The following is a 112,420-nucleotide window of genomic DNA, read 5'->3' as shown; positions in this document are numbered from 1 at the left end:
TACCAGTGGATCATGGAACACTTCCCTTACTTCAAGAGCAAGGTACCTTCCCATTACCCCCCATCCATTTTCTACCACATATCCTGTTTAGGTCCGTGGGGAGCTTGACCCTATCCCACCTTGGACTGGTTGTCAGTCATAGGGCTCTTTAGTATTTAGTATTTTCTTATGAAAACATTCATTGCTGGCCATTTTCACAAACAAAGCGTCCTACTTGGCACAGGTAATCTGTCTGAGTGGTTAGAGACAATTACGGAGTCCGCATGATCCCGTTGTTGGCAAATTCACAAATGAACTAATCCTGTTGCTAGGTTGCAAACCACCTCCGCCTTTAGCAGGTGCAGTGGCAGATTGAACGTAGCCTATTGGATTACGCTTGATCGCTGGTTTGACGTGCTAAAAAAGTAACGCGGGGTGTCAAGATTGCACTCATGCCTTGACACGCCATCCCGCCAAGAACGGGGCCAAGGTGACATATCCCGAAAGGAGGCTCAAGCTAACACCTGCTTATGTCAGTTTACTCTTTGTTTTAACTCCTACTGTTTCTTCTTCCTTTGTCATTCCAGGATAAAAACTGGAGGAACAGCGTCCGACACAACTTGTCCCTGAACGACTGCTTCATCAAAGCAGGCCGCAGCGACAACGGGAAAGGCCACTTCTGGGCCATCCACCCGTCAAACTACCAGGACTTTTCCAACGGGGACTATCACTGCCGGAGGACCAGGCGAAGGGTCCGCAGGGTGGCCGGACAGCTCCAGCTCTCTCCTCTCAGCTCACCCTATCACCTCTCCCTTCAACACAAAACAGCTTGCTGGTGCTGTCCACAGGTCCACACGCTCCCCGTGTCCTGCTTGGCCCCCAGACTCTACTGGCCTTGGTCACGCGCGCAAGGGCTTGTTGGCTTTCATCCCAGCCTGCACATCGCCGCACCTTAACGGCCAACAACTTTGGCAGTGATTCACCATCCAGTCATTTTAGATTATTTATTTAACTCTTCTAACTCTGCTAATCCTGAACCATAGCAGACAAAAGGGCAAACATTTTGTCAACTCTATCTCACACAGTTCAATGCATTCTACAAAACAACCCACTGTAACTTTAGGGCGTTTAGTCGAATCTCCACAAAATTTGGTTCACACCTTTAGGGGACTGACAAGCACTACTGCACAACATTTGCGCAAGTGTGGTTGAAAAACATGGCTTCCATCAAGCAAACCACTAATCACTCATAGGTCATTGATCATTTGTCTAATGATTTGTCTGATGATTATAAAACTCAGATGATGTTGGTATTACATGTATGCTAGCATGTCTTCCATGGCATCCAATAGGGATCACCACAAATGTCATTAACAGTTTTTTTCCCCTCTTGAGGGCCACTTTGATATTCGCCACCTTTTGTTTAGATATGCGAAAACCAATTCAATATACAGCTGTTCAAGCGATACTGTAGCTGTAGTTATAAATTAAAAAAAACATTTTTAGAATATGTTGTTGGCCAAAAAAAGAACATTAGGCCCCGGGGCTGCAAGTAACCCCTTGGCCAGACTTTGCCCATCCCTGGTTTGGGTGGACCATGCACCTAAAGGGTGTAAAATGCATTTCACAGTACTGTGCAAAAGTCTTCGGACACTACTAGCTTTTCACAGCAGTCATTATACAGGAGTGTTTCACCATTATACATGGAACAGTCCACCCCCCCAGAATCATCAGTAATGGTGCTACACATCTGTCCATCATCCTCCATAAACCAGGAAGAAGCCTAACTAACACAAGACTAGATAAACAAACTAATCATAGACTTTTGCACGGCACTATTAACGTCAAAGACCAAAGTTAAAATGTTGTTCTATGAAGCTAATTGCACTTGTCTCATTTGTACTAATCATTTTTTGGTAGAACAAAGAAACTGTTTTGTCATGATCTCATTAAATTGTCACATTGCTGTCATTATGTGTGTGTGTGTGTGTGTGTGCATGATCGTACTAAAAGTGAGCCCACTGCTAAAATACCACGCAGCGTTACATGCTAATTAGTCAAAGCTGTCGGGATGCAAAATCTGCAGGCCCTAAGACTAAAATCGGGCTTTTCAAAGACGACTCCTGAGTGTACGAGGCCGGATAATCTCGGCCAATCCCAAGCAGTTTCAAGAAATAGGAAGCTTATCACACGATGTAATCCGTAACCACTGCTACAGAAAGAGGAGGGGTTTAGGGGGCAAGGTAGAGAAAAGCGAAGAATGGAGGAAGGAGAGAGGATAGAAGGGCTTTTTTTCAAAGACGGAACATAATGAAGAGAAACACAAAGCAAAGCCACTGACACAACAACATGGTGGCTGTATACTTTTAAATAGCAGCGTATCGATATATGGAACTATCGTGGTGTATTATCGATATTATTCAGCTGTGGCATAGTTTATTTTTTAAATGATTATTATTATTATTAAAATATAGCTGAGGTCACAGAAGAAGAAACCTCAAACAACAGCGGCATGATGGACTCTAGCGGTGAAATTAAACATAAAGATGTTTTATGTTTCCATTTGAATATTATTAACAATAGTAACATCTATGATGTTACCGATCAATTTCGACCCATATATATTTACTTTAAGAGAAGGGCAAAAAAATTATTTTTTTCAGCAACACAGCTATTTTAAAACACACAATGCAACATAAAATATTGATTTACCAGGTCAAAGAAACAACAACCAACCAACCAACCATCCATCCATTTTCCATGCCGCTTCTCCTCATTAGGGTCGCGGGGGCATGCTGGAGCCTATCCCAGGTGACTTCGGGCGACAGGCGGGGTACACCCTGGACTGGTCGCCAGCCAATCACAGGGCACATATAGACAAACAACCATTCACACTCACATTCATACCTATGGACAATTTAGAGTCTCCAATTAACCTAACATGCATGTTTTTGGAATGTGGGGGGAAACCGGAGTACCCGGAGAAAACCCACGCACGCGGGGAGAACATGCAAACTCAAGTCTTCCCGATCTCCAGACTGTGACTGTCTGGCCAACATGCTAACCACTAGACCACCGTGTGGCCCGAAAACAAACCAATATAAATAAATTACTATTCACAAAACTAGTAAAAAAGTCTCTGTCGTGTGTGTGTTTAGATGCGTGTGTGTGTCAGAAAGTGACACTTTTAGTGTGTTCCTCGCAGATATATATTTTGCAGGTGTGGCACAATGCGTTTGTCTTTCCGTCCTTACTGCTTGGGAAGACTTGACACCTCTTTCTTTTAGAATCAGGTGGCCTTATGGGGCTTTGGCAGGGCTGGCATGGATGCGCTTTGTGTTGCTGATAATGGAGAACTGCTGCTGTCTGACCAAGGCTGCAGCATTTGGGTCTTGGGGCACCTGTTGCTTGACAAGGGAATTGCCTCGCTCTTCAAGAAACATTCTCCACTTGGTTGAGGTCCACCCTTGGTCAATGTGGGTCCACAACACAAATGCATTATATGCAGACACACTGAGGATGGAGTGGCCGAGTGGTTAGCATGTTGCACACAGTCAAAAGATCAGGAAGATCTGGGTTCGAATCTCCGTTGGGAATCTCTGTGTGCATGTTCTCCCGTGCGCGGGATGGGCTACAGCATACCTGTGAGGATAAGCGGCTTAGAAAAAGAATGGCTGGACACTGAGGAAGTTGTAAAACCCAACCATTGGCCATCTCCTGGTGGTTCGCTGCCACGTGTCACCATAGACTTTTTTCCTTCAATGTTTGCCATAGCAGGCCGCACGGTGGCTGTGTGGTTAGCATGTTGGCCACACAGCCAGGAGAGCTGAAAGATCTGGGTTCGAATCTCCATTTGGGCATCTCTGTGTGGAGTTTGCTTGTTCTCCCCGTGCGTGTGTGGGTTCGGTTTCCCCCCACATTCCAAAAACATGCATGGTAGGTTAATTGGCAACTCAAAATTGTCCATCGGTATGAATGTGAGTGTGAATGGTTGGTTCCCTGTGATTGGCTGGCGACCAGTCCAGGGCCCGTCTCTGACCCAAAGTCAGCTGGACGTCTGTACAGCTTCTCTTTCTCCAGCATAAGCGGCATAGAAAATGGATGGATGGAGAAAAAGATGAGTTAGGATAATCCATAATGCCGGTTACAGAAAACATACAAACCCAAATCACAATTATTCAAATTTATTGATCTGGTAAACTTTCAAACAGCTAAAAACTTTATTCTTGTAAAATTACTGCTGATTACTGCTGATTTTTCCCTTTATGCTGTTTTTTTTTTTTGGGGGGGGGGGGGGGGGGGGGGGGTTAGATTTTTTGTATAATTACAGTATATTTTTAGAATGTGCCACAGGCCAACTAAAAAACAGGCCTCCGGGACGCACTTTGGGTGAACAAAAGTAAGTTTGTGTCCCCTCTTCAGTTGAAAACGTTTTGGAAACCATGCCATAGTCTTAAAGGATGAAATCCTTTCAGTTTAGCAAGAAATACCATTAAATAACAATTAAAAGCAGCTTTAACAATACTGCTGTATTAGACCATTCAATAAACTTCTGTTTTTACCTTGCCCGCAAGTCCACATCGCATCAATAGTGAAATTCCTCTCTGACTTGCTGTGGCTGGCATTTACATCCATCCTGTAAGAGGATTAGGTCATACACTTTTGACTTTTGTCAACTTTGTTTAATTGTCTCTGCTCATGTGGACTTGTTATTTAACTACATGATCCAATATTCCAATATAGCATGATCTGACACCAAATTACATCGGACAAACAATATGTCCGAGGGATTTGGGAGGGAAAGAGCAGGGTAGGGGATTCACAATAGTTTATTCTCATTTGGCCATGTTCATTAGCATCAATAGTTAACAATGACAAATCCATCTAATTATAAATATTTTTTGCTGCACCAAATCTCCCTATTCAATGTGAAGCGCTAATTGGCGGCCTAATTTGCTTAATTCCCATGAATTACTCTGCGCATCAAATCCTCTTCAATTCACCAGCTTTAAGGCTTTAATTTGGTTGCATATGTTTGCTGTACACACCCACGCACACACAAGCAACACACAATCTTGCTGACTGAATAAGCTTATCGGGCTATTTTTTGGAAAATACACTTTAAATATATTTACATGTTATACTGTACATTCACCACAAGAAACTCAGTGATGCTAAGAAGTCACTGAATCTACTGTACATATCCTTCATGCCTTGAAGTTTACACGCCATCCAAACAATTTGAAGCTACCTTTCAAGACAAATGAGGTCACAAGGTCTGCATGTGCATGCCTTTTTGTTAATCTAATGAGATGGGCGGAAAGGGTGCAGGGGGTGCATAGATTAAGGCCCAAAGATGTTCCTGATTAGCAGAGAGTGAGCTAAGAAGATCAGTCCCGCTGAGATGGAGATGAAACATTATGGCCGGTGTTTTAATGCAACGCGTCGACTGCAGCATTCCAAAGCTGATTCCCTGTAGCTTACGTGGATCTCCTTGATTTGACCACACACACTGAACACACGAAAAGTTCACAAATTGGATGAAGCCTGTGAGTACGTAAGTCAACGGGGTGCACAAGGGGGAACATTTTTGGTTTTAACCATCAATCTGGCCACGTTCTCTGGGTTTTTGAGCTTGTAGTTTTCATGTGATGATGCAAATATGAAGCCATGACTGAATGGTGAAAGTGCCAAACTGGCATAATTGATTTTATGGGCACCTTTTACCGTTGACATAGTTGGAAACTCAAAATTCTTGAGTTTTTCCTTCTGTCTTTCTCATCATATTTTTAATAATGATATGGCACTTTAATATACATTTTGTTCACTGAATTAAATTATACCAAACCCTGACAGATTGGCTGGGAGAAATGACATGGTTCTACTGCCTTATTGTGTTTTTTACATGTGAAAAATGCCTTAAGAACACTTTTATTGTGAACTGGCACTATATGAATATAACTGACTTCAAATAATGATTAATGCCATGCATATTTTGATTATTACAATATTGGAAAGCATGGATATTTGGATTATTTTCACATCGAAAAGATACACTAAATATAAAGATATACACAGAAAAAAGTTGTAATTTAATCTTATAAAAGATAAATATATAATATTTTATTTTATTTTTTCAAAAGCTTGCAAAAAAGTCCTGCACTGTAGAGATGATATAGATGAAAACGATAATAAATAAAATATACTGTATAAATATAATCATATAATATTAAACAATACTAAATATATTATACATATTATGATTGTGAAATATTATTATTATAATTTAAACTATTAAATACATATTAATAAAATATGTTCAGAATTATGTGTATGTATTAGGGGTGTCAAGAGACACCCAACTCACGAGACAAGACGATACACGAGAGTGGGTCGACAAGAACTAAAAAGAGTCGAGATTTTAACATTAATTTTAAGAAAAGTACAATTAAAAAATGACTGCGTAAACAATGTTTTGAAATGTTTATTTTCCCACACATTGAAGCTATTTGTGGGACGCCAAAGCCAAGCTCAAGCTTGAAGCTAAACTATATTATTGTCAATATTTTTGAGGCCAAATAAACCACATATAACAATATATCATAATAATGCAATATTTATTTTAATATGTCATCTTTCACTGCGGAATTGGCGTTTGTGACATATATATTCTTACAGGCAATGTGTCTGTCTGTTAAACATTCTTGAAATGCTGATTTGTCAATACGGGTGTCAGTCATCGTTCCAGCTTGTAGTTGAACAATGCCGGCTCACTGCTTTTGTCTTATCCGCTTGTCTTTGTCTATTTACATCGGGGCTGTCCAGCTGTCCTTTGATAGTTCTAATAAAAAAAAATTATAATAAAAAAAAAAGTTATACATATTGTGTTTTTATTAGTTGTAGCATGAACCTTTTAGCCTCGTCTAGTTAAATTATGCCTTTTTGCTTTATTTTTCCACTTTTTTGGACAACTAAGGTGTGTCTCACCAGGGAGGCAAGGTGCTGCCAAGCAACAGAGGATGTGTTCAAGCTTTGCCTTCTGGGTTCTGTTGCTGGTCAGGGGTTGGGTTGTCCTTGTCACTGTCAGACCCGCATTGCACGGTGGTACTGAAGCAGTGTTCCACTTCCGCTCACCTGCTTTCACTTCACCTTTGTTGACCGCTTGTATTTAATTACCAAATAATTGCAAGAAACACAAGAAACGCTTCCTGTCGGTCATTTATAATGCACATGCATTCCTACTCGCTAAATATAGCAACCATGTATGGTCAACACCGATCTCCTCTATGTATGAGCTGATTGGCTTCTGGGTGCCCTGTTCTCGTGAGACAGCTTTTCTCGTCGCCTTTTAATCTCGTGAGATCTCAGGACATGAGATCTCATGACACCCCTAGTATATACAGTATGTATGTTCCATGATTTATTTTGTAACATTTTCATCTTCAATAATGTACAATAAACTCCTTGTCTTTTATTTTTTTTTAAAGTAAGCAAAAGTACTGTATTTAATATTATATTATATCTAATAAATAATAAAATATGTTAAATTGCATAAAAATATATTTGTATTAAGGAATCTTTAAAAATAACTATACATAGTAATTACTCATAATTATACATTTAGCAACTAGAAAGAATTGTACTGTAATGTAAATATTTGAATGATAATTAAAAAAAAGAAGATGCTTGACGGATGACATTGTAAAGCAAATGTAAATAGGACATAATGCATAAATTGTCTCGCCTGTCTCTTGGCGATTTGTCAGAGAGTATAAAGACAGCATGGAGTCCAAATTGCTTGCCTATTAGAACACATGATTGCATAGAGAAGTCAGAAGTATTTAAGGCTTATATAGGTAGACACAGTTGAAGCAGAAGCATTCAGCTGTTATTTTCATGGTCCCACCAGCATGAACAATAGCCTGGTGTTACCTCGTCTTCCTTCAAAGGACCCTTAATAGTCAATCGATCCCCAACGCGAGGCGCTATTCTGCAGATTACTGTTAACAATAATTTGCCTCCCAGTGTACCGTTACCATCTTTGAAGCAACGTTTTATTGCCTTTTTTCGTCCTCCCCTTCCTCCATCTGCATCTGTCATCCCTGAGGTCCGCTGTTTGATCTCCTGCTGCATCCCCCGAGCCGCGTTGACCTGTTGATTGACAGCTGCGATCAGACATATGGTGGGACGAGGCATCGACCCACGGAGCTCCCCAGAGACAAAAGCAAGTCTAGTGAGTTTTTTTTTAGCCCAGTCCACCGCCCCTTTCACCCTAAAATTGTTTTCAATAAAACAGCAGCGACATGCAAGCATAATCTGGCCACTAGATGTCGCCAGATGCAAGCAAATGCTGTATCCACTCTGTATAGTACAACTGTACTTTTATGTACAACGCAACATCATATTAGGTACACTGTCACTGTCAGTTATGTCTCTCATAATGTATGTATAAGAATAGTCATTTTATATGTTTATTATCGTGGTTGTAGTTTTTGCAGTTGGTATTTTTTTGTACAACATCCAGAGGTGTTTCTGATATTTTGTCCATATACTAATCAAAATCACACTACAGTACAAGGGGTTTCCTAAAATTCTGCTTCATACTGTAATGAAATAAGGCAACAAAACTATTTTATGTTACTTCCCAATACGCTTTGTTTGCAATATGTGTGTTCTTATAGTGTTTTACTTATTTACTGGCTAAATATAGCCCGTAAAGCTCACAGCACAATAATAAACATTATTAAATTGTACAGTGTAAATGTAACGGTTTTTTAAAAAAATATAACAGTGTCTTTCAACACACCACGGCGGAAGAAGTGAGTTTCATTTTCTGGTATGGTGGAATACCTCTACACATAAGCGGTGTTCCTCCTCTGTTATGACTCTAATAGTAGCACCTTTTATATTGCCTGTAAAAAAATGGCATTTTTACAGCACGTGTTGCTGTTCTGTATAAAAAGGAGAATGGGGGGAACAAAGTTGACCTGGTAATAGTCTACAGTTTAGTGGAGCTGCATATAGTTACAGAAAGAGATGGCATGAAGTTTATTAAATTAACTGTCACCTGTGTGCAAGGGTATTCTGTAATGCCAGACAAAAACACTCGAGGACTCATTTCTTTGCCCTGTTGTAATATCTGATTGCAGAGGTCTGTGTTGCTGTGAGAAAGCCATCAGTTACAGATTATAGGGACTGATATAGACACGACCTGGCAATTGACCACAGCCTGTGTGCAAGGGTATTCCGCAATGCCAGGACTGGGGAGTTAACTTTAACACCTGAGACTCACTTCTTCTGCCTCGTTGTAACATCTGATTGCAAGATTTTGTGTTGCTGTGTGAATACATAAACAGCTACAGCACTAACTGGTTCTGTATGAAAGCCACAAGGGAATAAATGCAAGATATACAATTGCAGGAACCTTGTGTAAAAGAGGCTAGCATTTTGAAAGGTCAAATATTTCTGGGACGACGTTGTCCCCTGGTGTGTGTCTGTGCTGTTTGTACAGAACAGTGGAAAAAGCCGACATACATTGTTTTCCCCATAGGAACACTTTTATATTGTCTATTTGAACCCATTGACAAAATGCATATACTAAGTCCAATCACTGACTATTTTTTTTGATTGTTAAAAGGGTCTGACATATTTTTAGGTTTTTTTCCCCTTATAATTGTGTACTTTGACCCCACTCAAACAGCATTGTGCAGCATTCTGACCTGCTCCAATCAGAAAGTGTGTATTTCCATGCCAACCTCCTTTGGATTCCACCCAGCTTTCACTCCCAGTGGTGGTGCAACAAGGTCCAACTATCATATGAGGCAAAAAAAATTATATATATATCCCTTTCTGAGTGTTGCCATGGTGATGCATCTACGGCCAGTGCTCCCCGCTGACCCTAGTGGGTGACCTCTGACATTTAGGCCATGGCCAGGGGGGGGGCTGCAAAAGGTCAGCGATGGCCAGAGGGCGACACGAGCACTTCCATGATTGGCACTCTGACATGTTTGCTGCCTCCTTTCTGCTCTGCGGATAAACGCCCCCCCCAACACACCCCTACTCCTACATTTGCATTTGACCATCAGCTGCAGGAAATTCCTATGACTGTGTCGCACATTTCGCAGGTAGTGTGTGTGAGTGTGTGTGTGTGTGTGTGTGTGTGTGTGCGCCTCGCTCACGGCAAAGCAAAGCTCAATATTGTATAAATTTGCATTCACTGCTGCAAGTTCTTCTGGGTAAACTGCAGTGATCTCCAGCAGGCTAACGTTTGCTATGATGATGATTATGATAGCAGCCATAATGATCATCCCTATTCCCATGGCCTTGGCTAGCTCCTATGCAGGGATATTTATAGTTCTATACCATTCTCTGCTTACTCTATGTACTCCTCACAGGGAATAATTACAGAATGGTGTGTGCTAAAAAGTCATGTGACCCCAGCCTTCTGCCTATCCAAATAATTTATTCCCCCTCGACTGATAGCTCGTCAATATCAATTTATTAATTTAACAGTTGTGGACTGATAAAAGGGTAGTGTGCAGGTAGTTAGCTTGCCGAAGGATGAATTTTACAGTGTGTTGTGTTGGGGGGTGATGAAGGAGAAAGCAGAGGACAAAGCATAAGAGAGAGAGAGCGAGTGAAGAAGAGGCAGTGATCAATGGCAACATGGAGGAGCGACGGTATTCTTTCTGCAAAAATGGGCCACCATCACTCACATTGTGAGCCTATCGAATGCAGAGTTATTAAAATTAATAGACTTATTATCACCGCATTAAAAATAAAGATTGAAGACGAAGCCTTTTGCGGTATTGATATTCAAATGCATCCAATTTGTCGATGAGATTTTTCCTGTCTTTTGGCTTAATCTACAGTAGCTGCGGGCCTAAAAAAAACACTTTGAATGCTTGGGTGTTGCTCTTATGAGCTGAAAACAAAAGGACATAAATGTGACCCTCTTACGTTCAGCCCCCCTTGACCTCCTTTGCATGGTGATTACTAAAAAGTGGAGGGGGGGGTAATGAATATACCTCTGCCACACAAAGAGCACGTATATCATGCAGTGCCAGCGAACAACCAACCTGGAGTCAAACCTATTCCCACAGCCATTACATAATATCCCTGAAGGAGGCTAAAAGGTATTTTAACAAGACTCGCTGCTCTGTGACCCTTGACCCCCTTCTCATTTGACCCCGGTGCCACTTACACTATAGCGCGCAGTGACAGTGGTGGCTCTTGTTCACCTCTGATGGTGATAGACAAAAAAAGACATCAACTAATAAAGAATAAAAAAAAAAATCTTGGCCGCTGATCCAAGTCCTATTTGTTCAGGTTTTCCCCTTTGGACGCAATAGAATGCATGAATAAGCTGTTCTAGAGTCAAACTGTCACCATAAAAAAACTCTAAAAGTTACATTTGGAGTTACTGACTGTCATACAAGGGTGAAAAGAAGTTAACCCCCCCCAAATGACTCACATTTGAAGCAGAACAGAGCATAACTTCTAAGGAAGAGCAATATAGATGTAAACAATTTGTTACTCCTGTACAATAAACAAAGCTACTCACCCTTTGAGAATCCGTAACAGAGGCATATCTTTGGAGGAAATAGAAAAGAAGGCTATAGTTGACCGCATGATTCCTGATTAGTCGAAACACTGTCTAGTAAACCACGGAAAAACACTCATTCTCTGATGATGCGTAATAGAAGCATAGATTTTAAGGAAGTGGAAAGGAAGATTCGGCGACTCGATAAGTTGTGCTTTTTTTTTTTAGACATTCTTAACTGTTACACAAGTATAAAAACACGTTAACTCACTGTATAATTAAAACAAAAAAACGTTACTCACCCTTTGATGACGCGTAACCTTTGAAGAAAGTAAAAAGGAAGGCTAGTTGACTTCAAGCATGACTTTTTTTTTTAACACGTTCTCTGAACCTGCAGAGATCTTTACAAGGATCTTCTATTTTATGTATATTTTGAAAGCTGAAATGGAAATTCCATGGTTGTATTTTTTACTTTATACTTGAGGTATAAAATGAATCATGGATAACCCTTGGTCTTTTCTTGACTGCTGATTTAATCCTGAATATTGGGGAAAAAAAAGAACAGAAAAACCTAAAACAGGACCTAAACAGGAATATCATGGATTTATTGGGTGGGCTCTGATATTAACGGTAATCACATCCTGTAAAATGATTTACAGTGGAAGTCATTATTGATGTGCTGTTTGAAAAGTACGCACACAATTTCTGCTGCACAGATAATATTGACGAAACCCAGGAATTTTGGAAATCCAATAACAATTGATACCTTTCGTGTCCTCTGCCACCGCAGTCGCAGGCGTTAAGTAGCGTGGGAAGTCCCTTGACCATCTTCTTCACACACTAGCTGCAAAGGAAGGAGCAAAGCTATAATTACGGGGCCAAATTACGCTATTAATTTATGTATTAAGCATTGATATCTAAAAATCACATGGTGTCCAATCATCACAATTGTTATCACTGACATGAATGCAATTTTACACTTTTTCCATGTTTCCATGAGCACTGCATAAAATAAGCATGTCTTCTAAGTGCACCTCACCTTAAAATGTGCAGATTCAGAGAACATTTCATATTCTTAACTGTGCTCCAAGTGTACTGTATTGTAATAGAAAATGTGACAGAAATTACACATAAACAAGATTGTAGAAAATGTAGCACGTTTAGAAGCCATTGTGGACTTGACATAAAAGTTCTCAGAAATCCCTCACTGACAAGAGCAAAGATACTTTCTGCTGTGTAACAACAATGGAGGAAGCACATGTGAGAGACACAACTTGTGGGTGGATGCTGCATGAGGATGAGCCAATCAGATACTAAACAATAACTTACTGTACCATACAGCACAGGCCTTGCACTTTCCTTCATTTAACAACTTTTATACTTCAAAATACTTTATTTAGGCCACGAATACATCAAATTTGCTTAAATATGCAGATTTTTGACTAGTAATAGGCTGTATTCAGCAAGCAGCAACCATTAATTAATTAATTAATTGCTGGAAAAACGTGATATAGTGAGGGAGTGATAATCGAACCGCGATATTGCGAGGGATTTCTGTACTTCGGACTTATTCGCCTCCTTGTTCAGCACTTTAAACATCACGGGAACTGCTTTTAGCATAAACATAAAAATAATCTACTGCACTGCCATCCGCAGCCTGTTTTACACGTGTCTTTACATAGCTACACGTCAGTATAAATGATTATTAGTCGTAGCTATAACTGCCGTCATTATTTGAACGTATAATTTCTACTTTATGTTTCGATTTGTGGAACAATGTTGAACATTTAAACGCATCATGCTTAGGTCATGCATGCAAAATGATAAAACATTTTCAAATGTACCTGCATTGTTTTGTGACTCAGTCAAATAAAAAAAAGGCACTTTGTCCACGCCTATAGTTTGTCCATGTAGATTTCTTAAAATTAATATCGTGCAAATATGTCCACGTCTCGTGAGTTGAGTGTATCGTGACACCCTTAGTATATAGCCTACTCAGATGACACATGACAAGCGTGCAGATGACTACAGCGAGTTCCTGGGAGGCCAGTCTCTACATTATGTTTACAACTGACTTTGCGGCATACATTATAATTAATACCAACTTTTTGTCACCTCAGATTGCTACACCGCAATAAATCACATTTTTCCCTTTGGTTTCACATTTTTCAGGAGGTGGCCTAACACCCCACCCCCCAAATAAAAATAAATAACAGAGAATACTTTCGGAAAATATTGGAATTATTAATACTTTTATTAAAAATACTCTTATTTAATGTAGTTATTATAATGTCATTATAATAATATATCAGATCAATATTCTTTGTAATTTTGAATTAAAGATACCAAGAGTTAGTTACCACATTATAACAATGCAATAAACACACTAAATTACCGTGGGTGGTTGGGGGGGGGGGGTCTCTTCACATGGCCATTGAGTGTGTAGTAGAGGATGCTCCTGGGGGTCCACGTTGGAGAGCTGCAGGGCATAGCAAGTGTCAATAGGAGTGGAGTGTGTGAGTGTGAGAGATGATAGACTGAGGTTAAGAGGTGTCAACATGACATGAAGAGTGAGGGGCTCGAGGACTCTTCAGCCGAGCCCGCCTGACACCCTGACACTCTCCTCAACCTCCCCTCTGATTAACCACACTAAAGACGCCAGTGAGACGCCGACACTTCACACAGGAAAACCTATGAGCACCTTCACACACACATATGCAGCGCTCTGAGGAGGTGGTCTCTGAAAGTGTCTGGCAGCCAGGAATGGATTTGTTACACCTCCGATGTGGCGTATATCTTCAGCCAAGTGGAAGACACAACAGTGCCATCCCACAGGGATTTGCACCTGTCATCTGGTGTAACGCAACATGCTAACAGCACAACACACACAACATACAGTACAGTACAGTGTCAGGCCAGTGTAGTAAGCCCGTGTTGCACTAGGAGGCCGAGCAATCCTTATAAGGATAGATGGTGTCATATTATTAGTGTGCTTCCCCCTCCATGTATTAATGATAACCTCCACCTTGCATAACAGAAAGACTAAAACAAAATGTAAAAAGTCAGGCAGTAATGCAACTTTGCACAATCAATGCTGTAGAGCAGTGTGTGTGTCTCCAGGTCACTTCACATCATAGTGTTTTATCATCTTCACATTTTACAGTGGCTACGTTATGATTACACTTGTGTGCCAATTGTTTTTCTTTATTGTCTTTTTTTCTTATTTTTCATTTTACATGGCCTGTACAATTAATAAAGGTTTTATGATGACCACAGTTTGACTTTGGAACAGATTACTTCTAGTTCCATTATTTTCTATGGGGAAAAAAACGGTTGTAACAAATTGGAAGTTGACCCCTGTCGTGTGCAATAGATTGTGTGCAACCTGAAGGGCACTGTAATAACGGCCATTTTGTCATTTGTCTGATCCAGTGTGGTACTTAAGAGAGGACAGTGAGCACACAATATGTAATCCTCATTGTGTCCATTGAATGTGTACTCAACACCAGCTCTTTGTGTCATTTCCTAGATTCACTTAATTCCTGGTAACACACTTTACACTCTATAATCTGGTGAGTGCATTTACTGTAGCAGTGCTGGGTTGACAGTGCTTTGAGTTAAAGGTTTTTATTTGAGTTGGGACACATTTTGGAGAAAAAAAGTCTGCCTTTCTAAAGATAAAAATAAAGCTCTGACTCTCTCTGAGCGGAATGACCATAACAATAGGTTTGTGGTTAGGATAGAATGGAATAGACTTCTCAAAACAACGCGTTGCATTTCATTGTGATGATGTGGTTATACAGTATCATGTCATAATTAGTAAAAAAGCGGTCACTCATGGTCATCTTGCATATTTGATATTGGAGGTACTATAAAAGTTAATTGATCACGGTATGTCTAAAAAAAGGGCAACAAGAATGCTTTCCCCTCAATCACAGTCATGTTATTATTTACCCTAAATTCCAGTGCATAAGCCGCATGGGTCCGTGAGGACCAGGCAGCTCTTTATGTGACAGGACCCTATCATGAGCTTTGAAAAAACTCACAACGAGCTTGTCAACCCATTGCAGAATGGAAATTGCAGAAGGTAATTACTCAACATAACTCTGACTCATGGTATCATTTTATAAAGAACGCTAAACTCATCACACAGCAACTTAACACTCAAAAGGTAGACCTAAGAAATGTATAAACAAGTGCCAATAGGAGTTCGTTTGAGCAAAGCATTTCATTGGAGGAAAAGCAGTATAGAAAATGGTCAATGGATTGATGGCGCTGCAATGCTGCCTCTGTCCACCAGGGGGAGCCACAGGAGCCCACTCCAGCACGCCTGCAGTCACCAATGAATGCTTGGATACAATGCATTATGGGAACATGTTAAAATATTTTTTTTCATTTTGAACTCGTATTGGTACTTGTTTCTTAGGTATACCTCTTGAGTGTTAAGTTGCTGTGTGGTGAGTTTATCGTTCTTTGTAAGACTGTTATATTGAGTAATGACGTCCTGCAATTTCCAGTGGTTTGACAAGCTCATCGTGAGTGCTTTGATAGCTCGTGATTGGCTCCTGCCAAAGAAAGAGCTACCATTTCCTCACTGACTTGCGAGCGGCACAGTATTTAAACGCTGCTTTTAACGTATAACTCTTTTAAACTTAAATATTTAGTGTTACATCACAATACAGTCTTTTAATGTTGCCTTTTGTATGCACTTTTTAACTGCGTTGGTTCTGAATTCCATGTTTTTCGGTTCTTATTTTTGTAGCGTTATTTTTGCTAATTTTGTACATGCTTGCATTTGCTTGTGTTTGCCTTACCTTTACGCTTGAAAAGTGCTCTATAAATAAAATATATTATTATTGTTATGATGATTATTATTATTAAAAGAAATGTTTTTTACAAGAAGGCGTCAAAACACTAAGAAATTGTGTTGTGATATTAATTTTAAATATTTGCCATTAAAAAAAGGTATATATTTGGGCTGTCAAAAATAACGTGTTAATGGCGATAACTAATTTATTTAATTAATTATGTTAAAATGGTTATCTTAACTGATGCATGTGCATCATCATCACCAAGCCCCACCTCTCTGCTATGATGGCGGACGGAGGCAAGTGTCACGTCTCCATAGATGTACATAGTCTGACAGTCTTTTCTAACTTTATTCCTATCTTAACACATCAACAGCATCGCTCAGTTGCAACACCATATACACGAGGTCCCCAACTTACGAACATCCGACTAGCGAACACTCGCGGATACGAACACAAGCCGACTGGTCTATATTTTATTTGATTTTGCCTTGTAGTCAGTCGCGCAATCAGTATTTATACTGCTAATGTACATGCTTGACCAGTAGAAGGCACTGTGACACTGCTAATGAGACCAACAGAGGCCGTTAGAGCTAATGGGACCAACAGAGGAAGAGTTAGACGCTGGGGAGATACAGTGTAAAGCTAACTGAAAAGCTAAATTATACAACCCGGACAGAGCGTGTGATTAAAGTTTATGAAGAGTTAATAGGCCTGCTTAATTCTACACCACCCACAGAACACTACCTCTTTTAGAAGAGTCTAACGACCATGATGATTTGTCCTTTTTTTCAATATCTCCTCCTCCTTCTCCACTACAACGACGTATGCTCGACCACTCCTCTTCTAAGGTAAATAACATTTATCATTACGTATTATTATATCATTTTTATTATTGTTTTTTTCATTAATTATCCTCGTTTAATATTACTACTGCATCCAAACTCATTTTTACATACATACACATATACTGTATATATGTATACACGTACATGTAGTACCTATATCATTGGTAATATTACCTTTTCCCCTACTTAAGAACAATTCAACATAAGAACGGTCGTCTGGAACCAATTGTGTTCGTTAGTTGGGGACTTAGTGTATATACTGTATTTCCAACCAGCAAAAATGTGGAAGATAAAACTGTGATATCACTTAGATTTATGAGTGTTTACTATTACCGTATAAAATTTACAGTATAAACTGTGATAATCAGATTAAAATTTGTAAGAATTTTACAACCCTAAACAAAATGCAAAAAGAAGAAATGGGAGTGAGACAATTTTTTTCCACCTATTTCCCATTAAAAAAAAAAATACTCTTCTCAAATCTGAGCATTCAAAATTCATCCACCTCACATGTGTGGCATATCAAAATGCTGACAGCATGATGATTGCACAGGCGTGCCTTAGGTTGGTCACCAGAAAAGACCACTTCAAAATGTTAGCAGAATCCTTTAGCATGGTGCAAAAGATTGTTTAACAAATCAACATCTCTGACTCAACTTCTTACTGTTTTTTGCCACAGTCATTTCCAGCTAAAAGACACATGTTCAATATATACAAATTTACTTTCATTCCAAATTTGGCCATGATATGCATCATTTTAGGCTTAAGGAATAAAGGTTTTACAGTAATTGTTCTAATGTGATTAGTCTTTTCTCATTGATATTTTCTGGCCTTTTCTTCCAACACAATAATGATAGTTTAATTACATGAACTACTGGTGAACTCTTCCTATCTCATTCAGATTTAATATGAATTTAAATCACTTGCTTGCACTCTTTAGCAATCGTTTCATTTTAAGGTCATCGCATTGTTTGTTGATGCCATCTGCCATCTTTGTGATGTGTCCTCCCTTCTCCATCATGCTTCAGCATCCCCTCTCTAACCGCTTTAAAAAAACAGGAGCAGAAATGGAGATATAATACATGCGCCGCGTGGGTCTGCGTATGGATCGGGCTGAACGTGAGAACACAGCAGCAGGAGTCAATAGCCAAATTAAGAAAGATGCTGATGTGAAGGCAGATGTATGACGCATAGCTGGAAGAGTTGACGTGCGAGCAAGCCGCCGCATGAATCTTAATAATCAAGAGATGAGAAGTGAGTAGCAGGTTGAGACGTGTCCGCGTAATGACATTTCAGCGCTTAAAACAAATACTGTATGTAGGAAAGGGGTGGCCAAAGCGGAGCCTCCAGCTTGTTTTTCTAATGGCTCTGTGCATATTCTAAAAATAAAATGAAACACTACAAAAGAGGATTAGGGCCACACTGAAAGGCAATAAAAGGTTACGAACTAAGTTAGAAGAAATACGTTTAAATGCTGGGGGGAAGCATTTTGATAGTCTTCACATTTAATTAATACAGTCCTGAGCAAGATTTTCAGGCCAATTAAAAGGCAGGCATTGTAAACTGCAGCGTTGTCCTGCTGAAAAGCCAATCACTACCACACAGACGAGGGCCTTCGGTCATTAGGGATGCCGCCCTGCAACATCTCCACATAGCCAGCTGCTGTTAGATGCCCCTGCACAACCTGAAGCTCCATTGTTCCACTGAAGGAAAAAGGAAGAAGCACCCCAGGTCAAGCCCCTTCCACTGTGCCGTGTGGAAAACATCTCAGGTGGGATCTCCTTGTCATGCCAGTAACGTTGGAAGCCACGAGGACCGTCAAGGTTACATTTTTTTCTCACCAAAGATTAAAACTTTCTTCCACCTTTCAATGTCCCATGTTTGGTGATCTTGTGCAAATTCCAAACAGGCACTTTTATTCTGCTTTTTGTTCTTTAAACCCCTCTCTCGCAGATGCCTCTGATGGTTATTGGACTGCACTCTGCATCATTTGGGCCGACGATCGTCCCGTGTCTTGCCCAGCACCCCCACTCTGCTTTGCTCTGTTCACAGTGTTAGCACGTCGAGCAATGCCTCCCAGGAAATGTTCGTTCAGGTGTGTCTAAATAGGCAAGCATCAAGCAGAGGTGGGTGGAGTTGCTGATTCCCGGTCAGCAAGAGAAAAATATGCTCTTCTGTCAACGACATTTCACACGGGACTGTTTTGTGAACATGGGCCAATACAAAGCTGGACTATCCGCCAAACTGTTGCTGAAGTCCGACGCCTTTCCAACGTTACGTGGTCGTGTTGAAGAGTCAGAAGAGCAAGCTGTAAGTAACAATGTATCAGTGTTCTAACTGTGTTTATTTCGTGTAAGTAATCAGGCAAAAGGGGTTCAGCAGCTGTCCGGAAGTCCTCGGGAGCGCTTGGGAGTGTGACCAATCACAGCAGAGGCGTATCTGGAGGAAGTGGTTGGAGTAAATTACACAGACCGTTTGGGCGGGAGGCAGGAAAAGGTACAGAGTCTGGAAGGTCTACAAAGCTTTCTGTGCCGATTATCATGTGTAGCTGCTCCATAGGAGTCCAGAACTCAATACAACGGCCCAAAAAATGAGCATAATAGGTCCCCTTTAAAAAAATCCAATGTAGGTAAAGATATACTGTACTTAGGAATTAAAAAAAGAGAAAACCCTACATGTCAAATCTTGCAGGCGTGAGTATCTTAGCAAAAATATATGTATTTTAGGGATCCAAGACGTGAGCAATCATAACCTGCTCAGTGGCGCCCCCGGAGTGTGAGAATATTATTACTTGACACCAAATCTAGTACACATGTTCATCATGAAAGGATGTGTGAAAATCATTCAAATAACCTTCTCTGTAAGTCTGCGTGGCGCAAATACTCCTTCATAATGTTTTAATGTGGGCAGTGCTTAATTTTATTCCTTGAATCTGATGCAGGGCAACAAAAAACAAGCTATGAGACACAAATCACTCCCGGGCCGTACTTTGGACACTGCTGAATTGTTTTTTTAGCGGGTTTAATAAACAAAAGTGCCCCCTCTCTAACTTTATTATTATATAGTATGGCCCTCGGCGGAAAAAGTTTGAACACCCCTGATGCAGGCGAAAGTGGTAGCAAACCTTTCCTTCCTTAGCAAAGCCTGTGAGGTAGAAAATATGGTGATACGGGGATGAAGAGAGATAAGCCCAGATCACAGCACATGCTCCTCTCGGCCTTCTCCTGACAGTGTTGTTTTATTAGCCCCCGTCACATTGTAATTTGCCCAACGGTAAACATACAGAACGGGCTTAATTAAGAATTTTTGAGCAGGGATACGCTCAAGTCCGGAAACATTAGAGAGATGCAACCGGGCGTCGTAAAGATTGATTGAGACCGATGGATGAATGGAAGGCTGAAAACAGGAGGTGGAGGGAAGGGGGAGGAGGGGGTGTGTGTTGAAGCAATGGGGGTATTCTTGTGTTGCTCTGGACGGTTAGGGACCCAACGATTTTTAATGCATTAACAACCCGCTTGCACTAAGGCCAAATCGGCGTTAAAATGTTTGACATCCTGCTCAGGGATCAATGGCGAGGCTGCATACTCACCTCAACTACCGGCCTATAGATAACAACACACACAGACACACACACACACACACACACACACACACACACACACACACACACACACAGTAAGCTTAACAAGGCACAAAGTATGTGTGTGGTGGAGCTTGCAAACCTCAGGGCCCTGTGTAGAAAATAAAAAAAACAATGCCTATATCCATAACAATATCCGCAGGTAAAAGCGTCTTTAAATCAAAACAGAACGAGAGCGCATCGCAGTCGATTGGTGAGAGCACGCAGACTGCGTAAAAAGGCCCGGCGAACTAAAAGAGTAATGAGCCTATCCATATCTCCCTGCGGACCTTAAGTTTGCATTCAATACATTATTTAGAGCTGAATTTTTACTGAGGGATAGGTTCCTCTCAGGGGGTGTTTACAGAGTGCTGTTCTAACCTGTCTGCAATGCTTGCAGTTGCAGTAACGTCACTGTTTACAACCACCATGATGTACATACACTTGCTTTTCTACGGTGGCCTCATAAAAAACTTGTCCTGCACTTCGTTGTCTTTGAATAAAAGATGAGCCCCAATTGGTGGTATTGACTCATTTTAATAGTTTTTACTTATAAGCCACTTTCACAGTGCCCCTTAAAAGGCAGCTTTTTCCTCAGTGCTATTTGCACAAAACAGCGACGTCATAAAGTTGAGGTATGAAGTTCAACGCCAGAGACTGTCGTTGTCTGACTACAGGATTTTACACCTCTGATGTGCCAATTTAACAGGATTTCTCTTTGAAATAGGCTACTAATATGCTTCTTTCACAATGCCCTTAAAAGCCTTTTTCCTTCTGTGTGAAGAGCACCGACTGTAATCGAGAGGGCGGGGGAGCGGGGGTCGAAATCTACTTATGAATTTTCTGGGTTTGGAGGTAGTATGTGCACGGGATACTGTGTTTTGAATCTACTGTTACAGCTCTATTGTGCCAATCCTGTGGGATCTCTGTGTGAAAGGGGTTACTAAAAAGCCCTTGAAAGCCACTGTACTCCCAGGCTGTTCTGTGTGAACAGCAACAACATGGAAAGGGATGCTTTAGAGGGAGTGTCAGAGAGACTCACTATTTGCAATTTACTATTTGCTATTTACAATTTATGATGTTGAGGCTTTTGCTGCGTATTTTTTTCTCAGCTTACCATTATTGGTGTTGTTGGGCTGACCAGAACCTAACATAGAGCAAGTGGATGGTCCCTGCTTCAAACTCTGTGCGAGACTCAACACTGTGTTCTTCAAAGCATTATTAGTAAGCACAAGAGTAACACATTTCACCTTCTGAAAATTGTATCATAACACGTATCATGTACCATATTTCTGATTTTGAATGAGTGTAACTTTCGTTATTGTCTGAATTTTGACCAAAAAACCCTCAAAATAACCCGGACATACTCTGAACTTCACACTGGGTGTCGGTGCAGACGTCAGCTCATTTGCATTAGACTTCCTCGATTCAATTTGAGTTAAATTGCTGTGCGGACGACACTGTTTATGTTAAAGAGGCGTAATGTTTTGTCAGAGTTTGTGGTCCAAGTACATGCTTTGGATGCAGCAAAATGCGTTGGTGCACAATGAGGTGTTATATTTCGGTAATCAAAAGCTGAAACGTACGATTTCTTTCATCGTATTCGTGACATACTTTTGCATGTCACAAAATGGCAACGTGCTGAAATTGTCATCAGATTGTGTTTTATACACCACAGACCAGAAGAACGTGTTCAACACGTTCCCCTGTTTATTCAATGTGTGCTCAGTATATTTTAATATAGTCACATATTCAAATCACTGTAGTCTGTGTGTCATGCCCCTCCAAGTGACGGCACCCTCACTGTACCTCTTTCAGGAGAATCACCCTTGTACATTTCATGGCAGTGGGTATGTGTTCGATTGCTGGCCAGGAAGAAGAGCATCTGGTCTAAAAACTAAGCCAAAACCATTCATGCGATTAACTCACTGTGAGAACAGAGAAAAGCTAAAAGTGAACAAAAAACAAATAGGATCAGAGGCATAAGAGAAGCAGGGTGTGAAAGGGAAAGCCCTGTTGTGTTGAAGCAATTGTCACTGTCTCACAAGTATTGTATACGTCACCAGAAGCTGGCGCAAATGTCTGTGTGAAATACACAGACAAATAAACGAAGGATCTACTGTTACGGCTCTAATGCAGAGATCTTTGTGTGAAATGGGCTACAATGTCCCTTTCACACCACCCTTAAAAGATGGGTTGTTTCATACCTCACACAAGTAATTACTGTATGTGAGAGCGGGTTGTTGTGTGTGAAGGCCATAACATTGACATCAATATCCTCCTAATATTGTTCTGGCTCTAATGTGGCAAGTTTGCGGGAACTCTGTGAAAGAGGCTATTAATAAGCCCCTTCCACACTGGCCTAAAGCACTGCCTTTTTCTGGCGTTTTGTTGGAATGGGATGTCAAAGTTGTCCAATTTTTGGCTTCAGAGGTCGTACCAGAGGCAGAGACAGCGTGGTCCCTGTGTGAAAGCGTATCCCGCAATGCCGGGACCGCAGCATAAAGTTTAACACCTGAGACTCACTGCTCCCACCCTATTGTGTTGAAAGCAATTGTCGCTGTCCGACAAGTGTTTTATATCTCACACCAAATGCTGGAGGATCTAGGTCTCTGATGGGCAATTTTGCCTGGTTTCTGTGTGAAAGAGGTTGGAAATATCAAGTGGAAACACAAATAGTACAATTCAGAATTCTACCAAAAATGATGCCTCTAAAGTGGTACAAAATCTTTTGAACAGCCGAACACAAATAACATAAGACGTCATGACTTTAATCAACAAATACCTGTCTTTGGTATACAGGGGTGTGAAATAGTGTTTGCCCCTCCCTGATTTCTTATTGTTTTGCATGTTTGTTGCACTTAAATGTTTCAGATCATCAAACAAATTTAAATATTAGTAAATGACAACACAGCTGAACACAAAATGCAGTTTTTAAATTAAACTTTTTATAAAGAGAAAAAAAAATCCAAACCAACATGGCCCTGTGTGAAAAAGTGATTGGCACCCACCCCTGTTAAAACATAATTTAACTGAATCAATTGAGTCTGTTAAAGGTTGCAAAGCCATTTCTAAAGTTTTGGGACTCCAGCGAACCACAGTGAGAGCCATTATCCACAAATGGCGAAAACATGGAACAGTGGTGAACCTTTCCAGGAGTGGCTGGTAAACCAAAATTACCCCAAGGGTACAGCGACGACTCATCCAAGAGGTCACAAAAGACCCCACAACAACATCCAAAGAACTGCAGCCTCAGTTAAGATCAGTGTTCATGACTCCACCATAAGAAAGACACTGGGCAAAAACGGCCTGTATGGCAGAGTTCTAATACAACAACCACTGCTGAACAAAAAGAACATTAAGGCTTGTCTCAATTTTGCCAGAAAACATCTTGATGATCCCCAAGACCTTTAAAATACTGTGTGGTCTGACGAGACTAAAGTTGAACTTTTTGGAAGGTGTGTGTCCCATTACATATGGCATAAAAGTAACACTTCATTTAATAAAAAGAACATCATACCAGCAGTAAAATATGGTGGTGGTAGTGTGATGGGCTGGGCCTGTTTTGCTGCTTCAGGACCTGGAAGACTTGCTGTGATAATTGGAACCATGAATTCTGCTGTCTACCAAAAAATCCTGAAGGAGAATGTCTGGCCATCTGTTGGTGACCTCAGGCTGAAACCAACTTGGGTTCTGCAGCAGGACAATGATTCAAAACACACGAGCAAGTTCACCTCTTAATGGGTGAAGAAAAACAAAATGAAAGCTTTGAAGTGGACTCGTCAAAATCCTGCAAATTATTGCAAACGCTTCATTACAGTTGTTGCTGCTAAGGGTGGCCCAACCAGTTATGAGGTTTTGGGGGAAATCACTTTTCCACACAGGGCCATGTGGGTTTGGATTTTTTTCTCCCTTAATAATAAAAAGTTTCATTTAAAAACTGCATTTTGTGTTCAGTTGTGTTGTCATTGACTAATATTTAAATTTGTTTGATGATCTGAAACATTTAAGTGCGAAAAACATGCAAAAAAATTTGAACTCAGGAAGGTGGCAAACACTTTTTCACACCACTGTATGTCACGTTTCTGCCTAGTTTCCAAAAGTGTTACCTCCAAACTAACAGTGAGGTATAAAGTGCTGGTAGTGCCCCACTGAGGACTATAGGACTCCCTTACTGCCCCCAGCTTGAGCATTATTTATGTTTCAACTTTATTATACCTCATTTATGCGCAGCGCGGATGTTGATTTGGCTGCACTTGTAGCTGAGGTTTATGTCTGAGGTTTATGTGGGTGACTTTGAAGACAAACATTACAGGGATGGCCTGGAGATGTGAAAAATCCATAAATCAGATATTGGCAAAAATTAAGAGCTGGAGTTATTAAATGCAGAATACATATTTTTGTAAATGAGAATTGATCTTAGATTTGATGAGGGCAAATGTAATATCATTTGAAGGATTGCAGCGTCTAATATTTGCCAAAACAACGTCTCTTTGCAAGCATGATTCATCGATGAGTAAATAAACCCAAGCTATCTGGAAATCATTCAACACCAGGTGCAGAAGCCAGCTACGTGAATTACTTAACTCGCTTTGGTCCTAACTGGAGCAACTTTGAATTTGTGGTTAAAAAAAACACATCATGCAGATGGTGCTGTGGTAAAACAAATCTTCCAAGAAACTGATAAAGTGCACAATTAATCAGGAGACAACTTTTCAAAAATGTTTCTGCCCATTTTCTACTTTTTTTGTGGCAGCCAAGATGTCTGACCCAGGGCGCTAAAGTTTATGGTGTATGTCATTTTTGGGGGTAGAGGGGATTTTGGGGCACAAAAGACATTGCCCTACAAATTTTTCTTTTGCTGATGCACAAGCCTATGGCCTGACCAAAATTGGAAAAATTTCTGTTCCTGACAGCCATCTAAATTTTGTGCATGTGTTAAAATAGACTGGCAGGATGTGTAACGAGGGAATTGTGGGCGCTGTTCAGTTCTGACACCGAAGAAGATGACTTTAGTGGTTTTAGTGTGAAAGGAGGAGGATGAAGACAGAGATGACAGCGACTTTTTGGGTGGACTACTGTTTAACTAGTCGTATTACATGTACATAAAAAAACCCTTTTGTTTATTAAAAAATTTTAAAAAGCTTTCTGTTTAACATCTTTCTGTGTATTAAAAATCCTGTAAAAGGTCTGTATATGTACAAGTCTTCTTCTTCTCTTTAAATTCAGTGGCTTATATCCAGCTACGCTCAATAGCCTGGAAATGATGATATTATAATAATTCATGTAAACCACAAAAGAACTTCAAAAGTGGAACACTGTGGATCTATTGTGTGAAACCGGTTGACTTAATTCCAAAACAATTTTCCGAGCTCATTGGATCACTTCAGAGCTCAGACTGTGGGCATATTATCATAAAATATTATCTGGTTTTAAGTAACATTATTCTTGACTGTCATACAAGTGTAAAAAAATGTTAAAGCACTGTATGATAAAACTCATAGAAAGGAAAAGCACTCACTATTTGAAGACGCCTGACAGACATCATCACAGTACATTCCATTTCTTATTCTATGGTTATTACTTTTCTGTGGTACCATCACAAAAAAAACCCTAACAAATCCAAAGAAAAAGCAAAATGCAGTTGTGCAATTAATCCTTTAGATGCTCACTGCGCTGAATTTTCAAGATTTGCATGATAGGTTTGAAGTCCTTGTTTAGTTTGAATTTTGAGCAGTATTTTCGAGGAAGTTCTGGTCAAACTACAAATTGTACCACTTTTGCAGTGTTTGACTTTGTAGGTTCCGCCATATTACGGTCTATGCTGAAAGGCAGAGAGAGTACTTTTGCTGGTGGTGATTAAAATAAATAAATAAATACATAAAACCACCATGAGCGTCAGCCAGCGTGTTCGTATGTCTCTCCATTTTCAAAGCCACTATTTGTCATCATGTGGAATGGCGCATTAAAAAAAAAAAAAAAACCTGGAGCCATGCACCCCCACCCACCCTTTGGACTTCCCACCCCTCCTATTCTCACTCTCAATTCCCCAGACTCGGGACCAGCAGCGATCAATAAGCCTATTGATCAGCTCTCTCCATTCCCATTACACACCAGTGCCAAAAGAGCCCACCATTTTCCCCGAAAAGCTGATGTGGAGCATATTTGCACTGGTAAGGTTTCTCTCATTTCACTGGCTTATTATTGAGTCAAACAGCAGAGTCAGAATGTTGTGGTGCAGTGTGATGGCCAATTTGGGAAGAGACACACTGCTTCATTCAATGCATTGAAAGGGGTTGGACATACAAATGGGTACAAATTAACCCAGCATGATCGTTTGGACCATGGATGTTTATTTTGCAACCAGATAGATGTGCCATTTTGTTAAAAATGAAACGTCCTCAAAGGTTCCATGCATATGATTTTCATATGCGATCCAATTATAATACCTTGTAACACTGTCTTCTCTCATTTCTCCATCTTTTCCTTTGTCACCCATCTGCATGTAGAAAGTAATTTGTTTTCCAGTTCATTTGTCTCTCCATCTCTCTCTCTATAGACAATGCTTTGGGCAAAATCAATACTCCAAAGGAAGAAAAAAAAAAAAACAGAAGGCATATTTTTAGCCTGTTATCATACAGGCTTGTGTGAGGAAAACAGTGCTTGTGTGGGAAAGACAGAAATGCCAAGGTGCTGTGTATACAAGAACGATTGGCTGGGTGGGAAAGGAGTCAGAATGATGGCGGCGGCGCTGGGCGGGAGAGTCTAATGGAGATGGATCCAGCGAGTGTGCAGATAAGATGTGGCGGTGTAGCGAAGAGAAAATGGCTGGCCATATACAGTACACCACATCAGGTACGCTTGCACTATTTTATGAGAGCCAACACTATATCAATAAGTATTCAAAAATTCTGTCTTTATGAAGATGATAATGCACAGGTGTGACCCGGAATTCCACTCAACATTGTAAAATGACTTTTTTAGTGGCATTAGGTACATCTAATGGGATCCAAAACAAAAACCGTATCAAAAATTGTGTCTTTATAAAGATAATGACATGAATTAGAAATGAATACATTCAACTGAGTGTAACATCAGAGAACATTTTCTTATTTTTCGATAAATAAGATGTATGCTCAAACACTCCCAGGCTGTTCTGGGAGCTCAAACACGAATGCAACAGGACCAGTTTCAGACAATTAGCGATGGAGCGATTGATACCAAACTACCGATACTCTTGATACCAAGGTTCCCAAAATTGCCATGAATTCTCATACTACGTTGTTCATATTTTCACACATTTAAGAGAGAAGTACAGTATGTTTGAGCTCCAGTTACAGTATGTGACCATCCAATCAATCATTTTTTGAATTCAGCAAAGCAGTTTTGCTAAGAAATACAATTCTAAAACAGCTGATGATATCGTGTTGGCAGGAACAGCTTTCTTTCCACCTGTCACCACATTGAGTGCATACTAAATTGGCCAACTTTTCAGCTTACAGTAATGTAGCAACCTGTATACTGTATATGGCTTGTCAACACGCTGTAGGTGTAAACATAGCTAAAAAGTATAGTTAAAAAGTCGTATAAAAGTTATATAAAAAGTGTGTCATATAAAATAAATTAAAATAAAATAATTAAAATTGATTTTAGTAAAAAATTTAATTGAAATGTGAAAAACTCTCGGAGAGCGCAGCCCTTCGCCAAGCACCCATAGTTCCCCCCATATTGTGATTCACACCAAAATAATAATCCAACATTTTTGGGATCATTCTTCGATTTTTGTAGAACCTCTTGGAAACTTGTCCTGTATTTTTTTGCCAAGTGCTCTGACCATTTTTTTGTGGATGAATGGCAAAAATGGGTCCTATCGCGCAATGTTAAAGAATCCTTTAAAAAATTCCTGGATCCAGACGGTGGTCACCCCCAAAATGTAATCAGTTCTTCCATATCCCATTTCTGACAATTCCTGAAAATGTCATCCAAATCCATTTAGAACTTTTCAAGTTATTTTGAACACAAGCAAACTAACAGACAAGCATTTGCGGCGGTAATTAGTGTAATATAGTATTACAGACCTGCCAACCTTGAAGAAACCAAACTATGCAAATTTATTATTATTTTGGAAATAATATTTCAAAATATAAATACAATAATCCCTCTTTTATGGCAGTAAGTGGAATTCCTTGTTTATAAATGAGATATTTTCATAGTTAGAGCATAGAAAACCTGCTTACAACCTTCTAAATATGTTTTTTAACATTATTAGAGCCGTCTAGACATGAAATAACGCCCATATAGTCACCTTTATACTCGTATTGCCCAATATAGTCGATATATTCAGAGAAAATAATCAATTTAAGACATAAATACAACTTGTGCACCTGTGTGTTACAATAACTGTGTTCCGGATGTGTGGTGGACAGGAAGTGACGTCAGCTCGTGTTATTGTTATGATTATTATGATTATGTTGTTATTATCGTGCCTGTTGTGAGATACTAAAATCCTGCAATAAAAGCCTGTTGTTCTGCCAATCAAGTCTGGCGCTTGTATGCATTATTAAAGATACTAACAACATTGCCGACACCTAGTGACCAGTGTAGAATACTACAGCTACAATTTGAATGTGCCTTCTTAACGCCTTATATTTGTACTTCTCTGATTCAGACATTTTTATGCTTGAAAATTCGTATTTTGGGCAAGAAATATAATTTTTTGCTTAAATATGCATTATTTTTACTAATAGGCCCTATTCAACCACAAAATAGCATGATTTATTAATTATTTTTAAATTAAAAAAACAAACATGATAGAGTGAAGCCGCAAAATTCAAACCACAATGTGGCGAGGGACGACTGTATTCATTTTAAAAAAACAAATACAAATTATCAGTATTGGTATCAATGATATGATACCGAGGTCTGTTCTATTTAGTATGCTATTGGTAAGAAAATTTGGGGTGTACTGGGAACTGGAGCACCCCCATTAGTAATCATGCTTATTACATGTTACAGAGTCAATTTAATATTATTAAGAGTCATATATCCATCTTATAATCTCTGTCAGAATTTAAAAAAATGTATATTTTCATACTCACCTGGCTCGACCTGGTCCTACAGATGTAATATCCCTCAACTGCATCACCATCCTTGCACAGTTCTATATTGTAAACAACAACCACAATAATAAACATATTGTTCAATGAACAGTTCTATGACAAAACTGAGCATTATTACCTTTGTAAAGGCATCATTTGTGACACAGCTCTTGTATCGTAACACAGATGTACTTAATAAAGTGGCATGCAAGGGTAAACTTGGTGTAAACCACTATAGGGCCATACAACCATCATTTTGTACTGTGTTGATGAGAATTCTGGAGCATTTGAGGAGACTATGGGTGTCACATATGATAAAGGCTATCCTCTCCTTGTGTTTGCATGCTAAAAAATAAAGACTATATTAAGAGTGCATGCACAGCAGCAAAGCACTGCTATTAATACCAAGTCTGTACATGAAGGCCACGGCCTTCACTCCTATGCTGCCAATGGCTCCCCGCTCCCGAACCCTCCTCTCAGGTTCACTTCTGTGCCACTGTCGGTCAATCTGCAGCCCGCCTCCCATTGGCCAAGGAGGCTGTGTCAATCACACTTCGATTGCATGTGATTGGCTGCAGAGTTCAGTGCGAAAGGAAGGCTAGGTAGGAAGGCATTGATTTATCAGTGGTATTAGGGGATCAATTAATCCCCATTGTGTGTGCCAGCACAGATAGTCTGATGTGTCTTATTTGCTATGGCTTGTTCCTGCTCAGCCAAGATAAGAGGCTCTCTCTCACACTTTCTCCCATCACTTCCCCTCCATGAACAACAAATCAAGTGGCAATCGAAAAGAAGATGATGGCACGCAGAGGGGTCCTCCCCAGGTGGGTGTTTGGGGTGGTGAGGAGGGCGGTTGTCTGCTCTCAACAGGCACGGGGCGTCAATATGAAAAGTTGTCAGGGCAGAATAAATGTCTCTCGTTTCGGGGGGAGGAGATGTTACCGTGACGATAAAAAGGTGATAGTGTGATCAAGACGAGTAATACTGTATGTGTTGAAATGAAATCAGCGCACATTTATGAATGACAGTCATGTGCTCAATATCTTAGAGATACACCACAAATTGAGGTACACCTGCCCAATCACAAACAGATGACCACAATGTATCCTATCCAGTGGCGGGTGGCACTTTTGGTACCTGGGCCTTCAGTGGGGACTTAACCGGACAGAATTTCTTTTCCGCAGCCCCTGTGAAAGCAGATAAGGGTAAAGGATACAGTACATGTTTAATGGAACGGCTCGGTGATTAAGGGTTCAGACAACATCTTTGACTGCACACCACTGATTCTTTCAGGCATCCCACAATTGTTTGATGCTATAAAAATGTCTCAACCAAACAATTAGCTTTCAGTAATAAGAAGGACTGTCAAATGATGACTGTCAAATTTTAAGATTAATCACAGTTTACAAATTAATTTTGCAACCATGTGTGAAATATGCCCATTTTCACTGCATTTTATTAACAAAAGGACAAATGACAGCATGCGATTATATATTTAACATAATGTATGTTTATTAACAGTTGCAAATGAACTGAAAATGTAAATGAAGCCGACACATACTGCACACCATAATATAATTTGTCAGTCTCTCTGCAATTCCTCTGAACTAAGCTGTAGGCTGGCGTTACAGGTATTTTGTACAGTATTGCATTAACGCAGTACAGTAAGAATAGTAAAACTAACAGATGCCACACTTTCAGCCAGTACAATTACATTTGGCCATCTTAACCACTGCTTTTTTTGTGTGGAAAATAATACTTGGATAAACTACTTTTCTGAGACCCTTTGTTCATTATGTGGCAAAATGAGGATGTTTATTTTCGGGCTGTCTTTTTTTTTGTTGTTGTTGTCCTGTCCCGCCATTAGGGCAGATAGTATTGTTGATGTAAACGCCCTTACATGCTCACTCAACAGATTTGCTCTGCCAGGAAAAAAAAAAAGTAAGTACAATTTTAGGGCTGTCATAGTTAACGCAAAAGGAAGTTTCTTTTAATGGCACTATTTTTTTGATGCGTGAATAACGTGTACACGTCCTGTTTGAGCCTTTTTTTTTAACGTGTTTTTTTTTTTTTATATCAGTGTGCCTGAACGTTTCCGTGGACAAGTGGTTGGGGACCCCTGCCTTACAGCATGCTTGGGGATATTTGCTGGGGATATGATGTGCTCTTTTACACATTAGAAAATGCTGTAAGAATGCCACTTTTATGGAATTGGCTTCTTTATTTTATAATGTAAGATTAATGTCTACATCAACAAATGTAAGAATCATATCGAATCGCATCTCTTGTACACTGTATCGAATCGTGTCAAATCGTTCTGTTTTTAACATATATTGTTTGTGAATCGTTTTTTAATCTTAACCCGTGTATCTAGATGCGTATTGAATCATTTACCACGGTGAATTATGAGTTACTATGGACAAAATGCAGCTACTCACGATTACATATTTTAATCAACTGACAGCCCTCGTTTCTTTTTATTCGGAATAGGCATGCAGTCAGACAGGATGCGATGTGCAGTGCTTTTCATGTGAAGGCCGGAAGTGTGTTGTGGCAAGACAAAGCTAGGTGTCAATAAAGTGTCTTTCGAGTTCATGGCTGTCCCCCAATCGTCATGTTAAGCTTTCACAACGTCAGCGGTCATCTTTATTATACCCTCAACTACACTTGAATGAATTTAAGTAGTTGCTGGCACTCACTAACATCCAGTGGTCTTGTAATGAGCTGATGAAGATGTTCGGAGTTCTGATGTCCATGAATGCACCTTATGTGAGCGTGCTTCATCGAGAATGAGGAAGTTATGTTGCCAGTGTTGAGGACGGAGACATATTTGTGAGGTGGAGAGACACACTATGTATTGTGTTGGAACTGGGCACTGCTGTTAATGTTTTAAGATCGGAATAAAGAAAGCGTGTCAGACTCTGTGTGCCCCTGCGGAGACACTTCACTTTCCTCCGTCCACCATCATAACTGTGGTGTGGCTTGCCATGATGTGCAAGTCTTAATGGTAACGTAATTCATTAAATACACTAAAGGCGTTCATTTTGACAGCCCTAGTATTAAGTTAGTTAGTTCAAATTAAACTTCATCCAAAGTGCAGTTTGTTTTTTACTGGCCCACGGCACATGGAAAAAACATTTGATATAAAAATTTTAAACCTATGATTTCGGTCCTGCTTATTTCGAGATATAGAAATCTTAATTTAGGATTTCTTACCAAGTAAAATTTACTTGCTGCACAGATAATTTCACTAGTTTTGAGTAGTTTTTTCTAAAGGTCTAGGATTTTCATCTTATATTTGGCCAGCCCCCTTTCCCAGGGCCCGGGAAGTCAGGACTTCACTACTGAGACTGCTTCCCCAGCGACCCAGATAAGCGGAAGAAAATGGAAAGGCCCTCACAGTGTCTGCCGAAAAAAATCTGTCCTGTTAAGTCCCCACTGAAGCCCCAGGTACCAAGTGTGCTACCTTTACAATAAGGTACACAAAAATACGGTAGTTAGTGAGAAAGTAATGTAGAACTAATGAGGAACTAATGAGGAACTAATGACTAAGGCACATACATTTAGCGAGGTTACTGGAAAACTAGTGAGAAACTAATGAGTAACTACTGAGTAGTGGTTAGGGTTAGGTAGGTGCATTCCTCATTAACTACTGTAATTTGATGTACCTTATTGTAAAGTGTTACCAAAAAAATGTAGGATGCGGGGGCCACTTTGAAACAATTTTGTACACAATACTAAAACCAATCCAGTCCAGGTGAAATATGCAAAGCTATCTGAACAAAACATCGACATCTTAGCTTTTTTTCTTTAGCTTACATTAACATCATATCTAATAATACATCATTAACAGTGAACTAATTTCATTTTTAGAATATGCCGAGGGCCAATAAAAAATGAGCTACGGGTAAAAAAAATGCCCCCACGGCCACACTTTGGACACCCCCGATATAAATTACAATGGCTTGTATTGGATTGTGCAAGTACTGTATACTTAATATTGTGTCCACACACATGCGTGTTATCTATACATAATGTTATTCACAGGAGAGGAAGTGAGCTGTGCTTGCAGATATTTTACTCAAGGCTGGGGGGGGGAAGCAAAAATGCTAAAAAAAAAAAAGAGACATGGACAGAAGTGGGTGCTAATTCCTACTTTTCAGTTTAAATAAAGATTGGAGCTGGATAAAAGCCATTAAGGGAGAAATCAGACAGGGCAAGCTATGTAGGACAAGAGCTGACTGCAGGGAGGTGAGTGGTGGGATCAATACTCAGTCGATGTGCTCAACACCCGCCGCTGCACACACACATACATGCACGCAAACGCACACACACACACACACACACGCACACACACACACACACGGAGTGAGGAAGGGGGGCATGTGGTATATTGCAGAGCATCTGCATGTTGTGTTGTGTGCGTGGGCCATGCAGTGACTAATGGCGAGCTGAACAAGAGAGAGTGCAGAATGAAACACAGTAGCCACTGTCATTTGCACTGATACAAGTATTAAAAGAGGAAGATGGAAGGGTGGACAGCTGCGCAGATGGATTTATTTTCAGACGTGCTCCACTGCTAACAAAGACGGATGCTTGCGAGATGCTTCAGCCTCCTCCAGCTCTTTCCCTTCCTTCGTTTCCTTTCTCTCCCTCCTCCTTCTTTCTCTCTCACTGCAGAATTGATTGACTGTGTCTCCTCAATCCATCTCTCCTTCTGTCGCCTAGCAACGGGTGCTCTATCGGGTGTGGAGGGTGGGAGTTCCTCTGTGGGAGCTGGGTGGGTGGTTAGAGGATGGTCGGGCGGGTAGGTGTTTTGGCGGTTGAGGGGGTTATTAAGCAAAAGCCAATTGGACTCGATTGTGTATTTACTCTGACTAATACCTGTCGCCCCCCCCCCATCCGCCATTGTGAGAGGGACCTTACAGGAAAAGCATTTTTGTGCCTGAAAGAAAACTGCATAAAATGTTTGATATCAGTGCCAGAAAAAGAAGAAGGATAAAAGATGGTGTTTTTTTCTGTGCAAAGCTGACACTTTCCCTGCAGCCATGTCACTCTTTCATGTAAAAGAAGAAAAAACAACTTTTCACCTCCTCCTTTTTGTCTACACATAAAAAAACAACTTCCACAGTGAAAAGTGGAGGATCCTGCATGTTTTCTCACTGTTTCTGACACAATATGACCAGCCACAATGAGCTCCGTGGTGCAAGAAAGGAAAAAAATGATGAACTGCAATAAAGTACCGATGGAAAAAATGATTACAACACCATTGTTTCTTCCGTTTGTTGTTCATTTTATGCCTGATACAACTAAAGGTATATTTGTTTGGACAATTACAGTATAACAATTACAAAAAAATTGCTCATAAGAGTTAAATTTTTTGGCAGTACAATGCTATAGCTATCATGTAAGAACTCAAGTGATTTGTTATTATCAAGAAAACCATGAACGTAGATCTCAGCTCTTAAATTCAACTCTTATGAGCTATAATTGTTATCATCATTATATTTATCCAAACAAATGTACCTTTAGTTGTACCAGGCATTCAAATGGATCAATAAATTGAAGAAACAAGGGTGGTCTAATAATTTTTTTCCATGCCTGTACGTCAAATACTGATATCATTTTGGCTGTCCAGTACTTTAATATGATTAAAATTTCCGCATTTTTTTTTTAAATGTGCAAAAAAAAAAAAAAAAGCACTGGTACTAAATCTGCTTCATTCATGCTATCAAAAAATGGTAATTAACTCTTGTACTCCTGAACCACTGCACACAAAGAGATAAAAATGTGTCAAAACATGCACTCCATTGTTTTGCCTGTGCTATTATTTTACACCACATGGCGCCACAGTTCTCACACAGCTCAATAATGCTCTACAAAACACTTGTTCTAACTTTCGGGTAAATCAATACATTTTATACACATCTTTTGGCGACTGACAAGCAGTCTGTAAAATGTGAAAAAAAAGACTGGTTGACAAACATGGCTGCCATCAAGCAAAACAACTTTGCAGGAGCTAGGGCAAGATTTAGCAACTAGTTGGCCATAAGCAACGTTCCCTCTAAGCTCCACGCGTGCACAATCATACACTGATCTTGGGTGCTCAGCGCACAGCAAATCTTTACAACCAATAAAATAAAATCCAACCTGAAACAATTTATTCTGTACCATTTTGCAACGCAGCTCTGTGAGTGACAGGCGCCAACAAGCGGTAACAACACAATGACAAACACTGTCCAGCCAATGATAAGATCCTGTTTACTTATGCAGGCAATCAATTCATTTACAGCATGTTACATAGTACATACCGCTGTTTTGCAGGTTAGCGCATATCTACTCGTGCAGGGGAGTTAAGGGAACTAAATGCTGCTTGCTAACCCCGTATTCTGGCGAAATGAACAGGCAGTGCCACATCCACTCACCAGGCTAACGTAAAAAAAAAAAAAAGGTCTTTTAAGGTGGGCTTGCTGTTGGAGTATGTGGGAACAGAAGAACAAGAGTTGAATATGGGTGAGATTTTGTATTTTTTGAAGGAAAAAGGGCTGCTCTGAACCAGTTTTCGCTCAGAGAACTGTCTGGCTGAGTGACTGGCTTAACTGTGCATGTGGTACTGGGGCATGCTTTTATTTTGGTGGCCGGACTTACCGAATACAGGAAGTGTGACGCAGATTTGCGCGAGTGATGCTGAAGGGACCGGAAAGTGGTTGTTTTTTTTTTTTGGTTGAGATTTATTTTTTTTATTTTTTATTTAGACAAAAGTTAACATATACAGTGTTCCCTCGTTTAACGCGGGGGATAGAGTCACAATTATTATATATGTTTTAAGTCTGTAAAACCCCTCACCATATACTTTTACACTTTTCTCAGACAGGCAATAGCATTTTCTCACACACAATGATCAACCTACAGGTCGGACCCAAGTCACTCACGTGTGTTTCACTCATGTGAAGGTGCCTTTTCGTCCTGGCGCCGTTCCGCTGTACTGTAGCGTTTTTGTATCCTTGTTAAAACATATTGCTGCAGTATTCCTCTTATTGCAGTCCTACTCTTTCAAATCAAACATTCATTTACAAGCTAGCAAGCAAGCAAGCTAGCAATGACACCGGAGACACAGGACAGCACGAAAGACAATGGTCTACAGCCAATCAGGATGCAGAAAACAATGGGTGGTGCAGAGAAAGACACTCAACTTCCGAAAAATTTTTAAATTAAAGGCACAGGCTTGGTCTATAACAGTGTTTATATGCTGTTGTTAAAAAAAACAAAACAAAACAAAAAATTCCGCGAAACAGCGAATCTGCAAAAGGTGAACCGCGATAGAGCAAGGGAACACTGTAAAGCAAATGTGGCATCACTTTCAAGTACATTTCCAAAATGAAATAGTAACAGAACATGCTGCTGCAAAACAGAAAGGGAATAAAAGAACACATCCATCCATTTTCATCCTCATTGGTGTCACGGGGGCATGCTTCGGGCGACAGGCGGGGTACACCCTGGACTGGTCGCCAGCCAATCGCAGGGCACATATAGACAAACAACCATTCACACTCACATTCATACCTATGGGCAATTTAGAGTCGCCAATTAACCTCACCTATTCCTGTAGAGGCTATTCCTGTATTGGCCAACGCGCTAACCACTAGAGCACCGTGCGGCCCATAACCACCATCATGCATAATCAAAATAAATAGACACATTCAAATTGATCAAAAGTCAAAGCTGAAGTACGCTTCAAACTCACGGGCACATGTGCACAAGCCATGTACAATAAAATGTACAATTGGACAATTGGACAATTGGACTACATCAAGTTCATCATCAAGGGGAGTGTTCTGGAGCTGAATCTAATCTAATAATTACAACAGTCACTTTTTTGTCATGCTCCGTGTTTGTCGCTCTGCTTCCGCCTGTCTGCTCTATGTTGTAGTGCATGCTACCCTGCAGCAGCTGATTGAACGCACCTGCAAGCAATCACCGGCACCTTCATTAGCTGCTGCTAGGCAGCAGTTCAGCGCCAGTTTGTTCCTTGCTCTCACCTGCTCATCGTCAGCCGTTCCTGCTTTGGTGGCGTCACTCACTCAGTATTTTGGACTGTCTGTTTTTTCTCCTGTTGGAGCAGTTTTTGTATTAAAGCATTTTTGTATCGCAGTCTGTTCATTCGCCGCATCTTGGGATCCAAACCCCGGCCGAGGCCGTACGTGACAGAACAAACTGGTGCAGAAACTGCACCAGTGCTCACTTATTTTTGACCACAACCGGTCACTTACGCCTCAAACTCATCCAAGGTAGGGTTTATTATGAGCCTACTTACAGACAGAGCTGCATCCTGGGCGGTGGCAATAAGCAAAGCTAAACCCTCCACATGGACTTCATTGCCTACATTCCTTTCTGAAAAGAGAAAAGTTTTTGACGACCCCATTAGGCAGCATGAGGCTGATAACTGCCTATTAGACCTAAAGCAGGGGATGAGATCGGTGGCCTCCTTTTCCATTGACTTCCGGTTGTTGGCGGTGGAGAGCCGCTATGATGAGGTCGTTTTAAGAGGTATTTTTTGCAAGGCTCTGCATAGACGTATAAAGGTCTGGATAACTGGTTACGGGAGCGCAATCGAGAACATGCCAAAGAGGAGCGACCTACACTCACCGCACCAAGCACCCGACCCAGAACAGTCACCCCTGCGCGTCGGCGACGACTGCAGCATGGAGATAACCCCCCAAGAGATCGCTTCCGGTTCCGCAGAGGTTCCCATGCAGCTGGGAGGAAGACGCCTCACATCCGTGGAAAGGTCACGCTGCCGTCGTCTTCGTCTCTGCCTGTATTGTGGGGAACCAGATCACCACATGGTAAAGTGGATGGCGCGGCTGCCTCGTCACTCTGGTATCCCTCCAGGGGATTTCAGAAAGGGTAAGCCAGTATCATCACAGGATCGACCTGCTGGGGTTAACATGGCTCAGGATTCATAACATAAATTGGAGTAACTTTTGTCACACTAATTGCCTTGCTCCGCGGTACCGGAGGTTCCCGCCAGCGTTAAACCTAGCGAGAAGATTGACTTGTCCAACGTTCCCTCTGAGTATCATGACTTAAGGTTAGTGTTCAATAAGGACCAAGCTCAGACCCTGCCACCTCATCGTCCTTCCGACTGTGCTATTAATTTGCTACCCAATGCTCCACTACCCAACACTAGGTTATATAACGTTTCCGGCCCTGAACTCCTAGCACTTAAGGAGTATATCTCCATGTCCCTTGCACGGGTCTCATTCGTCCTTGTTCTTCTCCTTTAGTGACTTGATTCTTCTTTGTGGTGAAGAACGACCAGTCTTTACGTCCTTGTATAGATTACCGGGGATTCAATTAAATCACTGTTCGCAAAAGTTATCCGTGACCGTTGATGGATTTTGCCTTCTCCTCTTTACACACCACCAAATTCTTTACTAAGCTCGACCTGTGGAATGCTTACCATTTGGTGTGCGTTAGGGATGGAGATGAGTGGAAAACGGCATTTAACACAGCACTCAGCCACTATGAGTATCTTGTAATGCCATTCGGCTTGACCAATGCCCCTGCCGTGTTTCAGAGTTTAATTAATGATGTCCTTCGTGACATGTTGAATAAGTTCTGCTTTGTCCATCTGGATGATATGTTAATTTTTTTCTCATAACCTATACAGCAGGGGTCACCAACACAGTGCCCGCGGGCACCAGGTAGCTCCCCACGACCACATAAGGCGCCCGCAGGCCTGCTTTTTATTCAGGTTTTAAGTTAATAATGTGAGAACACTAGAAAGAAATATATTCTGAAACATAAAATGGGAGTTGTGGATGCCAGCATTTTGTGAATGTTTTCGTAAAACAAGCATATTTGATTTGTTTGGGTTGAAATAAGGTATGAAAATCATTTCTACAAAAATGAGTAGCTCGTGGCCATTTTCATTTTCTAAAAGTAGCTCTCGTTGGTGAAAAAACATTGGTGACCCCTGACCTTCAGGAACATTTCCACCATGTACGTCTGGTACTACAACGCCTGCTGGAGAACCGACTCTACATAAAAGCAGAGAAAGGGGAATTTCACTCAGCTGCCGTTTCCTTCCTGGGGTATATTGTGGAGAAGGGCAAGCTAAGAGCCGATCCCACCAAGATCCAGACGGTGGTCGATTGGCCCACTTCAACAGCAAGGAAGCCTTTGCAGTGGTTCCTGGGGGTGGACAATTTTTACAGAAGGCTTATCCGGAACTTCAGTTGTATCGCGAAACATCTGATGAGGCTGACACTGGGTAAGAGACCATTTGTGTGAGGAGCTGTCCTGTCCGAGAGGTCCCCGGTCAAACAGAGGCTCCACCCGTGTGCATTCTTCTCGTGTCGCCTCACTACTACCGAAGGGAATTACGACGTGGGAAATCGGGAGCTGGCCATCGTTCTGGCGCTGGGGGACTGGAGGAATTGGCTGGAGGACACAGCCTTGCCGTTTGTGGTGGTTACGGACCATAAAAATCTTGCCAACATCAGGACTGGTCATAGACTCAATTCCTGCCATGTCCGTTGGTCACTGTTCTTGACTCGTTTAAAATTTTCTATAACTTACAGACCCGGCTCCCGGAACGCCAAACCGGACGCCTTATCCAGGATTTACGGCCTGGTGGAGGCGGACAAGATACCTGAAACCATTGTGCCTGTAGCCAGAGCGTTGGGGGCGCTCCAGTGGGAGGTGGAGAGGAAGGTCACCGAGGTGGCGGCTGGGGTGGCTCCACCCACTGGGTGTCCGGAGAATAAGCTGTTTGTGCCTGATACTCTTAGAGTGGAGATGTTGCAATGGGGGCACTTGTCCAAGCTAGTGTGCCACCCAGGAGTCAGATGCACTAAGTTTGTACAGGAGCAAAGATTTTGTTGGGCCTCGATGACAACAGACATTAAGAAGTTTGTTGCCGCCTGCCCTGTCTGTGCCAGAAACAAGACTCATATCCAACCACCCGCAGGCCTGTTTCAGCCTTCACGGGGCCACACCGTAATCCTGAGCATTGTTGACAGGTCATTGGGAACTATTTTTCTGCAAGGCATTACTGTAAGCCTGGATATCACCCCCACCCAATGGCCAGACAGAGCGGGCGAACCAGGACTTGGAAGCCACCCTCTTCTGCGTCTGCCATCAGCACCGTGCCTCCTGGTCCACCCACCTCCCCTAGGTGGAGTACGCCCACAATTCGCTCATCAGCTCGGCTACAGGTATGTCTCCTTTCAAAGCAGCATTTGGCTACCAACCCCTGTTGTTCCCTCCACAGGAGATGGAAGTATCTGTGCCGTCCGTTCACCTGTACCTCCGCCGGGCCCAACAGGCATCGTTGTCACGTACGGCGGCCTGCAATCGTCGCCTGGCTGATCGCCACAGGACACCCGCACCTGACTACCAGCCTGGCCAGGAAGTGTGGTTATGGTCCAAGACTTACCATTAGCGGGGACGAAGGAGAAACTGGCACCAAGATTTGTGGGTCCGTATACCAGACTCGGTCATCAGCACCGCCGCTGTGAGACTCAAGCTACCGCCATCATTCAAGATCCACCCAGTGTTCCATGTTTCCCGGCTCAAGCCAGTCTCCTCCAGCCCACTGTGTCTTTCGGCTGCGCCTCCGCCACACTTGATCGGTAGTCTACCAGCATATACAGTAAATGCCATCTTGGATTCAAGGAGAAGGGGTAGGGGGGTGCAGTATCTGGTTGACTGGCAGGGATACGGACTAGAGGAGCGTTCCTGGGTCTCCTGCTCCTGTATGCTGGACCCAACACTCATCCGCAGCTTCCACTCTCTCCATCCCAACAAACCAGGTATGCCGCCAGGGGGCGCCTTGTAAAGGGGGGGATAATGTCATGCTCTGTGTTTCTTGCTCTTCTACCGCCTGTCTGCTCTATGTGGTAGTGCATGCTACCCTGCAGAGGCGGAGCTGATTGAACGCACCTGCAAGCAATCACCGGCTCCTTCATGAGCTGCTGCTAGGCAGCCAGTTTGTTCCTTGCTGTCACCTGCTCATGCCGTTCCTGCTTTTGTGGTGTTACTCACTGGTCTATTGTTGTACTTTGTATTGTTCCCTGCGTGCTATCCCGCAGTGTATCCTGCCATTCTTGCTAAGGTTAGTCCTGATTCATTTTCTGCAGTCCCTTGAGTTTTTGTACAGTGTTTCTTCTCCTGCCCTCGTTCCTCTTTGGCAGCGTTTTTTGTTCCTTACCTTTTTGGCCATTGGCCTGTGTATTTTTGTTAGATTTTTTTGGATTGTCCGGTTTTTCTCCTGTGGGAGCAGTTTTCTTGGGATCCAAACCCCGGCCGAGGCCGAACGTGACACTTTTATTGCAAATGTTGATCCAAAATCAGAGGAGAATGTCAGGGGTTGGTGTCAAAAAAAGACATTTATTGGCCTATCAATTACTTGTTTTTTGCCATTCACTGGAGGTCTGGAACATAATCTCCATGAAAAGCGTGGATCTACTGTACTCCCAGCTTAGTGTAATGTATGGAACAAAAAGGCTGATTCAAATACTCCACGTAGAATGAAGCTTTACTTAAGGGAATAAGTAAGCGTTATAGTGTGTTTTTAAGAGCGTATCTTTTGATCTACACTTAATGTCTGATCCCCCCTGCGAGGAAGAAGTGTGAGCTATTCTTTAAGCCTAATAAATCCAGCGTTAGCAGTACTTAAGAGAGGATAGGGGAGGATGGTGGGGGTTACATGCTTTAAAATCAGGAGAAGAAGAAGCGTGAATAATGCTCTTCAGTAAATAGCTTGTGCAGAGGGGATCATACACACACATTATAATATGTAGTTATTCTAAGCTCCAGCCTATGAGGAATGTTAAATGTATAGATAATAGAGGATGTGCTTAATCCAACACATCCACAGAACAATAGGATAATTTAAAAGGCCTGTTCAGGATGTCATTAAGAAAAGAGGCTATTTTAGAGATTAAATTCTATCTATTTGTGATAGCCACACTATACCATATGTAGCAGTACACTGTATGTATACTACATTTGTGCCAGATATCTGTCTCTATATTAAATCTATACAATATCTACTCCACTCCCTGGGCACTTGATTATGAGCACCGTACATGATTTTAGAGCTTGTGCATTGGATGTTTAAGTGTGCCTAATGAGGGAGTGTTTGTTTATTTTATATATACAGTATGCCTATACAATACATTATATACTTCATTTCTCTCACACAATTCATAAAGTCTATCTATACTAAAGTATGTCTCCACTCACTGGACACTTCATTAGGAACACCTGCGCGATACACATACAGGACAGTATACTTCATTTCTCTGACATAATCAATAAAGCATATACATACTATATATAGCTATATATACACAATGTATGTTAACACTCATTGGACACTTCATTAAAAACACTTACAGAAGCTAACGGATATTGCATTGACTGTGCAAGTGTACCTAATATCTATCTATTCTCTAATTTTTCAGACATAATTAGTAAAGTCTATCTTGAATTCAAATAACTATCTAACATAAATATATCTATAGACCAGGGGTGGGAAAACCTTTTGACTCGTGTTAATTATTTAATTAAAATAATTGTCCAGTGGGCCGGACTATATAAATAGGTATTCGATACACACACGAACACACACACACACACACACACACACACCCTATTTTATGCCCATAATTATATAAATTAAATAAAAATAAAAGTCCACCTAGAATTACGTCTTATTTTATCTGTAAACGTTTCATACAATCTACTATATGTGCTTGTTTCCCTTTTTTCAGGAGCACTTTAAACATCAGGCCACATAAAAAAAACAAATTGAATTTTTTTGAAGTTGTTTTTACTCAATAAAACACCCGGAATGTACATGAATAAAAGATGTGTGATATACAATATGAACTATGAATGATAAAACATTGACTATTAAAGAGTACGTAAACACCCCTCCTTTGTTATTTTCCAGACAATGCAGTGGGTAGGTTAAGTTGTATGTCATATATGTGTTTGTGTTTGTCACCGTGGGTGAGGTAGTTGTCTGGATCGCTACACGTGGAAAGCTACTTAAACCATCAAAAGGTTGTCACAGATTGACTCTGACTACTTGCAAGTCATGTTGCCAGCATGTATGTTAAAAGTTTGTATTAAATACTTTGGAAGCATCTGGCGGGCCGGATTCAAACGCTTGGTGGGAAGGATGTGGCCCTCGGGTCATAGTTTGCCCACCCCTGCTATAGATTAAATGTATTCTAATGCTAAATCTATACTTGCATAGCCTACTGTTTGTGATAAATACACTTTAATAAAACTTATCCTAAATAGTGTATACAAACAGTATACATTGTAAATCAAAACTATTTTGATAGAAACACTCTTACTACTGGTCTACTTCTCTTCGTGCCATAAGTGTGAATTCTATACTCACCAATATGTACAGACTGTTTCTCCTTTATCCTTTATATTAAATATATGAAATATTCCATAGATAGCCTACTAGTCTGTTTTAACTGGACAAATCATTAGGAACATTTCCAGGAGCTTATATCTTTGTCATCCCTGTCGAGTGTATCCATTCATCTATACGGTCTAATCCTGGGGGTCTCAAATCGCACATTTTCCAGTGGTCATTACCAATTCCAGTGGTCATGAATTCATTAAGGCGTTTTGTCAAGGAAATGAGGAAGAACATGATAATTGAAAGCATACAAATGATGCATTCATTAAAATTAAATATCAAAAAGACCACAAAATCAGGAGCTTATATCTTTGTCATCCCTGTCGAGTGTATCCATTCATCTATACGGTCTAATCCTGGGGGTCTCAAATCGCACATTTTCCAGTGGTCATTACCAATTCCAGTGGTCATGAATTCATTAAGGCGTTTTGTCAAGGAAATGAGGAAGAACATGATAATTGAAAGCATACAAATGATGCATTCATTAAAATTAAATATCAAAAAGACCACAAAATCAGCTATTTCGCTTATAATTGTAATGAACACATTTCAAGGAGGAAGATGCTGAAAATATTGCTCAATTTTACTTCAAAATAAGTCAGACATAAGTTGTATATTACACGTTTTAGTGTAATTTTTGACTTGCTGTCTGCGACCCACCCACAATGGATCCGCGACCCACTTTTGGGTCCCGACCCACGGATTGAGTACCACTGGTCTAATCGACACTAACCCATTTTAGCTAATACTCTATACTTAATTTTCTGCAGATACTGCTAGTCTATTTTCTCGTATTTGCTTTGTTTATCTTCCATACTAAATATATTAGGGATGCTCCGATCAATCGGCCACTGATCAATATCGGATGATTTCTGTAAAAAAGCATGTGATTGGTTTATGGCGATGAGCGCCTTTCAAAGCCAATCACAAATACCAATCGGCATGCGGCAGCAAATCCTACATGTCTACTGTGTCACGTAGGGTTGCCAACAAAATGACGTGTCTCGTATTGAGCTTGACACAGGCAACGCCAATCAATGCAAGCGTGTTTGATCAATCCCTTACCAAACCTATCTTCGGTCGACTACTCTTGCATCTTTGTTTACACGATTTGCCTGGCTGTCACTGGCTGTACATGCATTGGCGGCAGCTAGGCTAGCTATCTCGCATTATCTGCCTAGCTTCTGGTCTTCGGACTACGAATGTGACTTTACACCACAGTGGCATTTTGTTTTTAAAACAAACAAGCAATGCGATTAGTTCAGAGCTTGTTTTTGTCCCACGGTGAAGCCACAAGTGGATATCACGTTCATAGGGTATGTACTAACTTTTTCAAGTGTCATTGAACAACTTTACTATCTTTTTGTCATTATACTAATTATGCCTTGTCCTCCAAACACTAGTTGTGTGTGGTTGTTTAATGAACACAGACACATAGGGTGTCCAGACTTATGATGATGATATCATTACAGGGGTCTCCTATCTCACAGGCAGATTTTGAGAAGCTCACAAACGGTCAAAGAATATTTGCTTCAACTCTTAGTAGTTCTTTATTATAACTGTTGAATTCAGACTTTATGCCTTTATATGATGACAAATTAGCTCACAATAGCATAAAGACGATGGCCACACTGTTTGAGTGGAGATGTGCTTGGTAAATAAAGTAGTGTACAATTGAAATGTTGCCAGTCATAAATAAAACACAAATAGCTGACAGCTCTCATAGTGATGAAAGTTGGAGACCCCTGCAACCTGGACACTGAGTTTATTCTGTTTTAAGTTGAGCAGGACAAGTTTCTATTTAATAAAGATATTTATTTGTATTACTTTATTCTGTTAATTTTGTTATCTTGAGCTAACAATAATTATTGAACCATTTATTTCCCATGTGTTTGTGTTACTCCGAAACATGCATCAAATTAAATTCATGTTTGTGTCAAATACCACAAAGATCATTTCACACAAATAAAGGCAAAAAAAAAAAAAAACACAATCAGCCCAAATGTTTATTTCTTAATAATTACCTATTTGCCAGGGTCCCTTGGAATTGTCTAAAGGTGCCCCTGACCAAGAGCACTCATCATAAATAAACTGAAAAATGTACAGTTAATCCACGTGATCGGTATCGGCCGGGCTCACTCATGGATCATCGGTATCGGAATCGGCAGCATAAAACCCTGATCGGAGCATTATATACAACAGTAGTTAGTAAATAGATTTCTATTTGATCATCTGCAATAATACTATCTATATTACACACAAATACTCACTGAATCTACACAGACTAAAATGTATAGGCCAACTATTCTTATACACTAACATTTACAGATTTGCTATAAATGCTGCTGTATTACACACACACACACACACACACACACACGCACACGCACACACACACACACTTTTTTAAACCAATGCCACTGAAATCGCAACACGTTGATACATTTTTTTCAGATGGCTTTTTTTTATTCAAAAGATGGGAACATGCACACAAAATACGATATATTACCATAATAAAGAGAGATGTTTTTTTTTTAGTTGTTTAAAGAATAGAATAATTCTCCTGCCATAAACTGGAAACCTAAATTTTATCTGCATGCACAGTCAAATGTGTGGTAAAGAAAAGCTTTATAGAAAAATAAAATAATCCGTGCAACATTCAGTAATCCACCCCAATGGATCAATAATTCATTGAATGTGTTTGTGATTAGTGTCCTCCCACTGTTTGAAGTGACATCACGAGAACACACCTGACTGATGCATATTTCTTTCACTAACAGCCTGCATGCCAACATTTAAATAAATAGACACGACTTTGGTGACCTTTGGGTTGATTTAAACGTTGATGTGTTTTATTTTAAATGTGAATTATATTTGATCAATGAAAACCTGATGAATAGTTTGAGCTTTTGTCTGGTTGCTTTTGTTGCTTTTGTAACCTGACAAAAAAAAGACTAAACATTGATGCTCATAAATGCGAAAATGCATAAAAATATTATTGGAAAAACAATTTCTTCTAGATTAAATATTTGCATTTGCATCGTAAATAATTGCTTGTTATTATTACATTTATGGCATATTTAAAACTTATTATAAATTGTATATAAATAAAATTTGTGATATTGATTGCAGCCTTTCTGTGCAAACAGGCCTTTTTAGGCACTACAAAACATTTCCAAAAACTCACACGTAAGTAGGCCATGCTGTACTGTACATGCTGTACATATGTATTTATCCTTTACATATATAACATAGCATTTCCCATGCAGGCATGCAATGAAAGCGAGAGCAGAGAAAAGACGTGAGGCCGATTCTCTTTGCCAATCGATCAGTCTGCAGATGGATCGATATGCCACCAGGGCTATTGATCAAAGCTCGCTCCCTCTATTGCCGGGCCGCTTTCAAATGCAAATGTACCTAAATAATAATCTATCGCAACACACTAATTCCTTAACAAACTGCAGGCAAACGCTCTACAAACAGTATAACATTCAATGCCAAAGTGATTCGTGCGTGGCTCCCTTTTTGTTTCTTTCTTAAAAAAAAAAAAAAAAACTACATAAATTGTCCTGCAGACCCGAAGCGACCTGCTTTAACGGTTGACTGCCTTTTAAAGATTTAACAGGACAAACATGTAACGTGTCCAAAGATGCAGGCGGACATTGATTCAAATCCCGAAGACTGTTGAAAGTTTGCAACAAGATGATAAGTCGCAGGGAAGAGGGGAAAAACAGCAGAAAAAACAGCATCGGCTCAGACAAATGCGTAAGATGTTTACTATTATAACTAACAATGTGATAGGACATCATTTAACTTACAAGCATAAAAACTCAGTGTGTGTGTGTGTGTGTGTGTGTGTGTGTGTGTGTGTGTGTGTCGTGCGTGTGCTCGGAGGCCTGATCAATGGCACATTACTAAACACTGCCTACTTAACTTTTGCCAATAGTCAAATTCAAGTAAATATACTTTAGAATACATTAGGCATGATGCATCAGCCACAGAGTCTTTCAAGAAGTCATGAAAAGATTAGTGTGTCCACAAGGAGTGATTTCTTCAAGGGGAAGTATAGACAGAGGCTTGGGAGAGTGCGTCTCGACAATAAGTGTGGAAATAAAAGCTGGGAAAATTAATTAAGAATGCAATATTGACAACAATAATAATACAAAAAATATAGATAATGCAAATAATAATAGTGCACTGAAATGTTTAGAGACCACGGGTGCATCATTTGAAATAGGTCAAAGACAAAATTATTCTTATTATTATCACGGTTGTATTTTTTTTTAAACAATGCATTTTATTTTGCAGCTATAGGACTATCGATCCTTCAGAAGCTGCTGGGTTCATCATTGATTATGTGATCAGCAAACGACAGCAGCGCTTTAAGATAACAAAATGCTCTGCAAGCCAAAAAAAGAGCCTGGAATGTGAGCTACAAACCAGTCAAGCTCAATGCACGTATTAAAATAACATACATTCTATCTTGTGTAAGTGCAACGCTCATACTGACTCACTGTGTAGTAATTTCATATATTTACTGTGGTAGAACTGCTCTGCATCTCATATGTAGTTGTATTTTTTGGAGGGGGTATTATAAAAAGTTTTGTCACCTGCAAACCACCTCAACAAATAAATATATTAAAAAAACACCTCTGTCATTCCAAACTAGGCATTATTGTGAAATTGTTTTGCTATATACCGTTAGATTGGGCATGTGTACCTAATAAAGTGACCCGTTAAATATGTATATTAGTCCATTTGTGTAAGCAAGCTGAAAATACAACATAATATGAGACAACACAACAGGACTACCATCCCTGCATTGTGTTTGACCTCTTGTATCTAATATAATAAAACAAGAAGGACTTTTTTCCTTATTCTTACGAGTTCTGAACTTTCCATTGTCTAATTTTCCGTGCACTAAAATTCCTGGTAAATTAGAGAAGCCGGGAATGAGAGACTTTCCAACATCCATCAAGCCAGCACCGCCGCCAATAAGCTGCATTGGCCGGCTGGCTGAGCACAGATGACGGATTCGCTGCAATGCGAAGCTTCGGTAATTCATTTTCGATAGCGGTGCTTGCTGGGATCAATAGAGAGACATTAACCCAAGCGGACACTGTTGTTGTCTTCATGATAACAGAAGCCAAAAGTCGCCATCATCATCACCACCTCCCTCGTTTTTGGAGTCTTGGTGCCAACTCATGCGGTCCACTTCAGATCATCTTACAGATGTCTTTGACCTATACTGCAGGTAATCCTTTTATGCGATTTGCTCATGATTCGTGATGCCAACTGCTTTGGGTTTTTTTTTTTTGCAGTCGAAATCTTAATGGTCTCATTATTTTTGCATAACATCGGCATGTACAGTACACCACCTATACTCATTTATAAGAGCCTACTAATAAACAAACAACCCAGCAAGCATATACAGTATATGTAGGCTAAGTATATCGGATATTTCAAATGCATTTAGATTTTTAAGGTTCCTGCACTACATTTTAAACCTTATTATATTGACAAATTGTTTCCCATCTGGGCGCACTAGTGCAGCGTGATAGTGGATTCATTTACCTTACTATTTTTATGGTGAGAATGGGAAAACGTCAAGTAAATTCAATACCATTCTCCATCCTGCGCATGCGCAATCCATTTCCTGACGCCAAACGTGTTGCTGCGTCTGTATAAACATACACACATACATATTTGCAGTAGTCACCTGGATATATCGACGCATCTCCTCATGATCCATACACACTTTGACAGTGATGGATCACTGACCGGAATGACGTCACTGAGTAAATAAGCTTCAGGGAAGTTCTATAGGTGTGTAAAACTGTGGATTTTAAGTATTAGGATATTCATGTCTTCTGCATTATTGTTATTTTATGTAAAATCTATAATAATAATAACGGATTGGATTTACATTGTGCTGTTCTTGACACCCAAATGTCAAACTTATTGTAATATAATAATATATTTTATAACATCGGCTAATGGATAAGGTACCAAATTTCAAAATTTGGGTCGTGAGTTAATAAAGATTCTGAAACAACCTGATGAACAAGTGTGATTTGCTTTTTCTTTGCATTTTTTTGCCATTTAAAAAAAAATTATTCTACCACGGAAAAGTATACTGTTGATGGCAAATAATACAATAATGCACTTAAATGGTAGTAAAATAACATTAAAGAAAATACAGTAAAAAAAAAAAGCAAGCAAGCCCAAAAGTTGCTCCAGTGAGCACAAGTGTGATGATAACCATAGAACAGGAAACGGACCTTAGGCCTATATGCAATACAGGAAAGGGTCTGGCAGGTCAGCACAACTAATCAAACAAATATATTGCAAATATGGCAAAGTGAAAAAGTGGTTCGAGTGATATGAGGTCTCATGCACCCTCCATGCAGGCCCTAAAGCTTCTCTGGATTTCGCTTGCACAAATGAAGTTAAAGGTTATATTTTTGGTCCATTTTGCACACACCATGTAAACGATACACCATCATGCGACTCTCAAATCCAATATTTGCTTTTTAGGATGAAGTAATTAAGTACCTCTTGGCAAAGAGGAAAAGTGTGATGATTACCATAGAACAGGAAATTGAACTTATACGACTCTGGCCACATAGTACAATATAAATAACACATTTATTCAAAAATATGCCTCATAAAAAGCACTAATTGAAAAACTGTCAGCGTTGCATAAGATATGGGCACTTGTGCACCCTCCATGCAGGCTCTAAAGCTGATCGCAAGTTCTAAAAGAAGGTTTATGTGATTACACAATTGCATACATACAATTTTTGGCACATTTTGCCCACACTATGTGAACAATATATTATCATGCCACTCTCAAATCCAATATTTGCTTTTTAGCATGGAGTAATTATGCACCTCTTCGCAAAGAAAAAAAGTGCAACCATAGGAAATGGAACTTACATGACTCCGGCCACAGCAATGACACAATTTTTAAAAGATATGTCGCACAAAAATCGCAAATTGAAAAACTGTCAGTGGTGCATAAGTTATGGGCACTCGCACACCCTCTGCAGACTCTAAAGCTGTTCAGGAGTTCTAATGAGTGTTTGCTGTGCTTACACAATTGTGGTTAAATGCTTGTTTTTTTTACACATTTTACACACACCATGCTTGCATAACATATCATGCAAGTCTCAAATTCATTATTTACTTTATAACATGAATAAATGATGCTTGGTAAAGAGTAAAAGTGTGACGATAACCACAGAAATAGAGCATAAATGAACTTACATTTAAATTTACAGGAAAGGGTTTGACTGCTCAGTAAAGAGCAATTCAATTGAAACATTACAAAATTTAAAACTGTTAGTGGTTCGAATGAATGGGCACTTGTGCACGTTCAATGATCAAGGCTCTAAAGCTGTAAGGTTAAAGGTGCGTGCATTTTGCACACACCATGCTTGAATGATATACTGTATGGCATGCAACTCTCTCAAATTCAATATTTACTTTTTAGCATGAATAAATGATGCACCTCTTGGTGATTAAAGCCACCCTGCAATAACAATAAATATCACATGTTTAAAGCTCTACAGGGTATTAATATTTAACCCTTCACCCCAATGCCTGCATCACATGTGCTCCTGCACCTTAATGTTATCAAAAAGTCCACCCCTTGTTATCCTCCTCAAAGTAAACGTTGCACACTCAAAGCTGAGGATTACTCAAGAATGTTCTTTTTTATCTTAACTAGTGCCGCCTAATGCAATCTTCAGGCAGGATTTTGAGGTTCAGTTTGTGACCCATGACACTATGAAGTGACGTCACGTTGACTCCCTCCCTTACCCAGAGTGGACAAGAGCGCGCGAGTTCGAGGATACGCCACGGGGGTGCGCACATGCGCACAGGCTGGCTGTAATCTCAGCATCCAGACACACACACGCACGCACGCACACACACGCACACGCGCGCGCACACACACACTTGCATACAGACAGGGTGAGGAGAGAAAGGCGAGAGCAGTGGAAGGTGCATGGAGGAGAGAGAGAAAGGAAGACATCGCAGAGAGCGGCACCACTAGGAGAGGACCATGCTGGATTGACTGCACAGAAGCAACCACAATCAATGGCTCGCCTTTGAAATCGTTCAAAATTTATCGGAAAGGAGAGGAGCGGGAAAAAAACAAGCGACGACGAGACAGCGCGAGAGAGTGGGGTGGAATTAAAGAGTCCCCCCTTTTTTCCTCCCCAAACATGGAGCTTACAATGGAGAACATTGGCAACCTGCACGGCGTGTCTCACTCCCACCAAAGCGGCGACCTCATGAACTCCCCCCATGCACGACAGTCGTCGGCGTCCCACCGGAACTTGGTGTCCTCTCACGGCCGCTCGGCCATGGTGTCCAGCATGGCCTCCATCCTGGAGGGGGCCGGCGACTACCGTACGGACCACGCACTCTCCGGGCCCTTGCACCCGGCCATGACCATGTCGTGCGACTCGGGCATGAGCCTGAGCAGCACCTACACTACGTTGACGCCGCTGCAGCACCTGCCACCCATCTCCACCGTGTCGGAGAAGTTTCACCACCCGCACCCGCACGCTCACCACCACCACCCGGCGCACCAGCGGCTGGCGGCGGGCAACGTGAGCGGCAGTTTCACCCTGATGAGGGACGACCGCAGCCTCGCCTCCATGAGCAATCTCTACGGTCACTACCCTAAGGACATGTCCGGCATGGGCCAACCTCTGTCACCGCTCTCTAACGGTCTCGGGCCTTTGCACAGCTCCCAGCAGTCCCTCGGCGCCTACGGCCCGGGAGCTCACCTCTCCAATGACAAGATGCTCTCCGCTGGGGGGTTCGACTCCCACGCAGCCATGCTCTCCAGAGGCGAGGAGCACTTGGCGCGGGGCCTCGGGGGCCACGGAGCCGGGCTCATGTCATCCCTGAACGGCATACACCACCACAGCCACCCGCACTCTCAGGCAAACGGCGCCATGCTGTCAGACCGCGACCGGCAGACGGTGGTGGGGGGCGCTCAGGGGGGAGGCTCCGGCCAGGTGGAGGAGATCAACACCAAGGAGGTGGCGCAGCGAATAACGGCCGAGCTCAAGCGTTACAGCATCCCGCAGGCCATCTTCGCCCAGAGGATCTTGTGCCGCTCCCAGGGAACTCTGTCCGACCTGCTGCGGAACCCTAAACCGTGGAGTAAACTCAAGTCCGGCCGGGAGACCTTCAGGCGGATGTGGAAGTGGCTCCAGGAGCCGGAGTTCCAGCGGATGTCGGCGCTGAGGCTTGCAGGTGAGTGACGAGGCAGCGCACCGCTCAACTTCACAGCCCGAACCCGATCAATTAGTAGTCAATGTGGCGAGACTGTCAATGACGGCTCAAACAGACATTACTGCAAGTTATTAGTCGATTGTATCGAGTAAAACTTGGTTTGGGAGTTCAGTGTTGGCCTGTGGGAAGGGTGAGGGGCTTGATTCTGTTTGATTGATGTTATTAGCGTAAACGCATGTGGGGGTTTTGGACATAGAAAAACAAAATTATGCTTTTTTGCGCACAGACGCATATGAAATCATCTGACTATCCCTTTCAGCCTGATGCAATGCAATCGGCTTACAAACAATACCGTACTTTGCACCTAAAACACTCAAATCTATGCATTTTTGCAAACAAGGCCTGGTCTATATTAGAGATGAGTTTGGAGGAGGAGGGGGGTATGACCTCCTATGGATCAATACTTCAGGTCCAGGCGTCCCCTTTCAGAGTGGCGCTCAGATAAATGATCGATTTTGATCCACGGAGACAAAAACAGATGCGCCTCTCTCCAAAGACAGGGGGCATTTTGCACAAAAAGAACCGAAAAGTCGTATATTTCTGCAGGAAAACGACGCTTTCTTTAGTGGTCTAATTTCACACTCTGCCTAAGAGGACTTAAATGAAAACACTTGAGGTTGCAGGTTAAAGCACACATCCCCTCTCATCGACGCCTGTTGTTGTTAAACGGCCGTTAGACGTCAATCAGCCCCCCCTTTTTTGTGCATCGTATTTTAAAGCCAACACTTCAATTAAGGCAGATAGTGTGGCATATTTTAGTTCCAGTCGATGCCTTATTGAAAACCACTTAATTGGCATGTAAATTGCTCCTCTGCCCGTTTTAGCTTGGGTTCTGGTAAATAAAGATTTAAACACCTGCACCCCCCTTACAATTGTCTCTTTAAGTGCCACCCTGTTAAAGCTAATTGGGCTGTGGGGTTTTATATCTTCCACACACTGTGCATCGGGATAAAACACGCCGATATCCGTGGAGAGTAAAAGACAAGTTCCTGCTAATGTGTGCTTAAATCTATTAACGCTGTAGAAAGCCTATAAAGCATAATATGGTTTTATTTCAATTATTTCTCCAACATGGAGCCAAAATGGCGTGCATAGAAGGACACAATGACAAATGACTTGTATGTAAATGTGCAGGAGAATTATTTTACTGATTGCATCTAAAATCATCATTACCCCGGTTGCATGCGTGGGCTGTGTGTGTGTGCGTGTGTGTTTGTGTGTGCGTGTGTGTGTGTGTGTGTGTGAGGGGTGGGGGTGTACTATATCCTGAAAGTGAGGCTGGCTGGGCCACATCAATCAATAACTTCAAATTACTATTCCAAATTCATCACAGTCACACAAATCAATGCAGCCGCCCTGCTTAGCTAATGTGAAAATGCCACTGTCTGTACATGCACACACACTCACACACACACACACACACACACACACAGAGATGGGCCACGTCCCGTTTTTAGGGGGACTGTGCATGCCCTTCACGCCTAATGGGGCAAACAACCAGAGGCTCCAATGTGGTCCTCATGCGTGTACACCCCCACCAATTTTTTTCCAAACAAATCGACCCTGCTTTTATTTTAAATACAATCCTTTTTTAATATAAACGTTGACAACTAGTGTGAGCAAGACACAGCAAGATTGGTAAGATGACGTTAACGCTGTAAACAATTCGTCTTTTGCATCTGTGTTGAATTCCACACTCCATCTCAATGTATTTGGTGGGATCAATACAGGCCTGATCGATAAGGATAGCCAGTGCATCTATCAATTATCCCACCTCAGCACTCTCTCCCATTGGTCTCTCCCCTGCAGGAGAATGAGAGGGGGGTGTATAGTATCCATTTATATAAAAGGAAAAGGCGGGGGATGTAGGGAAAGACAGTTATTTTAGAAAAAATGCAATAACAAACCTTTTTCTGTCTTTGCTGCCGTTAGGTTTTCTTCTTTATTTTATTTATGGCTTTGTTCCAAATGTGTCTTTTTATAGTCTGGATTGCCTTTAACTTATACTTCCAGACAAATGCATAGAAAATATAATCAAAAGTGCCATATATATTACAGCATTGATTCTCAAACTGTGGTAAGCACCATGGGTGGTACACACGGTCCTTGTGGTATGAAAGAACATATTTTGCAATAATTAAATGTTGTTTTGCATATAGATACATGAAATATATATGGAATAATTGAACAAATACACATTTATTAACCAAAGATGACCTGAATTTAATTCAAATGAAACAACCATGAACTCACACAAGCTAAATAGCTGCATGTACAAGCAACATGTTCGAACCTAACCCGTGATGGGCAAGCAAAGTTGTCACAAACAGTGGTACTCTATTAGAAAATATGTTACAGAATGAAGGGTCCTGTCTCTAGTTCATTGCATTTTAAATCCTATAATCCTTTGTCCAATAAGGCTGATTCCTTGTTTGCGCTGCACACATTCTTGGCAATTAAGGTTATTTTAATTTGTCCAAAAAGTGCAGTTGGTTCATTATCATATGAATGGCTGGGTCACGTGCCGGGGTTCTTAGGTCAGGACACACCGGACAAAAAGAAAAGGGGGGGCGGGAGGGGGTATTGTTTAGATATTTAGGAGTAGTGGGAGGCCTCCATTTCAATGGACTATACTGCCTTTTTGGACTATACCATTTAATCCTAAAGCCATCCTGAAGATGTTTTGTGCCATTCAGTTTTGTTTTTTTATTTTCAAGCCATATTAACTGTGATGAATGAATATATGTGAATATTTGCATCCATTTTAAAATTGTCATCTTTGTTCTTTGAATTGGCCTAAAATGGCAAAGTGACACAAAAACTGAAATTTCTCGCAACCAAAATTGTCCCATGTAACCCATAGAAATATTTGATACGAGATTTATCTTAAACTAATGCAATCCTGACATTAAGATTTCAATTGTCTTTCAATATTTATTTATATTTGTCCACTAGACGGTGCTACTTTTTCCCATTGAAAGCATGCAACAAAAATTGTTCACTTTGTGCCTTTCTAGTGTGTCTCTAATGTTTGGAAAGGTTTTTACTTTGTTTTTGTTTTGTCTTTTAATGTAAAAAAAAAACAGTGGCGTTATGTAAACATACTGGCCTTTAAAGGGTTAAAATCACCAACATATACTTCAGGCATATTTAGTTCTAAAAAAATCACTAGTTTAAAGTGGAAAATCCGTCTGTTTTGGGGGAAGCTGACATTTGGTGTCATAAGGGCTCTTCTTCAGGATTTAAACCACAATAGAAGTGTTTTCAAACAGTAAGTAATCTATTAAAAGGTTACAGTCTAGTAACTTGATTTTACGCCCTATTAGAAAGCATTTAAAGAGTTACAGTCAGTGGTGTTGTCCATGGTGCTGACCTAGTCTTCCCCCCCCCCCAATCATTTGAGGACAGTTCAAGGTGGTGAACCCCCCGCACCCTCAACACATGGTTAATTGCATTCTTGTGTATTGGTCCTAAACACAATTATTTCATCCAACAAGCTTCCAGCCACATGGATCAATAGAACAATACACAATGGCGTCGATCACATGAATCTACACCCCAAACTGGATGGCAAAATAAACAAATCAGCGCTTCTTTTGGGCTGTTTAAGGTTCTAATTGGATATAAGGCATTAATGTATGATTGATGCCAGATAATGTTGAAGGAAAAAAAAAAATCTCTGTAAGCTCGCGAGATGATCAATAGCTCGCCTTAATAATTGATGTGGTGGTACGATGGAGGGGTGAGGCATGGGAGTAAACAGTGCAGCTGTGGTTTGGGATCCTGGTTGTTCGTTAAGCACACAGCAGTTGAGACGTGTGATGTAAGTATAGCGAGACACGCATGTACAACCTTTAAAACCCCTCTAGTGGGAGAGTGGCGCTGCTTGTTTTTACCGCAGGTCATTTCACCACCAACACCCACCCACCCTCCTGTGCCCCCAGGCTATTCAGTTGAAGCTGGGGATTTTTGGAGGTGCTGTGATGGTGACACATGACGACCTCACGAATGGCGTGCATGCTTTAATGTCAACGGCCACTTGAAATTGGGAAGGAATCTTTATTTATATGGTATAAGTTTATAAATACGTTAGAAAAAAGCACACCATTGTACCTTTAAGATTACATAGGCTGTAGTCAAAGGACAATTTTTAAGCTAAGAAGCTAAATTGGATTCCTCTCTAGGACCCCGACATGCTAAACCAGGGGTGTCCAAATTGTGGCTCTTGAGTCATTTACAGCACACAGCTTGTTTTTCAATGGCCTGTGGAATATTTTCAAATTAAAATAAAGATTAGTAAATACAGTGGAACTTAGGTTTACTTTACAGGTCATGCAGAAAACAATGCAAAATCATTATAAATGAAGAATGAAATAAGTAATTGTTTAAAAAATGCAAAAAGGGGGTCCCAAAGTGATTTTTTTGTTCAGGGGTCCCAACCAGACTTCCTGGCAGCACCCCGCTTTAGCCCCACCCACAACAACATTGTGATATGCAAGAACACACGGACAACAACTGTACATCAACAGAATCATATACATTTACGGCAAATCACATGCATTTATGGCAAAGAAAACATTGCTTTACGGCACAACATCACACTGTTGTGATGCTGCCATATGCTACAAACCTCTTCAATCATTTCTGATCTGTTTTATTAAGACCTTTACCCCTTTCGCAATTGTTGTGTCCTAGATTTTCTTTTTCTTTGCCAGTATGACCCGCAGTAGCTAAAGACCTTCACCAATGGTTGTACCATTCTGGGTTATGAGTGTGTGAATGCAGACTGAGCATTGTTGTGTTGTTTCCTCGTTAAGTGGAGAATAAACTGTTAATTCAATGCATCCCCTTAAAGTCATAGCAACATATCCTTAAACCATCCATCCATCCATTTTCTATGTCACTTATCCTCATTGGGGTCGTGGGGGTATGCCGGAGCCTATCCCAGCTGACTTCGGGCGAGAGGCGAGGCACACCCCGGACTGGTTGCCAGCCAATCGCAGGGCATTCTTAAACCAAAAGAAAAAAAAAAGAAGATTCAAGGCATCTCCACACGAGGATGGAAATTATTGTTGATGCCGACTACCCATGCATCCTGGCGAGATTGACCATGTGTATGCCATCTTTGTACTTTGCGGGGGGTTCTCTCTTGAATTCAATAGTGTTTCTCACTGTCTGTATCAAACTACTAGTACTCGAAACTTTCTTTTGCCCAAGTGGAAGGATATTTAGCAGCCTCACTCAATTAAAACATAACACGGACAGTGAATGACCAAAGCAGAGGGTGGTGCTGTGTTTGGGGATGATAAAGTACCGGGCAAACAGATTAGTTTGTTACATGCAATGTTGAACGATGAAACCAAGACAGTTTACGAAAACCGGGGCAAAATTTTGGCAAAAATTTTCATCAAAAATGTAATCATACGAAAACTCGGGCATTCAAAAAGCAAGGTTCCACTGTAAAAGCCTTCAGGGTAAAAAGTTGCAATATTACAAGATATCAACTACAGTAAATACTAATAACTATTTGCTCTGTTTTCAACACAAAACTGAAATGTAAGCGCTTTTTATTTGAAACATATTTAACTGCTTAGCATATTTTGACCTACATTAGCAATAAAATGTTATGAACATTTCATATAATGATTATTTTGACCTAAATTTAAAATTTTATGTTGTCAATATTATCATAATACAGGGATACCTGTGTACTTTGATACTGGCCAAATTTGATGAAAATATGCACACACTTCAACAGATGTCCAGTTTGTAGACATGACAATTCATACAAATAAAATTAGGGTTATTCAATTGCCCATAAATTGTAGGTTTCACTCCTAAACTATATTTATTGGTTTAAGCGTGCTTAATAAACAGAAAACAGTGAAGAAATGGTCTTCACATCTCTCCATTTTTTGTATGTGGCCACCCAAGAAAAAATTTGGACACCCCATGCTAAATTGTGTCACACGTATTGCCGTAACATGCATAATTTTGTGTCCTGAGCCTAAAATTTGGCAATGTATAAACACTAAACACTTACCCTGAAGCTCCAAATAATTTTATTGGGTTACTGACTGTCAGAAAATACTCTAAATTGCAACAAAAGATTGTACGGCATAAGACTAAAGTGATACTACACACCTCGAGACTCAACGCTATCTCTCAGTGAAACCACTTGTCAATTGCAGCGCAACATGGCGGCAACAGACAAGACGCTTGTTGGAACTACTTTCTTCCTTTAAAATGTTTGTAGGACCGAAATTCGGGGCTTGATGTGAAAAAGCACAGAAAACCCACAAGGCTAATCTCCAACATAACCACTTAAACAATTCCCTTAAAAGGTATGTTCCCAAGCTCTAAAGATCAAGAATCAAGCAGTACTTTTCAAGGGTACACCACAAACATTGTGCTTTATCCATCCATCCATTCTCCATTTTTAGGGTCGCTGGGGCATGCTGGAGCCTATCCCAGCTGACTTCGGGCGACAGGCGGGGTACACCCTGGACTGGTCCCCGGCCAATTGCAGGGCACATATAGACAAACAACCATTCACACTCACATTCGTACCTATGGACAATGTAGAGCCACCCTTTAACCTAACATGCATGTTTTTGGATGTGGGAGAAAACCGGAGAACCCGGAGAAAACCCACACACACGGAGAGAACATGCAAACTCCACTCAGAAATGCCCAGGGGAGAATCGACCCAGGTCTTCCCGATCTTCAGGCTGTTACTGTGTTGGCCAGCATGCTAACCACTAGACCACCGTGCGGCCACATTGTGCTTTAGCCAGCTTTAATCATACCCGTATTCTGTTTTTGATGATTTAAGTCAGGGATCGGGGACCTATGGCTCGCGAGCCACATGTGGCTCTTTTGATTTCTGCATCTGGCTCTCACAAATTTCTAAACACTATACATTTTTTTTATTTTAATTTTTTTCCGCTAACATTTTGAAGTAAAACATTACATAAATCACAGTGTTAAAAATAACGTTCAAAATATAAAATATTATAATGTATTTTAATCCATTTATCTATTTTCTACTGCAATTTGGATGGCTAGAGCCAATGCCAACTGTCGCCTTCCGATATTTTCTGGGTCAGACGCCAAAACACGATTGCAATTTGATAATGCTGTAGCCTACCAGGTCATTGAGAGGTCAAGAAGTAAACTTCCCGCCTTTAGTCAGTCAGCCAGCTTCTGTAAATACTTTTGACAAAGAAGATGGCAAAAAGACAGAAAGATGAGGAGTACCATTTCACCATGAATGGACAGAGAAATTTGCCTTTGTGGAAAGAGCAGGTTTGGTGTGTCTAATATGCAGTGATCAAATTTAATCGATGAAACGGTCAAATATAAAGCAGCACCTGGACACATGCTACATTTGCATCTAAATATCCAGTGGGGGACAGCCGGAAGAAGGCATGCCAAGAACTACTGTCCAGAGTGCAAGCTAGTCAGCAGCGACTCTGTGCATGGAGCCGACAAGCTGACTGTTCTTTGGCCAGCTTTGCTGATTCTTTAGCAATAGTGAAGAACGGAAAGCCGTTGACAGATGGCGAATACGCCAAAACATTCATGCTTTATGTGGCGAATTAACTTTTTGACAATTTTTCGGATAAAGACAAGATGATCAAATTAATATAAGACATGCCTCTGTCAGCAAGAACTGTTCACGATCGTACCATCATGATTGTAAATCAAGTGGAGGAAACACAGGTGAAGGACATAAAGCTGAACCTCACCACGTATCAACCACACTACAAAGCCATCAGCAAAACCATGCAGCACCAGAAGTCACGTTAATGGTAAGAAGTATTTTAATTTATTATTGATTAGCTTCGGTATAACAACATTATTAAAAAGATTTAATGCAGAGACTTATTATATTGTACAATTGTGGGTCTTGTCTAAAAACTTATGCACTTAATTGTATTCAGTGTTAAAAAATATTATATGGCTCTCATGGAAATACATTTTAAAGCAAGCAACCATATATGCTAACTAAAACTTGAGTCAAAATGGATGCAACACACTGTCTGCATCCAACAGCACTGCAGCTCTGCTGAGCTTTTGGCTTTAACAGGACCGTGGTTCCATGTCGCTTGCAAGAAAAGACAATGGTGGAGCTTCCAAGTCATGGGCGTAAATTAGATGTCGATCATGTAAACGTCACTTTGTAGATGTCATATGACATCAGTCAGCTGACATTAAGCTCCCCTCCTGATTCGCGCTTGCTCCCTCGCTACACACGGAGATGCAACTTTCATCTTATTATTCTGGTTATGGACCAACTAACTCAGCAGTAGGATGCTTATATTTATTACAAAAGTTATCGGTTCACTTGTAGCAGCTAGTTATGCAGAAAAAAAGTGTATTGTTTGATGGCTTTGTTTCACTTCATGAACTCCACTACAGAAATCAGTGTTTTCTACACATCCGCTTCTTAAACTGTTATTTCATAATGAAATGGAAAATGTACCCATTGCTGAAACCTTTTTAATAGGTTGCCTTGACTTTGGCTGCATTGTCTTTTGCATAATCATTTTCAATTCTTGTATATCGGTAATGTTTGATTGCAAATGCTAACTGGATGTAATACATGAACTGTCTCCTAATGAACGTTACATAGCTATTTTGACTGACATATTAACATTACTCAGGTTATGTACACAACAATTGAAGAATGATGTGTAATTACCTTTATTGCCATATTGAATAATTATGATATCAACGACTTTGATTACCTGTAAACTTTGAAAATGTGAATGTGAAATACTAATCTTTAATATTTACAAAAGTATTTCAAAGTTTACCGGTTAGATTTTATGTTATATGTTTATAGAAAGAGATAGATCACTTTGACTGGCAACTTGCATGCTGAAAAAGTGTGTGCACCCCGGATATACATATATAACGTACATAAATACGTACTAATATTTTTTAAAGAAATATAGTAAATATATACATTTTCTATAGCTATAGTAGGAGGTGGATCTTTGGGACTTGGTCATTTTAAAAGTAGCTCACAGGCTGAAAAAGTGTGAGCACCCCTGCTCTAAGAGTAGGGGGTCATGAGAGACTGCGGTTACGGCAAGGGCACAGCTAGGCAGCTGGAAAGTGCTAAAATACGGACTATACTCCTGCTATTATATTTTGTCTTTCAAAGTTTGCTCCTGCCCAAATTTTGCTCCAGTCACACTCTATGTCACTGTAATTATAGATTTAATGAAAAGGAAGTTTATACTATAAATGGGCATAATGTTCCATTATTGATTAAGAAATTGATTGTTGATTAATCCTGTCTTGAAGTAACTGGGGCAAATTTGAGTGCAGTATTTGGCTTTAGCCACAAGAGGCACTGTTGATTCAGTAAATTACAGTTTACTTTGTAAAAGAAAATATGCAATGTAAGTGTAAACAAAAGGAAAAAGAGAGGCATGCAGTCATGTAGAAAAAAAGTGTAAATTTTCCCAATTGTCAATAAATGAAATGTGGTCAATTGTCTATCCCTGTAAACTGGATATTATCGTGACCATAAATAAAATAATGGTATTTTTAAGAGACAGAGTGTTTTTTTTTAAAAATTCTATTGCCTAATATTTCCTGGGGTTATGGTGCTGAATGTCATGATTCCAATGTGCCTGAAAAAGGCTAAGGGACAAAAAGTGCTGGTTTGGGACATTGAATTGATCTCAATGCTGTTTGCTAGAAAATGCACTCTAAGACCTTTCATGCATATGCCAAACTATATAGACTACATCCGTGTTTGTGTGGGGTTCCTCCTCGTCTCGCAGCGTGGATGTGACCAGGCTTCTGAGTGGGTCTGCAGCCACATTGTTAGTTATAAGGGCCGATGTGGCCAGCCCTGAATATGTATCGATTTCCATTCCCCGACCTCTGCTTTCCATCCCTGGAGCCAAGCCACGCAACCCCCTCTCTTACACCCACATCCACCACCATTTCTCTCATCAACTACACCGCCATTCATGCACCCCCCCCCCCACCCAAAAAAATGACGCCAAAAAATTGGAGCTTCTTTTGTACTGAAAAGCACAAATAAGTTCCCAAGCATTTAACTCCTTCTTCGTTATGCATCCCACGCCGCTCTTTTGGGTCGAAGGTATAATGTAATTCTAATAGAAGTCAAATTGGTGTGCAGAGTCGCTCTCCTTCATATACACACACTCACACGGTGGAATTCACACAGGGGTGGTGGGCGTGCATGTTGTACAATTATAAATGCAACTGAGGAGGTCTGGACTCTGTACAGTCTCCCATACCGTCTCTTTTATTTCACATGATCAATTCCTACGCCATGCCGTCGCCCCCCTCGCCGAAGCGGATCGATAGGAGAGAATGACCTTTAAATCAAATTGCTGCCAGAGTCGACTGAATGTTCGCGGATAGCATCAAAGGGTTAATGCCTTCCTCCATGCGCGCACACACCTCCCCATTTCGAGGCAAATATACACAAAGGAGACGAGATAACCATAATTCAATCTGGTTATTCGTCCTTGTGTGACGTGTAAGAAAAAAAAACAAATCATGGCTTTTGACCCGAAATAATCTGCGGCAGCCCAAAGTGCATTTAGGAATTTGGCATTTAAATTGAGGAGGATTGTAATTAGGGAGGGAGTTATATTATTTACGATGCACCACGCCGAATTGTTCACCTGTGTCTAAGATTATTAGTATCATGTAAAAAAAATATGTGCTCTTTTCAATGCGAGCGACTTTACTATTGCTAGAGAAAAACAGAAAGTTAACCAGATTTGGCGAAAAAGCGGAATACCATGGCCTTTGACAGGATATAATCTGCGGCAGTCTGAAGCACATGCAGGATCTTAGAAAATAAATGGTGGGAAATTGTGACGGAGGGTTCTGCTTTTTTTTTAGCTGAGAAACGCGCCGAATTGTTCACACTTGTCAAAAACTTTCAAGACCATGTGGAAGTTTGTACTATTTTCTTTCAAAGCAAGTCGTTTTTACGGATGCAAGCGAACAAAAGCACATAAAGTCAACAAAATATGTAAAAAAAAACAAACAAAACAAAGCTCCGCATATCATTACATGGCTAGTTTAAAAAGCATACACTACACTGAACATGTTTATTATTCTGTTTGCATGTGGAATCGGTGTACACCTGCTCTAAATCTCTTTAAATCTCTCAGCCTTATTCAGAACACCACTGTTATATTGAACAATGTTATTGAACAATATTATGGGAATGCAGATTTTAGTGGGTGTGTTGTACTTTTTTCAGCTGTATTAAAACTCGAATGTGTGTGTGCGTTGTGTGTTGGCTGCTTATCTGGCACACTGACAGGCCATCGGTTATTAAAGAGCCGATAATGGCTTGCTTAATAGAAGACGAGGATCCAATCCAATTGAACAGTGCCAGGTTTCTAAAAGGCAATTTAATCTGGTATTAAGTGTGGAAATCTTTGGACAAAGATTTACACTTGGAGAGGTTTTCTTTAGAAAGAAACACTTGTTATCAACTGGCTTTAGAATTTAAAAACTATTTTTTGGGGGATAGATCTGTAAAAATAAATATTAAAAACAGAAAGAATTGATAACGAAAATAAAAAAATATATACATAATCGTTGATTAATTTTCACTTATTAAGCAATTAAGGAAAACTTTATTAAAATCTACACATCTGTATCATATAAAAGGTTACAAACATTTAGACCCACCCCCGCCCCCTCCACACACACACACACACACACACGCACACACTCAAACACACACGCACAAGCTAACCGAAACAAGCAACGATCAACAAAAGGAGCAAAACGACTGTGAAATCAATTGATGGCTAGATCGATAACGTTGGTGCAACATGCTCTGAATTACATGTTATTAAAATATAATAATAAGCAAGCTGTGATTTGTCCCCCCTCGCCCCCCAAATGATGAATGCATTATTTTTTTAGGGTCTATTTACCGTGTGTGTGTGTGTGCGCGCGCGTTTGTTCGGGAGACACGGCGTTCAATTATTGAATCAGAATATATCAATTGCATGTATTATCATTGCTGTTAATATTGGCATTGCTACGATGACATTGCTATAGACTTTGGGCTTCTGTGAAATAAAAAAAAGTGGTTTGCAAGAAATCACTATGACATACAAAATCACATAATGTAAAAATAAATAAATATATAAAACACAGAAAATTAAGTCAACAGGTTGTGTTTTCTTTTCATTCCAGGTTTATGCAGGTGACGTTTGGATTGAATAATTTCAACACAGCATTGTTGCAGGCCTGCACAGAAAGCAATTGACGAATTTTCTATAAAGAAAATATAAGGGGACGTTTGTGCTTATATATGGTATAAGTCTAGTGTATAAGCAGTACTTATTCACAGATCTAATGCATTTATATAGAGGCACATTTATCTGTGTGGCAGTTTAATTCAAAATTAAATGCCCACGAGGTGCTTCGAATTAGAATAGAAAGTTTGTGTACGGTATTTTAAAAGAGAAAATGTATCGAAACATTTATAGACATTAAACGGCAACAGAAAAATACGCATGTGTAAACAATATGTAACACAACTACTGTTTATTACGCACAAACGATTAAAAAAATTAGGGGATGAAATCAATGTTTAATCTTACATAAAATGGAAAGAAACGCCTCGCAGAGTGCAATTAAACCAGCAATAATGATAATAATAATAAACATCATCACCACCACCACGCCTCTTAAAACTCTCCCAACGGTCGAGTGCATTTAATTACTATAGACCTGCACTGATTGTATAGCTACCGCTCATTAGTGCATGCAGCATTCTTTTGCTTGTCTTGGCTAATAAAGAAGAAAGAAACGTTAAAACAGACACTTCATTAGGTACACCTCCAATACATTTGAGCGCTATTAATGTAACAATATTTTCATTATGAAAGTTTGTGTAGAAGAGCACTGCACAATGTTTCTGATTGTTCAAGAGAAAAATATTAGAAACACTTCTCAGTTTGATGCAGTGCTCGGCAAACTGCACCCACAATCAGCATTATAATCTCTGCCAAGGCAGTTTTTTAATTGTGCAAGTGTACCTAATGCTGTATCCACGTTGAATGCAAATGATTTACATAGGGGAAAAGTCCACACATATAGTATATATTGAGGAAGTAGGAAAGGCTTATAGGAGGCTGCAGGTGGATGTTATTGGAGATACAAGTTGGAGAAATGCCTTGCAGGAAGCAAAGCAACAAATTGTGTCCCTTTATCAGTGCATCAACGCCAATTCGCACTCATTACACGAAGGCGCTATTGAGCTGGCCCGGCTTTGGCCTGAAGCCCGCAAGACACACACGCACACGCACACACACGCGCAAGGCAATGTACGGAAGAAGGCATTAAAAATAACATGTTTATTTAAAAAAAACGTGTTAATTATAATGCCGATTATAGTTTCTTAAAGGCAAGCTATTACATATTTGACAGAAAAAGGTGGGAACAGGTGTCCCCCCCACCCCCCAGTCCGAGTGAGAGCTCTTCCCTCCATCATGAATCTCCACCCTCCTCTTCCCCCCTCCTCCGGGCCATAATTAATTGGACGAAGGGAATTTCACACACGAATTATTCACGAATCCATCGATCGATTATTGAACAGTCATGATGTTTTTCTCTTAACCTCGCTTGGTTTGTCGTGGAGAGGGGACAGAGGAAAAAATAATAAGCATCAAAAGCACATCATTAATAAGGGATCATTTGATGAGAATCACGCTTCTTATAAATACATGTATTCTGCAAACATAGCGCCTGAGGGATAAGCCACTGTCTCTGACAAGTCCCTCCAGGCCGTGGAGCAGCGGGGGTGCATTGCAAGAAGCACCAAAATGTGCGCTCGAGTCCGGCTGCTTTCTTTGTGCACGTCCGCCTCTCCGCGCCGAGCCTACTGGAGCTCTAAAAGCTGCAATGATCGATTTTTTTTCTTTTCTACGCCGAGCTTGGTTCAGTAATCAGGGCCCCCTTCCTCACAGATCGATCGATATTGATTAGTAAATCCAGCGCCTGTAGCAAAGGCAGCGCACCGTGGCGCCCCATGTTGCAAGGGAAGGCTTGGCGAGAGCGACACATGGCGGCAGAAACGGGGTATAGCAAGCGGTCCAAGATGAGGCAGGATAACTATAACTGATCCTATTTATATATTTACCATTTATAGGACATTCAAAAATATTGCAACTCAACATTTAAACACGATACATTTTCTGTAATTATTATCATTCAAAATGATAATTTAGTTTTTTACTTTAAAAAAGTATATTTTTTGCAGGGTTCATTTTGAACACAAAGGAGCCAAATATGGTTCCATGCGCTCTACAATATTTTAGGGCAAAAACGTGCCAAAACGCAATTATTAGGAGGTCATCGGGAATACTATAAATGTGCAATGTGGATCCACAGTGCTTTTACATACAAGTACACAAAAATACTATACACTGACTTTATCCACTGCTATATTTTTGCATATTGTGCGTTTGTAGTTGCATTCATAACGCAAATTGGGTCAAACCACTGCGGTCTGGGAGGAGATGAGGTCTTCCAGTGGTCAACTTGAGGATGTTTTACAAAAACAGTGAAATAAGATGTGAGAAAAAACATAGACAAGGGTATATTGGTAATATTGACAGTGAATTAATGTGACACCAGTCCAGGGATACACTGCCTCTTGGCCAAAGTCAGCTGAGATAGGCTCCAGCTTCCCCATGACTCTAATGAGGAAAAGTTGTATAGAGAATGGATGAAATGTGGTTAAAAGTAGTCAAATCAATTGTTATAATACACATTCTTTCAATCAGTTAATACAGTGGTTATAACATTTATTTAAAACACTACAACTGTTTACTCAGCATTGTTTTTGCCTTTTTTTCCCCTCAGTGGTAACATAGACGTTCAATACCATAGAGCACTGGACACTGTGGTGGGAAAGAAATACAAAAACAGGCCTAAAACATCTACTACATACAATCCTACTGGTTGAAGAAGCTTTTTCACAAGTAAATTAAAAGGAAGAGGGGGATAGCGTGCAGCTTGCTTGAGTAGACATCATTCAGGATCTGAGAGGATACAACTTTTACAACACTACACTTTCAACCAGGTGCGATATTGCGCAGTTTTTTTTTGAGACCTTAGTTGCATAAAAATGAAAATAACCTTTACAATTTTGCATATTTTTTGCTCAGTAATATACTGTTACATCTTTAACATACCACGTTACATCTGTAATTATGAAGTTCTGCTACCAGTAGTAAGATGGCTACATGCGTTTACAATATTTGAGTAATGCACAGGCAAGGAACTTGTGGCCAATAGGCCATATACAGCCCGCAAGAGCATTTAATCCCGTCCACTTGCATGCAAATAAAAGAAGGTTATAAAAGAATCAAAACATTTAATTCTCGTAACTGTAGACATTTGTTTGATTGTTGCATTTTTCAGGTGTCGTTATCACACACCAGCAGCAAATATACATTTAGCTGCTGTCTGATAAAATTCTACACGTTTTACCTAATGTTTATCACAAAGAATGTATTTGACATTATTTAATCAGTATTAAATTCAAGCCCCCCCTCAAAAAAAACATGTTTACTTACATGTTGTTGTTTTAGGAATAAAGAAGCCTGCTTCACATGTTACAGTTACACTACATAGTACAGCAGATGCAGTGATGTACAGTGGTGTGAAAAAGCGTTTGCCACCTTCCCGATTTCTTATTTTTTTGCATGTTTGTCACACTTAAATGTTTCAGATCATCAAACAAATTGAAATATTAGTCAACACTACTGAACACAACATGCAGTTTTTAAATGAAACTTATATGTATGTAAACTTAAATGTAAAAGTATATGGCCCTGTGTGAAGAAGTGATTGCCCCCTCTGTTGCGCCCCCCTCCCAAAGAACATTTGTCTCAATTTTGCCAGAAAACATCTTGATAATCCCCAAGGCCTTTGGGAAAATACTTTGTGGTCTGACAAGACAAAAGTTGAACTTTTTGGAAGGTGTGTGTCCCATAACATCTTGCGTATTTTAGAAAAATAACATCATACCAACAATAAAATATGGTGGTGGTAGTGTGATGGTCTGGGGCTGTTTTGCTGCTTCAGGACCCGGAAGACTTGCTGTGATAAATGGACCATGAATGCTGCTGTGTTAAAAAAAATCCTGAAGGAGAATGTCCGGCCATCTCTTCGTGACCGCAAGCTGAAACAAAATTGGTTTTTTTTGCAAGTTATCGCAAACGCTTGATTGCAGTTGTTGCTGCTCAGGGTGGCCCAACCAGTTATTAGGTTCAGGGGGCAATCACTTTTTCACAAAGGGCCATGTAGGTTTGGGTTTTGTTTTCTCTATTGATAATAAAAAGTTTAACTTTAAAACTCCATTTTGTGTTAAGTTGTGTTGTCATTGACTAATATTTAAATTTGTTTGATGATCAGAAATATTTAGATGTGACAAACATGCAAAGAAATAAGAAATCAGGAAGGGGGCAAATACTTTTTCACACCACTGTATACCCAGTGATTCCCACACCTGGTACAAGTATTGACATGCGGCTAGAAAACTAACTTCCTAGTAAATCTATTGTTAATGAGCGCTCTCTGATTCATATGGTCATAGTAATGTTCTCATTTCTTTCTGACAAGCTTAACAAGTTACATTAAGGACCATCACATGTTTAAACTTACACAATTCAACATGGCAAAGAAGGAGTAGGAAGAAACAGAGCTCATTTAATCCTACCCCACATGACTGATAGTTGGTTCACTTCCTGTGTCTAAATGTGACCATTTTGTAAATGTCTGAAAAGAAGTAGGAAGAAGCAGAGCTTATTTAATCCTTCACCAGTCAATTCCTGTGTTCAACGTGTACCAGTTGACCAATCTTTTAATAACAACAGAAAAGGATAATGATATGTAATAGTGAAGATTTTAGGTAGAAAGATTTTACAGTAAAATAAATAAATTAATGAGTCAAAGTTAAAAAACATTATTTGGTATATATATATATATATATATATATATATATATATATATATATATATATATATATATATATATATATGTATATACACACACACACATACATATATATATATATATATATATATATATATATATATATATATATACATACATACAGTATATATATATAACATAAGCAAACACGCGTGCGCACACGTGCTTCGCCGCAGTGCTGATGTGAAATGTGAATATGATGGATGGGTCCATGTACAGGTTAGACATCTGTAGTAAACAGATTGGACTGCAATGCCTGATCAATGGGCTCTGTTCCACTGTAATTAGACACACAGCGCACTGCTTGACTCCAGCCACTTCAGCACAATCACAACCCTTCAACCCAAACACACACACACTTCAACCTGCATACACGTTGAACAAATTCTGTCTCTAAACACACCAGGATGCTGCATGCAGCACATGAGCGAGACATGATCGAAGGCAGCTTTCAGACAATGCCGGCAGCAGCAGGTGGAAGACCACACGTCAACGCCATCTTTCTTTCTCCACCCTCTCTGCAATTTCCCTTTCGTTCCCACCCGGACAGTGGGGGAGCTGAGTGGGACACGCAGTCCGTTTTCGATCGTCAGCCGGCAGGGGAGGACGGCGGCTGCAGAGGTGGCAGGAGCCTTAACCTTCCATTCACTGCACTCGTACACCTGTCTGCCTCTTACCAGAAACATACCCACAATGCACCCCTCTATTAACTATTAATCCTTCGGCCTTCTGCCCCCGCTCCCTAGCGTAAAAGTGTTTTGAAATAGGCTCCATGTATGGGAAGAGGAGCCAGTCTCAAGTGTTTGTGTTTAGGGGGTGGGGTGGAAGGTTGGCTTGGGTTATAAATACCCTCTCAGAGCCCAATAGAGTGGGCTCCAGTGGGCTCTGTTTGAAGTAGCAGACTGTAGACCTGCTCGGGGTGGGTAGCGGGGGATAGTCTGACCTCAGTCCCAACAGAGAGGCCCCCCCCTGCCCAGTTCCTACAGCTAAGTCGGTCAATATCTTTCTTTTCTCCTCCATTCGCCACCCCCCCTTCCTTTTCTTCTTTCCCTTCTTGGCTCTAAAATACAGAAAATCTCTTCCTTGCACTTTCTCCACAATCTTTTCTTACCTCTCATTTTTGACACACAAAACGCTTACTTTTCTGCAAGAGCCACTCAGCCCCCCCGTCGTGACTCAAACTACATTAATATTGAATCAAACATCCCCTTCAACTTACCCCATCATCCCCCCTCCTCACCACAGGCTGGCTCCCTGTCTGCACTCTGCAGGATGGAAGGAATATTCCCACTGGCCAGGGCGCATGGATTAGCTTTAAATCAACTTTTATAAGGCGATAAGAGTAGGAGCTGTATGGGCTCTTTTTCTGGTGTATGTGGACTTGTTTACTAGCGTTGCTTCCTAACAAAGCAGTAGAAGTTTGGTGTGCATTTTAGTTTGTTTTCATTGCCAAAGTTGTGAAATGTACCAAAATAAGTGTTTTGTACAGTGCTATTGGTCACGGCTCGGTTCAGTATGCATTTTGTGGTAATTTTAATATAAAATACCTAACTCGTATTGTCCCACTTTTCGGCACTCTTTTGTTGGGATACTGGTGGCAGTAGTATGGTACAGTTTACTTGGGTTTGGTGGTGCTAAACATATTGCTGAAAGAATTTTCACTTCCGGGTTACAATGAAATGAGAGTGGAACAAGAGGAAAAAGCATACATTTAAAAACAAACACAGCAGTACTACAATGCAGGGAGCGAATCAGAGCTTTTCTTCCCGTCACTCACACATACCGGTGACTTGATGACAGAAACTTAAGGTCGGGTATCGTTTACATCTGAGACCTGTGCCAAATCGGTACATTTGAAAAGTGCCGGTGCTTGAACGATGCTAGTATTTTAAAAAAGGAAAACAAATTTTGTCCAACAACAATGCCCTTTTCTTTTAATGTAATTTTGTGACATGCACGTTTGCATTGACACCGGTGCCATTATGGAGGTTCAACACCCATCCCTATACTACAAGTACGACTACCCAAAATAGTGTCTCTACGGTTGTTAGCAAAGTTAGCAAACAACATTAGAGGAGTTATTATTTAATATATTTTATACTGCACTTGTGTTTACAGAGTTCCCTCGCTCTATCGCTGTTCACCTTTCGCAGATTTGCCAATTTTTTTTAGTGCTTCTTTTTTTTATTACAGCTAAGAGCTGTTACATGCCGAGCCTGGCCCTTTAAGAAGAATTTTATTGTGGGAAGTTGAGTGTGGGAAGTTAAGTTGTATTGTCAATCAATCTCCTTCGTGCCTAGCTTGCTTGCTTGTTAGCTTGTAAATGAATCTTCATTTTGAAGGAGGAGGACTGCAGCAATATGTTTTAACAAGGATACAAAAACGCTACAGTACAGTGGAACGGCGGCAGGATGAAAAGGCACAGTCACAGAAGTGAAATATGCATGAATGACTTAAGTCATTTTTTGTGTTGATTATTAATGTTGATCATTAAAATTCAAACGAAGGTTTGAACTTTTTGGAGTGTTTAAACAAGAGAGAAATGTGAGAAAATATTATTGCCTGAGAAAAGCATATGATGAGGGGTTTTACAGGTTTAAAAAAATGTAAAAAATTTCACATATTGCAGGCTATTGGGAACTTATCCCCTGTGATAAATGAGGGAACACTGTAATTGGATCACCAAAGTAGAGTGCACCTCTGCAACCAGCAGAGGCGCTGTTCATTACGTCTTAACCTGGTCCAAAGAATATGTTATCCATTGTTATCCTTTGTTCCATTGTGTATAGTTTTTAATTTCTTTTCTTTGTTGCTATGATGACCATTAAGGGCTTACCATGGCGGACTTTGCCACTTTTGTATACTTACCTTGTTTTGTGTTCTTTCCCCTCTCTGCCTCCCACTTTCATCCCGATCCCTCCCACTGCTGCCATCCACGCCAAGCCTGCAAGCGCAAAGAACAGGAGCAACACAAGGACCGCAACACGGCGCCCAAGAAGCAGCGCCTGGTCTTCACCGACCTGCAGCGACGCACACTCATTGCCATCTTCAAGGAGAACAAGCGACCATCCAAAGAAATGCAGATCACCATCTCCCAGCAGCTGGGCCTGGAGCTCAGTACCGTCAGCAACTTCTTCATGAACGCCAGGCGCCGCTGTGTGGACCGCTGGCACGACGACCATGGCACCAGCCCAGGGCAGCCGGGCACCTCCGCCACCACCTTCTCTAAGGCTTGAAAGGAGGAGGAGTAGGAGGAGAGGGCCTTCAGATGGCCGGGCATCTAGGTTGGAAGAGCAGGTGTAGCAAACTGGCATTGAGACCCTGCCTATGATAACCATTCCTGGCCTGGACCGATCTGACAGCGCCATCTGCCCGAGAAATCCTTTGTGCCATGCAATCATCTTTTTTTGTCGGTCAAAAATTCAAGCTCTAAAAGGTGAAGTCAGGTCCAGTCTGTATTACTCACATAAGGACAATCATTGATTCTGTCTTTTTTGAAAGAAAATCATCCTTACGGCATCTTTGTTTCAGACAAAGTAAAGAGACACCAAAGATTTTTTGTTGTTGTTGTTGGACAGTACTGGGCACAAGCTAGCCTCCTTCACCACCGACGTAGCCACTGATCCTGCTTTTCCCCCCCCTCCCGATTCACCTCTTTGTGTCCACTCTTATATCCCTCTATGGAAGCAAAAAAAAACGGCAATAAATCTGACAGAGCAGCACATAGCCTTATTATCCAAGCCCTATACTGCACACACAAGGCTCTCAAAACCCAAGAACGACGTAGTCTGTAAGAAAAAAACAAAGCTTTCCAGTTCCCTCCGCCCCCTCATCCTATAATCTTCCTCATTCCTCGGCCTATGGTATTCCCTGATGGCCGCCCATTGCAGAAAGCAGCTCAAGCCCGATCATACGGCGAGCTAATGAATTGAAAAATGAATCGATGCAGACAGAGCGAGCAAGGCCTTGACCTCTCCCTCAAGGTGAAAAACCAAGACGCTCAGCAGCAGCAGCAGGTCTTCCAGGCACAGGTCTACATATATATTTTTGCACAGATGTTGGAGGCCTGTAGAGGGAAGACGTGTCATTGTAAGCCTGAACCGAGAGGTTCTTTGACTGGGAGAGGCGGGCAATATGTCTGGAAACGCTCTTTTGTTCAGTTAGGAGCTTTTCCTCTGATCGATAGCCCAGAAAGCGACAGTTAAAGCGACAAAAACACGCTCAGGCATCCGTCCAGTCGCTATAGGGAAAGCACTCAATGGAGATGGGGACACAAAGGGGCCTCAGAGCACCTCCCTTCAAAGATCATTTACTGGTAGAGCCACAGTGCACCCTGCTGGCCAAAGTGTAGACACATTCAGGCACTGGCTGATCAATAACTTGGCCATTGTCCTAGCAAAAGCAGAGGGGGATGGACAAAGGCATCCTAAAACTGCAGGGTTTGAGCAACCCAACAAATGTCAAAAACAGGAGAAGGGCAAAGGTACAATATAAACAAGATGCATTATATTTATTTTGGGAGGCTTCCTTGTCCGTCATCTCACATTTCAAAAAACACAAAAGGCTAGCTATAGCCAACCCAAGCTGTCCAAAATGCTACAATAAATTTGTGCCAATGCTTTACTGCCTTAATTCCAATCAGACAATATGGTTCACACACACAAGTGACATTTGTTGTTTGTCACCACAGCAACCAACAATCAACTTATTTTTTTTCTAATTAAGGCAAACCTCAAAAGACAAGCCGTACATGTTGCAAACAAACACAGAAAGTCAGGCGTTTTTTTTTCTTTCTTTTCTACCTCCTCAAACCCCCCTGCCCTTTGACCCTTTCCTCTCTCTATGATGATGCGGGTATTCAATTAGTACCATAGACACAAAGTTTCTATTTCTTGTTACAATTGTGCTCTGTTGTGTGCATAAAGGTAAGGCACCTTGTTGATGAATCAAAAACAAAAAAAAGGTAGGACTTTCTTAAAAGCAAAAACAAAAGGGGGTGCTGGGGTGCAAGGATGGTGGCTGATGAAGGACATTTTTTGCTTTTTTTTTGGCATTCAATGGGACTCTGAGGAGACACTTACCACGAGAAACAGGGAGAAGAAGTAGTGACTCTTTTTTGGCATTTTTATGTCAGCAACTGTGGTATTTTTTGGAGCGCTTAAAACACATGGGAGTCCAAAAAAATTACGTTCAAAATGTGCTTCAAGGGGGATTATCTGTATGGTCTTAAGATGCAATTGTAGCATTTCCAACAATGTAGTCATACGAGAAGTGCAGGGGGCGTCCAGACTTCACTTCACTTTGCTGTAAGCAGTGAGTTAAAGCCGCCAAAGGACGACAAACTAAAAGTGTGGTACAAAAGTGTTTTGGGTTTTTTTTTTTGGGAGGGGGGTGAATAAGGGAAGAATCAGCTCGAGATATTCGGGCTGACAAAAATGTTTGTAGTGAGAAAACCAATGTTGGCTACCTCACTAAGCTGAGTGGTTTGTGAAACCGCCACTGATACCAAAGATACTGCAGCCTACCGCTCCCAAAAACATCTATGCCTGTGGGGGGCCGCCACCACCCAACAACACACACATACTATACTGTAAACATACACATGCATACCGTAAATGCTCTAATTAGAGCAGAGGTGTTTATTTACCTACACCACATAGACAAACGGGACCATTAAATTAGAAACAGGCAATAACTAGAGAGAGTTACTTCCAAAAGTTGGAAACTCATTCAACTTCTGAATGATTTTGGAATGCATGGGAAAGTGGAAAAGGAACTGTATCTCTCTTTGACCACAAGGTCATTAAGCAACACATACATTGCAAAACACAGCAGCAACAAACCAATGTCGTAATAGTGTTTAGGAGCAAACTGCTTAGCCAGCATTGATAACAAGGAGATGATTAAGTGTCACACGCATGAGTTTCACACCAATGACAGCTGACTATCGCAACTAATATTTTGAAGCGCATGCAGAGGTAGATAAAGCTGGTGGATGCTGGCCACTCATAATACTTTAAATGCAATTACTGCCATCTTGTGGTGTTGATATAAAAAAATACATCAAGATTGTTTGTGTTAATGCCAACGTTCATTTGCATATTTAGGCCACACATCTGGCGGCTATAAGAGACTAATTGAATAGAGGTGTTAAATGGAGCATTTACGGTATAATGGTAGTAAGTAACAGCGCAGTCAGACTGCTGTTGGCCACACAGGAGAGTGGCCAGCTAGCAAGACAGAGTTGAGTGCCTTTTCCCTTCAACCACGGGTGGGACTGCACTGGACACACACACACACACACGCACACACACACAAACAGACGTACACACACATGCAGGAGCATGCATGTACAGAGCAGCGCGCCCTTTTCCCCAAACAATGCGCCCATAATTGGATGGACAGTAAAGGGGGAGGTGGGAGAGGGACACAGGCTGTGTCAGCGTTTTCTCCTCATATTGACTTTCCATCTTGATACACTAGAATACAAGCACTTTATCATGTAGAAAGTCTATAAAACAATCGCTATTTGCTATTTATTTCACTCTAAATGATGTGTTATAGCGCTTTCATCTTTCACAGCCTTTGTTATTATACCTTTTTTTTAAGATCCCCCCCTCTCCCTGCCCTGCACGCTCAGCCGCTTTTGCCTCTCTCGCATCAGAGATATTTTTGTGTAACAGTGAAAGAGGGAGGCAAAAAGGCAAAGGGTTCTGGGCGCCCAGAGGGGTTGTATTGTAGTTGTTATTTTAGCATCTCTCTCCACTTGTGCAAGCACAGAGGCTGCGCTATGAAAAGTGTGGAAGACTGGTTATAAACACAAAAACCTCTCCTCCCCCCCTTTTTGACCTTGTCTGTCCATTTATCAGACCCCCCCCACTCCTGGCTAGTGCTCAGAGCCGGTAGGCGTGTGTTTGACAATTAATTCTGAAATACCTCAAAAACCTTTCATGTAAACTTTATGTAATTTAAAAGTGAAAATAATAACTGCTAATGATAACGATGATGATTATGAAACTATGATACTATGATAGTTAGTTTTGGAATTTGTGACTTGAAGCTTTATACTGTTAAAAATAATCCTCTCTTTACTTTCTTTTGCCCATTTTTTAAATTTTTCCTCTTGTACGTTTTTTTTGTTTTGCTACGGCATGTACTTAACTGTTTTTCATAAAGGAAAAGACATTGTGAATGTTTCTGTGGAGGGCGACACGAGACAAAAGACAGAAGACAAAGCTGTGAGACAAACACGGACGTTTAGGTCAAAGCCCTCTTACAAGGCAGAATATCCTATTGGACAAAGAAAAAAATAGCATTGATTGATTCTTTTCATGATATCAGACCACTACCTTAGTATATTCACTTTTGCTCCCCATATTTCCTAGTGAATTAAGATTGTGATTTTCGTCATTTTTTTATTTACACCCTGGTGACAAGCAAAGTAAAAGTGTCAAAGTGTGTGTCAAAATATGGGAAAGTGTTGGTAGTGCACCGGCTAGCTAACCACACTACAAGTGCATTGTTACCCATAGTTTCAATAGACATGTACTGGTCAGTTTTATGTGATAAAGGTTACCTATAACTGTGAAGAAAAGCTCTGGGTGCTTGTTCTTAAGCACATAGATGGCTATTTAACAGCAAGGGTAAATGTTTCCAACAGAAACGTCCACAGAGAGAGACGTTGATTTTTTTTAGACATTAGCCTGTTAGCATCTTAATGAGTCTACCCCTGTTAGGGTCTAAACTTTCTGCTGATGTCAGCATCTTAGCTGGTGTGTTTTCGTGCTCTGGTCCACTTTCTCGTTTTCTTTCATAATAACTGTAAAAAAAACAACAACTGTTAAAACAATTTAAAAAAAACCCAACAGAATCTTACTTTACCTTCTGTTATTTGTTTGTCTTATTCCATTAGCAAATACAAAGAGCAGCTCACTAGGAAGTGGTCTGATGATGCAGTGAAAAGGGCTTTCAGCAAATCAAAAATATGACAAACCAAAAGACAACCTTTTTCTCACAGTTAGCTTTCTTTTGTCCCTTAAGTTGTCTTTTCTCTTGGGGAGGTGGGGGGGGACAAAATTACTTTTGAAGGTTCCCGGGTGTGTTCAAGTGCTCCTGATGTTCTTAGAATAATGAAGACCTAATGTGCACCTTTTGTTGAAAAGAAGGTACACTGTTTTTTGTTCTTTTCTTTTGTGCATGGATATTGTATAACTGTATAGAAACCAACAGGAATGACCTGTGATTTTTGTGGGGAAGGAGGAAAAAGGGAAGGAATCGCCCTGGGCGTGGGTGGGAATATTTTGCTTAATTTAAAAAAAAAAATTGAGGATTATTAGGGTTTTCTGTATTGGGGAGGGGTCCTCATTTTTAGACTTTCCGTCACTGGTTGTGTGCATGTGCTGTTGCAACCCCCCCAACCAACCAACCCCTTCCCCGTGTTCCTTTGATGTATATAACTCCAGACAGTAGGGGGCAGTGTGCACTGGGGGAGGTCAAACTCCTCTCTTCCCAATCAATAGTATTCATTCCTCAACTTGCCAGCTGGCTCGGGTCCTGGAAATGTACGTCTTGCTTTTCCAAAGACAGGGCTGTTTACTTGGAGTTAATCAGAGGGACGCGCACAGGCCCGGGCCGGCCTAGAACTCACCTCAACATCTGTCCACATCCTTCTCTTCGATCTGTATGTGAGTGTGTGTTTGCTTTGTAACTTTGTGAAAGACCAAGTGTTTCTTTCTCACGTTCTTTCAACTATGAGTTGCAATATTTGACCATTACGACTGACTAAAAACAACCCATCGTAGTCCCCTCCTCCCAACTGCAAGGCAACCAATCACTCCATCGCGGAACAACCTCGGCATTTTACTGTCAAACAGCCTTATGTGTGTGTTGTTCAGCCCTTGTGGGATGTACGGTTGGCCAATAGAGGGGCGGAGGAGGGGTGCCCCCCCTGATGTAGACACCCCCAGTCACACTGTGCTCTCCCTCTTCTGTTACCTGTTAATCAATCAGAGCCAAGTGTCTTTGTGATGGTAGAAGACAATCAGTTTCAAAACAAGGAAAAAAGGTAGAGAGAGGGAACAGGCCAGTGGGGAGGACGAAAAGGGGAGGAAGAATAAAATCATAGGGGGGGAGAAAAAAAGAGGCTGTCTGAGTCGTGATGCATTGCTGTCCCCCTTACTGCCAAAAAACGACCACCTGGTGATGCATCCCTCTACATACCATCAATAGTACCTCACAAAAGAGAGTACACTTCACATTTCAGCAACCATTTTTATTATATCTTATATCTACAAACGTATCTTGGATATACTTTAGATGAGTCAGTGTACAGCTATAGATTTACTGAAAATGACTCAACACACAGTGAATATGTCCAAAGTGTGAATATTTAGTGTGAACACCATTGTTATCTAGTACTGCCTTAATCCTTTGAGGCACAAAATTCACCAAAGCTGCACAGGTTGTTATTGGAATCCTCTTCCACTCCTCCATGATGACATCACAGGTGGAGCTGGTGAATGTTCGACACTTGGCACGCCACCTTCCTTATGCTTGAGGATCCGCCGCACAGGTGCTCAATTGGGGTTTGGAGGAGACATACTTGGCCACTCCATCACCTTCACCTTCCTCAGCAAATAAACCGCAGCTCCCTAGCTCTCATACAGCACCAGTTCACCAGACTGTAGGCAAGCCACTTACCTTACTACTCATTTGTTTTGTCAGCTATTTTGACAATATTGGCTGTGTGCCGAGTCATTTTTAGTGAATAGTAAATCAATACTGCTCTACAAGCGGTGCACTGACTAATCTAAAATATATCAAATTTTCAGTTCTATAGTATTGTCCCTCAAGAAGATATACTGTAATAATATGGTTGGTGAAATTTTAGGGCTGTATTCTTGTCTAAAAACATAAAATAAAAACCATCACTTCTTTCTACACTCACAGCGTAATGCACTGCAGTAGTGCTGTGGTACAACGATGCATCCTATCACCCACCACCATTTTCTGCTGGAAAAAAAACACAAAAAAAAAAACAAAAAAGGCTGCAGTTGGTGGCTTTTGCACACAAAACTATGCAAACACCTGACCCTTCCCAAACTTAATCGTTGCTGCTGGGTCAGAGTGTATAGCACCCTCCCCATCTCCCTCATTTTGACCTCCATGAACAGCCTACATTTGTTCAGCATGGGCAGTAGAGCGCCCCCTAGCCACTCAGGGTTAAAGTAGCGAGTGGCCGGGGAGTGTACGATGCACCAGGCGAGGCTGCTGACACTGAAACCCACACACACAAATGCCACTGCCACCAAAAATGGAGTTACCATTGTTTGGCAATGTTTGATTGTCTTTGCAAAACCTCCCCCCTTAGTGCCAAGAAAGGGCCACAATCAACGCAAAGACACTTACATCGCACTCTTACGTTTACAAAGTCGTCTGGAGATGGTGGCTTGTATTGCACTGACAGACACACACACAAACACGTGCACGCACACACACACACACACACAGACACACATAGAAAGAAGGTGACGTCTGCCTTTTGAAACCAAAGATGAAATCAGAGGTATGACAATCTGGCTCGCAAAGCAACCAAGACAATGTTCAGCTCTCCAGGGCTGCTCTACAGGTCATGTGATATATTATATATAGCAGCCACCTTGTGCACTTACACAAACAGACAAACATCAACCATAGATGAGGGATATGCCCACGCGCAGCATCTGCTCAGAAAGCCTCTTTTCCCCCTCCCTCCCTCCTCTACCTCCTCCCACTGCAGAAGCCGGAGAGCCTGTGGAGGACTTTTTTAGTTCCACTCTAGCTGAGACTTTTTAGAAAGGAAGGGAAAAAAATCTGAGTAATAACTGTTACAGAAAATCAAATCTGACAAAGGATAACATGGGTAAAAATTGCGTGTTTTGAAATAAATTAACAAAATAAAACAATTGTAAAAACACAGAAAACCTTTTTTTGTGGTTTGTTTTGCTTGGATTGATGTTGGAGAAATGCCCTTTGACCTCAGCAGACAGTCTGAAAGAGTTGGTTTTACAAGGGCAGTGCACTTTGAGAAAAGCCAGAATTACAAGAATAAAAATGTACTGCTTTGACTCGAATATAAGATGCTTTTTTCCTAAACAGGTCTCAAAAATTTGTCTTATATTCGGGGTTCTGGATATGTATACATTCACACTAGAAGGTGGTGCCAAACCACTTCTCCTGAAGCAATGTCAGAGCTTTTTTTCTATCATTCACACACTGGTGACCTGCAGACACAGAGAGCCACTCAAAAAAAAGTGTCTCAAAGGTTGTGAGCTCGTTAGCAAACAACAGAGGACGAGTTATAAAGCTAATTTTAAGATAATGGTGATCAACGAACAAAAGTTATCAAAGGGGGCCAACTATCAGTTATTCACTATTATAGAAAAACAGACAACAGGATGAGGCAACTTCACAAGTCTGTGTTGTTCACACAGAACAGCGATGTAGGAAAAAGCTCGAATATTAGGGACAGTGTGGAGGGGGATAATATTGCATTTATTTGACTATAGCTTTTTTAACAGCTTGTTTAAATTAGTTGTATTTACTTTAGTTACACTAGTTATCTTATTTGTGTGGCTTGGGTTGTTGTGGTAATAATGACTCAAAAGCATGTGTTTTGCTGGACTGAATATGACTGAGTCAAGTCGGAACCAAACTAAACATTACACTTGTGCAGGATTCGAGTGTGGCCTCAATGCTCAATATGAATAAAAATGAGTAGAGGAAACCCTCGTTTATCGTGGTTAATTGGTTCTAGACCTGATTGCAAAAAGTGAATTTCCTCAAAGTAGGATTCCTTCCTCAAAAATACAATATTTTTGTAGTAATAGTAATCTACTGTAAATAAGTTTTTTTTAAAACATTATTAGAGCCATGTAGACATGAATTAACACCCATATAGTCACCTTTACATTTGTACTACCAAACATAGTAGCTATAATCAGAGAAAATAATCCATTTAAGACAGTTTACCTTGTAGGCGAGCGGAATCACTGGAGATTGAGAGTTGCGTTTTAGCTTGTTGTGGACTATGGCCACAACAGTAACCTGTGTTATTATTATGATTATTATTATTATGTTATTATAATTCAGCCTGTTGTAAGATCATTTAAACCCTGCAATAAAAGACAGTTGTTCAAGTCTGGTGCTTTGGTGGTGGTCTCATCAAACAATTACTGACACCAAGTGACTATTATAGACCACTACATTGAGTTGGTGGTTTTAATGGCTTACAGTGTATTGCTATTTTAATTTATTTAGCCATTTTATGCTTAGAAATGCTTTATTTGGCCACAAAAATGCATATACATTTCTTAACTATGCATATTTCCTGACTAATACTAGGCTGTAGTCAACCACAATCATTTATTAATTAATGAATGTTTGAAAAACTGTGATAAAAGTGAGGGACGACTGTACAATGCTGACAAAAGACAATTCTACAGTATTTTAAAACAGCTGACTATGAGTGCAGGTTTTACAGGCAAACTGTTGCTCAAAATGGTTGCAAGATTTGTCTTCATTTGTCTTCATTTCTCCATCACCGTGTTGGCCCTTTTAGACATGAAGTCTATGACTACGGAACCGTGTCTGTGTTTCGGATGCCTGAGGAGATCAGGTGTTTAGGTGCGGTTCCTTGAGACACAGCAAATGAGGAACGGCGGAGAGATGATCCCCGTTTCAACTTTGACTTCAGTTCTACCGGCTGAGGAGTAATGCTGTGGACCTGCATCACACATCGAGGTAAGACATCAGTGGCTGCAAGCCATTTATGTAAATAAGTCCAATTTCGTCACCTTATGTTTGTCGTGGCTAGGGCGTATGACACTGAGTGCCTGGAAGGTCACTGAAGGCAACACGGCCGTCCAGGCTGTGAGCAGAGCTGTGAGCCATACGACTGGATCACTGAAGGCCTTGTCGGACGCACCTGATTAAAAGCCAACAGTCAAACCACACAGTCATTCAGGGGTAGTTGTTTACTTATTACTTCATGTGCCATTTGTCATCGATAAATGAGCCTTTAGTGCAACTGATCCGTACCTCGGTTTTAAGATCACAGTTCTGTTCATTTTGGGTACAGTAAGGGAACAAAATCCAAACATCAAACTGCTTAGCTTTTGTGAAAAGAGATTAAATAGATTTACAATAGATTTTTAGACTGAAACACAAAAAATGCAAACTACAAGCAGGTAATTTTCCAATGAATATTGTCAAAAAAGGTTATTTTATTTTCAGTTTTGTTTATTGCATAAACTTAATAGGTCCAGTTTGTAGCCCTGTTCTCGTTCTCTGCTTAACAATGACGGCACACTGCTTTCGTCTTATCCACTTGTCATTGTCTGATTCCGTATTTCACTGGGAAGGCCAAGTGTTCCTTTTGACAAAGAGGGTTTTCAAGCTCTGGTTATTATTTTCACTATTGCTAGCCATGACTCCCGCTAATTTTATGGGCTGCACTGATTTGTTTACAGAGTAGAAGTGTGTCTATATCACATGGAAGTTATACTTCCTGTGCCTCACTCAATGTGTTCCGTGTGGGAACGTAGCACACTTCAGTACTGTACCAAATGTTCCATACAAAAAAAATCTGATTATGAATACACCTATAATTTGAGGCATCTACAGTACCAGTCAAAAGTTTGGACACACATGGTCATTCAATAGCACGGGTAAGTTGGTCCACTTTTGACTGATACTGTATGTGAAGTAGGTGCATAAAAATGTATATAATTAATCTCTGTGTATGCAATTTTAAAAGCCTTTTTAAATCCAAACAAAACAGGTAAGTGTGGAGCCATGAAAAGTCCTGTAAGTCACCATGGTTAATATGTGTTCAAAACAACTGTCATTTGTCAAGAAAACACCAACTAACCCATCAGTCTGCAAACATACATCATTTTTCATCATGAATGCCTTGAGTTGTGCAATGTCTCAGCCCAACAGTGCCTACGTACTACTGAACAATTTTATTCAATAATGACTAGGAACTGTACCGAAAAACACGTAGTCCAGAGGCGCTCGCTGAAACAGGAACTTGCTTTGTGTGATCTTGGTGCAGACAAAGAACATGAGCAAAGAATAGCACACAGCCCCGATGTTGAACTTTGTCCAGTGCCTGCTCATCAACACACTCTGAAAGAACAGAAATAAACACATCAGGCCAACCAAAAGGAAAAGATTCTTTAGTCAAAAATAGTGGTCGACCGATTATCGGCCATTTGGAATTTTGACGTATCGGCATCGGCCTTTATTTAAATCCGACGGGACGATATCGAGAAATCAATTTAAAACTGCTTTATTTTGCTCAGATGCAGCCGCGCCTCTGTCTCTCTCTCCCTCCTGCTGGCTGCGACTTCTGTCTCCAGCATTGCTCCACCCACAGTGCCATCTGATTGATGCAGCAAGCTACAGCACGGTTAGTGGCAGAGAAAATCTGAAGTGGATGCTGTCCTCACACACGCACACACACACATGGCTGAGAGGGAAGTTTTCTCGTGTAACGAACGTCCTGAGAGCAAGCACGCATGTCAAGGTAAATGCAGAAAACTCTCTCAAAATTGTAATAAACATCCCGGTGCTCTACATCTCACAACTACTATTAACATTACAGTGAGCAGCAGAATAACATAAGTGCGGAGTAAACATTAGCGGCAGCTCTGCTAGCTGGTAGTACCTCCCGACATGTCTGTTTATCTGTGATGATCTGTTTATCGATGAGACTGAGGTGGAGAGGGTGAAAACCTTCAAGTTCCTTGGCACACACATCAGCGAGGACCTCACCTGGTCTCACAACACCCAACAAATTATGAAGAAGTCCCAAAGGAGACTGTACTTCCTGAGAAGACTGAGGAAATTTGGCATGTCCACCACAATCCTGAGTTGCTTCTACAGATGCACTATGGAAAGTGTCCTTACCGCCTCCATCACTGTTTGGTACGGTAACTGTACAACACGTGATAGGAAGGCACTCCAGCGGGTGATCAAGACCTCACAGAACATTGTTGGGGCAGCCCTCCCCTCACTGCAAGACATTTATAAATCTAGAGTCCTACGCAGAACACACAACCTCATCAAGGACAGCACACATCCACAACACTCATTATTCACACTCCTACCGTCAGGCAGACGCTACAGGAGTTTGAAGTCCAGGACCACAAGGCTGGCAAACAGCTTTTACCCACAGGCCATCAGGCTTCTCAACGAAGCACTCACACACGCCGCACGCAACACACGCACACACTCATAGCACTTTATTATTTATTTATTTATTTGTATTATTTATTTGTATTCATGTCTCTTCTGTTTTTGTTGCTTAATTTATTGGTATATACTGTATGTTTATGTGTTTATGTTTCTTATGTTCTTATTCTTTCTTGTGTTTTCTTTCTTTTCGTGGGAGAATGAACAGAATAAGATTTTCATTGCATAGTATAACTGCCTGTTTTACTATGCATATGACAATAAAACTCTCTTGAATCTTGAATCTTGAATCTTGAATTACTTGAAAGAAGGCCAAGGTGGAGTTTGGTTAGCGTACCATAACATTAGTTCGCCGGTCTGGCTCTGAAGGCTCAGCAGACTATGTATTAGCAATGGGGAGACTGTATGTAATGTGGAGAATATTGTGTGTTTGCGTGAAAGTCACACGAAAAACTTTACAATAACGTTGCGTTAAGAGCGGCCTAAACACAAGCGGCAGCTTTGCTAGCTTGTAGTACCTCTCCATAGGTCTGTGAACCACTTAAAACAATGCTGTTGGTAATATCAATGTGGAAACAGTCTGTGATTGTAGACACCTGTGTGTGTGATTGTGAGAGAGAGTAAGAAATTCAATTCAGTCTTGCTTTGTTTCAGGGAAGTACGCAAAGATGAAGGCGGAAAAATCAGGGAGCTACTCCCTGTACTTCTTGTTTTGTTTCAACTTAAAACAAAGATACGTTATATATAAATGTTTCTTTATTTACTGTGGAAACATTTCAGCGAACTATTTATTTAAGCTTTTATTCAACTTCTAAGAGATGCTTCTGAGTCTAGGAACTCCATGCTCTTCTGGAACTATTTTTCTATTTGTTTGGTTAGAGATGCTTTAGGCAGTTAAACGAAGTTAAGTGTTTGTATTATTCAACATTTTTATGCCAATTTTTACACTCTTACTGCAAATGAATATCGGCTCCAGAAATGTTCTATCGGCCTCTTTAATGAACTACTAATAATCGATATCGGTCCTGAAAAAAACATATCGGTCAATCGCTGGTCAAAAAAGCATTGTGTGTTAGTCTGACCTCAATGGTGGCAGTAAATGTCGCTGCCATGGACACAGTAACCGCCATGGTCTGGTAGTCAAAAGCCGTGTTGAAGTAGACTCCACACGGGATGAAGAAGAAAACAAGTGAAGCGTAGACAGCATAAACAAGCCACGCAAACATGACCAGAGGACTGAAAAGCTCCTGCCTCTGTCCGGACTTGTAGATCTCAGGCCATTTTAGGCTGTTTTCAGCACTCACATCCTAGAACAAAGAACAAGTAACTGTGACTGCTGTACCTGCAACCATACAAATCTAATGAATGAATGACATCCATGTCTTTAGAATTAAAACATGATACAATACAGGTATATGCATGATGACAATAAGTGATATTTGGCAAAACAATGAAGGTGAACATCCGTTATGTTATCTTCTTATTGCACGGAAATGTTGCTTAATCTCTGCAAACTTTACTTGATCGCGTGTGAACATCACCTGTTATTAGCAAAAGGTTTAGCATCGGGATTGGGATTAGCATTTGTGGGATCTCTGTGTGGAGTTTGCATGTTCTCCCCATGCGTTTGTGGGTTTTCTCCGGGTACTGTGGTTTCCTCCCACATTCCAAAAATATGCATGTTAGGCTAATTGGAGACTCTCAATTGTCCAATTGTCCAATTTCAGGTATGAATGTGAGCGTGAATGGTTGTTTGTCTATATGTGCCCTGCGATTGGTTGGCGACCAGTCAAGGGTGTACCCCGCCTGTCGCCCGCAGTCAGCTGGGATAGGCTCCAGCATACCTGCGACCCTTGTGAGGATATGCGGCATAGATGATGGATGGATGGATGGATGCTCGCTTTGTAGCAGTATTTAGTATGTTCATACTACAAAACAATACTCCATCCCACAAGACAAACCTATAATAATTTTCAATGTACCATGTGAATGGTACTAATTTTAAATACAGAATGTGTTAACAAAACACAAAAATCAGCTAATAATAAGGCTACTGATGCTAACTATAACAAAACAAGAGATCGGTGCAGTGCTACAGATGAGTGGAGGCAAACGAATGATAGCAATTTTACAGTCTTAGTTAGCAAGTAGCTGATGTTAATACAAGCTAATTTAAATATAACTAGAATTTATAGGGCTATTAGCTCAAAACTAATGCGATACATAGAGCAAATGTAAATGAGAAAAGTGTCACACACTTGTAATGTTAGCCATAACAAAACAGAAAGAGATTACAAGAAACACATTGACTACAGAGTTACAGCACTACTAGCTAAGGCTAAGTGTAGATAACATAGCTACATCTTACAGTACGGCTGTACTGTTAGCAGGCAGCTATAGCGAGAGCTAATGTTAACTAGTTAGCTTGTAGCTAGCTGGGCAGCTCAATGTATAAAATACTTGCCATATAATCCTCACTTTGCAACTCCAGTTGGTTTTCCAGGAAAGTGGTGTCCAAGATGGAATGTAGCAGTATCCAGTTCCAAATAAATGAAGTTAATGTTAAAATGCAAATGAACGCACTTAAACCACAATGACCCAATTTCATCAGCCAAACAGTTTCTTATCAGAATTGTGAATAACCAACACAAGTTAGCATTAAATTGTTAGCAAAATAAATAACTATAAATAAATAATGAACAACACAGAACGGTTTTACCATGAACTTGGCGTTGCTTTGCTTGGTTTTCTGTCAGTATCATGTGGCCAGGATGAGAGGCAAATGGTTGTGAGTAGAAATGGTGGACTTATATACAGGAGGAGCGAAATGGACCATACCAAGTGTCTGCAGTGACAAGGGGGGGATGTGGAGTTGACTTTTACATTTGTTTTTTACTGAATGGGGGTTTATTTCCTCTTAACTAACTGTTATCTAAGTTTATTTTGCACTTTTTTCTGTTTGTTAGTTGTTTTATGTGGAAAAACCTTGGAAGATTTGGTTTGTTTGATCACTTTTGCTGCCTTTAAAGAGCCTGCGTTTACTTGTGTTATCTCTTTCATAACTTACATATCACATATTTTTCCCTCTTTCTACCTCACGTTTGTCTTGTGTTGAATACAATTTTGGTTTCCCAGCATGAAAAAGAAAAATATTTATTCTAATAATATCATAAAAACATTTTTTGTCGCATTACTGTTTTATTTCATACATCCCCCCCCCCCCCCATAGTATTATTATTATCATTATCATCATAATTCCATATCCATCCATCTTCTATGGTCACTAGGGTCGCGGGGTTATGCTGGAGCCTATCCCAACTGACTTCGGGCGAGAGGCGGGGTACACTTTGGACTGGTCGACAGTCGCTTATAAACAACCATTCACACTTACATTCATACCTATGGACAATTTAGAGTCGTCAATTAACCTAACATGCATGTTTTTGGAATGTGGAAGGAAGCTGGAGTACCTGGACAAAACCCACGCATGCACGGGCAGAACATGCAAACTCCACACAGAGATGTCCAACAGAGATTCGAACCCAGAACTTCCAGATCTCGACTGTGTGGCCAACATGCTAACCACTAGGCCACCGTGCTGCCCCATCATTTTTATTACCATATTATTATTATTATTATTATTCTCACCTTTTCAAAGAAGGCCACTAATAGAACCTGGCATCCTGTGTAGAAGACTGTGTACAAACCAATGAACCATGTCTCGTATAATGACTGCAAGGGAGAAAAAATAAAAAGCATTTTTAGTATAGCAAATGGGAACAGTGATTATGGTTGATGGTGGCCATCACAGTTTTAGCCTGGAAAAGTTAAGTTATGTTTAAGGACATTTGTTGCAGTTTAAACGTAAAAGCATCGCATGTCCTACCTGAGCACTGAAGCCGTTGAAGATGCCAAACCATACATGCACAAGCGCAAAGCTACAGGTCTTAAACAAGAAGTAACGCAAGAAGAGGGAGATGCGCCGATAAGACCAGCGCCCGTGGACCAGCAGCAGCCTCTGCAGGAACCTGAACTGGGACAGGGCAAAGTCTGCATTCTGCACAGCTTGGCCTCCCTCCACTCCTGTCAGACCCACACCAACGTGAGCTGCTAATGTTGGGGAATGTACAACAAGATTCAGTACCGGGACCAGTACAAGCACATTTTGCAGCATCCACTTTTCCACTTCCACTTACTCTTGATCATATTGACATCATTGGTGCCATCTCCGATGGACAGCGTAATTGATCTGGTGTGGTTCCGGACCAAAGTGACAATGTTGGCCTTCTGTCCAGGTGTCACCCGGCAACACAACACTGACTGACACTGTTTGGCCAGGCTCATGAACGTGGACCCCCATTGTGGTCTCTGGTCAAACTCTGTCTGAAGAGAAATGTCCTTTATATTGTAACATTTAAGGCATTACAGTAGATCAGTGCACCACTTGTCTAGCTGTATATATTTACTATTCACTGAAAATGAGTCAACACACAACTATTGTCTAAATACTGTAGCTGGCAACACAAGTGAGTAGTGTCTACTGTGACATTGTGAAGACAAAACTGGGTCGCATGGCAGTTTTCCACCTTGATCACGAGTCTAAACACACCTCCAAGATGACAAGTGCCTTGTTGAGGAAGCTGGAGATGAATGTGGTATAGTTTAACTAGGTAGCCTCAAGATCTGAACCCAATTTGGCATCTGTCAGCCACCCTCAATGGGAAGGAAGAGCAAGGCGCAAGAACAAGCTGTCTAACGTCCACTAGTTCCACCAGTGATGTCGTCATGGAAGACGATTCCAGTAACTGCCTGTGCAGCTCTGGTAAATTTCATGCCCAAGAGGGTTAAGGCAATAAACAACAATAGCAATGGTGCTCACGCTAAACATTGACACTTAGAACACACTGTTCACTGTGAGGTGATTTTCAGTGGATGGTAAATCTGACTACAGTAAAGTATATCCAGGTTTACCTTCCACAGTATTGTCTCTTTAGAAGATATAATAAAATGGTTGCTGCGATGTGAGGGGTGTATTTTTGGTGAGATGCTGTATTAAAATGTTTACCAGGTCAGGACCAGTCAGGACCATCGCTGTCTTTGATCCAGCTTTGTCCTTTTCAACAGCCCACAGCTGTGCCTCTTGGGTCTTAAGGAAACTGACTTCAGGGTCCGGGGACTGCAGGATGTGTCTGTGGGTAAAACACACAAGCATCAGTGATATGATGCCTTCATGTTCCCCGTGTGTGTCCGTATTTTCCAACAATGATAACCTCAACTCCTGCCATTCTAGTAATCTTGTATCAGGATCCAGTAGTTTACAAGAATAGCCGATGTTGACTGCCGTTTCTACAAGGGTAGAAACAAAAAATAAATGAGAAAAATACTGCTCATTGCTATAATACATCAGTGTTTAACAATACCTTTTTTGTCTCCTGTTAACACCCATACTTTAATCCCAGCCTGTGCAAGCAGAGCGATAGTCTCTGGAACGCCCTCTTGGAGTCGGTCCTCTATGCCCGTAACTCCCAGAAGCTACAAATCATAACAGTTTAGCTTTAAGGTGCACTCACGCTAGGCAATGACACGAACGTGTCCACTGTGCGTTTGCTCACAGCTGTTGTTGACGTGCAATGAATGCAATATCATGAAATATAATGAATGCAATCACTCCCGCCAAAAGTTATTAATGATAACCACCATCTTCCATTCATCCATCCATTTTCTATACCGCTTCTCCTCATTAGGGTTGTGGGGGCATGCTGAAGCCTATCCCAGCTGACTTCAGGCGACAGGCAGGGTACACCCTGGACTGGTCGCCAGCCAATCACAGGGCACATATAGACAAACAACCATTCACACTCACATTCATACCTATGGACAATTTAGAGTCTCCAATTAACCTAACTTGCATGTTTTTGGAATGTGGGAGGAAACCGGAGTACCCGGAGAAAACCCATCAAAATAAATAGACATATTCAAATTGATCAAAAGTCAAAGCTGAAGTACGCTTGCAAACTCACGGGCACATGTGCGCAAGCTACCTGTGTTGTATAATTAAGATAATCGCTCCTCCCACCGCCTTGCATGTTTGAAGATTGTACCTGCAGCTCTTGCTCCATCTCATCATAAAGTTTCTCCAGCAGGGCGTTGCGGTCGCAGGTCGCCATGGCAGCAGCCCTGGCCAGAGTTTTACTCCACTGCTCCCAGGACGCTTCGGCAACCAATCGAACAGCGATACACAAAGTCCTCAGACAGGCCTGGGAGAACAGCTGGAAGAAAACTCACAGCACTCAGTTGAGACTCATAGACCGACCTGCTGGATGTGATCGGTAACAGCCCCACTTGGCATCAATGTACGAGAACTGTAGCAAAGCTATTATTACGTCTTTATGTTTTTGTGTAATTCTGATAACTAACACACAATCAGACGATAGTGCCAGTTGGAAACTGTCCATTTTGACCCAAAAACCTTGTGGCACATGGGCCCAGGAAGAACCCTTTAAGTTTAGCCACAGGTGTGGCTCAGGGAATTTATTTACATTGAACTTTGCTTACATTGGGGCCAGGAGGTTCAGTAACGCACTAGATCCAGCAGATGGCACTGCAGTGAAAAAAACTTTCTGTTTGTTTCTTGCAAATGACAACCACAATAATAAACATTCAGTTAAATCAGGGTGGCCAAAACCTTTTCCAGGGAGGGTCACATACTGAAAAATGTAAGGATGCAAGGGCCACTTTGATATTTTGTCAAGCAACACATGTAGATATGCTAAGAAGTTATACATAGTTCAAGAAAAAAATCCATCTCAGCTTTGTGAAATAGGTGAAAAAACATATTCGTATAAACTTCCATCTTTGCCGTTTTTACATTTTCCATATATTTCAACTTTCTTAAATAATTTTAATAACTTCCATCCATCCATTTTCTATGCCGCTTCTCCTCATTAGGGAGAACATGCAAACTTCACCAGAAATGCCCAACGGAGATTCAAATCCAGGTCTTCCCGATCTCCAGACTGTGACTGTGTGGCCAACATGCTAACCACTACACCACTGTGCGGCCCATCTTAATAACTTTTCCTTTCGTAATATTATGACATTATTCCTATAATATTTTGACTTTATTAACATTTTTTTTTACATTTCAACTCTTGGAAAAAACAGCTGTATGTTTACAAGAGTTGAAACATTTTTTATTTCAACTTTGTTCATGTCAATTTTCTTCTTGTAACTATGACTTTGTTCCCAAAATATTTAGACTTTACATCTATTACTACAACATTTATTACAAAATTAGAACTTTTCACACAGCCTAACTTTCCAATTATTTGTTGTTTTTTTTCTCATAAGAGTTAAAAAAAATAACATATTTTTCTTTAATATTTAAAAGAAAATTTAATTCAACTTTATGCTACTAAAACAACATTCTTTTTCAACGTAATATCACATTATTCTCTGAAAGTTACAATATCTTCTTGTTAGATTACAACAATTTGCTCTTAATACTTTGACTTTATTCTTGCAAAATGAATGCAGATTGTTAAATTTTTTATTTTGTTTGTTTTATATTGTTTTGTTTTCTTGTTAAATTATAGTTTTAGAATGTGCAGCAGGCCAATAAAAAAAACAGCCGCAGGCTGCAAACAGGCCCCTTGATCGCACTAGGGACATCCCTGAGTTAAATAAATGCATATATATATACTAGCTCTTGTATTGGATCTCATTAGATATTGTACCTAATGTATGTATCTATGTATTTACTGTATGTACGTATGTACAAAGAAGGAAAGCCTAATCACCTCCAAGGCTTGTTCAGTCATCTCCTGATGTGGACAGTCCCTTTGTAGCCTCTCCAGTATCACTATATCAGCTCCCTTGCAGTAAAGTTTCAAAGTGCCCTCTGGCTCCTGGACTGGATTGGGAACAAAAGCAGTAGGAAGATCAACTCAAAATGTGGACATGATAAAACATGGCTGGCTGTCCTCACCCAGCACAGACATCCGCCTCCTCTGGCTGGTGAAGTCAAGTAACGCCAGCAGCTTATAGTGACGAGTGACTCCCAGCTCTGAGACCACGATGACGTCTCTGGTTCTGGACAGGAAGACCCAGCCGAACTCCCTGGCAGCACCAACAAGAGCTTCCTCATCTGGAGATGCCACTTGGTAAACTGGAGCGTCTGGGAGTACATAAGCAAACAAGAGCTGCTCCGTGTTTTCATATTCAATAACAGAAACTTCTCACCTTCCTTCCACTCGGCCATGACAGTATGACATACAGTCAGCGCTGTGAAGAATTGTCTTATGGTCTCACACTGCTGTGCTCGGAGACGCTCCACCAGGGTAGGAGCCCACATGAACAGACCCCCGCGGGAGAAAGGATTCCAGCTGAGGTCCATAGGCTACATGCACGCAAGGAAAAGTATGACTGACTGACACATACAGTACAGTGGTGTGAAAAAAGTGCTTGTCCCCTTCCTGATTTCTTATTGTTTTGCATGTTTGTCACACTTAAATGTTTCAAATAATAAAATATTAGTCAATGACAACACAACTGAACACAATGTTATGTTTTAACAGGGGGGCAATTGCTTTTTCCCACACAGCCATGTAGGTTTGGATTTTTTTTCTCCCTGAACAATAAAAAGTTTCATTTAAAAACTGCATTTTGTTTGTGTTGTGTTGTCACTGACTAATATTGAAATTTGTTTGATGATCTGAAACGTTTAAGTGTGACAAAAATGCAAAAAAAAAAGAAATCAGGAAGTGGACACTTTTTCACACCACTGTATGCAGTAGATGGCATTACACAACACACAGCACAGAGGAAGGAAATGACCATGTGGTACCTCTGTGTCCTCTGCCCGTATTGATGCATCACCTGTTGGAGGTGAAAAGATAAACACATGAATAAATAAAACACACGTTCTAGTCAATTGCATGCACATAATAACAATTTTAGAAATAATAGTAAGAGGAGAACAAGTCATGTAAAAATATAAAATAAAATAAAATAAAACATGAATAACATCAGCTGTTCTGATCAAAAGCAGCAAAAAAATTAATAGGAATAAAATAGTGATGCAATGTAATACAAAATACAGAAAAAATAAAACCACATGTTCTCATCATATACAGTATAACAAATAATAATACTGACAATATGATTCATAACAATGATAAGAATAGAAATACCAAATAAATGTGTACAAAATTGGGATAAAACTACTAAGGTTTTAAATTCAAGAATAAAAAAAAAACAAAATAAAACCATAAGTTTTTGTCATATATAATCTAATAATAATAAGGGTGCCACGGTACGCCATTATCATGGTTTGGTACGTACCTCACTTTCAAGGTCATGTTTCGGTTCATTTTCAGTACAGTAGGTTTAATTTTTCCCTAAGATCATATTTCTCCTCTCTTATAGAGAAATACTGTATGACATTTTTGGGTAGCAAGTTATTGTTAACTTTATGCATTATTTTAGCACTTTGAAAATGTACTAAATCAGCAAACTGTAATATCTGTGATTTTAAAAATAAAGGGTTTGTATGTTCTCTATATGCGGCAATATGAATTATCCTCACCGATTTTTTTTGCAGTGCATTGAGTGAGTGAAGATTGCTTTTGTAGTTATTACCCCATATCTCCACACAATAAGTTAGATATGGTAATACCGAAGAACAGTAAAGAGTGTGGAGTGATTTTTGATCAAGAACAAATTTTGCTTTATTCAGTATTGAAGTATTTCTCACCACCTTTTGTTGTATATTTTTTATATGAGATTCCCAACTCATTATTTCATCTATTATGACCCCAGAAATATATTTTCATCCACTCTTTCTCTCTATGTTCACTCCGTCTATTTGTATTTGGTCATAAGTATCCTTTCTGCTATTTCCAAGTAGCAATATTTTAGTTTTACTTAAGTTCAAGGATAATCTGTTTTTATCAAACCATGTCTTTAATATGACCATTTCATCCTTGACCTTTTTAATTAGTTCTTGTGTGATTTCCCCAGAACAAAAGGCAGTGGTATCATCCGCAAACAATGGATGGGTGGATAAAACATTACATTATTTTTTTTTAATTAAACCAATTTTTTTTATTGTGCATTCATTGTAATGTTTGTCCGACCTGAGATGGATACAAAAATGATCAAATGAGATATTTTTTCATATATTATGAGTAAAATGTGGGGAAAAAAATGGAAACTACCATAAATCTCCCCAGCTATGCAGCACTGTCTGAAGAGCAGACGATTTTGGGTCAGGGTCCCAGTCTTGTCACTCAGCAGGTATTCCACCTGGCCCAGCTCCTCACATAAGGAGGTGTTGCGGGCTTGTGCTGGGCAGTCCGTCTGCGGCCAGTACATCTCCAAATCCCAACTAATAAACTTGCTATGGATTGTGTGGATCACCTCAAACCTGCACACACACACGCACACACATGCACACGCACTATCAACAACCACATGACATCCACGCTACCTATCACAAATTACAACTAACGTGATGAAGAGTGAAATGGGCATGGCCGGGCTGAGCAGGATCATGTAGCTCCAGAAGACTAGAAAGCCATTGTAGGCCGGGATGCCGTTGATAACCAGAGAAGACAGAACCTCTGTGTGGGTCATGACCCGGCTTGCGAACACACTGCTGCCAATGGCCAGAAGAAGCCCAGTCAGCAGCAAAGCCACAACTATCTGAGGAGCCCAAAAAGACACAGTCGCCACTTCAGTAGATGTAGAGTAATCCCTCACTTATTGCTGTTTCAGACCCAACATAACATTCACATGATAAGTGAGTTTCCATTAAGTCATTTATAAATCAAATCTTTTCGTAGAGCGTATAAAATCTGTTTACGACCTTCTAAATATGTTTTTTTAACATTATTAGAGCCCTCTAGACATTCACTAACAACCCTGTAGTCACCTTTAAACTTGTATTACCAATATAGTAGATAGATTAAGAGTAAATAAGCCATTAAAGACATAAATAAGACTCACACTTGTGTGTGTTGCTATAAATGTGTTCCCTCGGGGACCTGAATGGCGGGTGGACAGGAAGTGATGTTAGGGGTTCAGAGTTGAGTTTTAGCTTGGTGTGGGTTACTGCAGCAACAGTAGCCTGTGTTTTTATTAGGGATTATTTTGCCTGTGAGATAATGAAAACCTGTAATCAAAGCCTGTTGTTCTGGCAATCAACATTACTGACACCTAGTGACCAGTGTGGAACACTACACTCTTCTGAATGCCTTGTATTTGTTTTTTATGCTTGAAAACGCTTATTTGGGCAAGAAATATGTAAAGTATTGACTAATATTGACTAATAATAGTAAAATTGACACATTATTGTCACTCTATGTGAACTCGCCCGCTTGACAACTCATTTATGTTCCCTCTTGATGCCTGAGTTCCAGTTTTCATGACCTTCTTTTGTATTTACTTCCGTTTTTGCTCTGTTCTGTGTTCTCATGTTTTGCTTCTCTGTTTTCCCACACCTGCTGCTAATTTAAATTTTTCTCCTATTTAGTTCAGGTGCGCGTGCCTTAGTTTGTCGGCGCATTGTCAATGTTGTCAGAACAGCCCTTTGTTTGTCGTTTGCCGCTGCACAGCAGCTATAATCAATAAACATACATTTTTACTTGCAATCGGATCTCATCTCTCGCATCCTGGGGTCGTCACCACAACGCCAACATGCCAATAATGGGCCGTAGAAAATCACAAAACAGCATGATTTATTAATTAATATGTTTTTGAAAAAACGTGATAAAGCGAAGCTGCAAAATTAGAACTGCAAAGTGGCGAGCCACGACTCTAATTAGATCCTAAACTAGATCTAATTAGATCCTAAACTAACTGAAAACAATGTGATGAAGTTATTGTAAAAAAATACTGTAAAAAACATAAAGTGCTTGTTTTATAACCTCATTCTGACATGTCTGTATTCAATATTGTGATTCTTTTCAGAATTACTGTTGCAATCTTAGACTATTAGCAATAAACAGACAGAAAAATTGTGTAAAAAAAAATGCATTGGATGTTATTTTTCAGCATTATGTCAACTGAACAAACTAACACTTAAAGCTACTATGTCACCAGATGAGCATCTTTACTGTATTTTAATGAAAGAGAGCTACATGACAGGACAGGATTATACAGTCATGGAAAAAGTGATTAGACCACCCTTGTTTCTTCAGTTTCTTGTTCATTTTAATGCCTGATACAACTAAAGGTACCTTTGTTTGGACAAATATAACAATGACAACAAAAATAGCTCATAAGAGTATTTTTTTGGCAGTACAATGCTATAGCTATCATGTAAGAACTCAAGAGATTTTGGTTATCATCAAGAAAACCATGGCCGTTGCTAGATATCAGCTCTTAAAATAAACTCTTATGAGCTACAATTGTAATTGTCATTGTATTTGTCCAAACAAATGTACCTGTAGTTGTACCAGGCAATAAAATGGATCAATAAACTGAAGAAACAAGGGTGGTCTAGTAATTCTTTCCATGACTGTATATATTTGTATGTATTAACAGCTCCAAATGAACTGAAAATTTAAATCAAGCTAAAAGATAGCACACATGTCTGATAATCTGTTTACTTAACACTAGTTTCTTTAATAGTACACTTGAGTCACACTTTAAAAGCACTATTATGAGCCATTTAATTTAAGAATTTTCTAGGATTTCTGAGCATACTTAAATGCAGCTAATTGTACTTACGCTTTAAGAGTTAATTATTGTTTTTGTTTGTGTTTCTGTTTATTTAGACCACGCATAATAAAGATGTTGTTATAATGTTTGGAGTGTCTGTGAATGCATCTCGCCGCCGTCTAGTGACAATGAGGAGGTGTCGTTCCAAGGATGAACGGTCTAGAAACGTGTTTGTGAGTTGGAGATACATATATGGTGTTGGAATTGTACTGCTGTTGATGTTTTCAGGTCAGGATAAAGTTATAAAAGAGCGTCAGACACTGTACTGTAAGACTATATAGGGACACTACACTGTGCCTCCATCTGTTGTCATAACAGAGGGGTATGGCTTGCCATGATGCGTATGCGTTAATTACGCAAAAAAGTTTGAACAGTTACCGCCGATAAGGCACTATTTTTGACAGCCGTAATAATGTCATGTCTCATCAATGTAACATTACTGACGCCTAGTGGCCAGAATACTACATATAACTTGTCTTTCAATATTTTGTGACTAATAATGGACCATAGTCAACCACAAAACATCATTAATTTATTATTTTTTCAAATAGTGAGGAGCGATGTTTGAACACTTAAAGTAGAAAGAGGACAGGTTATGATTCTTGCAGTATGTTTGTGCTCTGGGCAGCCGCTCTAGTAGTAGTAGTACTACAAGTAGTAGTCAAAGATTGTCTTTTAACAGGAAGGTTGCCTCTGCTGTTGATGTGAGGACGTTACTTTACCAAGTTTATGTTTTGGCTTTTTTATTTTTTTTTGTGTATACAGAATAGACTTACAGGCTGGTTTATTGTCCCCTGTGGAAAACATGAGAAAATCCAGATGGATACATTGTGTTTGTCTACATCAAATCCCATTGTAGTATTGCTTGTAGATGCAGATTTTTTGTACATACCTCAATAGATTATACCCAACGTTGTGTCCCTTCCATTAAAAGAAACTCACCCCTATCACGGCCCTGTTGAGAAGTTTTCCCAGCCGAGTTCCCTTCACCCGCAGTTTCCCACAGTTCCTCAGGATCTTTGTGTCTGCACCTGAGCGGTGGGATAACCGTATTGACACAAACATAAGACGGTAGTTTTTTTCCCTAGAAAACAGTCCAAAAAAGATGAGTTGTCATATGGGTGCAGAGATTTATGCATGCAAAGCAAGAGGTGGGCAAAGCAAGAGTGTTTTTCGGCCCCCTTGTGGCCGCAGGGCCCCTGTGGGAGTGAGAAACGCCTCTGGATTGCAGTTATTTTTACAACCTGGCTGGGTCATATTGAGGGGTAGCGTGTGTGATAAATGGTGTAAAAGCCATCTATGGAAGATTTTGACATATAGATCCATGTTACCACAAGTGAAAGGGTCATGGCGTAGAGCGATCCATGACACCTCTGCATCGGTCCAGTAATATCCGATCAATGATCACTTTAAAAGACTGGAGAGGCATGCGATCTAGGAGACGTTTAGATGACCCGCATTTCAGAGCTGGCCTCATAATTAGCAGGATAATGTATTCAACTTTATCAAATTTGCCTTTGAGGCAAGTGGAGGTGAACTAAGGACATACTGTTTTTGTCCTGGATCAAGGTGTACCTGTTGTGTTCTGTGACGTGACATTGGATACATTTACCGGTGTATATGACCACGCCATAAGCAAACAGTGTATTCCGTAGCACAGTCCCCCTCAGCAGAATATGCTCATTGTCCAGTAGCAGACATTGTCCCTGCCAGTGCAGCTGTCCTCTGAAGGTGTACAAGTGATCGCTGGGCTCCTCGCAGAGAACGACACCTATAAAATCAAAATCAAACGTTCCCCTCTGTTTTTAAATGATACAATTGGGGTAAAATTCTACTACCATCAAAGTTAGCAAGTGTCCCTTCTGCAGGGTCAGAGGTGAAGACATAGTGTGTGGCACCAAGAGCCTGTCGGTACTTCAGGTTAGTCTCACTGTATGAGTAGAAATAATGTACATTACCATTCATATTATGATTTTCAATACATTTTGCATACAATTTCTACATTTGAACATAAACAGAAAAAGGTGCTGGTCTAAAGTCTTACCCGTCAATGTCAGCTGTCTCCACATAACACAGACTGTGATGGTCTGAACTGCACAGGAGCAGAACGTCTGCCTGAGAGGCAAAATAACAAATTAACAGCGTAATGTATATGTCATGTATTTAAAAAAATCTAGATTATTATGAAATGAGAAGCTCACAGGGATGGTTTGGTCTTTGCGGATGCGTACAATATCGCCCACGCACAAATCCTTCCATTGTACTGTGCTGAAACTGAAAACAGACGGCAAACACACAGTAAGTAACTATAAAGTATGAAGAGCCAGGTGTTAGAACTTTCATACACCACTGTAGGTATTTCAATAGAGGACTTTTTGTAAATACAATTTCCCCATAAATTGAGCAGAAGTATGTTGAAAAATGCCCCCAAAAACTGATTGGTGTGGTGAGGACGAAACATGGATAGAACATCACAGCATATGATAGAAATCCTTAAAGGTGTGTATGATTTTCTTGCATTTGCTTATGTCGTTAGTAAGAATGTATGTTTCTCAGCATTTTTGTTGATGTCAAATAGCATACTTTCTGCTTCTGTACTTAATGTTGTTTTACATGTTGCTGTAGTGGCCATCTCTCAACATTCATCCATCCATCCATTTTCTATACCGCTTGTCCTCACTAGGGTCACAGGTATGCTGGAGCCTACCCCAGCTGTCTTCGGGCGAGAGGCGGGGTACGTCCTAGACTGGTCGGCAGTCAATCGCAGAGCACATATAAACAACCATTCACGCTCACGTTCACACCTATGTGCAATTTAGAGTCTCCAATTAACCTACCATGCATATTTTTGGAACCCACGAATGCACAGGGATGACATGCAAACTCCACACAGAGATGTTCCAACAGAGCTATGAATCCAAGATCTCCTTACATCTCTCCGCATTCACTTTTTTATACATAATGTTTTTGTTTTTTGATGCAACTATTTTATAACACACAATGACTTTCCAATGGCATTAACAGATGCTTTTCTCTCAGTAGTCAAATCAGTAATTATTTTCTGAGCACAATAACATTAGCGTGAATGCTCGTCTACCAGCATTCACACAATTATTTTTAGTTTAGACGCGATAGCTATCTGTTAACGCTAACCTTGTTTTACTGCAGTGGCCGTCACTCAGCATTCACTTGTATTTTTACGTAAAATGTATGTTTTTGATGAACAACAGCATTAGTAATGAAAGCTTGTCTCTCAAGATTGTTCGAAAAAAATAAATTTTTGATGCACAATATCACGAATATGAATGCTTGTCTTCCAGCATTCCCACACTTATTTTTTGACGGACAACAGCATCAGTGTAAATGCTTGTCTCTCCGCCTTTACACAATGCATTTTTGCAGCAGTGGCGTGCGTATGAATTTTTATCTCTAAGCATTCATGCAGCAGAAATGCAAGTGTTCAAGAGTACGGGCGTCCCTCGCCACTTTGCGCTTCAAATTATGTGGTTTCACTCTATCATGGTTTTTCAAAAATATATTAATAAATCATGCTGTTTTGTGTTGAATACAGACTATTATTAGTAAATGCATATTTAAGCAAATATTTTGTATTTTTTCACCAAATTAAACCTGACCCCCGGAACAACAGCTTTTATTGCAGGTTTGACTTATCACACAACAGGCAAAGTAATCCCTAATAAAAAACAAGGTCTGCTTTTGCAGCCGCTACCCACGCAAGGCTGAAACTCAACTCTCAACCCTCAATGTCACCTTCTGTCCGCCTCTCTTTCAGGTCCTGTATAATATATAATAACACACATGAGTCTTATTTATGTCTTAAATGGCTTATATACTCTTATTTTGTCTCCTATATTGGGTATTACGAGTGTAAAGGGTACTATGGGGCGCTGTTTCACGTCTAGCTGTCTCTAATAATGTTAAAAACTGCATTTAGAAAGTCAAAAACAGGTTTTCTATGCTAACTATGAAAATATTCTATATTTTCTATATATATAATATATTTTATAAATAAGGAGTCATACTTTGCGGAAATTCACTTATCACGGTTGGTTCTGGAACCAATTAACTGTGATAAACAAGGGATTACTGTATATTTGCATACAGTATGGTATATATTTAGTCCTGTATATGTTATTGTGGTGGGAATGCATGTGTCTCAGCGCTCACACTACCATGAGATTGGTTTGGTTTGGTTTGGTTTAGTTTATTTGAACATGAAGGTTACAATGGAATACATCTCATGAATCATTTTTTTTCACAGTTCCACATGTCCAAAAGGAGTAGGAAGAAGCAAATCTTATTTAATCCTACCCCCCATCCATTCTACATCTAGTACAGTAGATGTTGTTCACTTCCTGCATTCCATGTCATGTTTTCTGTGATAGTCAGGATAATACATAATAGATAACGGTAAGACACGCCCCCTCCCAAAAAAAAAAAAATATATACATATACATTAATAATAATAATAATAATAATAATAATAATAATAATAATAATAGTACTTTTTTTGAGTTCCTTACTCAATCCGTTCCATAATTTAATTACACACACGGAAATGCTGTGGCTTTTCAGCGTTGTTCTCGCGTATAAATGTTTTAAGTTTAATTTTCCTCTAAGATCATATTTCTCCTCTCTGATTGAGAAATACTGTTTGAGGTTTTTGGGTAACAAGTTGTTATTAACTTTATAAATTATTCTAGCGGTTTGTAAGTTTACTAAATCTGCGAATTTTAATATTTAGATTTACTGATTTCTGCTGCTATTACTGGTAATGATATATGAGTTTGCAGACCATCCTACTAAACCACTCTCTGATTTAAATGACATTCAAAATATCAACAATGTGCTGAGAGATCACTTGCTCTGGTCTCTTGTTTTCCGTGAAATGCTGTGTGCTCTAATACACATCTGCAGGGACCATCAATGGATTCACTCATTCACACTTCATTAGAGCTTCATTAGAAGGCTGTTTCAAAGTGCTGAGTCCTGGGAGGATCACCCTCCGTCTTTGTCCTCACCTCTGGGAGACGAGCACATCACAGGGTCGGGAGTTGATCGCAGAGTCACTGCGTCTCCTTGCCTGGAAACCCCGAGAGGAGATGAAGAGCGAGAGAAGGAAGAGGAGGTCCAGAAGGAAAGGAAGTGATGGACACAGAGTGAGAAATGTTGGACAGGCGAAAGGAGCAGCCGGGAGATTTACACCCTCGCTAAATGATTAGTCAATAGAGAGGGGTCAAGCAAGCGTTTCAGCCAGGGCTGTTAATGACCGTAACTCGGTGATGCACTTAACCAGAGAATTCTGCATGCAAAACATCACCCTTGCATTTAAGAGCAAAAGCTTTAATGATAGCAGGGAGGGAATTAATGCTACGGGGATGACTGGTTTAGTCAATGAGGAGAGGACGAGGAGTCAATGAGGACGATGAAGGAGAGAAAAAGCGTGTGTAAACTCATGCATGACTGTGCTCACTTCTATAGCAAGTGTGAATGGTGCGTTCAGGGACCAGCCTGGGGGCTTCTATAGAGCTAGCGGCCTCACCATGTCATTGATGAGGTCCTTTATGCCTCGCACGGAAAGAATGATGAACAGCGGCATGACGGAGATGTACCATGGGATGGATGAGATGAGGGGAACACACTGGGAGACACACGCACAAAAGCAAACCCACAGGGGTGAAACACTGCACTAAACAAACAAAACCTAACAAATGGTCACTGGATCAACTGGTCTCACTGTGGGAAACACAGTGTCCCATGGTCATCATACTGGGCTTCCTCACTGTAGGGAAATACTAACTCTCAATACATATTTAGAACACGACACATTCCTCTAACCTGCTGAATAAAAACCTGGCAAGGGTTTTTAAGTTACGGTGCACTCAAAACTTGCTTATTTTTTGTAGTGTTCAGTCACTGCCACATCATAAAAAAATAATTGTATAATGTTAAATTCCTAAACAAAATAGTGGCACATAAAACCTTACACTCACCAAAGTACATGTCAGTGAATAATCATGATGACGTGATTAACTTAATAATAGCCTCATAATTAGCCTCATAACTATAGCCTAGCTTCTGGCTTTGTAGCTGTTGTTAGAAGCAAAACAGAAGGCGTTCAAGGCACTTCCAACGATAATCAGTGTGCGTGATGGTGGCGGACTCAAAAGGTAACTACAGTTATTACCTTTGCCAAGCGCAAGCGCAGCACGGTGGTTTTGTTTTTGCCAGTGTTTATCTGTCTGTCTGTCTGTCTGTTCGTGTTTAAAATAACTTGAAAAGTTCTGAATGGATTTGGACGAAATTTTCAGTAATTGTCGGAAATGGGATATGGAAGAGCTGATTACATTTTGGGGGTGATGTAAAATTCTAAATTTTCTCCAAATTCACCATTTCCCTATAACTAATTATTATTAGCTGCTACTACTGCCACATTTCTCAACCAATTGAAGCCATGCCAACATGTTCAATACGTCCAGCACATTCAGGCTACCTATATTCACACTGAAATTTTTTTTTAAATGTTCCCAAAATTCACACTTTTACGTAAAATTGTTATTACCTACTACTGCCACATTTCTCAACCGATTCAGACCATTCCAACATCAAAGCATTCAATTAAGGACATTTTTTGGAATGCAAAATTCCTTTGATTTAAAGAGTTCTAACTATGTCCACATTTGTCAACCGATTCACGCTGTTCAAAGTCAAAATTCTCAACTCATTCGGGACATTTAGCCTTCCCGGTAGATTACGCTATCATGCTAGGTGCTAGCATGCTAATGTTAGCATACTAGCATTTTTAGCTATTTTCATGGGCAGACACATACATAAACACTATCATACTAGGTGTTAGCATGTTAACATTAGCATGTTAGCATCACTAGGATGTTAACATTAGCATAGTAGCATTTGTAGCCATTTTCATAGGTAGACACTTACAGTATATAAAGACTGAGCACTATCATGCTAGGTGATAGCATGCTAAAATTAGAATAGTAAAATTTTTTGCCATTTTCATAGCTAGACATAAATAAACACTAACCACTATTGTGCTACATGTTAGCATGCTAATGTTAGCATGTAATCATCAAGATAACATTAGCAATCTAAATATGTAGATAAAATATTTGTAGGACTAATATTTATGGTGTAAATCACAATATGGGGGGAACTATGGCGCTTGGCAGAGGTCTGTGCTCGCCGAGTGCTTTTCGAGTTGGATTTTCAAAGTTCTTTACTCCGTCAATATTATCTGTGTAGCAGAAATTGTGTGCATATTTTGTATCAATAATAATAACACATCAATAATGACTTCAACTGCAAATATGCAATATGCAATATTTGTGTCAGGTTTTTTCTCCCCGATATCCGTCAATCGAGAAAAGTGCAAGCGTTACCCAAGATACATTTTATCATCACAATACTATACCTCTATCATGTAGCAATTACAACCATGGAATTTCCATTTCATCTTTGACTAACAACTTTAAAATACGCATAGAATAGAAGATCCTTGTAAAGGTCTCTGCAGGGTCGGAGAGTGTGTCATTCTGAATAAAACACAAAAAAGTTGTCTTATATTCAGGGTCTCGAGAGTTATAAATGCAAACCAACGACGGAGCTTTTTTTCCTGTCACTCCCACACATTCGGCGCCACAGACACCGGCTGGGAAAAAGTGTCTCAAAGGTTGCCAGCAAGTTCATTAACAACTATTGTTGTTGCAATAGTAACTGAATGTATACAAAAAAAACCACATCAATATTGTCTTTGTTTTGGTCTTTTGTTTTTTAATATTTTGACAAAAACGGGTATTGAAAAAGAGGGGTCATTTTTTTTGTATGTGAGTTTGTCTTTCCTTCTGGTCGATACAGTACTGATATACATGTTGCCACCAAGCAGCATAAAATTACAGGCCAGACACTAAACTGCAGCACATTTATGGTTCACGCCTTTCAAAATAAAGTAATTTTCAAAATTTGGTTATCTTTATCTTTATTTTTGACTTGGTGTCTGCAAACAATGTAGTGCATGTGTCAATGTGTCATACTGCAAAGCTGTCACCTTATTTAGTTACTTATCACAACACTCTTAATACGTTAGGCTGCTGTTGAGCATAATGATTCCTTTCAGAGTTCGGAGATGACAGACATGGAGGAGAGGCAACAACCGACCTGCAACACCAACATGAAGAGGAAGTAGAGATTGGCCGCTTGCTGGAACTGCTCGAACAGCGTCAGGGGCAGAAAAGTGAGCACGGAGTATTTATAGCTGCGCACCAGGTTGTCCTGGAAACAAGGAAGGCAGAGTATACTATATGAAGACGAATGTATCATCGTCACGCACACGGGAGTGAGGCGTCACTTACTGAGTATCGTCCCCAGCGGAAGCACAGGAAGGATTTCTTCTGCTGGTGTTTGTGGTAATGACGCTGGTTGGCCCTCACCTCCCACGTGAGGCCTGAGACCACATATTGATACCACTGTACTCAGCTTTTTGTGTCATTGTCATCATCAGAGGCAATTTTTTTGCCATTTTCTGTATAAAAGGCAAAAGCAAGGGGCCCTGCAATGTTCCACCTTGGGATGTAGTAGCCTCTTTTACACAGAGATCCAGAAAAATAGTTGCGCTCAAGTCGTAACAGTAGATCTGTCATTTTTATCTTCTTGTGCGCAGCAAAGTGGGTATTGCCACAGCTGTGTGTGCTTTCACACAGCATCCGGTGTGATGTATGAAATACTTGTTGGACAGTGACAATTGTTTTCAACTAGAGGTGCACGATTACTATTGGGCCAATAATTATTGGGCCTATACGAGGAATTATGACGCCTGAGCGCACTTGTAATCAATCTGGCGTCGACTGTGTGGGACTTCTTTACTGAAGTTATCGGTATGGAAAAAAAATAATAAAATGTTAAACACAACAAGAGAGGCAGCTATGAGTGTTAAAATGTCACACAGAGTTCCTGACATTGCAGCTCCTTACATACAGGTGGCAGGTAGCTTCTCATAGTAAATGTAATGGTGCAATATTGCCGGGACAACTTTGAAGGTCTGTTCCAGACATGTCCAAAGTCCGGCCAGGGGGCCAAATGCCGCCTGTGGTCAAATTTTATCTGTCATGAAATTAATAACGTCTGGCCCGTAGCCCTGTTGACCAGCGTATAAAATACACGCTAAATGCAATTTCACATTTACCCACAAGAGGGCAGCAGCACTCTGTCCAGCTCCATGACGCTGTATGACCCTTTCCGGACCGTTTCTAAAATGGCGACAATGAATAAAAAAAGGAAAGTGGACCCTGATGATGCGCCTGACCAGTTGCAGCTGGAGTTCATTGAGCTGCAGTGTGACGCCGAGAGCCGCAATTCTCTCTCGCCAACATTTACCGACAGTTGGATAAAAGCATGTTCCAAGGGATTCGAACATTTGCTAAGAAAATGCTGAGCTTGTTTGGGTCGACGAATTTGTGTGAGAAGACATTCTAGATTATGAACTTTAAGAGCCGCGTGCGGACACGACGAAATGACTCTCACCTGCGTGACATCCTACGCATCAATACCACTGCATTGAGCCAGACCTGGCCTTTACGCTGCAATCCACATCTCAGTATTCACACTCATGCAGGCAAGACATCTGTCATTTACAATGACTAATGTAAAAATCTCTGTCAATTCATTGTTTTATTAGGATCAAAACCACTTCTGAATAAGATGACTGATTTCCCTGTTTTTGAACTTTAAAAGTTCAGTCAACATTTATTTTCAACAATATGCCATATTTGAAATGAACCCTGCACTGGTGAATATGTTTTTTATTTTTACATATTGAATTAAAAGTTATTCAATTCAAATGTTCAGTGAACATGTAATTGCCAGTAATATGTCATGTTTCAAATGAAACCAAAGACATGTTTAAGAATCTTGACATTTAAATTAAAAAGTCAAATATGAAAGGCAGACTGGTTTGCTAAAATTTGTTTAGATGTATTGGTGTTCCATGTAAAAAAGAATCTCAGGCTAAATGCTCGGCCCCCCACATTTTCACCTCACCAAATCTGGCCCTCTTTGCAAAAAGTTTGGACACCCCTGGTCTAGTCCATGTCGGTGCTGTTTATACTCTGAAATTTACACCTGATTTCTTGTGGACTAGTGCTGCTCAATGCCTCTAAGTATCCGATTATGAAAGTTTCGGCAATATCCCACTTTGCTGGTTTCTGTATAAAAGGCAAAGGCGGATAAATGTATGTATAAATGATATTAGCATGGTTGTGACATGTACCTTTTGAAAGTGAATTATTGCCAAGATGACTTTGTACCCCCATTCCATGTCGGTGCTGTTTGTACAGAACAGCAACAAGAAATGCCTGATGTATACGTTGTGTAAAATGGGTTTTAGTATCAGAGCTGTAACACAGGCTGGATGCCACCTGTGTGTTTTGGTTGAAGTCTGACACCTGATACTTACTTCTACCGCCCTGTTGTGTTGGAAGCAATTGTCGCTCGCTATCCATCAAGCATTTTGTACCAGGTGCTGTGGCTGATGTCATCACACATCAAATTATCTGATTGCGTTGTGACAGCGGACCCACATGCGACAATATGCAAAGAGAATGAATGCAAAATCTACAGTTACATCTCTAATGAGGCAAGTTTGCTGTTTTTTTTTTTTTTTTTTACTGGAAAAGAGGCTACTACTTCCCAAGGTGTTGGGATGACTTCATGTCACTACTGTGCTATTTATAGAAAACAGCAACAAGAAAAGGCGGATTGGTGGAGAAATGTCGGACCTACTCTTACAGATCTAATTTGGCAATTTTGTCTTTCTGTAAAAGAGGCTACTACTTCCGGAGGTGGAAAATTGCTGGGTTGATGTCATGTCCCCATCCCTTTTGGTACCTTTTATACAGATTAGTGACACAGAAAGAAGTTAGAAAATGGTTTCGGTATACAAACACAAAGGTGGATACATGCTGGATCTACAGGTAATGTTATGTTCTAATAGGTGGAGGTGGCAATTTTTTCTAAGAGGTGAAAATTGACAGGTCAACTTTGTGTCCCTATTCCATGTTGGTGTTTTTTATACAGAACAGCAACACAGAAAGAGGCACAAAATGTTTTCTGTACAAAAGGCAAAAGCAGCTACAGGCTCTGAAAGCAGCTATTTTGCAGACTCTCTGTGTGAAAGGGTCTTGTCATTCCCCCACAGGAATGCCAAAAATGAATCCAAAAGCATCATATCCTTATTTAAGAATATGAGATCAAAGCAAACATACCTAATTCTGCGTTGTCCTTGGCCATGATGGTGATGGGTTTTTTTGCAGAAGACTCACAGTGTGTGCTGTGTAAGGAGATGTGGCTGCTTACTTGGTTATATTGTAACTCATTACATTGTGTTACCATGCCGACACATACTGCACACTCGGTTTACAAATCACTGGAGACACTAAACATTTTGTACACCTGCAACCAACACAGCTGCCATCCATTGCAAAAAGAAGAAGAAACAGTGTATGGGCCCCATGTTAGCCACGGCAGATTTGACTATTCATAAATTGGTGGGAAGTATAACAAAGAATGAAACAACAAGTTATTCATTTACCTGCAGTGATTGCCTCAAGCCCTCCTCAGCATGGTGACATTGTGCATCAGATGCCGTGTTGCTCACAAAGCACCGTTTCTTCAGTCACAATCATTGTTGATATGTTATTCCATCACACTTCCCTCTCTCTGCCTAGGCGGGTGCTACAAGTCCCTGACTCCGCCTTCCATCTTTGCTCCCAGGTGAGGTCTCCTGTATCATGGTTGCACTCCCCATACACCTCACCTGGGAGCAGAGCGAGGGAGCAAACTTACGTGAACTGTTGCACAAACACAGATAATGTTATCGAGAGCAAAGCAGGCCCCTGATACATTCCAAAAAGTCATTTGTTTTTAACCACCTTGAACCATTGCTCAGGGAGTGTTGTGGGAGTGTGCGATGGATCACAGCACATCAGTGGGAGTATCAGCTTACAGGTATGTGGAAGCAGATACAAGTTTGCATTCGGTGGCTGTTTAAAACCAAACAATCAAAATAGTCTCACACAAAAAATATAGTGGCTGTCCGACTAAAAGCACGCCATATTATTTGATTTTTATATAAAACACAATACTTAAGAGAAATGTTTTTTTTTCTTTTTTATGTTTTTTTATTTTGGTCTTTTTTCTTTACATGTTAAAATTCATCTTAGCATATTTGTATATTATTCCATTTTTATTTTTTTTGTCTGCACCTCAGCCTTTTTTTTCTATATTTTTTATATATATATATACACACACACACACATCATTTTATACATATTTTTACATTCTTGTAAATATTATACTTGTCCTATCTATCATGTAATTATAATCTATCATATAATTGAGTGTCCTTTAGTGGCTTTCTTGTATATCTAGCGCTCCCTCGTGGACACAAGTAGCCACTACAGTGCAACAAGAAAAGGCCTATGCCTCCGTTTGTGTGTCTACTGTCTTCTGTCAGTGTCAGTCAAAGAAGCCATTTGTGGTTTTTATGTCTCATTCCTGCTCCTAAATGAGGTCGTTGCCACACACCTCTCACATCTATATACAATATGTGTGTGCATGTGTGTTCATATTTATACACATACCATATAGACGATATCTTAGTTGATCTCACCACCTGAATGCACAGCAGGCTGGTGGTTATGATGGTCTGGTGGTTGTTTTTATAGGCCAGACATGGTTTAACTGTACATGGGCCAAACACAAGACATCTCAATTTCAGTGTTCAAAGCATATTTATTATGTGAAAAATAAATAAACATTAAAAACACTACATTATATTACTGAACCTGCTCCTCTTTACTTGTATGATTATCTACTGTAAGAGATAAACATTTAAAGTGCTCCTGAGCAAAACACATGTTAATCTTGTTATTTTTGCTGTGAAAAATAACATTGAAAAGCATATTTCCTGTGTTAGATGTGTGCTAGAATGTTGAAATATTTACTGGTCCAAGTTTTGGATGAATTTTTGTTGTTTGTTTTTTTTTATATTATGCCTGCTTCCTCCCACATTCCCAAAACACACATGTTAGGTTAATTGGCAACTCTAAATTGTCCATAGGTATGAATGTGAGTGTGAATGGTTGTTTGTCTATAAGTGCCATATGATTGACCAGACCAGGGTGTACCCCACCTCTCGCCCAAAGACAGCTAGGATAGGCTCCAGCATACTCGTGACGCTAGTGAGGATAAGTGGCATAGAAGATGGATGGATGAATGGATATTATGCCTGCTCGAGGAGATGGAGTAAGCTTGTTCACATTTCTAAAAGACAATATTCGCCTCATCAGATAAGTCGAGGGACAAGTATTTTGATACTGCTCTGCAGATGGAAATAAGAAGTTAAAACCCACAAGATGTTGGATCGTAGAAAAGCATAAGTCAAGTAGCAAAGCATAAGTCAATCCACTTTTCTTCTGCTGTTATTCTCCATCGTTGCCAGCCTTGTGCTCGGCTAATGCCGTGTTCATTCGTAACTAGCTTGGTTTTGGAGCGCTAGCTGTCAGTTTCAGTAAGTAAATCCATATTTCATATATTTTTACTAGCTCTATTAAACAACCTTAGAATAAGATTAAGGGGTTTCATGCCAGGACTAAATAATCAGCTATTGCTGCTCATTGGTATTGCATTTTGCGTGTGCAAACTGTCAGTGTCATTTACTAACTGA

General features: G+C 40.4%; 3 protein-coding genes across 4 annotated transcripts in view; 2 read left to right on the top strand and 1 right to left on the bottom strand.

Annotated features, from left to right (window-relative positions):
* The window catches only part of foxq2 (forkhead box Q2), a 2,504-nt gene extending 574 nt beyond the window's left edge, over positions 1 to 1,930 (top strand). The window contains exons 1-2 of the mRNA XM_054790042.1: positions 1 to 42; positions 567 to 1,930. The exon at positions 1 to 42 is cut by the window's left edge and continues 574 nt beyond it. Coding sequence (XP_054646017.1) covers positions 1 to 42; positions 567 to 935 — 411 coding nt within the window. The 3' untranslated portion in view covers positions 936 to 1,930. The remainder of the gene's footprint in view (positions 43 to 566) is intronic.
* Positions 1,931 to 52,308: 50,378 nt separating this feature from the next.
* onecut3a (one cut homeobox 3a) lies at positions 52,309 to 82,256 on the top strand. Its single transcript, XM_054790137.1, has 2 exons — positions 52,309 to 53,625; positions 73,645 to 82,256. Exons 1-2 carry the CDS (start codon positions 52,581 to 52,583, stop codon positions 73,935 to 73,937), a joined length of 1,338 nt encoding a protein of 445 aa, XP_054646112.1. The 5' UTR covers positions 52,309 to 52,580; the 3' UTR covers positions 73,938 to 82,256.
* A 776-nt stretch (positions 82,257 to 83,032) lies between these two features.
* atp8b3 (ATPase phospholipid transporting 8B3) lies at positions 83,033 to 110,558 on the bottom strand. 2 transcript variants are annotated; one of them, XM_054790134.1, is made up of 28 exons: positions 110,285 to 110,558; positions 109,959 to 110,023; positions 107,052 to 107,143; positions 106,858 to 106,971; positions 104,225 to 104,323; positions 103,704 to 103,765; positions 100,863 to 100,935; positions 100,706 to 100,776; positions 100,500 to 100,591; positions 100,274 to 100,432; positions 99,604 to 99,692; positions 96,449 to 96,642; positions 96,156 to 96,364; positions 94,784 to 94,815; positions 94,180 to 94,336; positions 93,926 to 94,114; positions 93,738 to 93,850; positions 92,040 to 92,207; positions 91,359 to 91,470; positions 91,209 to 91,284; positions 91,004 to 91,127; positions 90,135 to 90,321; positions 89,825 to 90,048; positions 89,587 to 89,670; positions 87,021 to 87,245; positions 84,732 to 84,870; positions 83,535 to 83,665; positions 83,033 to 83,464 (listed from the first exon to the last, which is right to left on the bottom strand). In XM_054790134.1, exons 2-28 carry the CDS (start codon positions 109,981 to 109,983, stop codon positions 83,315 to 83,317), a joined length of 3,390 nt encoding a protein of 1,129 aa, XP_054646109.1. In that variant the 5' UTR covers positions 109,984 to 110,023; positions 110,285 to 110,558; the 3' UTR covers positions 83,033 to 83,314. The 2 variants fall into 2 exon arrangements, with proteins under 2 accessions (XP_054646109.1, XP_054646111.1); XM_054790136.1 differs by lacking the exons at positions 103,704 to 103,765; positions 106,858 to 106,971; positions 107,052 to 107,143; positions 109,959 to 110,023; positions 110,285 to 110,558 and having other exon boundaries at positions 104,225 to 104,286.
* Between the last annotated feature and the right edge of the window lie 1,862 nt (positions 110,559 to 112,420).

This window comes from Dunckerocampus dactyliophorus, chromosome 10 (assembly GCF_027744805.1).
Source record: "Dunckerocampus dactyliophorus isolate RoL2022-P2 chromosome 10, RoL_Ddac_1.1, whole genome shotgun sequence".
In the NCBI taxonomy this organism is placed as follows: domain Eukaryota; kingdom Metazoa; phylum Chordata; class Actinopteri; order Syngnathiformes; family Syngnathidae; genus Dunckerocampus; species Dunckerocampus dactyliophorus.
Note: the sequence above shows the minus strand (reverse complement) of the source record. Positions and strands in the feature narration are given on the sequence as shown.

Excerpts from the sequence above, each read along its gene's own strand:
- atp8b3 (XM_054790134.1), bottom strand. The coding sequence starts at position 109,983 with ATGGCCAAGGACAACGCAGAATTAG. Across the intron at positions 92,208-93,737 it reads TGACTGAACAAGCCTTGGAG|CTGTTCTCCCAGGCCTGTCT; the intron begins GTGATTAGGCTT and ends GTTTTCTTCCAG. Across the intron at positions 90,049-90,134 it reads TGATGTCAATATGATCAAGA|CAGCTCACGTTGGTGTGGGT; the intron begins GTAAGTGGAAGT and ends CCCCAACATTAG.
- onecut3a (XM_054790137.1), top strand. The coding sequence starts at position 52,581 with ATGGAGCTTACAATGGAGAACATTGGCAACCTGCACGGCGTGTCTCAC. Across the intron at positions 53,626-73,644 it reads GTCGGCGCTGAGGCTTGCAG|CCTGCAAGCGCAAAGAACAG; the intron begins GTGAGTGACGAG and ends ATCCACGCCAAG.